The sequence below is a fragment of the Ciconia boyciana genome, chromosome 6 (genome assembly GCF_034638445.1).
Source record: "Ciconia boyciana chromosome 6, ASM3463844v1, whole genome shotgun sequence".
In the NCBI taxonomy this organism is placed as follows: domain Eukaryota; kingdom Metazoa; phylum Chordata; class Aves; order Ciconiiformes; family Ciconiidae; genus Ciconia; species Ciconia boyciana.
This window is the reverse complement of record NC_132939.1, coordinates 68,349,701-68,464,806: the sequence shown is the minus strand read 5'-3', so window position 1 is coordinate 68,464,806 and position 115,106 is coordinate 68,349,701. Positions and strand designations below refer to the sequence as shown.

Sequence of the window (115,106 nt, the reverse complement as noted above, 5' to 3'; positions counted from 1 at the left end):
ATGCGAGATGGATGTCCTTTCCAAGTTCCCATTTCAGCTGCTCTGTGTAGACAGGAACTGTCCAATATACTTTGAACCTGTGCTGCTTTAGGCATGTCAAGTGACGTACCTAATATTTCTGGAGCTCTGAACAGGGCTTTGCTGTGCACCTTACGAGGCTGGAATTTGGCCTGATGCCAGTTGCCTTTGTGCTCCCTGACAGTTGACTGCTGCAGCTGAGTAATCACTGAAACAGAAATAAAACCATAGAGGCTAAGGTGTTGGTGTTCTTAAGGGCATCTGTCACTATGTCTCATTTTTGTTTCCTAATCGGTTCCACCCTGAGGGGTGTGCCTGCAGATTGACTGACTGCACTGTGCAATTTACCTAAATATTGGACTGGAACAGTAGTGGACTAGACTGTACTTCTGGCTACTTCTGATTATCCTAATCGGATTACTCCAGCCATGCTCAGCCGACAGACAAGTACGTTAGATTAACTCTAGATTTGCCAGGAAACACACTGTTTAACAGCATTTCCCTGGCAGTTTTAATAGCCATGGTTGAATTTTTTTCCCCTATCCCTATGAGACAAAACAGGTAGCGTAAGGTGTAAACCAGTTACAACAGGACAGGCCACAATATTTTCACATTTATATGGCTAATGGTTGTTATGGCCCTTTTTTCTGGTTAGGATGAAAACTTCCTATCGTGATTGTGTCAGGAGTGTAAAAACGCAAATCTCAGTTGTAGTTTACTGTAACAGCCTTCTGAGTGCAGCTCGTACAGAGCTACAGTGCTACCCCCAGTGTGCTTGCAACAATTAGAAAATGAAATAAAAGTCACTTTCTGAGCACTACAGGGACATAAACAGTGAGCTGAGCTTCTGGCATTACCTTGGAGAAGGGTAAGACTGTTTCCTGAAGCCCTGGGAGTGGTTAGAGCTCATTTTTGGAGTTCGGGCCATAAGCTAAGGCTGCTGATAACCTGTCCCTGTTCCTGTTCCAGATGCCAGCTGGAGGTGGGAGCTGCAGTTTTACGGTTGCTTTCTCCTTTGCCGCTTCATTTTTCATCTTTCACTGAAAGGAAATTGCAGTGTTGAAGGAACGGTTGCTGAAATGTGATTGTGGAAAGTTTCTCAAGGGGGAAATGAGCAAAACATTTAAATAGTTTGGGGTGATATCTTACAGTCCAGCAGAGCATGGGACCAGGGAACCTCAAAAGGTGGAAAAATAGGTTCCTGCCCCAGGACCGGTGTGTCAGAAGGCGTCTCCCATGTGCAAAGAGGACCTGTTTGAAAATGACCCCGTTTGCGGCATCAGCTAAAATTTGAGGCAGGCAGCGTCTTTCTGATGGCGGATAAAACGAGCGCCTGCTCGCCAAAATGGAAGTGGTTTGATCCGCGTGCGAGGAGAAAGAGACCACAGGCAATGGCTGGGCGAGGGGAAGGCGACGAGAAGAACGTCTTCGGAAGCGTTAACGGCCGCGACATGGCGGGGAGCGCGCCCAAGGCGCTGCGGCGGCTGAGGCGTGAGGCGCTTCAGGCCTGAGCGTCGACCGGAGAAGCAGGGCCTTGATCGCCGGGAACCTGTGGTGGGGAAAGGGCCTGCTGGATACGTTCGAGCTGGGGCTGCCAGGAGTTAATTAACGAATTCGGGAGCTAACGGCGCTCCGCGGGCGCACCCCGCGCCCGGCCCGTGAGGAGAGGGCGCGCTCCGCGCCTCACGGCGGCGAGGGGCGGCCGTCGCGCGCCGGGCCCCGCCCCTCGGGCCGTTGGCGGCACCGCCCCCGCGCGCGGCGGCCGGTGGGGGCGGGGCGGGGGCGGGGCCGCCGCTGGAGCGGAGCCCGGGGGGGGCGGCGGCGGCGGCGGGAGGAGGAGGAGGAGGGAAGAGGCGGCAGCAGCGGCAGCAGCAGTAGCAGCAGCAGCAGCATGGCGGCTGGGCGCGAGCGGCTGAGCGCGCCGCCGCCTCCTCCGCCTCCTCCTGCTGCCGCTGCTCCCGAGCCGGAGCCCGCGGGCCCGCTGCCCAAATAGCCGCCCTGTCCGGTCCTGCCCCGCCCGGAGAGTGCCCGGCCATGGAGCTCGCCAAGCCGGCCTTCCCCGCGCTGCCGCAGGCCAAAGAGGACTCTGAGGTGAGCGGCGGAGGGAGCTTCGGCGGCCGCCGCTCGGCCCCGCCGCTCCGGCCCCGCCTGAGGAGAGCCGCCCGCCGCGGGGGCAGCTGTCGCGCCGGCCTCGTGCGCGCCCGGCCCCGCGTGGCGCGGATGGTCCTGGCCTCCCCGCCCTGGGCGGTGGGGCCCTGTCCCCCCCCCGCGGGTCCCTGCTGACAGCCCGTCCCCCCGGTGGAATGTCTCCCAGCCGCTTTCCCCCGCTTGCCCTGGGCCCAGGCCTCGCTGGCCGTCCCGCCGGTCCCCACCGAGGCGCAGGGCCGTCCTCTCCCCCCTGCACGGGTGACACCCCCGTCCGCAGGCCCCGCTGCCGGGCGCTGTGCCACCCCCCGGGACCGCCGGCCGCATCCTCCGGTCCTGCCTGTTGTCCCCCTGCTCCCTGCCGTCTCCGGTGCCCTCACAGAGCCCCTTCCCTCCTTCACCTCCCCTCCCGGCCGCCTCCGGCCTTCCCCCGCCTGCCCTGTTAGCGAGCCCTGCCTGCTGAAGAGAGGTGCCTGCTGTCAGGGACCCCCCCGGTTCATCTCGCCTGACCGCCGCTCCCCTGGCTTTTGCCCTCGGATGGCGGCCCCCGCTCAGCTTGCTGTCTCTGCTGTCCCCCCTTCTGTGCTTGAGTGTGTCACGGCCTGCCTGTTAGCCGCCCTTTTGCCTCCCGCTGCGTGTTCCCTCTCCCTTTGTACGGTCCCCAGTCCTGTCCTCCATCTGCTGCTGGCTGCCTGCTTGCCCCTTTTTGTACAGCAGAAAGGTAATGAGTTGCTAGCAGCGGGTACCTGCGTGTCCCCTTCCAAACAGTTGCTGTCTACTAACTCTTAGATACTCAAGAAACAATCTGGTGAGTCTGTTGGAGAGGCATTTTTATGGTGTGCGAGAGCCAAGACTTCTCTGCAAACTAAGACAGGTGGCAATATCTGCTAAGACTAAACTGCACCCTGCGTGGTGTCAGGGGAGTCGGGCCAGCGCGGTGTCTGATTTCTGAACTTGGCTTAGCTGCCCAGTTCTGACCCTGGATACTGCTGGTGTGTTTTCATGTGTCACAAACAGCCCGGAGCGGCCCGCTTTGATAGTGTCAGATATTTAATGCGAAATGTCACAGTGATCGTGTGGGAAGTTGATCGTATCTGAGCTCCGCAGAGGTCTGTAGATTGCCGCATATTTTGTAAACATCAGCATTTATTTCTGCTTTAATTGAGTTATTGTTGAATGCTCTTATAGTGGTAAGTTACCTGAAATATGGAAGTTACTAGGTGTTTTTCTTAAAAAAGAAAGGTGTTTTTCTTAAAAAAGAAATCTTGACGACAAAACCAAAAGGTTTTGTCGTCAGGATTTCATACCCTCTTCGCTTCAGAGCTATGGAGGTGTTTACAAGTAATCTTGGTTGTTTTCAGAAAGTTGTAATCAGTTTGTACCTGAACACAAATTATATACCATCTTAAGGCTTATAATTTGTTTGTTTTTAAATATCTTTTCTTTCTGGAGAAACCAATCATATTATTGACAATTACTTCTGAAAATGGTTAACTAAATTAGGCTGGATGGCTTTTCGAACTTGTTTATAACTAGAATGGCTAAAAAGGAGTGTGTGGTTAAAACAGTTTTAAAAACAGAGTTCTCTGCCAGTCTAACAAGTCTTAGCTGCTGAAAACTGAAGTTATAATACAGTATCCTTCAGAGTGGATTTTATTTTTTGCTTTTTTCATGCTCTATCTCTCAATAGTATAATGTACAGAATGTTAGAACTTCACATGCTACGAGACCATAGTGGAGAATTTCAGGGACTATTTTTAAAAACTGTAAGGTAATTTTTTTTTCACCACCTTACATTTGTGTCTGACTTGATCTAAACGCACTATAGTTGGAGTGTTTGGAGGAAACAGAGAAGTTAAAGCCGGTGTGAGAATGTCAAAGTTCTTGTGGAGCTAACTTCTTAAGCAAAGTGTAAGAGACTTCAGCCTTGGGCCTTCAGCCCAATCCTTAACAAGATGCTTCAGAAAAGCAAACTAAGAAAACTAAAATCATTCTGCCCACAAAATGTAGTTATTCATGGAAAGCTGAAGATCATCTCTCGTGCGTTGCAGTGAGGAGGTTCTTTAACGAGGAGTACTCTTTAATGTCATTTCAGGAAGTTGGTTATATATGGTTTAATGCTGTCCAGTGGACTTGATTTCAAGATATTGGGGGGGAAGGGGAGGAGAGAGAACTTGGGGAATGCCTGGTTTACTTCCTGATGTAGGCTGCTCAAGAGTAAGTGCAACTTTGTGGTCATTTTAAGGCAATCTAACTGCCACCCCCCAGCTCCCTTCTCATGTCTGACACTAGTAACCATGTGACAGCTTAAATAAGAATAATTTAAAAAAAAAAAGCCACATGGGTGAGCTGATCTGGTTGACTGCACAACTTCACACTCCATAGTGTTGCCAGAAGGAAAAGTCAGAGAGCGGGCAAGGCGATCTGATGAGGGGGTGAGAGCAGCCTGTAGTTGGATCGACTTAGGCAGGCTGCAGAAATGTACTCTAGATAAATGGGTCAGTTTTCTGGCCTGTAGATTGTTTGCGGTGTGACTAATCCATATGTAGTATTAAAAAAAGCTGGATTTTTAAACTACTGACCTTGGCTAATGGTACTTTTTGGAGCTTGTGAAACACCATGTTAAGAAATGCTGGTGATATTTTCCTGCTGGAGAGAGTTATGCCTTCTTTGCATTCCTAATCTGATACCATCTCAGGAATTGACAGACCAGAAGTTTGTTCTTCTGACTACTCTTAGTGACATCTGTCACTTTTTTTTTTTTCCGCCTGCAGTTTGTGTGTCCTTAAAGTTCATTCAGGTGGTGAAACCATGTTTGTTATAGGTCAAGCACAGACAAGTATTCGCAAGCGTCTGCCGCACTTTGGTACAAGCGTGTGTCAGTGCTGGCTTGTGGTGCTTCCTCTAGTCCGTTCTCGGGTGCTGGCTGCGCTCTGGGTGAATTGTCCAGTTCTGCAGGATGAGCTAATGAAGTCTGGGATAAGCCAGCTTCCGTCTTTCACTGGTGAGTCTATGGCAGTTAAAAGCTGAACTTTTCACAGGTCCTTGTGCCATCTGAGTGTTTTCTACTTTTAATTTTTGGGTATTCAACATATAACTCACCATTCTTGCAAAGCTTTTCTGGTATATGCCATGAATGTCTGCAAACTGTACGTGTTCATTTACAGATTGGTGATAGTGAATATGTCAAAGTCTTATGAGTAATAGTGATTGTACATGGTGTGGAAACCATTTCTAAACTTAGATTTATATGTCTTTTTCTAAAACTGGCACATTTTCCAAGATGAGGTCTCAAACTTTCTTAAATTTGAGAAGTGCTGTTGTTTGTTTTTTTTCCCCCAGTATAAACATGTATGGCTAAAGACCCGTTAAGGGTTAGTTAACTTTAACCCGTTAAAGGTTAGTAACAGTTAGTGCATGCTGGAGTATTAGTACAGAGACATCTTAGCACTTTTGGAAAGATGGTAAATAAGGACTGGAATAATTCAGGGAATTTAATGGAAATTATTTTCCCTTTAAAAAAAAAATAGTGGTAGGATATATGTAATAGGAACACAGCAATAATTATCAGTTCATTTCTTTGTTAAAACATTAGTGTATTTGCTTGCAAGCAGGCTGATTAAACTAGTATTCATGATGTATTTAGAATCGTTTTAGGACTCTCTGTGGTTCTTGTAATAGAATTATCAGCTTATCGACTAAGCAGTCATATTTGCCTTTTTATTATGTGTGTAAAAACTGAGTTTTCTTTAGCACATGATTTTTGAAGAAATGTACATTTCTTGACAGCTATATTTAGTCTGAAATGCTAATGTATTTTTGACTGCTTTTTAAACTATGCAGTAGTGCAGTCCATCTAAAGGTGGAACAAATTTCTTAAGCTTTTTTTTACTCTTACTTTTACTAGGAAACACAGATAACCCCCTTAACAAACATAAAGCGATTCCCCTCCTCTGCAGACTCTTTAAAATAAGTAGGAAGCCTGTATTATAATGTTTATTTTACCTGCCCACATGAGAGAGCAAAAGAAATTTAAAACAAATGCTCTGTCATGCTGGGAAATGTAAATCAGGTGACAGATTTTGATCCCAACTCTGCGGGATACTACCAGACTACTTTGCATATATCAGAAGAAGTGCACCGTGGCAGCTGAAGCGGAGCAGTCTCCTCGGTCGTGAGGAACTCGTGGCTGGCACCCGTGGGAAGCCCGCTGAAGTGCATAGGCACCCACACAGGCGTGAAGGTGGCTCACAACTGGAGCAGTTTGTAGAACTGAGGACTTAAAGCCTGAGGTTTTTATCTAAATGAAAGTTGTAGAGAGACCTGTATGGTCCTTGGCTGTCTCAATATAGCCCAACTCAATAGGCTGTAGTTAAAAAGGAGAAGAAAAAAAAAAAAGAAAAACAAGGTGTGAGAAAGGACATACTTGCACCATTATAATCAATTCTAATAATAATCTGAATAGAATTTTTCCTTTACCAGTTACTGTGAAAACTTGTTCATTAGTGCACGTGCTACAGATTCTTCATAGAAAGTGAATCATCAAGGGCTTTTATTGTACTGGGTAAAATTGCTGTGGGGTGAGCGCAGGAGAAATACTACTAGAAAAAAATTCAGATGACTCTCGGCTTCTGTGCAAGTCGATTTAAAAAGACAGTAATACAAAAAGGGTGGCAGTCCTGCCACTTGGCTACGTGCTTCATATAGAATGAAGCATTTTGCCTTTATTCCTTTATTGTGCGTTAATAAAAGCTAGTGCTGATGATCCTGTGTGCTAATCAGTATTTAACAAGCTAGTAGAGGTATCTTTTGGACCAATGTTACAGAATGGGACAAATAAGAAACATTTGTTTCTTATCTATATCATGTTTCTACTTTCCATTTAGTTGCCTTAGTCTACCTTTTAGCCTTTTCCCTGGCTTGTGTTTCTCTTTGCCAAAATAACCTTTCTTTTCCTATTGTACGCTTCTTCCTTCCTCTGTGTGCTCTGTCATTCCCACCTGCTATTGTTCTTTCTCTCCACCTTCCTGCTTTTGTATTCCTCTGTATTTTCAAAAGCAAAAATGTCTCTATGATGAGGACTTCCCACTGTCCGAGTACTCTTTACAAATACACAGAAAATGCTGTTAAACGCTGCTTCCCAGCCCCTGTTTACCGTTGATGAGACTGACCCAAGTGGGATCTGTGACCGAGGGGGAACTTGCCGTTACAGCAAAGCCTATCTAATAGCTGGCTTTGCTAAAAAGTGGCTTTACCCATCCTGCCAACCATCCAGCGTTGTCACCGTTTTTGTCCTGATGCTTGTCTGACCTGTGGTGACCTGGAGCAGGGAGCTGACTTGGTAGACAACCAGCTTTGCTAAAAAAGCTGTTGGTTTTGGGCCATTGTACTTTCCTGAGGGTGGTGCCCATAGGATTAAACAACTGGGTAAGGCTGGGAAGGTAACCTCATCCTTTAACCAGCCACTGCTTTGGGTTAGCAGTACTGTCAAAGCCTTCCTTAACCTTGTTAGTATAGCTCTGTTCTTGCTAGTGAACAAAAAGACTGGGTTTAATTTTTTATATTTTATATACTTGCACTAGGACTTCTACCTGAAAAAAAAAAAAATATATATTTAGCCCTGAAATGGTCAGGCAGTTGGACTAACTGATCATTGTGGGTCACTTCCAACTGAAATAATTATATATATATAAAAAATATAAATTATATATAAATATAAATTATATATTTATATAAATATATAATATTTATATATTTGCTAAGAAAATATTATATATAAATATTTATATAATATTTATATATATAATATATATATAAATTATATAAATATATTATATATATATAAAAATCCTTCTGACTGGAATACCTGTCCAAGAACATGAAGCGTGACTGAAACTGAAGACATAGCCTTTAATTTCATTCTTGTTTGTAGCTAATTTTGAGGCCCTTAAAGTAGCATGCTTCACTGTGATAGACATGGCAGGTTCCAGTAATATTCAAATATTTTTCTTGAATATGTTTTCAGTACTTCATTTAATTTGTCTGTTTTCTTATTAAAAGATGGCAAATGAGTATGCTCTATTACTACTTTAGTATTTCATGATCTCTTTGGACAATTGTTTGGTCTGTTTTACAAAGGCCATTGGTGTAACTAGCTTTATTTTTGTGCAGGTCTTTAATGATAATGTCCCCCCTCCCCCCATTTTGCTGGACTGTATCAGCTGGGAGGTTTTTTCAAAATATTGTCTAAAATACTTCCAAAACCAAGGTGTGATCTCATTTCATTGTGTAAATTAGACTTAAAACTGCCTCAGAATTAAGCGTAAAGCTTTTGTGTCAAGGTAGTTGTTAAGGGATCGGGACCCATCCACAATCCAAGCTGTAGCCTGCTAAGGGGGGGTGATGATAGTGCTGGCAGTTAATATAATCATGCCCTCTGACTGTTCTGATACAACACTGTAGCTGTAATTTTAATTTCCTATACAGAGCAGTACAAAGTTATAGCCAAGAGATCAGTTGGCCAGAGCAGATGAAGGAATTGAAGCAGGTCAGCAGAATGTGTGGCTGTCATTGCCATAACAGTTGTCTTCAACTTTGATTCCACAACTTGTGGAAGAATGTTGTACCGGGTTTGGAGGAGAGACTTTTGAGTGTTATAGCTTATATGAATATTCCACTAGGCAGGGAAACAAATTTAGGCAAGAGGATTCTGACAACCCTAGATCTTTGAGGTACATGAGGAACGATCAATCATGCAGAAGCCTTGCTGTGATGAACTGCAATGGGAAGAGAAATCTGTACAGAGAGGTAAGAGATGCTATCAACAACAAAAGAGCTGTCTGAGTGTTGGAAAAGGGTCAGAAACCTGGAGTGGTCAGGAAGGTTTTACTGGAAGTTGCGTGCAGCTTTTCAAAAGGACTTGAGCAATGCTCTTGAAAGCAGGGAGAGTCATTGCAGGAGGTGGCTGATGCCCAGCGATGCTGAGCAGGTAAGGGGCAGCAGCTAAAATCTAGAAAAGATACTTCCTGATGTTGGATTCTCCTTCTTTCAACTACTGATTTGATTTATTTTACTAGGGTTTTTCTCAGCACCTTTGAGAGCTTCTTCCTTCATCTAGGGCAGTGTGTGGTTTGCCAGCTTTACTAATTATAAGGTAGCAGGCATTTAACCGTAATAATGAAAGTGCAGTACTGAGGATTGCCTTTCAACCAAAGCTGAGCTTTGGCAAAGACCAACTAGGATAGACCTTTTATATGTGAAAATCAGATGGGTCTTCAGACTTAAACTGTCAGTTAGGGACCATTTAAGCGATGTCACGTATGTCCACTTCACTACATTCCTTCTGGTGAGGCATGCACGGATTGCATAAGGTACGCTGCGGTGCTGTGTTTAAAAACCACAGTCTTTGCTTTTGTGCAGATCTTGAGCATAGACAAGTCTCAATGTCAGGGCTGTTAAACTAATTAAAAAATTCATAATATGAATTTTATATTAAGTCCTAGCCAAGGTCACTCTTTCAGGAAAAAGTTCACGTGTATATGCATTTGCACACGTCAGTGTAAGGTGTCAGGTTTTTTTGCCATTAAACTCTTCTTCTAAAGAAGAACAGGTATAGCTATAGTAAAATACTGACAAAATAACCATAACTGTTGGCAGAGTAACTCTTGATGTAGTTTGGAAGCTCATCCAAACTCAAGCTCAAGAAGCTCTTTGTAGTATAGACAAGTCTCACCTATTCCTTCATATCTTCAATTTATTTCAGCTAGAGATTGGCTGTAGATGGGGAAGGGAGGGCTTTGAAACGTGCTTTATTCCCTTTTCTCTTGCTAGTCACTCCATTCTGGGACAGTAGTTCAAGTGCTTTAGATAGTGCCTGACATTTCATTTGTGCGAATACAAAATACAGCAGATACGTGCTGTGAACACCCTCTGCAAAACAGCTAAGGTATCTTTTAAACTTGTCCGTCAATGAATCACAGTCTAGTTTGGGAAGATCTGTCAGAGGTGAGTGGCTCCTCTTTAAAACTTTGGAGTTGTGGGGGTTATTTTTTGCATTCCTTCTCTTTGCTTTTTGTGTCTTGCGAGTATTGAGGATCATGTCTTCCAGTGAGTTGTCACTTTTTCTGTAGAACCTACCAAATACTTAGCAGCAAGGAGTGCTGTTACTCTATCCAGCTCTGGCGTCATCAGTTGTTTTCTTAGCAAAATTCTTATATTTGGTCTGATAAAAAGAGAAACTTCCAGTTGTTGTTTGTCTGCTGGGTGCTTCAGACAGTGTGGAAAACATGGTTGATGAATGAATTCCTTAAAATGAGACCTCTGCTTGGGTTCAGTCTACACTAATAGATTTTTTTTTACATAATTTTGCATAACATTTGAATAATCTTGCATTGTTAGTTTTAAAAGCCTTGGAGGGCTATCAGGAAATCAGCAGAATCACGCTTTCAGTAGTTTGTGTACTTGTCTCAGATTAAATGTTTTCTTTATACATAATCTTTCAGATATTTATTTTGCAGGCTGAATCCCATTGGAAACTGTATCTCTTTGGCTTCTTGAAGAACATTGAAGACTAATGTCTGGAGCCAATACTGACATTTTTTCTCTTGCTCAGAACATCTGTGGCATCTGTTGTCTCTTGGGTTTTGGTTTCCTTTGGACTGTATATTGCTAAATTCTTGCCTACTTATTTTGCACAGCTTACAGCTGTTGGGACTAACACAATTTCCTGCTTCTAATGCGTTTGAAAGGAAAATTTGTAATATATTGTTAAGTCCCCTTGGCCAAAGTAGTGATGAATTTGTGTTTTCATTATGCTACAGATTAAGACTTTTACATTCTACAAATAGAGTAATAAACCCACTTAAGTGTTTGTATGGTCCCAGGAGTATAGCTTGAGCTTTTCAGAGTTTATTACTCTCACTATTGTTTTTATACTTGGACAGAACTGGGGTTTTCTTGCTTTTGGATGAGTGAATTATGCTTTTGTATACGCAGTGAGACAACAGGGTTATGCTAAAACACTCTTGGGTCAACCTTCAAAGGATACAGTTCTGCAAATATCATCCTTTTGTCACAGGATTTCCGCTTTCTACTACCAGGAGCTTTTATTGTTACAGCTGGAACATGCAGAAATAATTTAGCTACCTCTCTGTGTCTTTAGCAAAGACCATTTCAGTGCATTTTATTTCCCTGTGTGTACTACCATTTTAGGTAGTATTCAAAGAATTGTTTTGAGTGGCTTAATGTTTGTTTGCTTTCTCAGAAATGCTGTACCAGATTCAATTCAAGTGGTTTCCAGAATAACTTTACTGATACTAAAATCCTTTCTAGTTCCACTACCGAGAGCTGGCAAAACCTCACTGTGTAACTGTGTGTGTGTCTGGGGGAAGCACTGGATTTTTCTTGTGTGTCTTAGTAAAAAGAGGATTAATGTGCAATTGATGCTACTGGTACAACTGCAGGTGCTAAGGTGGACAATGCTGCAGTTTAAGGGCCTGGATCTTTCTTGGTATAATCCTGACCTCACTTCAGAGGTGGAATATTTAGAATTTAACTTTCTCATAGTTTTGAGGAGATTAGAACATAACAAGAACAACATATGGCAAAGTTTTTTCTTAGCTGCCGGTGTGTGTGGAGCAAACAACAAAGTTATGTAAATAAATGTATGCAGTCTATTTGATTCGATATGTCTGACTATTTCCTTTTTTTTTCCCCTCCAGCTGGTAACTGTGATCTCAGATACAACTCCTTCGTGTGTGAGGGTCAAAGAATGAGTAAGAGCCTGTTAATAGAGGACGGTGGGAGTTGTAAAGAAGGAAAGACAGGAATAGAGTCTGCCTGAGCATTTTTCTGTTCGGCTTTGGCAGTTCTGTAAAATGGAGCAAAGGATGAAAATGTTGATCCTGGCGTTTGTTCTGGGCAGTTCTGATAGATTGAGTTGGATGATAGTAAATAGTCAGCTGGGAAGGGGTGATTCCTGAGGGGCGAACTCTCACAAACTCGAGGGTCTGAGATTCTGTGGAAGGGTGTGATGTGCTAGCTGTGAATTAACTGATGAGAAGTATCGTGTCCTTGTGGCTGAACACAAGTGTACCCGTTTACTGCGCAGGGATCCTTCCCAGCGGAACTGTCTAGGATGGAGAAAAGTGGAAGTTCACTTGAATGGCTTGCTGTCTTCATGGAGAACATAAGTTTCTAGAATTGTTAAAGCTAATCCTGGCTATTCAAAATAAAGTTAGTTTGAATGTATTGGGTGAGGCAGCGTGGATTTTAAGGGAGTTACCTGCTGTACTTGTTATCTTCTAACTGTTTTTTCAGTGGCTGTCGGAATGTACCAGTCAAAGGAATTTTTTTGGTTCTGTGGCTAGTACAGAACATTCTAAAGCTTTTTTCCTTTTTTTTTTTTCCCCCTCCCCACTCTAGAGGGAAGCTTATAAGCAGAAAGCTGAGGTGTAGATGTACAACACACGGGCTGTTCTGCACAGGTTGCATCACTGATGCTGTAGAGTACTTGAGGTTTCTTCACATCAGCTTTCCAAATAGTGTTCCTTGCACTTGCGTGTTACTGATATCCATGTGGAGAGTTAGCAGCAAGCGTAAGCAATGTGCCTGTTGCGTAGCAGGTAGCTTGTATGATCTGCAGAAAATAGATTTTGATTCTTTTACATAAGATCTCTGTCTGAATTTGTTTTTCCCTTTATGTGCCTCTATAATTATTTTTTGTTTTATTTTAAGGATTGGACCTATCCCATGAGGAGAGAGATGCAGGTATGTCACACTTTCATTTACCATTTGAGTCAAAACCCATGGCGCGTTCAGTAAGAAAAAGAAAGTGCCCTACAAAAGAGGTGGTATCAAAATCGGTCTTTAGGGGTGAAGTGTCAGGCAGCACCATGGGAGAGCTGTGTGAGGATTGCCAGCTTAGAGTGCAGGTGTGCTTGGATCTCAGTTGTGCAAGTGCCAAAAAAAACCAAAAAAAGGTAATCTTGTCCTCTTCTTCAGAATCCCCAAAATACTGTATTTTTGTTGTCACGAACATTTTTAGGAGATGGTTGCTAAAAATGTATTGGAGCTTTGCTTTTTAACTTCAATTTTGTTGGAAGTCAGTGTTCTCAAGTAGGAGCTCTGTACAATTAACATTTTCTTACCATGATGTCAGCCAAATCTTTGCACAAGATAAGATCTACAGACCTACATGTCTTTATTGGTGGGGAGACAAATGGTTAAAAATTTATATTTTCCTACTACTAGGACAAAGCTAGAAGAATTACCATGCATGTATCTTTCCATTAGATCGATTTGGAATTAATTACAAGACACGATTATATACAGAGATAGAGTTCCCTTCATTTGATCTGGGGCTGGGTAAGATGTAGTAATCAAACTGGAACTTAATCCAAATAAAGGACTTGATTCCTGTTCCAAAACAAGATCTCCTGCACAAAGGTCATGTTTCTTTTATTTTGCCAAACTGATGGTTTTTTTTCCCTTGTCCTGTTATAAATGACACTTGATAGCACATCTCTCACTAATATGTAAACTGCTTGTTTCCATGGCCATGGCTTGAGTTGAGTGCAATGTATTATTTCAAATAATTTTGAGTTGGTATTAAATGTCTGTTTTTCTGCCCCCCCTAGGAAATTTTACCTGGGTTATTTTTAGGCCCGTATTCTTCAGCTATGAAAAGCAAGGTATGATTTTCAGAATAGTGTCTCATAAGGAAACTTTGCTGTGGTGATTTGTTACTGTGGCAATATGTTCAAGTGTTATCTATATGAGTGTAAATTTGGTTGCAATCCTGAACTGGAACATGAAAGATGCCAGAGTAGAAGTAATACATGGTGTATTTAGGGGATGGTCCTTTTAGCCTGCAGGATTATCTGATTGGGGCCGGTGTTGTTGCCTCCCCTTTCCAGAGTGAATCTGAACTACCGCCTCAGGCACATGCCGGGACAGTTGACACTTACAAGACTGCGTTTTCCCTAACAATCTTGTGAGTTAAAGGGTTGCTTCAGGAGAAAAATGAAAAAGAGCCCTGATTGATTTTCATGTGGCTTGAAGTTCTGTGTGCGTTCGTACACACGCACGTGCGTGTTTTCTCAATTCAGCTAGTCAGCTTTACCTACTCCTTACAAACCAGAGAAAAATGCAAGTTTGAAGTGTCTTGCACATTAATTGCAGTGAGCATTCGTGTATGAGCTCTTTGTATTAAAATTGAGTCTTATAGTTAAGCTTGAATAGAATTTTTCTTAGAAAAAAGTAAAACACTTGAGACTTCACATTACTGATCAGGCAATCCTTTGCTAAAGCGTTGCAATACTTACCAGAACTGGGAACTCGTATGTATGCAGTAAAATAAGGTAAATTGCACCTACAATAAAGTCAAGCGCTGCTAAGTCAAAGCTTGTATCTGCAAGCTTACCTCATATTTTGAATGATCTTACTTTCAATGGTCTGATTCCAGCAAGAATCCAATGCTAGCTGAAAATTACTACATCATGTAGGGACTTGCAATTTCAGGCAAAGTGAAAGGTGGGCAGAGACAAACAAGTTCATTGAATGCTGCCTTTACTGCCTGTTCTTATTATCGTTGTTAGGAATACTTTTTCTTGCAGCTCCTAATGGTTGTGGTTTGTCTTTTTGAAAGAAAATATTTTTCACACTGTGCTTTGAATATTAGAAAACTAGCTCTGATTTTCCTTGAGGACATGATATAGCCCTATTGTGTATTTAAGTATAGCTTTTCTTTTTATTACTATGCAATAGATGGATTCAGTAATTTAAAACATCTGTGTTTTTTTTCTTTTTCCACAGCTACCTATACTTCAGAAACATGGCATAACCCATGTAATATGCATACGGCAAAACATTGAAGCAAATTTTATTAAACCAAACTTCCAACAGTTATTTAGGTGAGAAATGATCATAACATGCAGAACTGCAAATAATGAAAGATCTTAATCACCTTGTTCTGTATTAACGAGATTTTTTTGTTTAATGTTAGTGTTCTTTCCAAATATTTTCACATTGTCAAAAGTATTTGAAAAATGTGCTAAGGTGTAGGAAGACTCTTAAATCCAAACCATGAAGTTTATTCATCCATTCAACTCTAGACATAGACAACACCACAAATGAGAAGTATCCATTAGTTTACAGTGACTGTCTTCAGTTTTAAAGTTGTAAGTTCTGAGTACAGGTTATCCCGCTAATAAAACATTTGAGGTGACTTAATCAGAATGTGTGTACCTCTGAAAAAGTTGCATAGAGCCCTGGGAAAGAACACTGGCCCGTATTTACAAACCGATGGGGAGCATGTGGGTACGTAGTACACTGCTTTCAAACAAAGTTGAGTCACCTGTGGCATAGCACTTGTGAATCTCTTCCACTCTGAGAGGTGATTTTGTCCGGGGATGTTGGAGGAGGTTCCTCACTTCCTTCCTTGCAAGGACACCTCCAGAGGCTGCTTGTTTGTAGATGTCCTGGATATCAGACCAGAAAGTAAAGGCAGGAGGGAAGTGCTGGCTTCCGTCTGCAGGTTTGAGTATTGTAGCAGGGTTGAATCAGCTGTACATGTACAGGTGGCAGCAACTCGGTGTTATCGTGTACTCACAGCAACTGTTTTCATTGTAGGTATTTAGTCTTGGATATTGCAGATAATCCAGTTGAGAATATAATACGATTTTTCCCTATGGTAAGTATTTGTGTGTTAATGTGAATGGATCGGGAATGGAGTTGCCCAGGAAGAGTTTTCTGAACTAACAGATACCAGTTTCAAATTTGGGATACCCCGCCTGGGGCACCTGGAAGGGCTGAGAACTCTTAAGTGACCTTATTATTGCCACTTTAATAAGCGTGATTAACTCCTTTTTACAAGTATAGAAACTGAGGCAGAGTTTCTGTACATTCTGAGATGCATCTTATTTACGGTCTCAAAAAAAAAAGAAGACTGGTCTCAAAACAAAAAAAAAAACAGGTCATGGGAGAATGCAAGTTACTCTGGAAACCCTTGGCCTGTAGGAAAATTATTTTTGAGCCCAAGAGTATTTACATCTCTTGTATCAAATACTAAAACAAATTCAAGGGAAAATAGTAACTAGTTGGTGTAACTAAGTTTTACAGCATCTTGAAACATGTTTACTGTAAAGGAACTAAAAAGTAACTAAGTTAAACAGTATCCATTACATACTGACACTTGGAGATAGAATAAACCCTCAGTTTTGAGCTATGCTTTTGTGTCCTTATTTTAGGTTAGGTTGCAGCAGAGGAAAAGCATTTTGTTCCTTTCCCCACCAAAAACCACCAAAAAGCTCTTGTGGCTTCCCTGTATATGGCAGAGGTGGTCACGTTTTTGCAGAACAAGGTGGCAAATCAACTGATGGCTTGCAGCTTTTCTAAAGTATAATGCCATTTGATCAAACAACATCCTCTGCAGATTTCGCAGTTACTGACATCTTAGTAGCTCTGTGTTGGTATATTTTTAAGAGTCTAGTCTGAGTTTTCCCCACAAGAAATCATTTAGCTTTTGTTTTCATCTAATCGGCTGTTTCAACCTGGCAGTATTCCACAGACCTCACTACACCCCGTCTCACCTTATAGATTGATTAGACCTACTTGTATAACTGAAAATATCATGGGAGACCCCCACAGGTGTCAGGAGTGTGGTCCAGGCCGTGTTGGTGTTGATGCGTGGGGGTTTTTGTTTGGTTGTTTTTTTTCTCCCCACTGTTAAGCAAAGATGTTTGGAAGTTACTCTTTATTATAGCGGCATAACGTGTGACGTAATGATTGTTAAAGGCACGTATACTGGATTTTTATGCATTTTTGTTTCCGGCTTGGCACTAGTTTTTCACTGACAACTTTATGGATAGTTCAAAGTACAAAAGAAATATAAATTCAATTGAAGTGATGTCTGAGTCTGTATAAACAGAGTGCATTATTGTCACCGTATATAAAGACTGATACAAAAATTCTACCAAATTTAAATGCAAGTAGCAGTAACATCTAGAATGATCTGAAACTTTGAGTCTTGTAATTTTTTGTTTTTTAGACTAAAGAATTTATTGATGGAAGTTTACAAAGTGGAGGTAAAATCATATTAACTTTTTTCCTTCATTTACTAATACATTGTCGTTAAAGCTTTAAAATTAACTTTGTGATATGTATTAGAGGCTCTTAAGTATGAGGTTTTCTTAAATTTGGGGTTTTATTGTGCTTGACTTGAACTATATCATACAAGTTTAGAGCAAAGTGTTCTTTCCTTTTGCCTCTGACTGGAAAACAAACCTCTTTGTATATCTGTTTTGTTTTTTTTTTTTCACTTTCAACACAACTGTGTTCCGTGCATGAGTTTTTTTGTGTCCCCTCTCTAATGTAGGGTCTTAAATCTGCATTGTGGTCTTGGAATGCAGGTTCTGTTACTCGAAATCCTCAGAGGAGCAGGAATCCATGCTTCTGTATCCCAGGGCAGTAATGGACAGGCTGTAGTTAGTAATCTAGAGTGAAGTAAGACACACCTATTTCTTAGGTTGTACCTTGCTACTGTGTAGTTCTCCATAACAAGGAAAAACTACATTTCAAAGAATTTTATTCAGTCTGTACAAGTATGGTTGGTTGTTTGTTTTTTTTCTTTCTCAGGAAAAGTTCTTGTCCATGGAAATGCAGGGATTTCTAGAAGGTAGGAAACTGTCCATCCTGCTTATTTATTTTTTTTAAACAATGGAAATATACTTTACTAATTTTTTTGTTTCTTTTCAGTGCTGCCTTAGTTATTGCATACATAATGGAAACATTTGGGGTGAAGTACAGGTAAGAACAGAGCGCGGTCATGTAGTTAACCGTTTGTCTGAAAAGGCTGAAGCAGGAGTGTACTTTAGTACAGATAAGAAGTCCAATACGTCTGTAGGTATTCACTTTTAAAATTCAAGTGGTGTAAGTGAATAATAATTTTGGAGGGAACATAAACAGTTGTGTGTTGACGCACAAGCCAGTTGTTACCTACTGAGATTGAGTGAAGGCTTTACATGGGGCAGATTATTCTATTTTACTTCACTGCAGGTTTGTTTACATCCTTTGTTTAAGAAGAAGTAGGTACCTGCTGCTACTGGAAACAGGATGCTAGCCTACACAGACTGATGCCTTGCTGTAAAACTATAGGAGAGGCCCCAAGAGGCTGTTCTAAGTAGTGTGTTGAAAACAGGCCAGCAAGCTGAAGACTAGAGGTGGGGGTGGGCAAATAGTATTTTACAACTACTGCTTCCTTTTTTGCCCAAACAATATCAGTTACACAAACCAGTTCTGAGGAGCGTTTAGAGGTTGTATATCTCCTAAGAACTGATAATGGGAAGAAAGACTCCTGAAACCACAGAGGCTTTTGTCCTAGCCTGTTTTCCACTGAAGTATTTTCTCTCCCCTTCTCTTTTTAAGGGATGCATTTACTTATGTTCAAGAAAGAAGATTCTGTATTAATCCTAATGCTGGATTTGTCCATCAACTTCAGGTGACTTTTTTTTTTCCTGGTCGTAACTCAAAAGCCATTTGATGAATCATCTTCCTGCAAAACAGCTGTTTCTATTTAGGCTTAACATTGACTGTAAAAGTATGCTTCAAGTAAATGTCAGAAGCTATAGGAGAGCTTGGGAGGAAGATAAGTGGGTACCTTAGTTCATTAGGCTTAAGCTTTAGACAAAGCAAATCCCGGAGTGGAGGAGAAATAAAAATCCTGGTTTGTGCAGTGATTAAGAGGCTCTGAGGCAGCTTAGTTGGTGGCTAAGGAAACTGCGAAGTGAGTATTGTGGCACGCATCGGTGATGCATCTTGACGCTTGCATTCATAGGTGATGAAATCCACAAGTCTGACACAGCAAACAGCTGTATCATGAAGTTGCTTTAGCATATTCCAGGAGTCTGTTGGGTGAACCGTGGGCAAACATCAGGACAGTACATTGAAACAGATTTGCAGTGTCTCTGCTATTACTTAGGCGGCTGACAGCAAGATGGTTGAATATCTCCTGAGTTTGGTTTTGTTGTTTGTGGTTTTGTTTGGTTTTTTTTTTTTAAAAGCAACTCCTGCAAGGAGTTCTGTAGCACTGCAAGCGTGACAGGTCACTAGAACGCAACTTCAAGGCCGTGTGTGGTTTGTCCTTGTAACAAATCTCTGAAGCTACTGTATTCTAAGTTTGGTTTGTTCCTACTGTCTGAATTGCCTTCTGGAAACAGCGAGTTCTCTGAACATTCTCACAGAATATTTTTAATGAAAGTCTACTCTCTTCCTTCAAAGCTGTTTTTTGTTATCCTTTAAGTCGTCTTTCACTCTGCCTTCCTGACAGTTTTTGTTGTTCACGTCAAAGCAATGAAGAGCTCTCCTCCTTTAAAATCTCTGCCTTACTGTAAGATACTCTCTAGTGTGTCCTAGTGAACTCTCTGAATTAGTCCTTCTCAGCCTTACAAAGCCTTATGGCAAATTAATAGCAATATGTATTATTAAACTTTTTCAGGAATATGAAGCCATCTATCTAGCAAAATTAACCATCCAGATGATGTCACCACTGCAGTTGGAGAGATCCCTCTCAGTTCCACCTGGTACTACAGGTCAGAAGCCTCTCCTGTTGTGTGTGATGCCGCCTGTCTTACCTGGTGTTGTGAGGTGACTTTTGCACTCCCTAAGTAAACCTCCAGCGGCAGCGAATCTCAGACTTTTGGGAAGGGGATGGCTGCAGTTGGTGTGCAAGCTATGTTCAAACTTCAGTACGCAGTACTTAAATATTCTCTTCTCTTATGGTTGAACTTCCCTGTGGTGTTGGTCTGCACTTCCATACCGTACGGAAGAAGGGCCCTGCCTCTCCCTGTCCTTCAAAAACCCCGAGTTCCCTAGAGGAATCAAGAGTGACAGGTTCAAAGCAGCCAATGTTCATGACATAATTGCTGCCCTTAATTTTAAGGCAGTTGCTCTGAAAAAAAGTTTTGCTGTGCCTTTAAACAGATAACAGGAATGAGGGCATGTAAAAAATGTTACCTTAATCGTATAGAGGTGTGCCGGTAGTAACCCCTGCTAGAGGTCACTGAAAATGGAGTTTGGGGGGAGATGGAAAGGGAGTGCAAGAAATGGTGGATGCTAGGAAATTTCTCTATGTGGGGAAGTGCAAGGGAAGAAGAGCGCTGTCAGCAACTGGCTGTCCAAAAGCGGAATGTCTTCAAAGGGTAGAGTCCCTGCAAGAAGACAATAACAACTGCCCTGTAGTCCTACTGACAGCTGTGTATTGTTAGAGCTGACCTTTTCAGATGTATCCTCCTTCCTCTTGCCTTTTGCAGGAAGTTTAAAGCGAATGCATGAAGAGGATGAAGAACTTGGAACCATGCATGTGGCAGCAGCACAGAACGGATGATATCTGAGGACAAGCACTGTTTGTATTGTGAATTCTGCCAAGAAAGGTGAAGAAAACTAGGGGAAAAAAAAATGCAAAATGATGAACACACACATAGCTTCTTTTCAATTACATGTTGCTTTCAGATGTAAATCTGCCTCTGCAACACACTAAGCATCATTTTTAAGATGTTGGACTTCTTGAATGAATAGATGGCACTGATTGTTTTACTCCTTTTTTACACTTTACAGTTTTATTCTAAACCAAGATTTTTGGACTTGCAAAGAGGTATTATTGCAATAATGCACTTTTCATACTTGAAATTTCTTTATTTGTATGATATAAAGTTATTACTTTAAACAAAATGCAAGCTGGGGGGATTTGTTTATAAAGTTATTTGTGTAATTTATAACAAGAGACTTTAGTAAAGAAAAAGTTTGCTAAAACTCACCTTGTTCTCAGTATATATTATGGTCATGCTTGTAGAAATGTGCTTTATGAACTGCACTATGCACTACTACTGGCAATTGAGCAACAGCAGTGATCTAATCAGTATTTAACTCTTTACCTTGTTATAAAACCTCATTATATACTGAATTATTTTGAGACTGACACCCTGCAGCCAATTTAAGACAAAATACTGTTCTAAGAATCTCACCTTGTTTTATGCAAGTTAAACAGAATACTGATTAATTACTTAATAAATAGTCATGTGCTGAATTAATACAGAGGGCAGGTACCAATTTTACACACATCAAGACTGAATTCTTTTAGCTAGCATTAAAAAGCTGCTTGTTAAATTAGTTATAAGTTGAACAAGCCGGTATGGTCCGTCTGTCTACTAGAACAGGGCATCTTCAAACTGGTATTGAGGGAGTAGTTCCCTTTGTAAGACAGTAGTTGCATCATTTGAGGTAAAAATTGGGTTGGTGTTTGAAAACTGAGGCCCAAAGCACTGGCCATAATAGTATCAGGATCTAAAGGATTCACCTCAGCTCTTCTAAAGTATTAGAGTCAACTGAGGCCACACACTTAGCAGTGCTTTAAGGTTTTCAAGTTGGGAATTGCCAAGGCGGTTCGTGCAGCTTTAACTCTTCTCCCTTCTCAGAAGCGCTGTGATAACCACCGGTTGTGCAAGTACAGTCTCAGTTCTGCATCTCTGCTTTGTTTGCCAGTCAGTCTGTTGCATAAAAGACATGAATGAAATGATGGCTCTTTTAGCCATCTGTGGTGACTGAGCAGATCTGGCCATCTAGAGCACTGTGGTGACTGAGCGAATTACAAAGCTGTTAGAAGAACTTGTGTATTTGGGAAATCTGAGCTTGCAATTGGACTCTATTTTAACAGGCAACAGGGAGTTGAATCAATATAAAAGACATTTGGGGATTGAGCATCCAGCTATGTCCCTGCACGCTGAGATGGCTGCGTGCGAATGGCCAGTGTCCTCTGTCAGCCTCAGAATGAGCAACCTGTGCTGAGGGGAACTCTCTGAGGGCAGATATCTTTGAATTTGAAGGCATGAATCTAAACAGTGAAGCCATTTTGTACTGTGAGGATCTCTTCTGATGCTGCCTTTGGCTGGAGGATTGTCCAGCAACTTGTTTACTTTGTAGGAGCCTGTTTACTTTGTAGGAGTTCTGCCTTGCTTTGTGTATTCAAGGCAAGTTGACCACGCCTGTGACTTGCTGATCTTTGCTTAGTCACTGATCCTCTGCCTTGTCTTGCAGCTCCTCGGAAGGCTTGCTGACGGGCAGTCCCTCCAGAGCAAGTCTGAGCTCTTGGCCTGCGTCAAGGCTCTTACAAGTAGTTCGCAGATTCTGGTTTGAGGAACTACTGACTGGGTTAAAGCATGCTGCTAGAACAGATGTTGGTGACACCTGAGGAGGAAATCCTCCTGCAGGAAGTCAGGGCTTTTAGCTGAGCCAGGACACCTGCGTGAGGCTTTATAGCCTAATAACCTCCTCTCCTGTGGAATGTGAAGGCCCTGGAGTGCTGCATATGGGGAAGGTTCACAGCTTCAGTGGAGCTGAACCAGCGTTCAGCAGCACTTTCCCTTTGCTGCTGACTGTCCTCTGCCACTTATGTCAGTGATGGAGCCATGCAAATCCTTCAGAAAAAAAAAAAATCTTTAAGAAATGTATGATGCTTCAGTTAGGAAATTTTCAGCTTGAAAAAAGGAAGTGTTACTGTTATCTCCTTAAGAACCACAACTTGTCAGTGTTAAGCTGACCGGCTAAGCGTGCAGCGCTGGTTATGAAGTTGTAGGGTTCATTATGTGCTGTTAACTGACTCTCTTTAAAAGAATGCTTCTAGGGCTGTTGGGAAATACATTCTCAGACGTTTCACCACTTATCCCGTGAGGCTACCACATGGCTGCAGTGGGGTTTGTGGATGTCTGTCTCTGCGCTGCTCACCAAATGCTACCAGCTACAAGCTTCTGATGAAACAAGGATGGGAACCAGAATTTCTGCATAAATTTGCTTTCCATTTCAGCTCCCTTGGGAAGGGGTAGAGATGAAACACAGATGGAAGAACACTCTTGATTCCTCTAACTATCCCCTGCCAGAGAGGCTTGTTCATGTGTAGTCTGGTTCTGTTACCTCACTGGGGTCCTGGTGCTTCCCTGGGGAGACTGTTTCACAAACTAACAAGCTTCATGACTAAGGATTTTCCACCAATCTGGTTTTGGTTTGTGTTTTTTTCCATGCCATTCCCCCTTACTGGTGCCTTCTACAGTCGTTCTGGTCTGTCTGCCTGCTGCCCTGCAGATGACAGCCTCTCTGATCCTAAGGGATTCTAAGAGTGTATTTCAATTACTGTTTGCTTTCTGGGGTTAAACCAAAGGCGGTAATTGGCAGCAGGGGTCCCTCACTGTGGCCTGAGAGTACCAGTAGATGTAGAATTTTTCTTTTCCCCCTCTTCCCCAGGTTCAGACACAAAGCTGCAGTACCCAGATCTTTGGAGATCCACAGCTATATGTTAAGGTGCTAAAGTTCCCTCTTCCAGCTTAGGGGAAACAGAGTGAATGAGCTGGAGATCTCTTCCTCACAGGGGGAGAGCTGTTACCTCCTCCTCGGGATTTCGTTTTTTGGGTAACATTAAACCTCTGGAGAAGCTGGTAGTTACGTTATGGTTGATTTCTGACAAGATCCTTGGTTCCTTTGTTCCCTGGGGAGGGGAGGTCTTGCTCTTTCCTGTTGAGCCAATTATACTGTAGATAAATTAACAGGGCTTCTTCAGTTTAGGAGATGCATAATGTAGTTTAATACCACCTGTTGCTGTTAAATGCTGTTATTTGTGGCATTTTCCTGGTTCCTTCAAACTGACAGTTTAAAATACATATACCTGTGTACTAGGTGTTCCTCCAGCTGGCTGGGGCATGCCTGAAACCACAGCGATGTTTGTAGGGCCCCAGTCTGGGTAGTATCAGCTCCACAGCATCTGCCTGCACTTGGCAGAGACGTTCCCAGTTACCAGGGCTGGCAGCATGCTTCGTGCGTTTGCCAGCTGACACTTCCAGGGCCTCTGCTGGGAACAGGCCGGTTTCTGCCCTGAGCCCGGTCTCCCTGGCAGCCTAGCTGTGAACCAGGTGTGATGCAGCAGGTGACAGCACCTTTCCTCTCTCCAGAGAGCTGCTGTCAGTGCTGTTTCCATAGGCGTAGGAGTCCACCACGGTTGGGAATGTCACCTCTGGTACAGAACAAAGAGCTCTTCAAAGCTAAAGTGATGCTGATGAGCTGGACTCCTCCCAGCAGAGGCATTGTCATGCAGCCACAAAACCAAGCTTTCAACCTAATTCATTTGTTTTACAATGATCTAAGCTGGGTACACAATCGCCTGTTCCTCACTTGCACTAATCTTTTCATTAACTCTTAATGAGGGCCTGGAGCTATTTAGATGGTATAGATATCATGGAATTCAAATAATCCACTTTAAATTAGTGGAAATTCAGAATTAATTAAAACTGTGAGAGGCAAGAAAACCCACCTCAAGTCATTTGGACCCAGCATAAATCAGTAGCTGATTCTATACAATTAGTTCAGAGTTGGGGCTCAAGCCATTTAGATCTGTCAGCAGAGCACAGCTGGGAAAAGCCCAGTTCTCCCTCAGGGGAGAACACCCCGAAGAAAATGGGGTGCCTAGGCCTCTCACTGCAGCTCTGCATGAGCAGGTTAGGAACTTCAGCCTGGCTCTGAGACTGCAGGTCTGCAGGTCTCAGACTGTGCCTTGCTCTCGCTTTCCCAGGGGTCCTGCCATGTCTGTAAGGAATCTGGATGTGCACTTCTGGTTGCAGGGCTGGGGTTTGTGCCTGCAGGCAAAGGCTCCAACACCAGAACAAGCTGAGAATTTCCTTTGAAGGCCTGCTTCGTAGAAGTCCTACTTGCAAAGATGCAAATGTGCATCAGACACGTGCTTAAAATCAATATGGAGTCTCAAAAAGTGTTCTTTGCACTCTAGGGAAAACAAATGTCTTTCAGAACAGTACTGCCAGCTGCAAATACAATAGGCACACGCTTACTCTGGATACCTACTGCTATCAATATGAAAAACAGACCAGATATGTTTGGCAGTCTTAATTTATTCAGCTTAAACAAATATTTTTTTAAAAAATAATCAATAAATAAAACAGACATCACCAAGGAAACACTATATTGAGTGGAGTACCATCAGGAACATTAAATAGAACCCCCACCGCAGCTTAAAGTAGCTCTCCACACCACAATGAAAGAACATTTTGTAAGGCCTAACTGTTAACAAACAAGACTGGCTGTTCTGTATGAACCTTCATGTATTTATAATGCCCTATTCATAGATGTAGGATTTGTCACTTTCTTTGCACAAAACGCTACTGTTGGAACCGGGGCTTTGTACATTATTTGCTTGCCATCGCTGGCAAAAGTGCTAAAATCATTTATCCAATCTTAGAGCAAGAGGGATGCTCCAAAGCAGCAACGATCCCTCAGGATCGGGATCAGGGGATTTCTCTGCCGGTTTGCTATGCCGTAGGCATAAGCTGCTACCAGCAAAACCGCAGCCCACCTGGCCCTCGGGAGTTCAAGTACAGCGAGTTGGCCGGTGCACTCTGTGAAGGTGAATGCGTTACTGCCGATCCCAAATCACATTCCCATCGAGTACTAGCCAGAGCCCCACTAAAGACGGGGTGTATTCAGTCTGTCAGACATTCCAGTTTCCCAGTTACCTTTGCCCTGTGGCAAACCATCGGGTTATTATTTTTTGTCAGGAAAAAAACAGTAATTATCCTGAAAACAAAGTCATCAGCTAAAGTGCAGGACCCCTGCAGTTGAGAAGTACACGTTCATTTGTAGACTCGCAACGTCAGCTTTAGCATAGCCTGTCAGCTTTAGCATAGCCCGTAAGGATTCTCCCCTATCCGCACGAATAGTAACAAGTTCAGTTTTGGAAAATAGTGCCTATAAAACTTTAGGTACGCTAACATCAACAGCACTTCAGTGAGGTTTCATGGAAAGGACAGAACAAATGCCCATTCTGCATCACTAATCCTGCATGAGAGAAGCATCATCCCCACCCGAGCTACGCCATCCTTCCGTGAAGTACAGACAGGAGCACAATCCCGCGAGCTGTACTTTGGCTACCAAGAAAAGAAGCACAAACCTTTAGAAAAATACAATGCAAGAAAAAATTTGAGATAAAAATATATACCTTTGGTTAAAAACCATCCCTTTAACAAGAGTCCTTTGTAACTCTGCTAGAACAAAAAAGCTTTGCTTCGACTGAACAGTAGTAAAAATTAGTTCTAAGCGCTTATTTTCTAACCCAAAGGACCCTTCTAAAACATCAGTTAATTTTTTTTTTGCAGGATTTACACATTTGATGTTCATTATTTATAGGGATCGTTATATTTGCAGCAATAAACTATACAAATTTTCCATGAAGAGAATGTTTGTAGCACAAGCTCCTCCACCAACAGTCTTTACAAAAAAAAGACTAGAAGTTCTTAATTAAAGAACCGTTGAAACATGTAGTTTTCTTCAGATACCGAATAGCCAAACTTCTTATAGAAATCCACATTTTTTGGCAGACACTCAAGCGTAATTTTGTAACAGTTCAGTCTCTTACTTAGCAACGTCAGGGTGGACGTTAAGCTGAAAAAGACAGAAAACCGAGGGTTAAATGAAATGGCCCTGAACGCTAGATCAATTAACATTTAATTAGATAAAGTCATCAGACCTACAATCCTGAAGTTTTATAGCACTCTGCATTTCCCTTCACTACATAGGATAGTTGCCATCCCAAGAAAAAAAAAAAAAAAAAGAACAAAGTACCAGCGTCTTGCAGGCAATTTTTTGTTACTGTTTTCAGAACCTCAGCTTGCCCTCTGCCAGCTGGCGATACCTTCTGGCTAAACTCTTTTCGCACGTCTGGCTGGGGAGGCTCTGCCCTGCAGCTAACCCGCAGAGCGAGAATCCTGCTCTCGGAGGTCTGGCGAGCAGATCTTTGCCAGCTTGTTGGCTGGCACCCAGCACCGTGCTAAGGTGGGGGGACAGAAACCAACTGGGTGAGGGCTTGCTGCCCGGCCTGGTGTTGGATGGCAACGGCGACGAAATACTTACAGTTTACCAAGCTGCTTTCCTCTGCACTCCCTGCTTACTACTACATCTTCTATCCTTCCTCTCTGTGGAAATACAGACAAGCGTTAGTCAAACAGAACACCGTTGTGTTAGTTACCCTACTGCACTACACTTCACACTTGGATTTTCTGCTGTCTGTTTAGATACAACTCCTCCAGCGGTCGACACGCTCGTAATGCCCCTTCCAGCACCCAGCAGGAGCTGTAGTCCCACCACAGCCTTTCCCCGCTGAGGGACTGGTATCTCCCTAGCTCCCTGTTTTCACACGTCTAGCTGGGACTCCACAGCAGCGAGATCCTCAGCCATCTGCTCCGTCAGAACCAAGCCTGACTAGTTCAAAAGCTCACTGGGAGGGAGAACAGGGCAGACATCAAATTGCTCTTTTTCCTTAGTAAAAGGAAGCTTTGGCTTTTCTTATTTAGCTGAGCACCCAAGGATGGGAGAGATTTTTAAAGTGCCTTTGTCACTGACTCAGCAGAAGGTACTTCATCACACAGCAACACCATAAAAATAAAATGCACGGAGTCTGGGGACAGGATCTTTCCTTCACTTTCCAGCTGCAGCGAGAGAATATACCTTTGCACAGGAGTGAGTGAACTTATGTTCTATCACCAGCGTTGCTGTAGCAACAATCTGTCCAAGATTTGTGTCTTCTATGACAGTAACGTAGTAATCTCCAGATCTCTTCATGTGCTCAAAGGTTTCTGTGGGAGCAGGCAGACAGCGGAACAGTCACTGTTAATCTCAGATTAAATTACTGCGAAGTCTAACACTTGCAACAGATTCTGAATGCAGATCACCGCAGGGTTCAGGATCACAAGGAAGATGTATGTGCCCAAGACCCCAGAACCTGAAAGCCCCGGAGTCAGACTAACACAGAGACAGAACCAGGAAAAAGCAGAAATTAAACAAATGCCTTTTCCTTAGCTGCCAAGAGAACCCTGCTTCCCCAGCGTCTCTGCAGATGGGCACTACGATGAAGGTGGCAGTACTTCTATGTCTTCTTACATCTCAGTCCAATCAGTGAAGCAAGCTGGACACTGTTGAGCTATGATCAAAGGCAAGCCTCTGCCTCGCTACTGGTGCTGCAATAATTCAACCAAAACAAGCCATCTCCCACAGTCCCTTCTGCCAGGTATCTAAAGCTCAGTCTCAAAAGCAGGTATACAATTCAGGCCTGCCCCAGCCAAGAAGCCCTTTGGGATAGCTGCAACTGGATCCAACGCTGAGTGCCAAAGGCTCCCTCAGGGGACCCAAACGAATAAATCCCTCTGGCATCGGGCAGTTGGGAGCCTCACACCCAAGTAGCTTTGCTGTCAGCATCAGTATCCTCTGGTTCCCAGCAACCTCTATGGAAATGCCAAGAAATAATGATATACTCACTGATAAACTGCTCTGGGCTTGCAACTCCAGTTTCAGTCAGCTGACCCAGAACCTTAAAAAAGCCTGTTATAAAAGAAGGGGGTGGGGGAAAAAAAACCAACCCTCAGTGAGGGACAGAGACACACAGTTAGCCCCAAATAGCACAGAACGACCAGACACGGCTGTTTGGAGAGTTCACATCCCCATGGCACCATCCAATTTGTTGTACGTAAAAGCCTGTGCTCTGTGCATTATAGAACTAGACTGTAATCTTAAAATCAAACATCCCGCCTTGAGCAATGCTGAAGGAGCAGCTAATGCATCAGCAGCAAACTGCTGCTTGAGTGCAGAAGATGCATACGATGCATAAGAAAGGAAAGTATAAGCCTGAAATTACGCATTATTAAGCTGTATGTTCAGAACACCCTTTTTATCCAAATTACAGAACTGAGGAAGTCTCCACGCACCAAGAAGAATGTGCTGGTTCACATTACTTTTATATTAAAGGGAACAGTATGAACAACTGTACTCCCTCTCCAAAGCTGTGGTGAATAGGAAGCTGTGGATTATTTGAAAGATTTGACTTGAATTTTAAGATTGGTTTTGAGGTTATTAAAACAGTAAAACCAATTTTGAGGGTCACCCAACACAGTACCAATCCACGGTGCCAAGTGCACAAATTCCTTACTGATAAAAATAACCCAAATCAGATAAAATGAACCATCCCAATCTATTGAGAGATCATGCAGAAATACATATTATCTAGTTCAGCACCCAGCTTTCGTTGATGATGATCATTAAACAGGATTCTACCTCGATTTAAATCAGCTGTGCAAAGTGGTCTCAAAACTAGGCCATCTCCTGGATCTAAAGGAGAAATAGCAGGAGAAAACGTCGTCGTGTTCTCACTCCAGTCAAGTTCATGCAGAATATTTGGGTCAAACATCGGTGTGTCGTCAGGCATCACGGTTGCAACAGGCATCATGGCTGCAACAGGTATTCTGGAACAGAACGCACACGGGTAAGGAACACTTTGGTTTGCTCTTGTTTTAATCTCTAAATATGCCGTTTCCCCTGGTTCTATCATGCCATGTGACGTTCCTCAGGGACGGAAAGGAAGGTGAATGAAACCAGAACTGTTGTTCACTTCATCTGCAATTGAAGCTACTCAACCTTCACCGGACTAGGCTGCCAGGTTAAACAAAGAGCACACACACCAATACTGTGCACATTATCTAAAGTCAACATACGTGGCATTTTTGTGTTCATCTGGGAAGTTTTTTCTCTTGGGAAAAAAAACCAACGCAGATGATAAGACATTGACTAGGATATTTAACTATAGCCCTCTGAAAAGGAAAGCACCTCACACTCTCAAGAAACCTCCCTAACATACTGTTCACTGAGTACAGAAGAGATCATTTGCATTAATGTTCCATTTAAATAGCACGCTTTTTTCCAACCAGTCCCATCACATACATATTTAGTATCTCAGCCAAGAGGCACTACATCACACACAGGAAAACACAGATGATACAACAGCCTGCACGCACGCTTACAGCCCGTACTGCCTTTCTCATGCACTCAGGTTCGCTCGGTGTATTTACAAAATCTAATGCCATCTCAGCTGTAAAGCGCAGTGCCTCATTGTCCATTAACAGGCAAAACGCAGAACTGCCAAGATGACGGTGAGACACTTGTTAATGATTAAAGAGAGATTTGGGAATCGTGTATTATTCGGAATTAGGGATAAAAGGAAACAAAGGGATACATTCTCCCAATTGCTAGATACAGGAAAATAATTCTTCCTTTGTCACCTGTGGAATACCTGGTCAGGTTTCTGGTATGAACAAGGCATATCATGGGAACTTCTCCTCAGACTAAGTTCTTTATATATCTTCAAATTAACTTAGCTGCACCGTAAAAGATACAGTAGTCGCACACTGTTGGACAGGCCAAATAAACATCAGAAAGAAAAATGTATTTGGGATGAATACTTTTCAAAATAAGACATCTTACAGCCCTGTTAAGCTGCCCAGAAAAGTACAGAGGATGTTAGCTACGAAGCATCTCGGCCTAACTGCAGCATGCAAGCCTCAAAACTGAAGGTGGCTCTGGAAACCCAACTGAAAAAGCTTCTTTAAAAAAAAAACCCAACGACAATTTTTTTTTTTATGCCACCTGCTGGTATACACTGCCCTTTAAATCCCCATTCTCATCTCAATCTTGCATATAAAAGTAAAAAAAATGCTGTTATAGCAATTAAGCAGCAATACAAATTCTCATCCCACATGAATTTTCAAAATGAAACAGTGGGAAAAATGAAGTGCAAACAAAACCACTTCTATAGACGGGAGAGTGAGAAGTGAGAATCCAGGTCTTCCGAGTCCCAGTCCTGAGCTTTAGCGATCCGATCACGCTGACGTGTGCGGAGGAGTGCAAGCCCATCGCCAGCGTGTTCATTATGTCACTGCTAAGCAAAACTGAAGTCTCCCTGGTTCCAGCAACACATTTGGTATCTCTGTTCCTAGATCTCCATTATTCTAATGTTGCCGTTACCCTGTCCCCTTACAAAGCCTTCCTAGAATTCATGAGTGTTCATAACAGCATTCAAATAGCATCCTGTACAGAATAAAATCTAATTAAGTTCAGCTCAGGCTTACCAAACATCAAGCACACACAGCAGTAGAAAAATCACACGCAGGGAATAAAGTTTTTGATACTCTTTGAGCAGTTAGTGACAAACCAAGAGTTATTTTTCAAACTACATCCAGCACAGCTGGAGCAGGAAGAAGTTTGAAGCTTCACGCATCTTCTGGAGTCAGGAATATGACTTACTCCATTGAAACGCACTGGCCAATTAAAAAAAGGATCAATGTACGGCAAGGAAGAAGAGCTCTGGCCTGTTCCGATGGGTGCCCGGGTTTCCCTCCCGGCCTGCTGAGCTTACTCCGAGGCCAGGTGCTGGCCCTGGTGCACCCCTGAAGCCTCCCCCGGAGCACCCCGGGCTCCCCACCCGTGGCGGGAGCGGGACGGGGCCGTGCCAGCTCCCACGGGACACCTTCGGCCCCTCTCGCCCATCCCACCTCCCTCCGCTCCGCTCCGGGAAGCGGGCGGGCAGGCAGCACGGCACGCCTGGGGTCCCCCCGAGCTGAGCCGCCTGCCCCAGGGAGACCCCCCCGGGGGGTGCTCGGCCAGACCTCCGCCGGCTCCCCAGCTGCGGGGGACGGGCCGACAGAGCCCAGCCCTGCCCCGAAGGGCCAGAGACAGCCCCGCACGGCCCCGCGGCGGGCTCCCCACCCGAAGGAAGCAGCCGCCCGGGGAGGGCCCACACACGGCCACGCGCGGCCCCTCAGCGGGGTCCCCACAGCTCCCCTCAGCTGAGGCAGCCCCCGGGCGGGTCCCTCACCCCACACCCGGCCCCCGAGGGGGTCCCTCACCCCACACCCGGCCCCCGGGGGGTCCCCGCAGCCCCTCCCCTCACGGGAGCCCCCGCGGCCCCCTCAGGCGGCGCCCGCCGCGGCCGCACTCACCCGCGCACGAGGCCGCGGCGCCAACTGCCGCCCGCACCGGCTCCGGCTCCGCCGCAGGCGCCGCACGGACGTGGCAGGGGGGCGGGGCCCGGCACGCACGCACGCCAAGGCGCAGCCAATCACCGCCCGCCGGCCACTCCCCGGCTCCTCGCGCCCGGAAACTCCGGGCCGCCCCCGCACCGGCCTTGCGACCTTCGGGAACGGCCCCGCCCCCACGCGCGGATTGGGTGGTGGGCGGTGTGACCACGCCCTCTCTCTGACAGAGGCCCCGCCCCGCCCGTCGCGTCGCGCTGTACCCGCCGAGGCGGCGCAAGATGGCGGGCGATGCTCGGCGGTCGCTGCCGCTGCCCGGCCTCAGCCCTCCCGCGGAGCCCCCCCCTGCTACCCCCCGGCCGCAAGGACCGTTTCACCCTGGCGGCAGCTCCGGTGGGCTTCGGCAGGAGGAAGGGTGAGGGCAGCGAGGCCGGCCGGCCGGGCCTCAGGCTGGTGGGGAGCCAGGGTGCGGCCCTGCTCCTCCTCGGAGGCGCGAAGGCTGAGGCGTTTGCCGTTCCCTGACAGGGTTTTGGCGCCTGGAAGAAAATCCCTCGGTATCTCTGAAGTAGCGTCCCCCCAGGAGCGAGGCGAGTGGCAGGGGAGCGGGCAGTGTCCCTCAGCACAGGGAGCGATTTCCCCTTCAGTGGGGTGTGGGAGCCCCACTCCTCGCAGCACGGTTTGGGGGCCGTCTTTGCAGGATCATGCCTTCCTCTCATCCACGCCTGCTTTCTCTTTACAGCTTGGCGGGTTTTTTTTCAGCCAGCTGCCATTCCCATCAAGATTTTGGACTTTCTTCTGGGGCAAATGTAAAACTGAGGCCCAGACCATGTGAGGTCAGTGAAGATCCGTGTGACGCTTTTCAGAAGCAACAGATCACTAGGCAGCCTGCAGGGTGTAATTGCTGGCTGCTCTGTGTAGGTTTCCCTGCGTTTTCGCTGGGGTTTGGCCTCCGGAGTCCCTCCAGGAGGCTGTGTGATGGCTTTGGAGGGCTGCTCTCTTTAATCCAGATCTGGGCACAGCTCAGGAGGGGCTCACGGGTACCTGTGGAGGGACGGCTCAGAGGAGAGGGCTGTACAAAGCTTCTGCTTTCTCCTGAGGAATTGCAGGTGGCAGCAGCTTTTGTCATGAAAGCATCGCTCACATTGATGATTTTCATCTCTGGGGGATTGTTTTTGGAGGCTCCGTCACTCCCCTTGGACAAGACCTGCTGTCCTGTGCCGGGATGGGCCTTGTTCAGCCTCCAAGGCTGGCAGGGGGCATAAGTGAGGGTTTTTCTTCCTTTTCAATAAAAAAAAACAACTTGGAGATCTTCTTGAGAGGCTGTTTTATAAATAGCTGAGGTCAAGGCACGCACATAGCATGGAGCAGGAGGCCTGCTGAACAAGATAATTACACAACATGCTTCTGAAACATGATTTTAATTTTCCATGTTTCTTCCCCCTGTTACTTTACCCTCAGAATGAATCACTCACTGTTCCCATGGCAACAATCAACATTACTTAGTTTTTTACTTCTTCGGGCCCAGAGTGACCAGATGACACACGCCAACCTCCCTGGGCTCAGGCACACCCAAAGTCTGGGGGCGATGCTCGCCCCAAGCTTGTCCAGGGCTGGGGGCTGCGTGGGTGAATCACCGCGGCTATTAACCTCTTGTTGCAAGGGAAAGGCACAGTGGGTGTGAGCTTTCCCCTCCCCGTTCCTTCTCTATTTCCTTTGTTTTGAGGGATTAAGAGGAGTGGGAAGGTCCCATCCATGCTAAAAAATGAACACCATATCCTGCTTCCATGCGCGAAAATAAATGGGGAAGCACTGCTTTGGCTGGTTAGATGAGGAAACTGGGAGCGTGGACACATTTCCACTGCGTGAAAAATGACAGACCAGGATATAGCTTAACTCCCTCCACGGTGCCTTTTTCTTAATGGAAAGATTTTATGGATGTGAGGTAGATTTTGCATTTTACTGAAGTAACTGTGAAAAGTTGTGACTTTTTAAAAACAAAATCATGCCATAACAAGGCCGTGACCACATGGGGTCAGCCCAGTTCTCCCCACTGAGGCTTGGAGCAGAGGTCCTGGGCCTGCATGGGGAATATGGCAGTTTTGGACAAGCCTTATCCAGATACGTCCTCCCAGTTTCTGGCAGTCAGCTGTGTAGGGACATCCTGACCCAGAAGGTACATCTGGCCTGTGGTATTTAATAGCCAAACAGCACTATCCTCCGTGTGTGTATCTCAGCTTCTCACCTCCAGAGCTCCCACTCTGCCACAGCATAACGTTGCAGAATGAAGAAAAAAAATCCTTTGGTTTGGTTAAACCTCTTGCCCTGCCCCAGCAGAGCTGTTTTTGTTATTCCTGGAGATCAGTCCTGTCCTATTTACTACCACAGGTACTGACTTCAGCTTGGCTTGAGGACAGAAACCTTTCTGCACGTGGATTTTGTAGCAGCATGAGTCTAAACCAGAGCAGGGAAATGATCTGGACGGAAAAAAACCTTCCCGAGGAAAGGTGAATTTGCCAGGCTGCGGGTGGAAGTGGGAACAGACCTTCAACTGGGTTTGCAAGCTGAGAGCAAAGAAACCTGCCCCGACGGAGGGGCTTAAACTGAACAGTGCCTCTGTCAGCACCTCTGAGACCCTCTTCCATTTCAGGAACCCAGAGACATTTTGGAGAAGAGCTGCTGTCGTGAGGGCATTAACCTCTCACAAAGGTTTGCTCTTTACACCCTCCCAGAGCCCATCCAAAACCCTCCGGCAAAACCTGGGCCAACCGCACAGGCAGGGCAGAACGGGGCCAGCTGGTTTTCAGCTGCCCCCCCTCGCTGTGCAGTAAGTTTTAAGCTTTTTCTCTGATTTTAACCACATTGGAAGGAGGTGGTGGTGCTCTTGTGGGCTTTTAAAGAAGTGGCCTATGGGGAAGGACTGGATTAGTGTACCCAGCAAGGGGAAACTGGATCAGGGCTCAGCCACTTTGTGAAGGCTCCTGAGAGTCCACGCATGAAACAGGCTTTGCTTCTTACTGAAAGCTTGGTGAAAGGCACGTGGCTGCTGATGAGCTCTCACATCTCCTTGAGACATCTCCAAGTCCCACCCGGTGACTTTTTAAAGGTCAAGTGATTAGGGCCAGCAAGGATTCACAGCAGCCAACAGATAAATCTCCACGGTACCTCCGAGGCCAGGATTTGGTTGCTAAAGAGCAAGGGGAAAGTTGAAATAACACATTTCCACTTGTGTCACGGATGCGTTCATCTCCTCTCTGCTGGTTCCACTGCGGCGTATTTTGTTGCAGAGGAAAAAAAAAAAAAACCAGCAAAGTGATATCCTCTGGCTGCTCTGTATTTGCCAGCACTGGAACAAGGCGGTCACAAGGCAGGGAAATTGCAAATTCGTGACTGTGGGACAGTCAGAAAGATGGGAAAGGAGCCATGCACTTGTTTGATGTAAATGTCTGAGTCTGAAACACACCCTGCTTTACGAGGAGACAAAAAGCGCTCTCCTTTCCTTTGGCTGCATGACACAGGGCAGTAAGAACGAATAAATCCTTGCCACAATAAAATTGTTTACATTCTGTTTTGGAAACAGATGCTCGGGGCTTGGTATACCTAGGGACCAGCCTCTTTGATTCTTTTTAACCTCTCGTAGATCGGGCTATATCCAGCCACCAATAAATCCTGAGCGGTGAAAATGTCTGCAGAAGAGCTGCATAAACCAGCTCCAGGCACCTGGATTTCACAGAGGACCCAGCACCCGCTTAATCCCCATCTGTTTACCAGAGGAAAGAAAGATGCTGCTGTGTCTCCCCAAATGTTGCCCGTGGATGGATAACGAGAAACTAAATACCTGCTCAAACTTAATAAAGTCATAGGGGAAACCTGGCAGTCTTCGGCAAAGCTCTGCTGCCATCCAGATGGCCGCCTGGGACCTGGGAAATGGTATTTCTTTGGGGTTTATGATAGTGTTAGTGCAGTTATGAAAGAATTGCATCTGGACCGTGTCTGCCTCGCTGGAAATAATTATCCCATCTTTAGTCGAGAAGCCAAATGTAATTTAACCGCAGGGGAAGGGGAAGTGTTAGGATCCGCAGGTGTGTCGCAGCCCCCTGCCCCAGCCGTCGCTTTCAGAGGGAAGCAGAGGCTGCCCCTTGCGGAGGCAGCCCCAGCCCGCTGTCTGCGGAGGCTGGAATTAGTGCGTGTTTGTGTCTTCAGGTTTTCTTGTCTCTCCTGCCCACGGCCCAGGAACACTTTTTTTTTTTTATGGAGAAAATCCCCACCTGAGGTTAACAGCATTGCGCCTCGTTAATACTCAAATATCCTGGCTCGGAGTCCAAGTCAAGGCTTAAAAAACATGCAAAAGCAGCTCCAGCAAGAAACCGATTTATTGCCATCGCCTTCCTTTGGATGTGACTATTTTATGAGAAGTAAAATAGCATCAGCTCACCCCCAAAAACTGGAGCTGGGGTCAGATCAAGCACGGATCCATCCTCGAGCTGAGAAATAGGGAACACAGCCTAAATGGTACTTCTGATCCCAAAGTGTCCCGAGCCTGTGTGCAGCGGGTAGGAGGGTGCGTGCACTGCAGGTAACTCCAGAGATTTACGGTCTCTGCAGGTAAAAGGACATTTTCTCATCAGCTGCAGGCAGAGCACTCCGGATGACAGATCTCCCCAGCCTTCCAGTACAAAATGAGCGCACTGTGGATTCGATAAACTGTTTTCTCCAGATGGATTAGTGAGTACATAATAGCTTTTACCTTTTTCCCTTCCACCAAATACAAGCTGGTGGCACCAAGATGGCATTTATCTAGTGACTGTCTCTGCAAACGCGCTGTCTCACCCGACGTCCCATCAGTGGGCCAGTCAAGAAGGACCTTCCTGTATTTCCCAAAGGTTGTATTTCTATGAGCTCGATTAAATTCAGGATCAAAGTTGCCTCAAATGAAATACAGCTCTGATCTCTTGTCCTCCCCTTCCATGGATGCTGGGGGATACGTTTAAGGGACAAAACTGACCTCTCTGCAGCCGTGGGGCAGCCGGGGTTTGGGTAAGGGTGAGCGTCCAGCCTGCACCATCGGGTCATCTGAAACCTGAAGGCAAAATCACCGCCCTGGTGGGATGAGCAGCGGGAAGGGCTTTGGAGAGGAGCCGTACAGGAGGGACCTCTCGCACCCTGGTTGTACGTGAGTCCTGGCACGGCAGCTCTGCTCATGGCCGCCCTGGCCGAAGGCTCTGCAGCAGCCCCAGCAGAAAAGCCTTGGCACGTCCCTCGGCAGCCGGCTGCCGGGACAAAGCGTGCAACAGTTTGGAAGTAAGTGGTTAACAACCGGCTGAGCCAGGAGCAAGGGGAGGATTTACCTGCCTGGCTGGACCCTGCACTGTGCTGGGGAACATGGGGCCTGGGAAGAAGCACACCCTGAATCCGGGCAGCCGAGCAGGCAGAGGACGATATTGCCGGGCAAGCCGCTTGGTAGGCTTGATCTCTGTTTATCCATCGCGGTGGAAATGCTTTATCTTCCATCTGGGCTGCACTGTGCAAGCAGTGATAAGAGGTGGTTGTTAAACAGAAGCTGAAGCTAATGTTCCCTTGGCCTCCAATTTCCAAGGTTACAGAGAAGAAAAAAAAAACCCAGCAGCTGATTCCCATGCCCAGAGCCGGCACAGTGTGGGCAGGAGTCCCGCGGGAAGGGCAGCGGGGCTGAAGCGAGCAGGGCCTGAAAGAGGCTGAGCAGCCGGTTGGCAAAGATGGGGGCCTGGGAGGGACGGGAGGAGAAAACACGTCTGGTTTCTCAGAATTGCACGGTGGTGACTGCTGGCCGCCTGCTCACGCCTGGAGAGGATCAACAAGGCCGTGAAAACTTCAATAGTCTGCTAAGGTCTCTGGATGGGCTGTGCCGAGGGGGGCTGCTCCTGCGCGGTGCTCCCACCTCCCCTGCTCGGGGTGATGGTCCTCCTGGACACCAGCCAGAGCTGGTGGCAGCCGGTGAGCGCTGGGAAAAGGTACCACAGTTTGTGCCAGTGGCTTCACCCCATCCATCCATCCTTCCAGCCATCCTTCTCGCCATCCAGCCGTCCTTCCATCCATCCATGCCTGCCTGTATTCATGTCCTCCATCCCTGAACCCTCTGTGCTGAGGTTCAGCTAGATGCAGGCAGGAGCAGGGCGAACAGTCCCAGATTTCCCTCCGAAGGAACCCCCTCTCCCATTGCACAGGGTGGGGAGACTGTGGCCAACCCACCCCGAGCTCTGGTGGAGCTGGTCCTGGCTGGAGATGGGCAGAGGGTCTGGATGAGACAGGAAGCACTTTCCAGCTCTTACCATCTCTGACGAAATTGCAGATGGATCTGCTATTGAAAAAAAAAGAGAAAGAAAGCCAGAGCGTGTGGGTGTGGAGAACAAACTCTCAGATTTGGGGGGTATTTTAGCACTGGGTGTATTGCAGCACTGGGAGGGGGACCGTGACAAGATGTGTTTGCTCTGATTTCCCCACCAGTTTGGAACTTGTTGTGTGGCCCACCCACAGAGATGTCTGTGCCCTAGGAAGTGCTGGGGAGGAGTGAAACTCCAGGTGTCAGCAAGGAAATAACAACAGAGGGAAATGCCCTGAGTGAAGGACTCAGAGAATCGCCCGTGGGATGGCCACGAATCTCGTGTGTGAAACCAGAGAGTGGCAATTGGTCCTGGGGGTGGAAAGGGACAGCTAGGCTTTTGGATCCGAGCTGGCTGTAGGCTCACTGAGCACTGACGGTGGCTGATACACCCATGGAACCGAGCATCGTGCCACTGCCACAGCGAGCCATGGCCTCTCTGGTGTCCTGGGGCCACCTGCAGCAGGGCCATCTCCATGTCCAGGCAGCGATCCCTCCTCGGTCCCAGCCGGCAGGCGATGGGGAACGTGCTTGGCCGTGCCACAGTCGCCCGTGGCCCGTCTCTCCTGGCCGTTCCTTTTCCCTCTAGGTGGAGTTATTACACATCAGATTTCGTCTCACTCCACGTCCAGACCCGCTCCCGCAGAGCAGCTGGGCGGGCGGCGAGGTGCCTGCCACCCTGCCTGCACCCTCATCGCCTGGGCGCTTCCCAGGAGTTTAATGATGTGAATTTAACAAAGCCCAGTGTGTCTTCAGCTTACGCCTGCGTGTTGCACGCGTGGGATGGGAAGGATGAGCTGTGCTCTGGGTGTGCATGGGCAGGGGAAGGACGGAGGTCACTCCAAATGAAATGAGAGCGGTAATGCAGGGACGTACCGTGGGCTCTGCGGAGCATCTTTCCTTAATTCTGCTTTACGAGCTTCTCCTCCTTCCTCTTACATTGTGGTGCTGTTGGAGGGGAGGGAGGGGAGGCAGGAAATCCTGCAGAGCTATTTTTGTACTCTGGATTAATTAACGGCATCATTAAGGGGCCGGGATTGGCTTGGCCGCAGAAGGACAATTTGGGAGGTGTTGGTTCCAGATGTGCTTATTCCCAGGCCGTGTGGACCTCTGAGATAGCGCGGGGTTTGGCTGCGGGTGCTGGGGAGCAGTTGGGGCCGCACTCTGCACCGCGCTGTGCTCAGGGGCAGGTCCACCCTCGGGGCAGCGTGGCCCTTCGTCTCCGCCACGCGCTGCTGCTGCAGGGCTGGGAGGGTCGGTCTGCTCATCTTTTAGGTTATTGAAAATATTTTTCTTTTCTTTTTTCTGCAACTTCACATAAAAGAAAAAGATTAGAAGTGCTCGCCTGGTGCTCTCCCCGGTGCTCAGCTTCCCCCACCAGCGACGTTCCCTGCTTTCAGTGTCTCTTCCAGGATCCGGCACTTCAGTGCTTTTGAAGATTTAACACCCCTCTCCCCCCGCCCCGTCATTTCCCTGTTGGTCTCAGACAAGTTCCCATCCGCTCCTTCTGTTTATGGGAAGGGGAAAACATTCAGGAGATAAAACAGCCGCCCCCAGCCATCACCCGGACCCTGCGGCGGGGCGGCTTGCCATCGAGTTCAAGGGGAGCCCCTCAGCTATAAGGCCGTGTCCTTTGAAGCGCCTGACGCAGGATTTTCAGCTGTGAGACGATGTGAATCAGATGTGGTCCCTCCAGACATCCATCCAGATGGGGCACAGCGCAGTCGGGGGCTGGAACTGGCCTCGGGGCAGCTCTGTCCCTCTGGCAGGATGGGCAGAGATGGGGACACCTTGGGGTCTGGGCTGGCTGAGGGTGTTTTTACCGTGTGTTTGCTTTGGGGGGCATCTTGGGGTGTTTGTCATCGTGGGGAGAGCCAGGCAGAGGGGACGGGCTGGTCTGATCGCCAGGCCAGGACCCAAGCTCTAGGTAGGGACATCTATTTGGGTTGTGTTTGGTCTCAGACCTGTTGCGGTGTCCTCCCTCATCCTGCTTTGCTTGAGCCTGGCCACGTCCCAAGCGCCCAGCGTTACACCTAGAACCTTTCCAAGCCTTTCTGGGCTGCTTCTTTCCAGGTTTACCATTCCCGAGAGCCCTCCTCACCCTCGCTGCCTCGTCAGGGCAAAAGCAAAACACCCAAAACTCTTTCCTCAAGATCACCGATAGCGAACAGCAGCTCTTCGTTTGCCCTCCTGCCTAAATCTGCTGAGAGCCATTAGGGAAACGAGGAACGTGATTTTTCCCAAGTGTCCCAGGCGAGGTCTGGCCGTCTCTGCCACCTGGGAGAGACAATACACACAGTTACTGCGGGAAGGGGCAAGGGAAGGCTTCACCACCTCTAAACAACCAGAAAGTCCCCTGAATGCATTGCCTGACCCAGGTAGGACAGTTGGGGTGATGAGCCCCCCCTCCTGCTCCCGGGCTGGATGTGGGGAGCACGGCCGGGGCTTGCTCCAGCCTTGCCTGGCTGGGATAAGGTTCTGCGGCTTGCGTTCGGGATGCTGGACATCGTGAGTGCAAAAGCCCTAAGAGGAGCACGGAAGGAGAGGAGCCCTGTGGGGAGGTGGCTGGGGGCCGGTGTAGATGCCTGGGAGCTGGCTGCTGGCCTTGCCCCTCTGCTTTCCGCCCCGGGCGAGCAGGCGGCAGAGCCAGCTGGGAACGCGGCGGCGAAAGGTGCGAGCAGGACTTAGACGGGCTTATTCTGCGGGGACCAGCACCTCGTCTCCCGCCGGCGTGCCAGTGGGGCAAAGCTAACACCTGAGCTCAGCGGCAGTGCCCTGCCCGGGGATTAAGGAACTGCACGAGAGGAATAACAGAGCTGCCGTTGTCCCATCCTGCAAGGCCTGGCCAGCGCAAGCCCGGTTTGGAGGGCAGCGCGGAGACATGGGGTGCCTCTCCCCAGCCAGGCCAAGGGATTTCGCTTTCTCCAGGCACCACCGCAATTCCCCCGTGGCCCCTTATGCTTGCCCCCCGAGCTGATCCAGATCCTCCCTCTGGAACCTGTCCTCCCTCTGGGACAAGGGACAAAGGGGAGCAATTCCCAGCCGGGATCACTGGCGTGAGTCAAATTTCTAACCCAGATCCTCTCCCATTTCTTTTACGCCCCCTTTCCCAGGCAGGAAATCAAAGCCCAGCTTGCTCATTAGGGGCTGACCAGCTGCTGAGCAAAAGCCAAAAAAAAAAAACCAAACCAAAAAACCCAGAGCAAATGTTTTATTTGCACAAACTGCTGTTTTCTCAGAGGAGGGGGAGTGGGAGTTGTCCAGCCAGAGGCTTCCCACCAGCTGGGGATCTGCGGCTTCGCTGGGAGCCGACAGCGCAGGGGAGCTCCGTTTCCAGGTCTTTGTCTTAACTACGGATCAAAGGGAAAATTTTCCGAATGATTTCAGTATCTGACAGGTTCTTGCATATTTAAGTCACTTTAAAATATGGGGTTGGCCTTTCTGAGTCACTTGGGCTCTAGGAAAATATTTTGATGCTCCTGTATCAGGCTAAAAAAAGAAACCCCTCCAAAGTGCAAACGCTGCAGCCTCTTACAGGGATCAGATAAAATGCTGATCAAACCGATGTAAGGTCCCCACCAGCTTTTTCGGGGTGAATTTGGCACGTTGGGGTTTTTTTAAATTCTTCTTAAACTGGCGTTTCCTATCCTCTCCCTCCCCAGCCCACCGGCACGGTTCCTCCAGGCGAGTTTTCGGCTCCTGGTGTGGGGAAGGTCTGGGGTTGCATCCCCGGGGCATCGCAGACCCGTGGCCTCGATAACACCCTGGGAAAAGTCCCCGTTTGCGTTCTGCAGTTACGAAAACCAGACGGGGGAGCTTAAGAGAAACCAAAGGAGCAGTTTCTGGTGGGGGGGAGACTCAAGCCTGAAATATGTTGAACAGCTGGAGGGATGCAGGGGATTTCAAAGGGAAGGCTGGGATGGCAATCGAAACGGGAGCAGGCGCAGGGCTGGGCTGCCTGGACCGCATTGCACTGGTGCTTACGGGAAAAGATGCGAGCGGGGAGGCACTTTTTTTTTTTTAATCTATAACATCCAGCAGATATTTATAGATCTTTTATCTCTTTAGTGCCTCGGTGCCACAAATAAAAGCATACAGCACTTTTATGGTACTTAAAGCAAACAAATAAAAACCCCACTGGTTTCCAGAAAGGTTTTGAGCCATGCGAGCGCAGTTCACCGATCAGTCTGAATTTAATTAGACTGATGAAACCGCTCCTGCCGTCCAACTTGGTGCCGCTGCCGAGGGCTTTGGCTCTTCACCATCCTTTCCTACATCGCAGGCGAGGGTTAACACACCCCTGGTAATACACCCAGGAAGCGAGGGTTTCTCAGCAGCCTGAGCCAAGCAGGCACCTTGCATCCGCATGTGGTTTCGTCTCCGGGCCAGATCCTGGCTGGCAGTGGCGACGCCTGGTCTGGGTTTCCTGCATCCCCGGTCACCGCTGGATGAATCCCCAGTGGCCCTGAGTGCCCTCGGGGTTGCCCGGGGCCCCTCTCCTCCTGCTCACGCTGCACGTGGGGCAGGTCAGGGTGAAAGATGCTGCTGATCCCAGCCCAAGCTGGGCTCCCGGCCCCTGATGTTGACCAAGCGAGGGCCTTGGAGGGGCCGGACGAGGCAGGGGAAGGCACTCGCATCCCCCGGGGTGCGAGCACCGGCAGTTCGGGAGCTGCCTTTGCACCCAGCTGACCCCGGGAGCTGGCGCTGGCCACCTGGGAGCCCCTTCCTGGCCCAAAGGCTGGAAAGTCCCCAACGTGCTTCCTGCAGGGCTGAGAAGCTGCAATGACTCATCTGGCTTGGTTTTACTACCAAGGAAAAGCCCTGCTGCCCGGGGTGGCTGTCCCATGGGCGACAGCTTTCCCCCTGCACCCTTGGAAACCAGCCCTGTGCTCCTGCGTGTCCCGATCACGGGCAACGACCTTGTTTGGGGTCGGTTTGTCTTATTGCCCCCCAAAACCAACGGCTTCTCCAAATGTCCTCTTTCCATCGAAAATGTCCAAATGTCCGATTGTCCATCCAAATGTCCTCTTTCCATGGCAGCGGGATGTACGTCCATACCCAAGCCGTGCAGCTCTCACCCCCCGCCCTCCCTGCAGGCGACAGCCCTGTTTTGGACATATTTCTTTTTTGCTTTGGGTTTAAAATCCCCATGGATCTGCGAATCTCTCCCTGCTACAAAACTCTGCCGTTCCTGCTTTAAAACCGCTATGTGGCTTGCCCATCTGCACGGTATTAAATTACTTGGGGCTTAAAAAGCTGTATGAATCCTAGCCGACACCCCAGCCGATACCTTGCTCAGACAGGCATGCAAATCCCCTGCGTGCATGAAGTGAAGTGGTTTTTCACCCTGGCAGCCGGTTTGCATCAGTACCTTTCGGTGAAGTGATTTATTTTTTCCTTCCCTCCCCCTTAGAGCAGACTTTTTTTCCTTCCCCCCCTCCTTAGACCCCCTTAAGTCCTTAGAGCAGAGTCAGCAAGGCAGGAGCATCCATCCCCCGGCCCTGCCCGCTGTTGTAGGGCTGGAGTAATCCCGACTTCAGGCACCTCTGCCGCTTGTTTAGGTTAAACTGGGTTTTAAGCAGCCCTGTTGGCTCTGAACCTCCCTCCTCATCATGCGCTTACCAAAATAGTTGGAGATGGTAATTTTTTGTGTTTGCTTTTTTTTTCCCCAGGGCAGCCACCAGTTTGTGGGTGCCAGACAGTTACTGCTCTTCCTCCCCCAGGCTGAGTCACCCCACGGGGCTGCGGACACCCATGGGCTGGTTTCTCTTTGGTTTTGTTTTTGTTTTTAATTTGGTTTACTTTTTTTGTTTACCCAAAAGGGTCAACCACAGCCAGATTTCATTGTGTCAGCAGAACAAACCTCCACATCTCCCTTCAGCTGCGGGAACTGGGATTTGCATTGCCTTGGCTTGCCAAGACCCTCCTCATCCTCCCGTTGTTGGCTTCAATGCCCAAACACTCCCGAACCCACCCGGCCTCTGACACCTCTCCCCAGCACATCACTGGAAGCCCTCTGCACCCACCACATCCTGGTTGCCCTTTGACTCGGCGTCACCCACCAGCGATGTCTGAGGGCTACGGGAGGAGCAGCAGAGCAAACAGCTACGGTCCTTCTTGTCCTCACGCCGGCTTGCTGTCGCTGCTGCCCGTCCCTGGGGTGGGTCATCCACCCGCTCCCGTGGGCTCCAGCTCTTGCTGCCTCCCTCCCCGAGCCACCTTGCAACGTGCTCCTCCTGCTCCTTCCTCGCCCCCATGTCCGTCCTCGGCATGTGGCATTTCCCATCCGTGCCGGCCAGCCCGGCGCTTGCGATTAGCTTTGTGCTCTATTTTATCTGGTATTTCTCCAGACTTTAGGTAAACCACAGATTTTTTATTTTTTTTTTTTTAATCCCCCTGCCCCCTCCACTCCACCAGCTTATTTTCAGTTGCATCTTTTCATCCAAGGAGAAAGGAAAGACATCCTAGAAAACCCAGCAGCCTCCTTCGGATCACCTCGAAGCCCCCTGCGACCCCCTCGCTGCTTCCCAGCCTACTGCAAGCGCCTGCACCGCTCCCCGCTTCCCACCCAGCTTCTCCCGGCTCCTGTCCTCGGGGGGCCATGCGGGGAAGGGCTGTGGTTGAAAGCAGCCTCTGCCTTCCCATGCCCCTTCCCCGACCTCCTCTGCTTTTCTGCTCAGCGTTTCCTGCCTTTTTGCCTCCCCCAGCTGCAAAACCGGGCCCTGATTCAGCGTGGCAAGCAGAGCCTTGTAGAGGCGGTTGGGGGGTAGACGGACAGGACGACACATCTTCTCCCCCACCTTTCCTCTCCACGTTACACCTCCCCATCCCGCGTAACCTCAGGCTGTGAAATAGGAGGTAAATATTTTTCAGCGAGCCATCCCCATCACACACCCAGCTTCGGTGCTATTCCAGGCCAGGCACGTTTTTATTGCCGTGCCTCACCCGTTCCTGCAGCCAGCCAAAATCCCAGTGCCGCCTGCCAGGAGCGTGCACGCCGCTCCTCCGTTCGCGTGCATCCCGGCACCGCCTGGACTTGCCGGGCAGCCGGGAGCTGCCAGCACCCAAAAGAACAAGCCGCAGGCGTGGGGCAGGGCTGGGAGCATCCCTGGCACCTCCCGAGCACGCCTCTGCCCCGGCTGCCATTCCGTTTGCAGTGGGACCAAGGAGTGGGAGGAATGGCCCGGCACCATCAGGCCACCCCTTCCCCCTGCTTTTACGGAGCAAGGATGCAACCTGTCCAAGAGCAGGTGGTGCGAAAAACCAGAGGATCTGTTTGGGGAAGATGGGGAAATGCATGATTTCCTCCGAGCACCCGCCTGCGAGGGAGCACACTCAGCTCACGCCCGGGGAAGATGCTGCAGGCGTTGCTGTCGCCTGCCCCGCTCTGTCCCCCCGGACCCGCAGGCGCAGGCGACCAGCCGTCCTCGCCCGCCGCTGGCACCCCTTTCCCGTCCCTCCTCATCTCCCTCCGGCCCCGCTGCGGCTGTGCCGTGTCGGGGCAGGATCACCTGAAGCTGGGAGCTGGACCAGACGTGGCCAAGCAGCATCCCTGGCTCCTCTCTCGGGGTGTTTTTGGGCACGGAGCTCTCCCGTGGGCAGTGGGATGGTGCCAAGTGGGTGGGTGAATCCTGTGCAGGTGCCTCTGCCCGGGCAGCATCCCCATTGCCACGCAGCCGCAGCATCTCTGCTGCTTGCCGAGTCCCTGCTCCACGGGCAGCGGGGCGAGGGGCCTCCCTGGAGATGAACCCCATTTCATTGCACTGCGACTGAAAGGCTGCAATACAACCTTTTAAGCCCAACTTGCAAATAGATCCATTTTCCTTCTCACCAACATAACACGTCAGTAAGTTTGCAGCCTCAGTAAGTTTGCAGATGACACCAAGTTGTGCGGGAGTGTTGATCTGCTGGAGGGCAGGAAGGCTCTGCAGAGGGACCTGGACAGGCTGGATCGATGGGCTGGGGCCAGTTGTATGGGGTTCAACAAGGCTCAGTGCCGGGTCCTGCACTTGGGTCACAACAACCCCCTGCAACAGTACAGGCTTGGGGAAGAGTGGCTGGAAAGCTGCCTGGCAGAGAAGGACCTGGGGGTGTTGGCTGACAGCCGGCTGAATATGAGCCAGCAGTGTGCCCAGGTGGCCAAGAAAGCCAATGGCATCCTGGCTTGTGTCAAAAATAGTGTGGCCAGCAGGAGTAGGGCAGTGATCGTGCCCCTGTACCCGGCACTGGTGAGGCCGCACCTCGAATGCTGGGTTCAGTGTTGGGCCCCCCACTACAAGAGAGACATTGAGGGGCTGGAGCGTGTCCAGAGAAGGGCAACGGAGCTGGGGAAGGGTCTGGAGCACAAGGCTGATGGGGAGCGGCTGGGGGACCTGGGGCTGTTCAGCCTGGAGAAAAGGGGGCTGAGGGGAGACCTCATCGCTCTCTACAACTGCCTGAAAGGAGGCTGGAGAGAGGTGGGGTCGGTCTCTTCTCCCAGGTGACAAGTGATGGGACGAGAGGAAATGGCCTCAAGTTGTGCCGGGGAGGGTTAGACTGGATATTAGGAAAAATTTCTTCACCGAAAGGGTTGTCCAGCATTGGAACAGGCTGCCCAGGGAAGGGGTTGAGTCCCCATCCCTGGAGGTATTTAAGAGACGTTTGGCTGAGGTGCTTAGGGACATGGTGTAGTGGTGGGCTTGGCAGTGTCAGGTTTACAGTTGGACTCGATGATCTTAAAGGTCTTTTCCAACCTATACGATTCTGTGATTCTGTGATAACTGAGCCCAGTGTGCCGAGGCTGTTTTACACCCCAGCGCCTTCAAATCCGGTGACGGCAGGGTCCTGACTCCATGTGTCCCGGGCAGAGTCCTTCTCCGCACCCCCGGGGCTGCTTCCCCCCTACCTCCCTGGCCAGGGATGGGGGCCAAGGCTGCTGTCTCGGACTCTCCTGCCCCATCCCTGTATTTTGCTTTGTTTTTTTTGGTGGTATTGACTTTTGGCAAGCTCGGGATAAGGCAGCGGGACGGAGCACCGGGCTGGCACGGTGGCAGGGGGTGGCTGTATCATATGGGAGCTACTTATGGCCCTGCCGTAGCACAGTCCAACCACAAAAACCAGGAGCGGCAGCTGAATATTAAATAAAAGATTTTACTTTTATTTAAAATAAAATGCATTTGTACATAGTCTTGAAACCACAGACTACAGGAACGCAATATGGGTTATTCCTCGGCATTCGGTGGGGCGGGAGATGGCTCCCCGTTAGTGCCGTGCTGGCTTAACGAACGGGGGGGTCCTGGCCCCAGGTATCAGTTATCGAGGGTGTTGTGGCGCAGCTCTGAAATCCTATTTAACTTACATAAAAATTTACTGGACTGAAATTGGGTTTTTTTTGGGTTATTTTTTTGCTTCTGAGTTACTCCCCTTACCCCTTACAGGCATACTATAGTTAATGCTGATAACACCAGATCTATGCAATATTCTAGCTGGCTTGTGGCTTGTTAAAAAAACTGTACAATTTTATAAAATTTGTGTTTTTTACATTAGTTACACAAAACCTGTACTTCATAGACCTTTACTTCATATTGTAATGAAAAAGTTTGCGTATCATAGGCAGAACAGTGACTATGCTGGTGAATACTAAAAGTGTCATAATACAATATGGTGTAAAAATAAAATAAAATTTAAAAAAAAAAAAAAGACAATATAAATGATTATCAAAAGGCAAGTTAACAAATAAAACCAAGCTATAACAGACTAACAGAAGATCACCTTTCGAGGCCACACGCAACTGTCTTCAAAGTCATGTCAGGCACCTGTAGCAGTCCCGGTGCATGTAGTGTGAAAGGAGAGATGGCAATTCTACTTATGGGTAGGACGACTTCAAAACAGGTCAAATGTACAGAATAAAAAAAAAAAACACCACAAAAAAAAGAAAGAAAACACTCATGCATTAAACATGATAAATAGACTTCATATAGGTTAAGCCCTGGATGGCTTTGCAAGCAGATGGCTTAGAGTTCTCTTCGAAAATTGGCTATTTTTAAGTCAGTCAAATCTTATCCTGATCTGCCCATCAGATTCTGTATCTGAAGGCCAGTGGCACCATCACCTGGCCCAGATACGGTCTTGTGATAGCGAATTAACAGAAGTGCTCATTAGTGCACACAGATTAACTGGTCTGGTAATGCAAAAATTTTCATGATAAAAAAAAAAAAAGATACATTTCAAGCTTACTTTATTAAGCAGCATATTTCAAAGAACAGCTTTTTGAAGTTAAATATTAATATGGCCATGGGGTTTCCTCTCGGTGTACAGTACATGGGACTCACACCCAACCGCTGGTCAGTTTGTAGAACATCTCTTCATCTAAACTCTCATTCTGATCTTTCGCTCGCGTCGACAGGAAGATGTAGCCGCCGATGAACTCGTGAACCACTTTGCAATCCACCTCCGTGCAAATGAAGGACACCCGGACGTCATCTGCAAACTCCACCGTCACCTAGAGGGCAAAACCACAGGGGGGTTAGCCTCACCGGTGCCCTCCCACAGCAGTTACACTGACACACGCTCCTATTTTTCTTTTCTGTTAAACCAGATGCTTCTTTCGTTGCCCAAGCAAAAAACCGGCAATGTAAATGATGATTTTTGGACTCGATGATCCTTGTGGGTCCCCTCCAACGTGAGATATCTGATGAGTCAATGACGCAATGATTATTGTTAAAATGTTGAGACGCAGAAATACCTTTTATTGCTTTTTAAAGGTATTTTACTCTCCCGTGACTCAGAGATTTTGCACCTCTTGGCGGCGAGCACGTGGCGACATCCTCTTTGCTTCGAGTGAAGCAGAGACCGGGCACAGACCTGTCGAGGGCTGGAATTGCTTTCCAGTTTTCCCTGCGAGCATATTCTGGCTTTGTAAGTTGAAGTTTGACCACAGAAATGCTTTACGGGGGCTGGGGGAGCTCGTCTTGGAGTGACTGAACAGACTGTCCATTTACTGATGCCCGTTATTTTTTTGTCCCCCCATCACTGACAGCTCTGCGGGAGGGAGGGGGATTCCCAGCAGAGTATCCGAGCGGAATAATTGGGATATCGGGGCTTGCAACTGGGTCAAAACAAAAACTCTGAGGCAGAGGGGAAGCTGAATAATTTCTCCAGCAACTCTTAATGAGCCGCAAACCGCAGGACAACAGCCCTCGCATATCCCTGGCAATTTTCATCGGGTGCTGTGCTGAAAAGGACCACAGAAAGTCCGTGCATCCAAACGTAACGGTCAGGCGAAGGCCCATCTCGGAGCCTAGCGAAGGGTCTGCTGTTGCTTTTCATTACTTGCATGAAAGTCTGAGCTGTACTGCAAATAAAATGAATTTTAGTATGGGTAAGGCCCAGTCCATTTATGTTACTGGTTAGGATCAAGCCCGAGCACCAGTTCTGAAGTTTGATGTTATTTAGCTGCCTTTGAGTGGGTGTTCAGAGACCGGAGAAAATCGTTACGCATTAAGTATGTAACTGGCTGAGTTAAAGAAAGATTCATTTCTTTTTTCTTCTTTTTAAGGGTCGTACTCAACTCTACCAGCCACTAGGGCAAGCTCTGCTAGATCTCCAAGGAGGGTGGAAAAGGGAGGAGGAGAAACTATATTCCATTAACGCAGCCGGATGGGACATGCTTTAGAAAACAGTGATGTGAAAACCTGACTTTTTAAAAGCTGACTTACAAAGGCAATTTAAAAAAACCCGAGAGCAGCGTCCGTCTCACGGAACAGGAGCGGGGGAAGCGGCTGAGGTGTAAAAGACCGGCTCACCATTTTAATCTCCCAGTTCACGTTCCACTGCTTCATGTTGCTGAACCGCCAGGTTTTGACGGCATCGCCCGTGCTCGCGTCCATCCGTATCAGCCGGTTGTAGGCGATGCCGATCAGCTCCTCCTTCTTGCCCCCCTGGAACCTGCGACACAGCGAGGGATTAATAAATGCACGCCCGCGATACGTGGCTACACATGTTAAATTCAGCAGCTGAGTTAACTTATAAAATCGCTTTTCTAAGTCGATGCAATTAATGCTTTTACTTTCCGTTCCGGTGCAACTTCCACAGCTAAGGATGTGCTGCATATTTAACGTACTCCATGTATTTATTCCTGAAATTCCTCCTGTTCTGCCCAGCAGACCCACCGACCTTGCGATGAAATGCGTGATGCCGAACTCGGGCAGCGACTGCCAGGCTTGAATAAACCGCATCTTCGCCTCGATGAGACTCATCTGAGCAACGTTCTGGTGGGCTTCCAGGATGCGTGCCGTGATCTGCGGGCGGCGAGACACACCAGCTTTAGGCGAGGAGGCTCGTTAGCGGCATCGCGACCATCACGCCAACGGGTCACGACTCGGGAGGCATTTGGGAGCCAGCGCGGTTACGAACAACGCAGATAATCGATAATTTCTACCCTGAGGTCTTATTTCAGCTACGACTGCTCAAAGCCTGCGATCGCGGCCAATAAATGTGGAGCTGCTTTTGCTTCCTATCTCCAGACATATAAAAGCAAATATAGATCTGAGCTGTCTGGAGGCAAAGAGCTGCTCAGGCTCGTTTAGTTTAAGACGCAGGATGTGAGCAAACGGCGGGGCAAATTTCTGGTGTAGGGTTTCTCGTTTTGCAGCATAAATCACTGGGGACCATTATAAAACCCAAACAGGGCCTAAGTTTCTCTGGGGGGGGGTGTGGGTTTTGTTAGTTTTTTCATTGCTGCTCTCCAAACCAAAGGGGTTCTAGACTATTTTAAGTTTTATCTTAAATTTATCTTAATTTTATTGTTGCTGTCACTTACCAAGTCTCTTACATAGCCTGGCTGTAGATGGCAAGGCGAAAAAAAAAAGAAAAGGAGGCAGAAAGAAAAAAAAAAGGCAATCAGAAATATGGCAACAAAGCAAAGAAAAAGTGTAAATTAACTGCAAACCAAAGTTCAAGCGAAAAAAAACCACATGCACAATTTCTGAGGCAGAAAAGCAGCCAAAGTGAACGTAAGGACGGAGAGGGGACAAGCGAGCAGAGATTCTCCCCTCGCGCCGGCCCTGCCTGAGCACCGGTGCGGTCCTGGCTGGCCGGCATCGTGTAGAGATGGGTTTGGTCCCGCTGGTGGATGAAGGGGAGGGTGAAGCTGCCGGCTCAGAGGAGAATTCGTGTCCCGCGCTCCTCTCCGTGCCTCTGCACAAACTCAAACCCACTTCCTCACGGAGGAAGCTCAGTAGGAAGCTCAATAGTTCACTACGGGCCCTTAGCTCAATAGCTCCTCGTCGTTGAGATACGCAGAGAAATGACGGGGATGCTGCTCGGGGTAACGAGCGGCTGGAGGAGGACGTCAGCCGGAGCACGCGGGGCTGCGGAGCGAGGTGGCCCTGCCCTGCGGGCGGACAACCCCAGGGCCTTCCTGGGGACGCACCTGCAAGGGCTGAACACCGCTCCGACACCGAACCCCAGCAAGGCACCTGAGAGCCGTGAAGACGTTTATTTTGGGAGTTGGGGTTTTTTTTTTTTCTTTGCATTTAGGATTTGGCGCTCCCCAAACCCAACCTGCCAAGCCTACGCTGCTGCAAGGGCACGGGGAGGCAAACACCACCCCGGCGGGTCTGGGGCTGGCGTGGGACCAAGCGCTTCTATAAATCCTCCAGCAAGGCCCGCTGCCAGTTCCCATTTCGGCACGTCTGTGGGCTGCGCGACCTCCTCCTCCTCCTCCTCACCCTGTGCTGGGGCGCGGAGGGACCCTCGCGGCCGAATTCCTTACATTCCCGCAGCCTCCATCCCTCCGTCCCTCCCAGCCGTGCCGGCGCATGTGCCGCCAGCAAACATCCTCCGCTGCTGCAAGCTCTGCCTCTGGCCATAAAGGAAAAACCTAAATCTGCTCTTTAGCTGGTGTCTATAGGGGACCCGGCGTTCGCATCGCGGCCGCCGGCCCGGCTTGGAGCAGGGCGAGGGCTCGTGCCCGTCCCCACGGTTCGATGGAGGTTATTTTTATAACGGGGATACCTGCACGGTAAGCAAGTTCTGCGAGCTAATATTTTTCCAGGTGCCTCCATTTTACTGAGTTCAAGCCTAGAAGGTATTATGTATGTTAAAATGGTATATTTATGCAGCCTCTCCTCCATCCAAGTGGATATAAAGGCTTATTCAGAAGAATAATAAGGGCTATATAAAATATAACTCCACTGCCAGGAAATCATCGTGCTGTGCCAATAAAAAGTTATATTTTTCCTGCTTCTCTGACTTGCAGCCTTCTTCTGGGTTTGGAGAAATTGTATCTAGCCACAGCCAGCCTGAAGCACACAGGCTGCGAAGCTACAGCTGAACGACTAAGTCACCGAAAGGCCACGGAGCAATGCCTTACTTATTTTTGCCGCTGTCCTGACATATAATGTCTTTCAGAAAGTCATGCATTTATTTCCAGCGCAGAACAGTTCGGCCCTGTCATGCACGGACCGAATGCAGCGTGGAGTTCAAGCCCAAGTCACAGCAACTCAAAATGAAGCAATGTTTCAAGGACTGGCATTTGGAAGTAGTGGAAAAGCAAAGAGAGAAATATGCAAACCGCATTACAGCCAAGTCTGGATAAAGCACTGCAAGCAACTGCAGCTCCACTGATCCTGAGGATTTCTGCACGGACTCTGTGCAAGGGAAGGGGTTTTAATCCCAGCACCGGGGACCGATTTAATCTCACCGCTGCTACGTCTGCGCGGGGAGAGACGGGGGCAGCTGACCCACGCTTTGCTGCACCGTCGCTCGGTATCAGCAGGGGAAAAAACCATCCCCCTGTTTGAAACCATTCCCCGTGGTTTTAAAAGAAACGTAAATAAATTTAAAAGAAATGTAAATAAATTTAAAACGTGTTTAAAATAAATGGTTCCCCGCTGCTGAGGCTGTGAACGTGCACCGTTGCATAATATACGGCAGAATTAAGGTTGTGGGTGCCATCCCCGGGTGCTGGATCGAAACCACGTATTTCAGTCAGCATCTCATTTTAGTAACCGCGTGCATCCGATTAAGTGACAACATCCGAAACACGTAGCGTTAAACACTGGCTACTGCCAAAACGGGTGCACGGTCAGCCCGGTCCACACCAACACCGCGCTGGGAGAGCGGGCGAGCACGCACCTGCTTGTTCTTGTACTTTTTCAGGTAGCGAGGAGAAACCAGACACTCGGGGTTAATGTCGGTGGTGATTTGTTCCGGGATCAGCTGCGGGTCTGGGTTCAAATGCTGCATTTTCAGGAAGGAGAGGATGTTCTGTACTTCCATGCCGTAGGAGCTGTCGGCCATCGTCTTGCCCTTGGAGGCCAGGCGGCAGGCGGCCATCCAGCTGGCGTACTGCGTCTCCTGCTCCCCGAAACAGAGACCCGCGCCCGTCAGAGCGGTGGGGGTGCCACCTGCTCCCCCCCCAATACAACGCCGGGGAGCCTTTATTTTCCTTCCAGCCCCAGGAGACTCAAGCACACACAGAAACGGGCAGAAACCCAGCCAATGTCCAGACTACCACCATGAGACAAAGCCAAGGAAGAGCAGGGGCTGATCTGCTACTCCAAATTCACACGCGTGCTCACGCGCAACGCTGAACGTTGAGATCAAGACACGTGAAGTGCATTTTGTATTTTTTTTTTAATTTTCACTAGCTACACGGCATATCCGAGCGTGAGCTGGTGGTGGGCAAAGGGCGAAGAGAGGGCCGGTCCAAGCAATCAACTTACATTATCACAGCGAAGCCAGATTTCATTCATTCCCTCCGCCACCGGAATCAGAAGTTTGATGTTAAACTTCTGACCAGAGATGTTCACGTCAGGTGTAACTTCACATCCTGCAATGAGGGAGCCAGTGTTTAACAGGGGTGTGAAGAACTACGCTTTAAAAAGGGGGGGAAAAAAAAAAAGGGAAAGAAAAAGCAAAGCACTCCAACTAAAGGGTGTCCAACGGCATCCCAGTGCTGCAAAGGTCTTACACCGCATCTCCGATGGGATGAACGCCCTACATAGCAGGGACAAAAAACTGTGTCAGATGTCTCTTTTTCCAAGTGACAGGAAAAAAGGGGGAAAAAAGCAAGACCTGATCTGAAAGCAATGAAGCCGAAGCTAACGCGTGCCCGCAGGATTCATCTCATAGATCCTGCCTGGCCTTGTGAATGGACCTGATGGCTGGCAAATACTCCATGACACTGAAATTTTCATAAAAGGGTAGGAAAAGGTGGCTGGAAGGGTGCTGACTCTCACCCTGAAACCCCTATCCGTTATTTCGGCTGGGCACATCGCTGCTATAGTGAGCGGCGAGGTGTGAGCATCCCGCTTTCGGTGTCTGGAGAGAACTACAAGTGGTTGTATAAACACCGGGGGGTGATGAACTCAACCAGCCAAGTTAGCCGGGGCACCGCTTCAACGCCGCCTCCGAGATTTTTTAAAAGTGCCGTCACAGCAGATATGTCAAAAGCTCCCAAAAAGGTCCTGCGGGCCGGGCTTCGCTCTGACTGCAGCCTGAGGTCGCTTGGCATCGCGTCTGCTCCTGCCTCCGCGGGGAAAAAAACAAGCTCTCCGCAGTTTGGTGGCTGCCGGAGCAGGAATGTTTAACTTGACATAAGAAAAGCCAGCAACCATAGGAATTTAAAAACTCATGTGCAAGGCTCGCAGGGAGCGCTTGAGCGAGGCTGCTCATGGCCAGCACCAGGGAAAGGAGGAAAAAAACGTAAAGGAAGCGGAGGAAGAGAATGGTCTGTTCTCTCCAGCACAGCGTGCTCAAGCTTCTTCTCTGCCGTGGGAATTAGTTCAATTCTTTTGGATAGCCACCAGAAAAAGGAGAAGGGCAAGCTGTCTCCCCATGGGGTTGGGGAGCTTGGGGTCACCTGTACCACGTGCTGACTTTCTAGAAGTCTAAGTATATGCCATGCTATCAAACCCAGTCACCCTCAGTCCTGTAAACATATTTAAACATGCCCTAGGATGGCATGCCAAGAGGATAAATCAGTGGGAAAACAAGCTGCAAGAGGAGCAGCCTATTTCTGGAGTAAAATGCGTCGGCGCTTACGCTTCTCTTACCTCGCAGGTTCATCTGGTGTGCAGGAGTCCCGTTGGATTCCTCTTTGCTTTTATAGCAGGAGATAGAGGTATCTTTGAAGGTGCACCAATACGGCTTGTAGCCTTTCAACGTCAGCTTCTTGGGCCTGCCGGACAGGTTGAGGGACATTACATTTGGGTTAAGCTCCTAAACCAAGCTGCTGCAGCGGGAAACTCATTTCACCCTTGAAAACCTGGTGTCAGCAGCCGGGGGCATGCCCACCCCCGGGACAGTCCCTGCCTGGGAGCTCAGCCACCGCTCACCATCCCTTCACTACAACGCAGGGTCAAGAAATGGAGCTGCAATCGCAAATTGGGACTCTTCAATCCCATGGAGGTCCCACTGATGTGGGGCAGGGGAGCTGGAGAACCGTATTATAAAAATAGACATGTCCATGAACTGCTGCAAAATATTCCTCTTCACCTGCCACATTAAACTGGAACCCCTTTGCTCAAGCTCTGGAAGGAAGCGGTACTTCTAAAAGACTTGTCAGTCAAGCACATGCATGAGTACGCTTGTTGTTTTCTTTTTAAATACTCCACATCAGAAAAGGTTCAGTTCCTTCCTACGGAAAACAGGGATTTCTGCCCGACTCTGCAGAAGCAGCCTGCTCATCCCACCACGAGCCCAGGACCTTTGTAGAGCTGCGAGTTTCTGATTTTCTTAAACCCCCTTAATTTCTAAGCCTTACTCAAAGGCTGTATCTGCAGCCTCTCACTGCAATGCATTTCTCACGTCTCCATCCCAGAAACAGCTGCTCAGCCCTCATCTGTAGGGATCAGCTATGCGATGGCCCCAGGTGCTTGTCCTCGGGGCTCTGCACTTTCATTTCCAAGCAAAAGCGTGCTGGGGGCCACTCAGGGAAATTAGGCAGGTGGGGAAGAAACACGGCGTCTGCCTGAACCCCGCTGCTCCCGCACCTCTGACGGACGTCTGAGCTCGGGGGATCCGCTGCCTCCTCCTGCCCTTGCTGGTTTTCCTCCTCCTAAAGCCCTGGCAGGCACAGCCCTGCCCCTGCAAACTTTTCCTTGGAAAGCTGCCTCCCGCTACAGAAGAAGTCACCACCCTCCAGCCAAGCCATCCTACACGTGCAGGTTTTTCCATCCTTTGCTTTGCATCCTTCACTAAAGATGCTTTCATACATCTTCACTGGCTTGAGCTTTTTTTGGGGACTCCTTTAAATTGCAGGCAGGGCAATTTGGCTGGCACGGGCAGTAACCCGGCTGGCAGGGGAGAGAGAACCATCCCGAGTCTCCGCAGCAACACCAGGCACGTATAAGGACATATATATAGGACTTATATATAAGGCATACTAGGGACATATATTGCAGCTCCTCCCCAGTGAAGTGTGACAAGAGGCACATCCAAAGCTGGGCCAGCTCCTAACGTTGCATCATTTATGTTGGGTTTCTGGCAGTAAAATGCCGCCTGGTCCTCATTTTTAGGAGCAAACGGCAATTCTGTGCTTCCCCGCCGTGGCAGGACAGCCTCAAATCCCAAAATCAGGGTTCGGGCTTGGACCGGGCGAGGAACCGGCAGCTTCTTGCTGCTCCATCTCCTGCCCCACCAACTGGCACTCCAATTTGCAAGCAATTAGCTCCCCGAGTCGTGCCTCATTTTATTGGCAAATAAGCACATCAAAGGAAAGAGCAAGGTTTTTGTTTGCTTGTTTGTTCAAGGGGGGGGAAAAACACCCACTCAGACGCCGGGCACAGGCTGGAGCTCTGAAACTTTGTCCCAGTTAAGACAGACCGCAAGCCCAGACGGACGCGGAGACCTTATTAATTCGCCTTCGGAGAGGGAGAAAGAGTTTTTCAGAACAGAAGTGGTGGGTTCTGGCTCCAGAACCAAACAATTCATAAAATAAAGGCTTGTTCCAGAGCTATTTCGCTGCCTACTGCTTTTCTTCTATATCCTATAGCTATGCTGTGAAATCTCATCGCTATTTCCAGTTTCCAGAACTTTCACCGTAACCCTCGCCGCAGCAGGCAGTAAATTGCAAAAAGACGGTGGCGGCTGCCAAAATGTTACTCAAAGTCCAGACGCTGCCGTTCCCGGTTTCCACGTACCACCATCCAAGTCAAAGCAAAACAAAAATACCCCTAAATCCTGAGTGGGCTGGAAGAGGAGCACGGTCAGCTTAACCTGCTCCTTTTGGCAAGCAGAGGGCAGACAGACCGGGATCCCGGCTGTTTAGCATTCATCCAGCCTCTTGCAAACCAGGAGAAGTATCTGAGCAAATTTTCTAGGTTTCACTCCTAATTTTAGGATGGTTTGATTACTTCACGGGCATTAACTGTGTTACAGAATTATCCCGGCACGCGCTGCTGGCTACGAGAAGCAGCAAGCTCTCGCGGAGGGATGCGTACCCGCCGGGGCGGTGATAGTGGGAAAACGCTCTGGGTTTTATATTTAAGAACTGATCAACTTCAGCATCAAATATTTCAAATAGCGTGAAATACTTAGTGACTGTGCTACGGGATAAAGAAGTAAAACGTTTGAATATCAAGAGAGTGCAGATGCTCTGAGCTGCGGTATTACACAGGGATCGCTCGGTGGCTTTTCACACGAGATAACATAGCGGTGTGCAGCAAGATCTTAAGGTCGGGAGATTAAAAAAAAGGATATTAGGCAGTAGGACCGTTAATTATTCATAGACATTACCAGTTTCACAAGCACCTCTTCCCATCAGCACTTACTTGAAGACTTTAATGTAGTCGGCGAGCTCCGGGATGGAAGTGATGTCACCCTGAAAAGCAAGGATTATCCCATTCACCCGCCTGCCCGAGCGGAGCCGGGGTGGTGGGTGCGGGAGGGAAGGGATGCCGCGCAGGGCAGGAAGCCAGCGGCAGCCAACGTCGGGGCTCAGGGGTCATGGAAATGCTCCTGAGAAAGCCTCATCCCCTTCATGGGAGAAGCAAGCGGAGAAAAATCTATCGCGCAGAAGTGCTGTTTGGAAAGCAGAGGACAAGGTTTTATTTTTCTTTGAGGAATTCCTGCTGCCGCTGGAGCCAATTCCCACCCGCGAGGTCACCGGCGGTCACACCGGCTCGTGTTCGCACAGGGATTTTTCTCCTCCCTTAGTTATTTCGTTACGCTCCAAATAAAAGGAAAAGATGCTGCTCTGCACCTCCACGGAGGACTGGGGAAGGGCTTTCTGACAGTCTAGAAAGGTTTTTCCCCCCAGCTTTTTTAATATTGAGTTTATCTTCACATTTTGCAAAACATACAGGGTGGCAACTTGCAATTCCCACGAGCTCGAACTAAAGAGGAGGGGGAAGTTTCGAAGGACAGAAAAAGCAAAGACTGCTCCAACAGCTTCCAGCAGTAAGTCTACTTTCTGTCTGCGATGAGCAATGCTGTTTAGAGATACCACAGGGAAAAAAATGCAGAATCTAAACAAACAATCCAGTAATTGCCCATTATCTGTATTCAATTACTCGAATGCATCTGGAAATGGCTACTGCGAGCAACCCCTACGGAAAGGGATGGAGTTTTTTGATGAATCATTGTCGTCTTCGCTCCTATCTGGCAGGGACTGTTCCTCAGTACTGTGCTTCAAATCTGGTTTTGCAAAGAAATTATAAATGATCTCTCGGTGATAAAAACTTGTCATTATTTCTGTCGCGCCAAAGCAGCGCTGCTCTCCCTGCGGCGACTGCTTAATATTGTAAACCTCTGCCATTATTGCTAGGAAAGCAGGCTAAGTATGGAGGTTAACTTCAAAAAGACCCTTCATAAACACTTAAAAAAATTATATGAAGTGTAAGACTGGAAAATTTCAGGGGTTTTAGGGCTTGAAAGAAACTCAAACGAAACTCAGAGATGGTATAAATGTGGAAAGTGCCTGGAAAAGCTGTGCTGTGCCAAGTCTGACCGGACCTACTCCTTTTTTGGCAGTTTAGTTTTTGGGGTTTACATTTTTAAAGGTGGAAAACCAGTGTTAAAACAGCATGTCAGAAAAAAAACGAAATCCTCTGAAACACAGTCATAGCACACTCCAGGCTAAAATCCAGTCTAATAAAAATAAGGTTTCACAAGCGTAAGTTACTTCTGAAAAATCACGGCAGCTGGTTTAGGTACTGTAAAACTTTGCCATGAATTAGAAACGGTGGACGAGAAACCTCAGCGTGAAGAATTCAGTATTTTGGAAAGTCGGTAGCAGGAACAGAAACCAAATTAATTTTAATTTAGTTTTTCATTATTTCGCCAGGAAGGTGGTTTGGTGCAGGGAGGGGTTTCAGTAAGATCCCGGCTCCTCCGGGACTTCTCCAACACCATTTGGTCTTACGGTCCCAGCAGGAAAAATGCAATATTGCACTTGACTTCTGCAGCAACGCAGAGCTGGGCACACGGGACGGGCTGAGCTCTCCCTGCTAAATTAACTACAAACACCCAAAAAATCGAAGGCGGTCTTACAGCTTAAATGAAGCCTTTGGCTCAATACGTGCATGTGCTCAAAGAGGTTTTTATGCTGCGCTGGGCTCAGAGCAGAGCTTGGCGCTGGCCCCACGCCACACACTGCCCGGGGTCCCCTCCCACCAGAACTACCCCTCGGTATTTTAAAAAAATCTTATTTTTAAGAAAATATTATTGGGGTCTCTGTTCTGCGTTGCTCCACTGGGCTGCGGGCAACTTTCTCAGGCTGTAAGAGAAATAGAAAAAAAGGGAGAGGAAGGAAAGAGAAAAGGTTGGATGCCTGGAACAATTCCCGGCTCGGGATGATTATTCCTGGCCTCGCGCGAGGTGAGGAGGGGATGCGCAAGCCACCCTGCCACCGCGTGCCTGCAGCCCTTACCAGGATCGTCGACGTCTTGCCACCCTCCAAAGTAATTTCCAGATCCGAGAGCGCAGCGTCCACCTCATCCACCTCCTTGTCGCTGTTGTTCAGGTGGTTTTCCGAGGACATGATGGACAGCTTATTGATGTGGTACTGAAAGGCAAGGCACAGCGTTTCACCGGGACGCTCCTGCGAGCTGCCGGATGCCGCGGGCTCGTCACGACACGGGGAAGCGGAGTGGAAAACCGGACCCGCACCCTCCGCGGGAGCAGAGCCCGGCGAGCGCCGAGACCTGAGAGCAGTCGAGTCAGGAATGACCGGCTCGGCTGTTTTCAGTCCAAGGAGTCGGTGGTACGAACCCTGAAGGACCGCTCTGGACCCTGCAGGGCAGAGCTACTCTTTTCACAGCATCGCAGACTGGTTGAGGTTGGAGGGGACCTCTGAAGGTCATCTGGTCCTACCCCCTGCTCAAGCAGGGCCACCTACTGCCGTTGCCCAGGACCATGTCCAGGTGGCTTCTGAGTATCTCCAAGGATGGAGACTCCACAACCTCCCTGGGCAACCTGGGCCAGCGCTCGCTCACCCTCACAGCAAAAAAGTGTTTCCTAACGTTGAGAAGGACCCTCCCGTGTTTCAGTCTGTGCCAATGACCTCTGGTCCTGGCACTGGGCACCACTGAGAAGATCCTGGCTCCATCTCCTTTACGGCCTCCCAACAGGTATTTATACACATTAATAAGATCCCTCTGAGCCTCCTCTTCTCCAGGCTGAAGCCCCAGCTCCCTCAGCCTTTCCTCAAAGAAGAGATGCTCCAGGACCTTCATCATCCTCGTGGCCCTTCACTGGACTCTCTCCAGTCTGTCCGTGTCTCTCTTGCACTGAGGAGCCCAGAACTGGACCCAGCACCCCAGGTGTGGCCACACCAGTGCTGAGCAGAGGGGAAGGATCCCCTCCCTCCACCTGCTGGCAAAGCTTTGCCCGATGCAGCCCAGGACACCATTCACCTTCTTTGCCCCAAGGGCACATTGCTGGCTCATGGTCAACCTGGTGTCCACCAGCATCCCCAGGTCCTTCTCTGCCCAGCTGCTTCCCAGCTGGGTGGCCCCCAGCACATACTGGTGCCTGGGGCTGTTCCTCCCCCGGGGCAGGACTTTGCACTTCTCCTTGTTGAACTTCATGAGGTTCACGTTGGCCTGTTTCTCCAGCCTGCCGAGGTCCCTCTGGACGGCAGCATGACCCTCTGGCGTATCAGCCACTCCTCCCAGTCTGGGAGGATGCACTGCATCTGTTCTTACCCCAGAAAACCAAACCATCCATAAAATCTCACACAAAGGACCATGCCCAACCCACTCTGGACTGCTCGGAGAGGTAAACTGAGTCTTTATATTTCTCTTTTCACTCTTTTTTTCCTAGGAGGGGCCCTAGGAGCAGACAGCTCTGCTCTTGCCGGGAATGCTCTTTCTGCACCCTACTAATGGCGAGGCACGCCAGACCACACGTAGTAAATGGCCTGCCATCCGTCTTACAGAAGTCAATAGCAGGTGTAGTATTTATGCCAAATCACGCCGAGTATTTCATAAAACAGATAAATAAATAGTTCTGGGAAACCCACAGATTACCACCAGCTGTCTGGGGGGCAGTGTGCCAGAAAGACACAGTTCAGTAACCTAGTGTACTTACTGGGGTTTTTTAAAAAGGGCAAAACTAAAAGTTAAGATAGACATAAACATGCTTGTTTGGTAAAAGAAGGCCAAGTTCCTTTTCATGAGAAGTAATCAGCAGCAAATATTTAAATTGCCTAATAAGCTCAAGTGAGGATTAGGAGACGGGAAACAATCTGACTTCTACCAGCACAAGAAGTCCAAGCTGCCACCAAAGACAAGGTGAGGCTTAAAACACCAGGTACAGCGGACTGCACTTACCCTGTTAATCAATATTCATCCATAGAGAAGTCCGCAAAGCTACAAAATCAAGTTTAACGACCAACGTAAGCGTATTGGGCCATCTCCTACCTGCAGCGCCGCAAACATCATCATTTCTTCCTCCGTGCACTCGATCTCCTCCAGCAGAATAGCCCATTTGGACTGCTCGTACAGCTGGTTGATCCTGATCGCGTCGTACTGCGGCACAGCGCAAAAACATGGACCGGTTGTAAAACGTACGAGCGCAGTTCAAGACAAACCACTTCATCTTTCCTTTCAACGCAACGCTTCAATCCGAGACTGAAAAGCCTCTGCCACCGAAGCAGAGTGGCTCTAAGCAACACTTAGAGCATCTCTAGCAATACCTACGCGTTAGCAAACCGGTACGTGGGAGCACGCAAAGCCAGGTTTGATGCTTGCGAGACCGATTTCCAAAGCGGTGGAGGATTTACCAACACAAAAGCACCTTAGAGACAGAGGCATCCTTTGCTCAAAGCCTTTGCCTGCAAGATGCAAGTAAAATAAATAGCTCTGTACCTTTGGATTCAGGTCAAAAAAGCTGTAGTACTTGAACCGGAGCAGCAAAGCTTCGTTTTCTTTCACCTCCTGCTCCATAAGAGATCGGGACGAATCCAGCCATCTGTAAATTGTCAACATGGGATAACACACACAAAAAGCTCCGGCAAAGTCACGATGACGCTTTCAAGAATGCGATTTAAAACCGCATATTGGAAAATAAAAAAAAAAAAAAAACAGAAGAAGAAGAGAAGAGCAGAAAACCAAATCCTTAACTCACCCTTGGTTGATTTTGGCTTTATCGAGCAGTGCCTGTGGCTTGTACATTTTTGCTAAGGACTCCGGGGAGGTGACGGGCTGGCTCACGGCCAGGATGCCCGGGTTGCCCTCCGACAAGGCGCTGTCACCGAACCAGGCTGAAGTGGGTGACAGGGGACTGCCGTCGTGAGCATCATAGGTCGGTGTCATTGTTTTGCTATACAGTCCTGGGCTCGAATATATGTTTCCTACCAGTAAGAGGAATAAAAGCTGGGAGTTAGCTGAGGGCCAAGCCCTGCCTGCTCCCAACCAAGCCAACTCAGACACAAACCCGAAGCCAGCGGATGAAAAACCTTCCCTTTTTTTACCATTTTTTTTTCCGCAATGGGAAAACACTGCGCTGCTTGTTTTCCCATGAAAAGCTGCCCCTCTCTCTCAGCTCTTCTCCTAGAGCAAAACTGATGGAAAACTCATTCCAGCCCAAATCCATGGGAAAAGGCGCAGGTCTCCCACGCCGGGAAACTCCTGCCCCCTGCATTTCTATGGCACCTGGGACACGAACGGCCCCCGACTTACCGGTATTACCTGTTGCTTAAAGATTTTGGAAGTCAAAAGTTTTAGAGGAGCAGGAAAATAAACTAAGGGCGCGGCCAAAGAGACCAGAGGCAGAGCGCAAAAGTCCTACTGAGGTGGAGCTCACCTTTGACGGGGCCGATGTAAAGAATATCGGTGCCTATGGAGAGGGAAAGAAAGGAGGGAAGTGAGAAGGCGAGAGAAAGTCACCGGGAGAGTAGGAAAGGACAGAAGCCGAAAATGGGTATTTTCGGAAGAGGCCAGAATAGCACAGGTGAGGTTTAACCACCCAAACGGAGTGTTTGCAGCAGCGCCGGTGGACTCGGCAGGCAAAGCGACCGAAGTGACTCCACGGTTATTTTATTCATGTTACAACAAACAGCCGGGCACGGAAACGCGGCATTTCGCGGATGGAAAAGCTTGCTGAGACGGCCAAACAGATTTGGTACTAATATGCTGAGCAAGTGGTGCGATTTGGTGCAAAACTGATCCCGAAGCACACATTACTCCCCAGCCTTTTAAAGCTTTACAGCTCATACAGACTCAAAGCAGACAAAAAAACCCCCTTTTAAAATTACAAATCTGAAGAGAAGAAAGCGGACCCAGCTCAGTATCTCATACCCCAAAATAGCTGAGAGCTAAATAGTCCCTATTCATTTCACGGAAGCATTGATTTTTATGTTAAGAATGTAAAATACGGATTTTCGAAATAAGGGAGGTTCAACGACCGTATCCTAATGTCAGTAATTCCACTGCGTACATACACCGGGCAATGAGCTCAGTATCATTTGCTGGGCATGAATCTGTGCACCAGTACCTAGAAGAAGGACCAATAACCGGCTTTTTGGGAAAGAGTTGTGTTCTTTTTAAACCACGAGCCTGTTCAGACGTGCAATTCGATGCACCCAAACTCGACCTCCAAGAGCACTGTTAAGGGTGTTGAAGGGGCATGGGGCAGGACTGAGATGCCACAAGCAAGGTCTTCTGTGCCACCTCCTGCTGCTGCCCTGAACCCCCACCTCGGGCCACCCTCCAGCTCCTCGCTCCAAACAATTCCTCCTCCCCGAGTGCGCAAGAAATGACGGAAAGCTGAGCTAAACACCTGGAAAAGGAGCAAAACAACAGAAAAACCTTTCCAAACTCTCATTTTTTTTGCGATGGCTACCTCAAGGAGCAGTACGAATGGTTTGAATCGGCAACATCATACCAATGACAGCCAACATCTTGGTTAGGAAACTTAAATAATACAGACATGTGATTCTAAACTGCCTGACAGGATGGAAAATATAAGTGAAAACTGGATGCTTTTAATGCTCCTCCTAGCTTTGCCAGCATCCCAGCCTGGATTAATGTTTTGACAAAAAGCCTGGGGACCGGTAAGCACCATGTGAACCTGCCACCGAGACCGACCCAGCAAATGGGGTAGGAGCAAAAAAGCAGCAGAAATGGTGAAGGGATGGAGATATCCACCTTCAAGCTTCACACTTGCGTGGAGAAGGCCGGGAGCGACTTGCCAGGTACTTATAGCACGTACTTATACTTTGGGAGTTGGACTCAACGATCCTTATGGTCCCTTCAACTTGAGATATTCTAGGATTCTATGATTATAAAAGCAGCAGAAACGTGCTCTGCCCACAGACCGTTATAACGCTGGAGCAGAGCAGTCCGACAAGCACCGGCAATAAACCACCATCGCCATCCACAAACCGCATCCCGAAAGATGCTCTTGCCTCCTCCCCATCCACCCTCGCAGTGTGCCAGCCTCAGCCTTCCCGTGGCTCAAGCAGACAGGGCTGAGCTTTAACTGGACCAACAACAGAAAATCCCACTTCTTGCCCCGAATCGGGCAGGTTTTCCCATGGACATCCCCCCACATCCCTCCGTTTGAGTGCCCGCTCCAGGGGAGCGAAGCTTCCCCTTGGATGTTCTCCTCATCACCTTCTCCAAACATCTGAAACATCTCAGGAGAAGCTTCCCTTAAAAAATTTCCCCGAGGCAGGAAAGTTCCAGTTGAAATAGCTATAAGTTTGGCTAACTTTTAAACAAGTGAATACAGGTCTTCTAATGGAAAGTGTTGGGCAACGTGTACTGCGGGTGTATTGACAGCTCTGCCTACAGTGATTTAAACGGTTTCATTGCCAGGCACAGGGTGCTCAGTGACAAAACATGCCCGTTACATCTACATACACTGAAATAAGCAGATCCCGAAATATTAACTCGTTTTACAGAAGCATTCAGCACGCAGACTAATGTTGGAACAATGCTAGAAACCGTTTATTCAGATTAAAAACATGACTTTTAACTAATGGCACCTAAACATGGCAGGTAGCTGCGGTAATTAAACCTGCAGCGAAAGTAATTTCATTCACAAGGAAAGAAAAACCAGCACGCCATTGCAAAGTGACTTGCTGAAAGACCGATTAATAAAAAAATTAATAATTTTTCTTTTGCACATTTCCCCCAAAGCAAGCCAAGTATTTCCTATTAATCTAACGGAGATGCTCTCTGTCAACACTGACTTTTGGAAAGGCTAATTACTGCTTTTCAAGATGAAAATACCAAAGGAAAATGAAAATTGACTGGAGCCTTGCCCGACGCAGGGAAAACTCCCTGAGCCAGGAGTGAGAGAGGACTACCCCAGAAGTATTTCTGAGAGGAGAAAGAGCGAGACCGGAGCAAAAGAAGGATTATCTTCCCCTTGCTACAGACCCGTGCTGATGGTTTGCTGCGGAGCCCGTGGTGCACATCACTTCGGCACAGCAGCTCCAGGGCATCATCGCCCTCGCCCGTGCCCTGTGCAGCCAAAACCTTTCTGCTTGCGAGCCCAGAGCCACCGGTGGCATTAACCACACTGCATGACCTTCACTGGTCCTTCAGTTAATTTAAGACCAATTAATACAAATTTACTGAGTTCCACGGTATTTTTTTTAATTAAAGCTGCCCTGCTTCCCTCTCATCGCTGGATTTGAAACCAAGAGCTTTGGCAGCCAGACACGTCTCGCCCGCCCAGCAGCGCGTATCGCTGCAGCTTTCTCCGTGAGTCCACTTGGGCTAAAGTGCTCCCACTTGGCCGACTTTATGGTTTAAGCTCCTGCCATTTGCCTTCAAACACCAGACCTCCAGCAGCCGTGGAGCAGAGCCGAGAAACCCCTCTGCTTGCAAACACCTCCCTGCATCAATCTGCTGCCTGAGGCAAGGGACGTTACACCAGCAGCGATGTTACTCCCTTAGCAATTCTCTTCGTAGCTCTGCTCGGGTTCTGTAAGCCAGACCGGCAAACTAACCCCCCAGCAATAACAGAGGGGTTTTTTAGCATTACGATCTATAGCTACGCCCTTAACGTAGAGGAACACTAATGCAATTAATAAAATACTGGTTTTGCTGGGCTATAAATAAGGAATAGAACAGTGGCACTGTCTAAAACACACCTGGAATTTGACATTAGGAACGATTTTCCATTTAACTCCTTTCTTAATAGGGTAAGAAAACCTTTCAGTAACACAATCTGAGCGTTAAAGTGGTCACACTTGGTTTCTGTTTTATTTTATAAAGCCTGGTGTTGTTCTGCTCCCCTGTATGCGTGACAGCTTCAGGCATGCATCTGTGTGACCGCGACCGAGTGCTGCAGCCCTGGATCATTTGTGGAATTTATTTGGGGTCCGTTTCTTGCACAGACCTTAAGGAATTAGGTCAGACCGATACCGCTATGTCATTTTCCCCCCCATTTTATTATCTGCTTGCCTCCTGCCGACCCCTTCCCCGCAAGCCCGTCCTCACAAAGCAAGCCCCGGCTCACCGGACCCCGGCGTGATCAGCGGACCCTCCAGCTCGAAGGCATCGTCTTCACATTGATCGTCCAACTTCTTCTTTTTTTTCTTGGACGGATCTCTGGGTTTTCTCAAAAGGGAGAGCTCTTCTGGATGCCTGATGTCTGGGGAGAAAAGGGACCACTTTTACAAAGGCAGGATGGAAAAAAAGGGGAAAAAAAGAATATCTTTCTTTTAGGAACAACATCCAACAACGTGCAATGTCTCCCTTGTCAGATTTTCCTGCTTTGGAATGGTTAAAAATCAAGTTGAGAACATTTTTCCTGCAAGCCTGTCGGAAGCAAGCGGCGTCCTTGGCTGGAGAGGTAACCTAGCATTGGGGTAAAATGCAGAATTTCCCAGGCACGGCCCCTCAAATGCAAATACAAGCACTGCTACACCCTGCGACAGAGCCTAGTACCATTCCCACCCCTTATCTTAAATATAAATAATATAAATAAATATAAATAGAAACAATTTATTTCTATTAATCAGCATGTAACCCCCTATTTAGGCACCTAGGTAACAGGCCAGGTACTCTCACTTCCATAGGAGCAATTCAAGAGTTAAGCCATTTATTTCTATATCAGACTGGAAATTTTAGAGCCCATATTTAAGGCACCCACTTTTTAAAGAGATCTTGGCCAAACTGTTTCCTTTTCACAGCAAATCTCTCCCATTTCCCTGCCCAGAACCAGCCTGAATAACTTAAAAACCATGTTATTTAAAAAGAAGAGCATCACAGCGTGTTTGTGTTTTAAGCCATGGGAGCACGGGGGGCTAATGAAAAAGAGAAATTTAAGGCTATTTCCCACTAAGGTGGTATTTTGGGTTTGCTTCCACCTGCTGCAGTTGCTTCCAAGAGGGAAGGAGCTTTCCGGAAAAGCAGAGCCCACCATCCATCGTACCCCCAAAACCACCGAGGGACCAGAGGGGAGCCCAGAGTCCCTCGCCGGCACTGCAAAAACCAAGAGGGGAGAAAAAAACCTCCATCTACTCTAAACTGTCCTCGGTCGATGTGTGGGAACTGACCTGGAAAAGCATTCACCTGGGCACGAGGCCATCCTCTGGCAACGCTGAAAGGCTGCAAAAAGGTTGGAGAGCTCTGAAATACAGCTTGAATTGGAAAAAAGGAGATTATGGGTCATGCTTGAGCCTGGAAGGAAGAGTTGCAGAGCTCTCCTCTGCAGCTGGTTGTCCACGGTCAAGCCCCTGTGTTGTTTCTAGCTCTGTTTTTTGCATATATCGCCCAAAAATGCTCAGCTGCACGGAGCTGCGCAAAGCTTTGCCTTCGGGATGCCCTAAGGAAAACAGCCCCGGGTCCCATCCCCGCTGCACGGGGAAGCCTGCAGCTGTAGCTGCAGGGGAGGGCAGGAGACAGAGGAGAGGGAGCCGGCTGCACTGCAGCCAGGCTGTATTTTCCCACCAAGAGGAATGCTGAACGAGGCAATAAGTCATTATCCTAACGAGGAGAGGTTACAGGGTTCGTATCTCAACCTGGCCCCATGCAGCCGCCACCGCGCTGGCAGCAGTGGGACTTTGCTGGACGCTCCCAGCCGCGAGAATATCATTAATAAATATAATTAAAACCTGGAATCTGGTCCCCAGCACGTGACCCAAGCGGGACACATCCCCACGGCAGATGTGTCTGCCCCGACTCACTTTTTTTTTTTTAAATTTATTAAAGCACGGCTTCCCTGACAGGTCACATCCCTGGGCTTCGTCTCCCTCTCTGCAGGCACGGCTGTCCCCTCCCGTCCCCACCGTGACAGCCTCCCTGCGATGCTATTTGAAATAACAACCTGGGCTTTTCCCTTTTTATTTCTGCTATTTTAAACCACAGCCTGTGCACCATCACCGCCGTGGCCTGTCACATTTGAGGGACTGGATTTTAGGTGACTTCCAGGGATGGACCCTGCTAGCCCCGGCGTTCCCGAATCCAGAGGTTGGGCACCTCTGGATTTAACCATCTCTCATGTCGCAGGTCTCCCATCCCAAACCATCATCTGGAACAGCTTTAATTTAAGCTTTATTTTTATATATATATATATATGTAGTATTTATATATTTTATTTATTTATAGATATAAAAGCTTTATTTAAGCTTTAACTTAACACTGATTTATTATTACTACGTACACACTATCATGCTAAACTCCATCCCTGCACCCACTAACCCACAGTTAGTTTCACTGCACAACTTTTTGACCATTTCTAGCAATAAATACCTAGCGTACAAACGCAGACAGCTATTCGCCTTCCCATTTATCACAGCCAGCTTACCTCATGAAGAAAAAATCTGCTGGGACAACCAGGGTCATGCGTAAGGGACAACACGCAGCGCAGCCGAAAATGAGGAGTTCCCTTGCTATTTTGCTAGCAAGGTTTATACTCTGATGTTTATTTATGGTGCATTAGCAACTGATACAGCCTCTCAGCTGAAACCATTCAGAGAGGCCAAGAGAAGGGCTCCGGGCCAAGCTCGGCTCCTGCAAGCAATCTGTTGGAGACGGCCCAAAGCTTGACCATCTGATTTCAAAGTGACTTTTTTAGTCCCTCAGTTGTTCGTGACGCTATCGTCGGATTACAAAGGATACGGGCAAGTTTTCAGCAGCTGCTTCGAAACGGCACGTGGCCGCGGGGCACGGCAAAGGCGGCGGCATCCTTGCGATGCCAGAGCATCCCTGCTCCCCTGCAGCCCAGCACGCTTCCCATTGATAAGCTGCAAACGTCTCCCGAACAGCGGTCCGCTGGCCATACCATCGTTCTCCGAGCCTTTACAAACTCACTGAAGCCCACTGAGGGTTGCAGGGGAAACTAAAAATGAAGCCCACCATGCTAAAAAGCAGAAAAGCAGCAAAAGAGCGACGTTGTTTTTATTTCCCACCCCAGGATTAGAGAAAAAGCGAGAAGCAACTTTGCACGTTTTCTGGCTGCATGTTTCAATCTTTCAGTAAACTGCTGGTGAAAAAAATGTTTGCTGCTGCTTATGATTAATAAGCGTACACAGGGTCTTAAAGCGTGTTTTGAACAGAGCCGGGCTTGGCAAACATGGTGTTTAGTTACTGTAGCTAAAGCAGAGCCTATCCCAGGGTATAAGGGCTTGCAGATGGTAGGACTCCAGTTAACTGGAAACTGGGACAAGGAACCGCTCCAGAGCAGCAGCCCCTGTTTTCTGGCCATAAGAGCAAGAGAAAGATCCTTAAAATATCCAAGTGGCACAAAAAATTAAAGTCCTTTATATAGGCTTGGGCTTTTGACTAAGTCCCGCTGCACCTGGAGGAGCCCATTTGCTGGAGCTGTTCACCTGGGGTAAAACATCTCCCCAGGGTTTGACTTCAGCCCCAAACTCCCACTCAAAACCCTTCGTTAACTATTTCATCCATGTTCTCCAGCTGAAGCCATACGGCTCCTGCCAGAGGTCACTCTGAAGGAAAAAGGGTCAGTGAAATGTGGGTGGACGAGGAGAAGTGACCTTCCGAACAAGGCTGATGGGTTGGCTCTTCAACTGATGCGTTGGTGGGGGCTGTGTTTGCTTTAGAAGAGACTCCTTGTCTGTACACACGAGACAGATGGCACTGGCAACGTCTACTAGAATTTACTGTAAATGATCCTTTTAGCATTTTATTTCTGTTTATTGCATAAGCGTGTGAAAACCCAGCTATCCAGCCTCTTACCGAGCATCCCCGGCATTGCTGGTGGCAGCTGCCAGCAGAAACCATCTGTGACGATATGCGGCGTGCTCCGTATGGAGGGGACAGCGCCAACCAAAATCTGGTCCAAAACCATTTTTCAGCTGGATCCCACCAGGAACCGTTTGTATTTTGACATCTCCTCCAGCCCACGCTGGACCAGCTGCAGCCACGGCTGAGCCCTAACATTGCTGCAGCTCCACGTCCACGTCCCAGCAGAAGGGCTTCATCAAACTTAGGGGATTTGTTGCCCAGCGAGGTGGGAGATGCCCCATCCCTGGAAACGTTCCAGGTCCGGCTGGACGGGGCTCTGAGCGACCTGATCTGGTTGAAGATGTCCCTGCTCATGGCAGGGGCTTGGACTCGGTGACCTGTAAAGGTCCCTTCCGACCCCAACCATTCTGTGATTCTATGATTTTACCAAGTGAGGGAAATGCCCTTTGGCGAGAGGAGCAGACGTATATGCATTTCATAGGCAGCATTTCAAAAATGCGACCGGGAAGGCGGCTTTCAACCTCCAAGAAAAATTTTTCCAACTGTTGCATGAAGCCATTTCACTCCCTACAGCATCTTCTTTTCCATCTGCCTGCAACAGCCTACTTGCGCCTGTGCTGTGTCCCGCTGAAGACAAATCCATGGCCTTTTTTTCCCCGTGTAACCCCTCCTTTCTCGCCCACCCCTGCACAGCTCAGCTGTGCCCATTTATCTCCCACCCAGAGACGAAAAGCAGAGCTGGGCTGAAACCTTCCTTCTTCACAGGACACCGCACCCACTGCACCCAGAAAACTGGCTTTAAAGAAAAATATCCACCTTGCAGGGTGTAAAATTCACGATTTATGCTCTTTTGCATTGAATCCACCAAGTAAATCTTGCAGCTGCCGCACCTTTAACCACCAAGGTGTATCGCGATGGGAAAGCCGCTGTGGTCAGAGACGGGACCGAAATCCACGTGTCTTGCCATGGAAGAAGGGGTGGCAGAGAAGGACCTGGGGGTGTTGGCTGACAGCCGGCTGAATATGAGCCAGCAGTGTGCCCAGGTGGCCAAGAAGGCCAATGGCATCCTGGCTTGTATCAGGAACAGCGTGGCCAGCAGGACTGGGGCAGTGATCGTCCCCTGTACTGGGCACTGGTGAGGCCGCACCTCGAATGCTGTGTTCAGTGTTGGGCCCCTCACTCCAAGAGAGACATTGGGGGGCTGGAGTGTGTCCAGAGAAGGGCAACGGAGCTGGGGAAGGGTCTGGAGCACAAGGCTGATGGGGAGCGGCTGGGGGACCTGGGGCTGTTCAGCCTGGAGAAAAGGAGGCTGAGGGGAGACCTCATCGCTCTCTACAACTGCCTGAAAGGAGGCTGGAGAGAGGTGGGGTCGGTCTCTTCTCCCAGGTCACAAGTGATGGGACGAGAGGAAATGGCCTCAAGTTGCGCCAGGGGAGGTTTAGACTGGATATTAGGAAATTTTACTTCACTGAAAGCGTTGTCAAGCACTGGAACAGGCTGCCCAGGGAAGGGGTTGAGTCGCCATCCCTGGAGGTATTTAAAAGCCGTTTGGCTGAGGTGCTTAGGGACATGGTGTAGTGGTGGGCTTGGCAGTGTCAGGTTTACGGTTGGACTCGATGATCTTAAAGGTCTTTTCCAACCTATACGATTCTGTGATTCTGTGGTTTTGCTGCTCTGTCCCCATCCAAGACGCAGGGTCCCCAGAGCCTACAGGCAGCACGCCAAGGGGTCGGGGGACACACAGCAACGATTTGGGTGCTCCGAGGGATGGGCCCGCGCTCCCACGAGAAATCAGATTTGCACTTTCTCGCAACATGGCATCATCAACTGGAAGCGCTGTCTGAGGATGTACTGACTTCCCCAAAATTTAAAATTATGGGAAATCACACTACTTTCAATATTCAGTTTTGATAAATGAGAAAAACTAACTCTCCAAAGAAGCTCTTAGCATCCATTTTTCCACCCAATTTCTGACTCCCTTAAAAGGCCAGAGAGCTGGTTCGCTTGGTGAGCTCTCGAAGCATAAAAACTCCATAATTTTACTTGTAGCACAGACAGCATTTAGGGGTAATCCTCTCTTTAATGCTGATCCAGTCACTCTCCGTAAGGAAATGTGTTTTGAAGTGGGATATTTCTGCACTGGGTCACCGCTGTCTCGAAGCAATGACTCATAAAAATTACAGCCTTTGCGCATCGACATGACGATTCGTAGAAAAATGAGACCCCAAACCCCATTTCTCTCCCATTTCAGACTTAAAAAAGAAAAATAAGTATTTTTCTTTGGAATGAGTGAATTCTATGGATCGTGTTTCAGGGTGTAAGTTTACAGAATTAAGTATCCGACTTATCTTCAACATAAGTTAACTTGAGATAAAGTTTTGCAAAACAGACCAGAGGGAAAAAAAAAGAAAAAAGACACATATAACTTTTGAAGTGTCTGGAGATAAGACTGGGGTTGTACCGGACGCCGGGCAGTATCTGATGGCGGAGCAGGTCCTCACCCCCTTAGCACAGTTTACCAGGTTTGTACACCCGCCTACATTCAGAACATTTTATTATGGGTTCTTCAGCTGCCTGGTTGCTTAAATATGTATTTGGGTAAAAGCCAAGTTCTCCACTTGCTGCCCCAGGCCATGACGCTATGTCAGGACACCCCGCAAAGCCTCCTGAGATGCCCAACGAGTGCCACGGGTGCAGACCGAACTGGGGCTGACCCTGGCAGGGGCTTTGCCAGAGCCTTCCCAAATTCAGCGGGGAAAACCCAAGTGCCTGTTGACTTATTGACTTGCCGTCGGAGCAATGATCTCCAAAACCAGCCAAAAAATGAGGTCAGTGGGGTTTGCAGGAGCGCGACCGCTGCTCGCAAATGCCGTCTGCACGAGTGGTACCCAGAGCCGAAATCAGGCACCATCGGCTGGGAGGGACCCAGGAGGAAGAGGAGGAGGAGGCAGCCAGCGGCAATGGAGCCAAGCTGAGAGACAGAGTCAACAAATGCTCAATGTTTGGATGGTTTTTTCCGCAAGTGGGATGAAATCCCCGGACTCCAGTTATCCGGATGCCTCTCAGAGCACAGACAGCACTTCGAGCCTTGCCCCCGAAGTGTCTGAACTGCAGCTAAAGTCAAATTACACTCAATTAAATTAAGAACCACAAAGAAGAGAAAAAATCCACTTACGCCCTCTGCATCGGACTACAAAGAGCAATCGGAATAATCTTAAGGAAGGTGGTGGCATTGGGTTTGCCAGCATGTCCGAATGTCTTCAGGATGAAAGTCTATTTAAAGGGTTTCTGTCAACAGCGGAGTAAGGATTAAAAAATTCACTGACTCACGCGGTGACATACAACCTGATGCTACTCAACAGGCAGAACAGGGACTGGGGTGGGGAGAGGGGAGAAAGGGGAATATTTTTTTCCATTTCAGTCACTTTGCAATTAAATCTCGTTATTTCCCTTACAGTCCAGTTTCTGGTGTTCGTCTGGATCCTATGCAGCAGCTGCAGCTCAATACAGGCGACCAATAAAAGAGGAAAATAGCGAAATGAAGAAGTTGGCAGCGGTACACTTGGGCCTCGCAATTTAAAAAGCTGAGTACATTGCAATTTGGCCGACTCTCTAAATGGTAAGATTTCCTTCCACACCCATCCCCTAGACATATTTAGAAATAGCTGCGCTACTGCCAAACCTCTCTGCTCGTGGCAGCGAAAGGCAGCAAACTCTTCCTCGGTATTTCACCGTGTCTGTCTCCGCGCCGGTACACGAACGCCGTCTCCAAGCATCTTCACGGTGGTACTGAGCATCCGGAGACTGTATCATGAGATGCTGGTGTCACCCCCTGAATATCCCCCGAGATGCTCACGTGCATCTGCCAGGACTCTGTTTTGGCCCCACTATTTTAGGAAAAATGCTACTTTATTTTCCAGCGGGGCATGAAGGAAGAAAAAAAGGTTTAAAGAGCTTTGCAATGGGGGTTTGCAATGGCGAGGAGTAACTCCAGACAGCTTTGCCTCCTGGAAAGCAGCCGTGCCGGGGCTGCGGCTCTGCGGGCTAACGGGCACAGGCAGAGCCCTGGGAACTCTGTGCATCTTGGAGTACCAAAGGGTTTCAGTTTTGCAAAAAAAAAAAAAAACCCAAAACAAAAAACAACACAGCAGCTTTTTATAGCATTTTTTTTGGCAACTGAGGGCGTGGAAATATTACAAATACTTCAGAAGTCAGAGGACGTTCTGTACTGGTGCGGAGACCATTTATAAAGAAAAAAAAAAAAAAGGTAGGGTCATATTCGGCGTCTAGACTGCTGGACAGTGTTGCCTTGCTCGGGCTGGGCTTGCATCACGCCGCTCCCAAATGCCACTGTCACCTCGTCTCGGGTTGCATTCGGTGGCTGGAGGCCGAAGCACGGAAGACTGGCTATCGCCTTCCCATCAGTCACACAGCCTCGGGCACCTTGTCATTTTGGGGCAGGGAGAGGCGAAGGGAAGCAGCCCATCACCCTCACGGGACTCTCCGCACCCCATCCCTCCTCCCCTGGCCCCGCAAGCTCCCCGGGATGGGACCAGCCTCACCCGATGCAAGAGGGGTCCCAATTTCCCGGCGTCCCTCGCCCCCGGGGAGCTGGGGACCGGAGTGAGACGGGATGTGGGCATGGAAACTGCCGCTGCTCGACACAGGATGCTCCGCAGACTTCGTTTTCCACAACAGGTGATTAATTCACACAAAGCTCTTTGAGGATTACGAGGCAGGAGCTGGGTGTGATGCCCTACCAGCCTCTGGGGGGAAAAAAAAAAGACCTGAAGGGAATTTCTTCATCTTGCACAGCCTCAGGGCGGGTAAGGGAAGGAGTAGTAATGAATTCTGGAGCACTTCCTCCCAGAGTTGCCTCCTCCCTGCTCCGGCACCATGTCCTCCTCCCAGTGCTCCCAGTTCCCACCAGCACCAACTGCAATGATCTCTGCTCCTCTGCTCAGGCTGGAAGCTTCTACCCCATCACAGCATCTCCCCTCGCCCCGTGCCTCATCAACATACGCTGTTTCCCCCCTGAGAAGCAGCATCGCCGGGGCAGGAAACGCCGAGGCATGGGAAAAAACCTTCACGCTTGCATCTCGCCGTTTGCTTTTCCTCTCCCACGTGCCCGCGCAGCAGCAGCGGATCCTGCCTGGAGTCCCTCGCTGCTCCCAGGACGCGTGGAAAAAAAATACAGGCAGCAGCAGGAGAAAGGGGATGCTGTAAAGAAGCAGCTCAAGGGCGTGAGCAAATGCAAGGCGTTCGCTGTCCTGGAATCAAATGAAGCCGTTGTGGAGGAAAAGAGGATTTTTCTGCTCGTTGTTACGTAGGATGATGGGTTAGCGGGAGCTTTGCAATGCAGCCACATCTCCTAGCTCCCCAAACCCCACTTCCCAAGGAGGATACTCCCACCCACCCCAATAAAGTGTTGATTGCAGCCACATCAAATTGCATTTGTGTATTTGATGGGCTGTCTGCTGGGCAGAAATATCTCCCTGGTGGGACGACGAGAGGAGGGGGGCACGTGGGAGCCCCGCAGGCAGCACCCCACCCCAACCTCCGCACCCCGCTGCCGCTCAGGCAGGCAGCACAAACCCCTGCTGCTCCAAAAAAAAAAAAAAAAAAGTGAAGTTTTACTTTCTCTTTCTCTGGTCTTTAATTGCAGATCAAAGCTGGCCCTTCAGGCCGGTGCCGCCTGCCAGCAGCTGCTCCCGGGCAGGCTTCCAGGCCACCCTTCGGTGAGGGCTGCCCATCCCATCCACCGCCCTGCTCCTCTCCTCCTGCCTGCTCCTGCCTGCTCCTACTGCAGGCAGGGTCAATCCGTGCCGTTAACCCTCCCGACCGGTTGCTGTGGGAATTGAGAGGCTGCAACCCAGCGACTGGGAATGAGATTGGGTTTTTTTCCGGCTTCGCACGACCTCCAAGAAAGCTGAGGGATGTGTGAGTGGCTCCAGCGTCTTCCCACAGCCACCTCCGGGCTGCCCCCGGGGAGCCCCAGCCCCTTTGCAATAACTTCACTCTGCACAAGAACAGAGATTTTTCTTTAAAAAGCAACCACATACTGCAACGGTGACACCTCTGGGTACCGTTTAAAGGGAATAGAAGAAAAGGCACAACCCCAAATAATTCACCCAAGTGTGGTCCTGCTTTGCGTATAGAGGATTTTATAAATGCAACCAGCCAGAGTCCCGGCAACGTGAGGAATTACTTAAATTACTCATTAATCATGCCATATGCTAAAATTACTGAAGTGTGTAATTAAATGGTCCGGGGGCAAAGACAGCAAACAGTTATAGCTAAAATATGAGCAACTCACAAGCACAGTTCTGTCAGCTGGACAATGGTCCAGGCCACGCCGGACCCTAACTTTATAAATCAAGGGATTTGCAGAGACAAGAGCTATGCTGCTAGAGCAGGGACTACTTCCTTCCCTTTCTGCCTTGAAATATCTACTCAGTTTTCCTTGGGGAGACAATTAGCGTGATTAATATGGGGTACGAGTGCTCTCTGCAGCCAACCTGTGCAGAGATGCTGCAGAGGGCAGGAAAAGGTAACGGAGAAAAATGGAGCAGCATAAACACTAACGTAGGGGGAAAAAAAAAAGGGGGGGGGAAACAGGCGGGTTGGGAAAGTGTTATAGCATGGTCTGCAACCCCAAGAGAGGGTTGTGTTGGAGGAAAAGGAAAATGCAAGGTCCCCGGGCTGCCGCAGGGAGCCAGGACGACCCCACCACCCTACAGCCCCTCTAATTTTTGGCAAGCCGCCGCGGGCACCGAGGTGCGGGCAGATATTCCCCATGCCTTCCAGGAACGAAACACCCTGTGCAAATTCAGCATGACACCCCTGGGATGATTTTGCACGCCAGAAAGCAGCAGGCCCTCTCGCCCGGCAAGCGCGTGACCTCCCGGCCGAGATTAGCTGCTGCCTCCGTCAGTGCTCGACGCCGGGACCCCGCGCTTGAGGACATGTCTGACCCACGGCACAGCACCAAGGTCACACACAGAGGAAGAAAGGACAGGCCGTGACCGGGATTTGCATGGAGCCATTTGGTGTTTGCCCCAGGGAGCTCTTGGTTCCTATATATTAGATATATATATAAAAAAATAAATAAATACGAATATATATATATATGTCATGCCACTGGGAAGCTCTTCCCTGGACTGCAGAGGTATTTGGACACCTATATAATATAGCTATAATAGCTGTATTTGGGCACCTATTATATTTATGATATAAATCTATGTATAATAGGTGTCCAAATACACCTATTCTATATACACCTATGTATAACAGGTGCCCAAATACACCTGTTATATATACACCTATGTATAATAGGTGTCCAAACACACCTGTTATATATACACCTATGTATAATAGGTACCCAAATACACCTGTTATATATCCACCTATGTATTACACGTGCCCAAATACACCTATTAGATCTATATCTAATACACCTATTATATCTATATAAATACACCTATTATATCTGTATCATATAGGTGTCCAAATACCTCTGCGATCCAGGGAAGAGCTTCCCAGCCCCTCCAGCTCCAGCATCGCACCTCTCCGCATCCCAGTCCCCCCTTCCCTCGAGCTGATGTTGAGCCGATGTGGCCGTCTTCTCCGTAGCTCTGCCGAACATCTGGCTCCCGGTAAACACAAAGACCAGGGCTAAACGAGATTTAATCGCTGTATTCAGCCATGAGGTTTCCATCCATCCTCAAACAGCTCAGGCTGGTAAGAGGCACTAAAAGGAGAGTGAAGTTTCCAGCAAAAAGCCCGCTTTCCCCAAAATCAGGAACCTTTATTTCAGCACGCCAGATGCCATGGAAGGAAAGTCAGAACCACCCTCGACAGATGTGTCCCCTCTGCTTGCTGCAGAGAGCTCCTACCACAGCTGGGCTGCAGCTATCCGAGCGGCTTTTTCCCCTTCCACATCTTTAAATATTAGCATTATTCTGCTGATTTGTTCATAAATACGCTGAGAGCCCTCGAGTTGAATAAATAGCTGCTTCAGGCCCATGTAAGGTTCTGACTGCTCTGTGGCGTCAGTGAAAGATCTCTTGTTACGTGATTAACTGTATCAGAATTTCCTGATGTGACTCACTGCTAGAAAGATTCATCAGCAACCAAGCGGATGCCTGTGACCTCTCTGTCTAGCACGGCACTAAAAACGGCAATCGGAGACAGGGGAGAAGCAAAATCGACTGGGAAATAATGCTGGCTAAGCCTTTTCTATTTTAAGGAGAAATTGCCCAATATTTATATTTAAAAAAAAAAAAGAAACCAGGAAAAAATAGCAAAGATTTGTAATTGGCTATATATACCAACCTAACCGCAGATGCGCTGGAGGCCATGCTGTAACACCGCACGTACGGCTGAGCTCTTCCTGCCGCACGAAACAACTGGGTCAGCCAAGAGTAACCCTAGCTGCTTTTTGAGAGTAGAAATAGATTTACTACGGCCGAGGTCAGGTTGCAGGCTCCTTTTGGAGGGGAGCAACTGGGAAGGACATCGGTATGGAGCCCACGCCGAGCACTTTGAGTTCCTCGGAGCGGAGTTACCATCTCTTGGGGTTTTTTTTTGGGGGGGGGGGAAAGAAGCACCAGCTTCTGGGATGAGAAATTTGTGAAGATGGGTAAAAAGTGATGCATAAAAGCAGCAGCCTGAGACATGCCCTGTGTACCTGGTAGGAAATGATCCACCCTTTCTTCCCAGGCTTCTTCTCAACAAGGGAAAGGAGCGTGAAGAGAAGTTGGGGAAGAAAGAGGGAGACTCGGTTCTTTCCCTTCACCAGACAGTTTTAGAGCGAAGCATCATCACTTAATCTCTAATATGATTTTCCACTGGAAGAGAACCCTCGGAGCTGGCAGGTTTCCTATTTCAGGGTTTGTTTTTCATCTAGCACATAAATTTGCAGAAAAAATGATGACCCAACACCAGCAGCTTTAACATAAAGCAGGGCTGCTACTGCCTCGCCTAAGACAAAACCGAGAACAGCCTTGCTATGAAACAGAATTCAGCACAGAAAACGTGTTTCTTCTTACACTTGTGGTACGATCGGTCCCCTTATTTAAGTATTTGCACGTAAAAGATTAGATTTGCAAGGGAAAAAGAGCGGATGTCTGGGCTGCTCGATGCCCAGGTGACTGTTGGGTGTTTGAAGCTGGAAAATACCATCAATTCAGTAAATTTATGAGATGAGCACACGCGCCGAAGGAGAGGCAGGAGCTAAACCAAACGACAACCTCCCCACTGGCAGCTTTCGGCACTCGCTACTTACTGAACGTTTTGCAGATGTCAGAAACCGCCTTGAAGACCCTGTCCGAGAAGTTGACTTTCACCTTGACGTACTTCATGTTGGGCAGCTGAAGGCGAAGCAGCTTGTGCTGAGGTGTGAACTGGAGCTTGGCATCAGCCTGTATCCCGTATTTGTCCAACGTCCAGTGCGTTTTAAGGAGCCAAGTTTTCTTCTTTTCCCACCACAGCGCGTGATCCGACCAGTCTTTCTTGACATCTAGAACAAGGAAATTATTTTACCAGTTAAAACCGCGACCAGAATTAGCCTTCAAAAGACAAAAGCAGAAGTTTAAATGCATTTAACCGAGAAGCGGCTATCGATCCAAAAATGCCGGCAGCCCTTTTCAGATACAAATAAGTGCTTGTACCCCATAGCATCCAGAAGCCACCTTGGAGATAAAAGTAGGAAAGAACCCAAGAGGAATAAAGGTGAGACACGACGTGTCCGTGGATCACTCAGCCTGCCAGCAATGAGGCTGGAGCATGAAGCCAAGGGGCTCATGAACAACCTGACACCTTCCCTGGGAGGGGTTTTGCACAGCTTTTTAGGTTAACTATCAATTCTTGGGTTTCCCCATCCCCACCACGTAGGACACCTGCGCTACCCGAAGGGGAGTCCAGCCACCTGGGCACACACAGAACGCAGAACTAGAAGGAGGCCTGCAAGAAGAATTCAACACCGCGTCTTCTCCAGGCCTTTCAGTTTCTACAAACGAAACTGGAAAATTCCTAAATTAAACTAAAAGTTACTTCCCAAAGGAACAACAGAGCAAAACCCAACAGCCACGTCTCCTTCCAGCAGGGATGTAACCATGGGGTCTTTGAAGGTCACGTCCAGGTTGGAAAGCATTTGGGGAAGCAAAGCATGGTGATAACTCCCAAAGACAGCCACTATGCAATATTTTCCCTAACACCCACAATATTTTTTGCTAACACCTGCTCTGCTCTCCTCACAGCCCCCTGCCATTCCTGCAGAGCATCTTCCAGTCCGACAACCACCGACCGGCCTTAACGGTGCAATGTCCCCCCACCACGCAGGAGAAAGGGAAGGAGATGGGGAGGGAATGATCCAGACACTGCAGCTGCATTTTGTAAAGCTCTGCTTAGCCTAAACCCTCCATCTCCAAAAATACTGACCGGGGGGTGTGTCAGCATCGACGGCGACAGCCAAAGCTCTCATTTCAAAGGAAAAACCAAACGTTTCCGCAGGATGTCATCTGGGCAAGCACACGAGAACCTCAAGAGGCTGCAGGACAAGTTACAGGGTGACTTCTGCACTCGCTATTGCAAATGATAGAGTTACCAGTAAGTTTTGAGCTTATGGGCTTTGTATGAGGATTGTTTTAATTTTCATAATAAAAAAAGAAGCTTGAAAGCAAGGCACTTTTCCAGGTTAAGGCACTGGTAATAAAATAATCCATTTTCAGCTCCAGATCCTCCTCAGATCCCGGATTCCCAACACGAAGCATCAGTTTAAGCCAAATTAAAACTGCCAGCTGACTTTTACGGCAACAGCTCCTTCCTCCGTCCTTCGGCATCGATGCTCGTGCGTGGCGGGGCACCAGCCGGAAAGCAGGGGCGAACCCAGCAGAGTCCAGGGGCGAAGCCCCAGCAGACACACCACCAAACGGGCTGAAGGCACCGAGGAACACGCTCCAGGACAGACATCACGAAGACTATCCCCGTGAGCCACGTCTGAACTTAATCAAGATGAGAACAGTGTGACAAACAAAGTTTTTGCTGTCCCTATCTGAAAATGGGATCTCGATCTCAGAGTTACTGAGAAAAGCCAGCAGAAGCTTTTTTTTCTTTGAACTCCTGGTATAATGGCATAATCATGCAGCCAGAAAGTCAAAATGTTCAGCTAGACTTTTCAACAGCTTTGTACAATCAAATTAAACAAAACCAAATATAGAAAAGCATGCAAACTTGCACAAGCCTTGGCTACTCTCAAAAAAATCTGAGAAATCATTACAATGGACTTTGGTAATGAAGTCCAACTTCTGCCCTACTGAAAGCTGAACCAATTGGCACTGAAAGTCTGGGGGGAGAAAAAATAAAAGGCATTTTGAATCACTAACATTTATGCCTAACAGAAGGGGATTTGGGTTTACGCTGCAGATTAACCTTTCAGGCCATGGCACAAATATGCACAGCATCGTCTTTCGGCCGGAGAGCAATTAACACTTTGAATTAACAGTGAGATGTTGGCTATGGCCAGAAAGGTAAAGGTCTGTGGCTGCCCCACGGGGTAGTTATATATAAAAGAGCTTGGCAAACGTTTAGCAGCTGACTCGTGGTGTTGAGTTTAACATGTTGACAAGAAACCTTCGGTGCTTTGCAAGGCAGCTGGTGTGACCCAGGGCTTGGAGCAATCCCTGCACGCTGGGGAATGCCAACCGCCTGGTTAAATCTGATCAAAGGTTTATAAATCTTCACCAGGGTCCCAATTCATGAGTTACTGATTCGTCAGGGTTACGGCTTTATGACAAGGCTTATTATTTCAGCTCAGTCTTTTCCCATTTACTACTCTCAGTCGCAGGACTGGGCCCTTTGTATTTATGGAAAGCAAGCTGAGAGCCCGGGTAAGTCTCCGAGTGCTGCAAACTCATTTTAGAGATCCCAGACCTCGAATTCAAAAGGTTACTACAGGTCCAAAGCCACGCTGCAAATCTCACCGGAGCTGTTTGCAGATCCAGAAGCCCCTCTGAGCTGCTAAATGCTACTTGCACATCCCTGAGCTGCTATTTCCAGCCACGAATCTACCAGCCTTACGGCAACGCTGTCACGCAGAGAAGCAGAAATGGTCAGAGCCAGCAAGCGTTCATCAGCGTCTCAATCAAAGCAAATAGGAAAAGAAACAGGCTGGTACAGTGGGATGGGAAAATCCACCCATGTGAGTCTAAATCAGGCTGATTCCTGCTTATGGCATGGCAGGGGGAGAGGAACACCAGAGCCACCAGGACTTAGGTGTCCTCAAGTGCAATAAAAAAGCATCTTCCCATCATGGTCATCTTGGGCAAAGGAGAGCAGAGAGGGATTCCTGGAAATGAGCTGTACACATTTGCTAGGGTCACACCAAATCGTTGCCATCAGTGCTCCCCTTCCAGGCAAGGAACCGGCCAGGCGAAGGCTGCGGGGCAGCCCGGCGGGCTGCGGAGATGTGGAGGCTGGAGCCGTCGGCATCAGCTGGAGCACGGGTCGGGGACAGGGAGCTCCGGGAACCCAGCCCCAGCAGCAGCGCCTGCGGGAAAGGGAAGCACGGCGCTTCCTTCCCGGCATCAAAAATAATCCCTGCTCCCCGCTTCCTCCACCTCCCCGCGGAGCCTGAACCGAAACCTCAGCTGCCAGGAGCCCGGGAGGCAAATACAAAACCAGGTTCTTCCTAAAAAAAAAAAAAAAAAAAAAATCACACCCAGCTGTGATTTTTTTTGGAGGAAGAACCTGGTTTTGCATTTGCTTCCCAAAACTGTGCCAAGAGGCAGAGACGCAGCACGGGTGATGCTGAGGACATTTTGTACAGCAAAACCCACGGAGCAAACTTGCTGTCCACCTTGAAAAGCTGTTCAGACAGTCCTGCAAATGCAAGAGGCATCTTAAATCACCCAGATGGCTGCAGAGACCTCTGCGAGGACAGAACATTACGAGAAAAGATGAAGAGCTGCTCAATAAAGTGTTTTACATCTTAAACACCCTTAGCTTTCAATTCATGCCGGTACCTCGCCGCAGTCACATCGCACCCGCTTGTCCAGCATAATTACAATTGCAGATTTTTATTCCCGCAGCTACCACTAAATACACATCTAGAATTCAAGTAGCAGAAAATAAGTCTTCACTGAGATGCACCCAAAGTGAATTTTAATTCTGGGCTTGCTCCTGCACGGATACACACGTACACAGCTACCATTTAAGCAACAAAGCCAACTTTTGGTGAAGTGCAGAGAAGATCGGGGCAGCCCCATCCGCTCTGCCTGATGGCCCATTTAACCCAGGAGCCGGCTGCTCCAAACTCTTTCCCTCTGCCCATCCGTGGATTTTAAAAGGCCCTTTTCTGCTCCGCTTCTGCAGCGGCTATTGAACCTCCCTTCTTCAGAAGCGTTACCGTCACTTGGCAGGCTCTCTGTGCGAGCTTATGACTTACTAGCAATAGTATACAAGTCTCCGGCGTTACATAAACACTGTATTTGCCTTGTTATTTCAGGATATCCCCTATTGCAGATGGGCCCTCCTTCCATGCACCGCTCAGAACAAAAGAGCCCCGATATGACCGACTAAACCTCTTTCCCTCCCCCCCGCCTCCCTGGCACACGGTTAAACCCCATTAGATTGATATTTGGAGAGCAGGAATCTCCAGCAGCGGTGGGTTCCACCTCTGGGAAAGGCTCCCGCGGGGCAGCACCAGATCCCCTTTCGCACCCACAGCCCCGATTAAATCCGTCGGACAGCAGAGAGCCTACGAACACCTCCATCACCTTAACATCGGAGGCAGATTATTAGAAAGCTCCTGCATAAGCTTGAGGAGGTACGTAGGGAGCTTCGGCAAGCCTGTCGGGTTTGCGTCACGTTTTTTGTTTGATTTTTGGAAACAGAGATTTGCAGCTGAAGCTGGTTTCCCTGCAATGCTCTTCACCTTAGGAGGGGCGGCGGATGCAGCCAAAGCAGTTTCAGTTCATTTCTTAATTATAAGCGATGGCTTTTAGAGCAACGGATTCAAGTCTTCAGCCTTCCCGGGGGAGCAATATGGAAGGATCATCCTCCTGCGGTACAAAACACGGCACAACCAAAGCCCATCCATCCCCCTGGTTGTTTTTCCACAGGAGCAGAATTAGCACAGCAGCCCTCCCCGGTCCTGGCTCTTCCCCAGCGGTGAGCGTGCACCAGGGGTGCCTTCAACGATGATTATTCCTGCTGGGGTCTAGTCACGCTCGGGAAATTGGGGTAGCAAAACACCTTTCCATTACCCACACAATACCTCAAACTGATCTATATATACACACACACAAAAGTATTACGTATATAAATGTACATATATACACATTTACATCATATATATACACATATATAAAATCTATGCGTATATAATATATATACACACAAAATCTATGCGTATATAATATACACACACACATAAAATCTATGCATATATAATATATACACACACAAAATCTATATTAAATAAAATATATATGCACGTGTGTCATCTATACACACACATATGTTTATACAGACACACATATATATATAAATGCTATATATATAAAAGATACGGTGCAAGGACTGAAACCAACTCACAAGCCAAGCATTTCCTCTCGCAAAAAGTGATTTTTGTACTTGGTAATTGACTGAGGGAAAAAAAAAAAACAAACCAACAACTTTCCAGCTTTTCTATGAGTTTGGTGCAGATGGGCTGAAATTGGTCGAGGGTTTTTATAAGCACAGAATAAAAAAAAAAAACCCACAGTGGGTTGCATTTCTTTTTTTTTTTTTAATTAATATGCAACACACATTTTATTGAAAAAAATACAGATGTGGACAGCACATTTAAAACTCTGACTGCAGGCAGCTCGAGAGGCAGCTGGGAGATTAAAGTACCTTTCAGCTCAAATACCTGCTGATAACGCATTAATCCAGCGCTCGCAAGCCCCGAGGAGCGGCCAGGGGCTCTCCAAGCCAGAGGCTGGGTGTTGGCTGGTTACACACCCCTCTTGGAAAACCGGCGGGGAAGAAAAACTCCTTCAAAGGCAAAGAGACCTCCAGCAATAAATAGGTGGGGAGTGCCCCGTGTGTCCTGGGCGAGCTCGATGGGAGAGGATGCACCCTCCCCGGTCGCCCTCCTGTCCCCTCGGGATGCCCCGCATGGCCACCGTGCGTGGAAAGCAAGGCAGAAGTATCTGACGACTTGAAAAGGAGAGAGATTTCAGACTAAAAGTTAAAAAGAGGGGAGGGAAAAAAAACCCCTGAACGACACCAAAAATCGTTGCACCTCATGTGGTTGCTTTGGTAGGTTTTCCTTTTCCACGTAATATCGAGCAGCGTGTGCCACTGCCGTCTGAAGGCATTATCTTCGCGTCACGCAAAAAATCAGGGGCTATTGCAAATGTTCCCGAAACATTCAGAAATACCAAAAAAAAAGGCTAATTGGGTGCATGGAGCAGGACAGAGGCACCGGGGTAGGGCAAGAATAAAGACGCGTTTTACAGCCGAGAGCGCTGCTGAAGGTCCTGCTCCAGCCAGCGCCTGCTCTCATGGTCATTAATATTATTTACTTTTCAGAAACTACCGATACAACCATTAAATACCGCTGCGTTTCCTTCCCCCACCTGCGGACGCTGGTGCAGGGATTGGCTTCTGCATCTGCGGCTCGGATCCAGACCCCCGCGGTTTGCTGGGGAGAGCTGCAAGATCATCGCTTGCTTTGAAAAGTCCTCCCAACCTCTGCAGGGATTGGGATTTCATGAGATAGAGGTGCCCAGGCTGCAACGCTGGCCCGTGGACCCGCTGCGACCCTACAATGCCATTTTAGGCTAACATCGTCGCAGTCAACAATATGGCAAAAAAAGCCAAGCCAGCATTTTAAAAAATATATGCAAAAATATATTTTTCTATGTATTCATCTATGTATTTATTTTTATATATAAAATACAAATTTATATTTATATATATAAATTTATATATATAAAAAAATACGGGTACAGCTATGTGCGTGTACACATACACACACAAAGCTGTGCCCATATTTTACGGGTGTATATATATATACACACACACTTATCTATATATCTGAACCCATTGCTCCCTACGGGGAGGGACGGGACATCGCCGCCTCGCTGCTTGCGCTGACCTCTTTAAACCCAGATTCCTTCAAACAGGCCAAAGCCACTCCTTCCAGGACAATTACGGAAAAAAAAAAATTAAAAACAGAGCTGTTTTTCATTTATCTTGAGTCCAACAGAAATGCTGATGTGTATTGCTGGCTGACACGGTCGCCGTCTTGGGGCAGAATCTACTTTTTTCGTGTGGATTTGAGTCTTTTGGGGTATGGTGTGTGTTGGAGTAGACCCCCCTCCACCCCCCAAAGGGGATTTAATTGCAGAGCAAAGTTCAAAATGGAACAAAAATCCTTCCAGCCTCTGGGCACGACACTTGAAAAATTATACTTTGAAACACAGAGATAAACATCCCATTAAATGTTTATCAGACTGCTGTAATAAAGCTGTAGCCACGACAATCTGATGCTCTTGGTACTAATAAGACTTAATAAGGGGTTTTAATCACCTGCCCCATAATGAAAAATGCTATGAAAAATGCTAGAAATGAAGAATAGCTATGAAATTCATGCTATGAAAAATACAGTGTACAGCAGCCACTCTGCAGCAACTACCTGCAGAAGGGCTTTTACCCATGGGTAAATACAAAGTGGTACCTCAAATTCTCCTGTACCTACCACCACGGGCAGCTATCACCACTATTTTATCCTACTTTGTCTTCAGGAGAACAAATGTTCAGGAGAACATCTAAACACACCTACGGAGGTGTCCAAAACAGGGCGGATCTGTGCTGGAATTTAAATTTAAATGACCATTTCTTGCATGAAAAATAGTTTGACATATTGTTAAAAAAAAAAAAAAAAAAAAAAAAAAAAAGAAGGACAAAAGCAGCCTTGTTCCCAACTCTGTGATTCCCGTGAGCGTGACCCAGCGCAGGAGACCTCCCTCTTGTCCCGGCGTGCCGGGGCCACGCGTGGTTCACCGCTGCGAAATCCTGACGTCAAAGCACGCCGTGTAGTCGCAGAGAGCTATTCAAGAACAATGAAAAAAAGACGGAGGAGAAAAAAAAAAACCCAAACCTGTGGAGGACACTGAGCACATCAGGACACAACGCTGAATGCAGATGTTCAATGCGTTCTTGCTCAGGAAAATTATGGAGTGTCTTCCGCTGATGAGGGAACGTGCTGCTGCACTGCTGGAAAAAGCAGCATCCTTTTATTGGGTTTATAAGTGAGGTTTACAAGGGCAAGCCCACATCTTGCCGGGGCAGGGACGGTAACTGAAGCGCCGAAGAGGTGACAAAAAAATGCAGCGGTCAATCTTTTTGTCGCTCAAAACCAAACCCTCCTCCTGACGAGCCCACCATGCCACCAGCCCAGCAACGAGGCAAAAGCCCCCATGAAATGTCACTGCTTGGTTTCTAAATCATCGGTGGTGTTTTAGAATCCACGTGCGGGCGCCGTACAAGCCCACGCCATTGATAAGCATCTCTGCAGAAGCACCAGGCTGATACGTCGAACCCAAATGGCCCCGAAACGCTGCTCCTGGCAGCTCAGGGTTTTGCTCCTCCGCACTCGCCTGCCTTCAAGCATCTCTGCCGGAGCCAGGTCCGCACACAGGCTTTGGGGAGAAGAGCTAATCCTGACGAGCCTGAAAGTTACTTTATTATTATTATTATTATTATTATTAAAGTAAACTCTAGGAAGGAAGCTCTTTTCAGTGTTAATAGGATTACTCAACTAGCACTTGGAAATTTAATTCATTAAGATGCCACGGCAGTATCTACTACTTGCACTGCTAGTACTGAAACACAAATACTCCCTCCTCCTAGGGCTGAAATGATTTATCTCATGCCGACCACACCGACAAGCACCTTTGCCCTGAATGGATGCCACTGACCTGCGGAAAGAACAGCAAAACCCCCTTTAAATTTGCTTTACACCTCTGATGCTATCCCCCAAACGCAAAAGGCACAGGCGATCTGTACCACAAGCTGTGAACCCAGCATACGGTGTTTGCCCTAGAGGTTCCTACACACTTTTATGACGTTTTTACACATAAATTCAGCAGACATACATATATATATATATACAATCTATTTTATTTCTCAGCATCTATTGCAGCAGGAGGTCTATGGGTTTCTCCGAGCTGCTCCCCTGCTCTGTGCACCCATACCCAGCCCTGTTTGAAGCCCCGAGCAGGGAGAGCAGTCTTGCAGGGATGCTGAACCCAGCTGAAATGTCAGGACACCTTCCGGAGGAGCCGAAAGCCGGGGCCACCTCGGCTCCCCAACACCCCCCGCTAACCAGCACCGATCAGCTCAGCAAGGTCTTTGCAAGCGCCGAGCCGGCTGGCTTTACATCCTCGCACCAGCACCCCACAGCCATTTGGCTTGCTCACTTTTCTATGGGAGGGAATAAAGGAAAGCAAGGGTGGATTTTTTTTTTTTTAATGTTTTTTTTTTAAAAACGGGATCTTCACAGCCTGATTTTGCCGAGTGTTTCCCCCCACTTATCAAGCCCCCCTCCAGAGGAGGCTTTCACTGCCCGCTCCCTGCCTCCGACGGAATCACGACAAATGGCAGAAAACTCAATTAAGGAGCACGGTTTCCATGATTCATCCAGCACAAAATAGGAAGCATCAGACAGAAACACAGCAGCAGAGGAAGGAAGGAAGGAAAACCACTTCTCCGGGGAGCACTCAACTGCCTTGACTACCAGCCCTGGTGCTCCCTCACCCTCCAGCCGTGTATCACACTTCCCCTTCCCTCACCAAAAAGGAAAAGTGCCCCAGGGTGACGGTGCCAGCAGTCTGCAATCCTGACTCATCCCCAATGAACGTGCAAGGCATAACTGAGCCGGTCTCTGCCAAAAAGACATCATACCCGACAACGGAGCCAGAGGACGTTTGGCGGGACGGATGCATACGGCGGATAAAAGAGGACCGAAGGGCCAACCTGAATTCCCAACTTCTCATCTGAAGCTGCAGTCTTGCCAGGCAATTGCCCAAGTGCGCCTTAACGATGGTTATTCTCTGATAAAAGCTTAGTCCCCCGGAAAGTGAGGTTTGCAACCGTCGCGATGCCTCGGGCAGCCTCACCCCACACCAAACCGGCAAGCCAGCGCTGGTCCCTCTCCTGCAGACCAGGTGGGATCCTGGTCTGCAAGAGAGGGACACCAAACCTTCTGCGTTTCACCCACAGCGCATCCCCCCGGGCAGAGCACAAGCCATGGGGAAGGAGCCTCATCCCTCCCTGGCAGGGACAGCAGCCAAAAGCGCTTCGCGTGCCACCAGCCCTCCCTTGCACGTCTTGCGGAATGAGCTCCTGGGGCAAAGCAAGATTTGGGGTGAAGCTGGTCTCTCCCCTCGGTCCTTTGCAGAGCTATGGGGAGATGCCACAGGGAAAGGATGAAACCCTGCCATTTTTCTTATTTATTTCTGTATAAGTTAGCCCAAGCTCATTGATGCACGCAACACGCTTTTAAAGGGCTTTAAGACCTCTAACCTTGAGCTTGGGTCCACCTCACCCATCACACGACCAAGCTCAGGCACAAAAGCCGTAGGGTGGCGGAGAAGACAATTTCTGCCGCAGACGGCTCTCGAGCCGGACGTCGTGTGGAGCAAAGCTCTGTGTATCATCAGCGAGGAAGGGAAGCTCAGCAAGACAGCAATATAGCTCTTTCCAGGCAATTTCATAAAACGCAGACTTTCTAATTGAATTTGGAGTTTCGGCAATTAACCCTTCCCAAAGTACATACGCCTGCAGGGAGGAGGGGGAAAAGAAAGAAAACAACCACCAAACAAACAACGTATAATCGGCTGGTAAGAGATTTAAAATGTAATAATTGGCAAGATGAATTTTTGGTTGCTGTCTAGTTGTTCTGCAAGCTAAAAACCACCCGAGGTTATAAAGGGGAGGGTTTATGCAACTGCTGGTGTGCCTGTTTGCCTCCACGCACCCCCTCCCAACACTGTTCTCAACCTGTTGTCCAAATTCAGCCACGTTTTACTGAAAATTGGAGGTCTCCCAAGATCCCACCCGGTCTGCAGGAGAGGGACCATGCCGTGCACCCAGCTCCCGACTGAGGTTTACATTGGAATGGCCACCGAGTGCGAGCTGCACCCAGAGCTGCTGCAAACTTGCTGGAGAATGGGTGAGCGCAAGAAAAGCCGAGCAGCACAGTTCTCCAAAAATACAAAAGAAAATAAAAAAGCTTTCCTCTGGTTTGCTGGGCATTTCTCTTCCCCTGTCCCACCAGTTCTATGCAGCGGAAGCTCCAGCCTGGACAACCGAAACCGGAGCAATGTGCAAAAAGCAAACCTGGCCAAGAAAATTAAGTTACTGCAACTCTGCTCAAACTCGTTATTTCTCCATCCGGCAGGAATTTGGGGTTCTCAGTATTTTTCCGAATTATAACACCTGAAAAACCCTGAAAGCCACCGAGAACATTCAGAACCGAATCCCACCAGCTGAGAAGTTTTGCTCGGTTTTGTTTCTCTGCCCCTTTCTAAACTATCGGTTAATTCACATTTCAGAACAAGAACAAAGAAATGCATCTTCTTTAGGAGGTTTTAACAATACGAGACTTTTCCCCCCCAAGCATGCCCAGGGCTGGACGCTGGGCTGAAGTCGGTGTGCCACGAGCTCCGTAGATCTCCTTCCTTCCCCTTGCCTGTAAGAAAAACCACCACCATAAAAAAAAATAACCCCCCAAACACCCAAAATAGGAGCTCGCAGTGGCAGTGTCACCGGTGATGTTGAAAGGACTGAAGTTTGCAGTGCAAACACTCCCTCTTCTCTTTCCCAACTCAGCAAACACTCCCTACATCCACAATTTCGTGCGGTTATTCACACTCCTTCCCTCCCCGCAACAAGAATCAGAGACCAAGGGTTAAAACTCAGGTTCCTGGTTTGCGTTTTATAATGTCCCATAGCGGGGTTGCAAGAAGTTGCTCACACACCCACAGCGGTCTGCAAGCTGCAAACTGACGACTACCAAATGCCATGTTTCTAAACCAAAAATCAGAGGTGAGGCACGATTTTACGCTGCTACCCAGAGGAGGATGGTGCCTGCTACGAATGCAACCATCGCACGTGTAACAGCACAGAAAGAGGGATCAGAAATCTCTGCCAGGGAACACCTGGAGACATTTGCCTTCTATCTGGAAATATTAAACGATTTTGAGTACAATTTGTTTGGGTTTTTATATGGTTGAGAGAGACTCGGACAGATGCCTGGGTAAAATGCAAGCCCTGATGGAGAAGGGTGGGGAAAAGGAAAGGATGGCTACGGGGGGAAAAAAAGATAGGGGGAAAAAAAAAAGGGGGAAGTGTGTGAATGTGATGATTTCTATTTTAGCTCGCTCGGAGTGACACGAGCGTGGCGAGTGCAGCTCCCCACGCCGGCTTCCCCGCACGCCTTACGTCAAATCGAAACCTGAGGGAGCTGGGAGAGGAAACTACTGATTTGGGCTGGGTGGGAGCAGCAAACCCAACAATTTCCTGTCTGTGGTACGACAAACCCAGGCTCTGGTATTCGCGGGAACGCCGCCGCCGCCTCCCACCCCGCTCGCTTCCCCCTCCGACTGGGATCTGTGTCATCGGCCGGGCTCTTTCAAGCCAAAGTGGATGGCTTGTAGTGAAAAAATTACAATTTTGCTTCTAAAGAGTCGTCGCCGCTCTGGGTAGAAATATTAATTGCCGTGACCGCAGCTTGGAGCTGCCTGCGTACGGCTTTTACGTACCCCCACCCCGAATTCCTCTAGTCATTGGCAGTTCAGATGAATATTCCACTTAGGCTAACAAAGAGGACGTTATTTGAGCCACGATCCTGCAATTTGGTGTGGGCCTACGTAGAAGCTTCCTGGAGTCAAAAGTTGGATGTAAAGTGAAGAGCCAGCCCCGCACGGATCAACGTGCATGGCCGGAGAGTGTCTGTGGTAATAGGCACTTGCATATTCTCACTTAAATGTCATTAAAAATGTGTTATTTGGAGGACGAGGATTCTGCACAGGTCACTAGCAAAGATATTAATCAAGTGGCAATATGTAAATGCAGGGCACGTTAGCAGCTCCGTGGGTCTCCTTGAAGATGCTGCTGAAGCGGGAGCATCTCTGCTGGGAGCATCCCTGCTGGGCAGCGTCGGGCAGCTTCCAGGGTACCACTTCCACCGCAAAATGGCCCAAAAACCCCGCACGTTTCTGGAGCAGGAGGACTTTTGTGCTCCGCAGCATGCCAGCTCCCCCCAGATCCCCCCTGCCTCTGTGCTCACCGCCCCACCTCCCACTGGCTGTGCAAGTTTTGCTGTTTAAAAGCCTGGGATGAGGTTTACCGGGGAAATCTGGAGCGGGGTCAGCGTGGAACGCCGGAGGAGTCCCGCCTGCCCAAACCACAGCAGCCCGAGCTGCCCTCAGCAGCAAACACCGTCACCATTTATCACGTTACTTGAGACAACCACTCACCACCCCGCCTCAAAGGGAATACAAACAGCTTCTCGCAAGCCTCCCGGCCATATTAAATGGCACTCAGAGTCCTCTCGTGAACGCCATGTACTTGAAAAGCAATATTGAGGAGTGACCGAGCGCTGATTTTGAAGCAAAACATCCGTCTCGTCTCGCTCGACAACTGACGGCCAGACGAGCATCTGCAGGTCTTGCAAATGAAGATGCTCAGCTGTCATCCTGGTGGCACGGACCGGAGAAATGCCCCGACCATACTCCAGACACCAAGCACTGATGCTCAAATAAGTATTTTTGGAAAGCGTGGCTACAATAAAACCCCTTCCTTTATTTTATTTTAGCCTCCAATCATTTCTCTTGCCTCCTCTAACAGCAAAGCACACGCGGTCACCCAGTGAGCCCCTACCCAAGTGTCCTTGGAGAAGTCCAAAGCAAAAGGAGCAAGTCACCTTCAAGACAGCACTGCAGACTCATCCTGCCTTGTGCTTGCAATAGAAATGGGCTGGGGCAAGGACCCTGCATTTCTCTTACACAGCCTTAAGCTGCTTCAAAGAGTTCATTCCAGTTTCAAGGCAAAGAATTTCCCCAGCAAGTCTCAGGATGGCTCGAAGCATTTATAAGCACTGCAAAACCTCAAACACAAACCTGGGGAAATCAATGACGCTGCGCTTTTCTTGGTGTTTTATTCATAACCCTTTACGGGGTCCATTAAGAAAAAGACTTTACAGGCAGAACACTAATATTGTCAATCGATCTTGTAAAGAGTACAGCTGAAGTCACTGGCAAAATAACACGGGCAGAGTCCATTCGATGGTGAACAGAGCCCCTCGGGTGAACCCCAGACACATTTGCAGGCTAAAACCAGCAAAAGAAAGAGCTCGACGTGCTCTGTCACCTAAAACAAAACACTCTGCATGTGACAACTGCTGTGCCGGTCCTCAGGTGACATCCCGCCCTCTCCCAAGCGATGGAAAGGAGATAGCGGAGGAGCTGCCAAGGGGAACAATGGAGTTTAAACCAGTTGCCCAAACCCTTATTGAAGACGTGAGTCACAAAAAACCCCAAGGCCTTAGAAGATGTCATCACTGCCCACCGTTATCAGCCGCCCTCTATCAAGGGCAGGGGGTTGCTTTGATATTTATCCCCGGTGCAGCCCGTGCGCCCACCCTGGCTCGATAAAACGGAGGTGCCGCCACGCCACGAGCCGTCCTCCCGCCTTGGCCGGGCGATGCAGCAAGCGTTAACGCCTTTCGGTCCAGAAGGACTATCGTAATTCCAAACCCAGCTGCCTTTTTTTTTTTCCATTCACTCAACTATTTTCTTCAGGTACAAACCCCTAAAGGTGCTCAGTCCTCCCCCAGCGCTCCCAGCGAGCCCCCGCAGCTGGAGCCGGCTGCCACGCACATACTGCCTGCAAAAGAAACCTCGACAGAAATCTGCATTTCCACGGCAAAACTTCTATCCACGGACTTTCTGAATCTGCTCAGTGCACATTTAGGTCATCTGTCTTAAGCCATTCCTCTGCCAGCCACCATTTGTCCCCCCTTCCCTGTTTCTGTCAGCTATTCTGTTATTCCCAGTACCGTACACGGCATCCCCCAAAGGCAATCCTGCCTTTAACGTATATCCCACAAAGCTCCTCCCAACTGTATTTCAAAAAAGCAGGGTTCTTTTTCTTGCATGTGTTTAAAACAGCCTTAAGTTGACAACAACAATAACCTGCGTTCACTTCCTTCCTTCCTCTGCTCCCTGTGATTTTAAGCCTCATTTTTTTGTTTGTAAGTCAATAGTGGCAAAATTCCTAAAAAACCCCCGGGTGAGCACCAGGAGTTTCCAGTACAGACCCCAACCCGCACAGACCAACTAAATACTACTGCTCTTAAAACCTCAGCAGGTTTTTTTGCCTGTTTTTCAGAGATGACTCTGCCAAGCACACGGCACGGCTCAATTAACGAAGTGGCTTAATCCAGCGGAGTGATAAATAACAGGGGAGCGAACAGGTCACTGCAATTCACTTGAGTAACCAGAATCCCTGTCTGCCGCTTGGGTTTCTTCCAATCCCTGCCTGCTTTAGTGACAGATTTTAATTGCCTATTCCCAAACAGCCCGACCGCAGCCGCTCTGCGCAGGCAAGGACCGACTCAACAAGATTTACTGATACCTGCAGCCTTGCGATTAGGGAGCAGAGACTTCCCTGCGTTCCTGCTCCGAGCATGGCATCCCAGCACGCATCCCCGTGCACCCCAGCCCTCTCCAAGGCAAAGGGCTGTTTACTGCGATCGTTTTCTCCTACAAACATCAGAAAATACTAGTGTAAATCTAGATTTTTTTTCCCCTTTTCCAAGCTCCCCTCACTGCGGGGAGGAGGGAAGGCATTTTTCCCCTCCGCTCGCTAATGGTTGAAGAGCTTCTACCAGCATCCTACAACCAGAGCGGGGCTGGTCTGCTGCAAATTCACGGCGATGCCCTAAGCTTCAGTGAAACTCTGGGCAGGCCACAAAAATCTGCTTTCCCTGCCCTTTGGCAGCACGAAGCCTACGGGAGGTTTGTCCCAATGGAGCCGGCAAACCCCTGCCCAAGGCACGGCCCCCCCTTCCTTCCTCCCCCCACGACGAGCAAGGGGAGCAGTCCATAGGGGATCCCAGAGCTGCAAGGAAACTTTAGTTTTAAGACATTTCCTTAAAACTCACAGCAAAAAATCTGCTTTGCAAAAGATGAATTTTTTTTTTTAACGCTGCGAGTTGTTAAAAAAGGGAAACAAACACCGGCAGGGACAGTAGGACGACGGGGAGGGACAGGTTAAAAATGCAGGGAAAGGGTTTCAACACGGAAAAATTGCAAAATTAATATATCTAGAGACGAAGCAGCGGCAGAGGCTGGATGAAGGAGGGCATTGAGGAGGCACACGAGGGCGAGAAGCGAGTCCCGTCCCACCCCGCTCTGCTAAACCCGACCCTGACAAGCTGGCAAGAGCTCAAAGAAGAGCCATAAAAATAATGAGAGGGCTGGAAGAGCTGACACGCAGGAAGATTAAAAGGAACTAAATACGTATAGCTTGGCTCGGTGACAAAAGCCAAGGGGAAAGGGAAGGCAACAGCCGGAGATATCCGTGGGTCCCGGCCGTCCCGGGGAGGGGGGCATTGGGGCTGAGCCCCCAGGGGAGCACCATCCCCGCTCCCCCCCGCCGGGGCCAGCGCTGCGGCCGCTGCATTCCTTCCCTCTAATACAATCCCTAATTTAACAAGTGGAGAGGATCCGGGCAAACACATTTGGGGGGGAATGCATTACGTCAGGTGCTAATTTAGGTCTTTGCTGGGCTTCGTCCCCACGCACGCGCCCGGCTTTCGGCACACGGGTCGGCCCCGACTTTGCTTCGGCATCTCCCAGCCCAGCTCAAAACCGAGGGGAGCATCGCTTATTCATTCGTGATCAAGGGGGTGACTTTTTAGCATTTCTAGAAAGCTGTTATTTTTTCTCCCTAGCCACTGAGTGCTCAACTTCAGCAAATCTTTCTGCAGCTCCAGCAGAAAAATCACAAAACAAATAAACAACAAAAAAAATCAAGTTTTCGGAGAGTCAAGGCTATCTCCAGCACGAGACCCTTTGATGCGAGCGCTTGCTTCCTTTTGAAACAAGCGTATTTATATCCGTCTCTTCCTTCCTTTAACTTCAGATAATTAATAAATCAAAACCTAAGCGTGGTGGAAGATGGTATTTTTAAAGCCGCACGAGGGCTTTGCGTTGAACCGGGACCTGCAAGGCGCAGCTGACAGCTCCGCTACTCCCACAGCCGCAGGCACGTGCGGGGACCTCGCAATTAATATTTTATTTGCACAATTACAGTCATCAGCCCGGACTATACCGTCGAGCAAACCCGGCCGAGCCATAAAGAGCTGATAAAAAGACCAGAGGGAGGTTTGGCGGGGCAGAGCTCCCCATGGCCGGCGGGTCGGGGCGCTCGCTTTCGGCAGGGAGCGCGCCCAAGCTGGCTCCTCCATCACAAAGCCATCCCGGCGGCTTCGGCCGCGCGTTCCCATGCGTCCCAGACAAACGGGCTCTTTGTCCAGGTACGCACCCAAAGCCACTGGACACCGTGGTGTCCCCGCTCCCAAGCCCCACTCCCCCCTCGCCCATGCCACCCCGTTAAGCACCCCGTGCTCGCAAAAGGGCCCTCGGAGGCGCTTTCCTCATCCAAAGCAGCGCAGAGCCAGCGACAACTTGCGAATTAAATTTTTCTGTGAACTGGAGAGCACCCATAAAAATCCCCCCACCCCTCCCACCCCGTAAGTGAAGACGTTTCCAGGCTCTGCGCAAAATCCGGGGTGCAAAGCAGCCGGCGACGGGGGCTGAGGCCCCGCCAGAGGCAAAGCGGCCCCGGGGTGTCCAAGCTGGGCTGGGTCGGGCCCGAGGCGGTTAGGAGGCGGCAGCGCGGGGTGCTGGCTGGGCGCATGGGGGTGCCGGGGCTGGGGGGGCCCTGCTGGGCCGGCGGAGTGGGAGCTGCTAGGGAAGAGCACGGAAGGGTGCATGGGGGAGAGGGGCAGCCCGGGGCTGGGGTGCTGGGGTAGGGTCCTAGGGCAGGCAGGGTGCTGAGGGGCAGGGTGCTGGGAGTGAAAGCACAGTACCGGGGCAGGGTGCTGGGTGCTGGTGCAGGGTGCTGAAGCACAGCACTGGGGCAGGGTGCTGGGGCAGGGTGCTGAGTGCTGAAACACAGCACTGAGGCAGGGTCCTGGGTGCTGGGGCTGGGTGCTGGAGCACAGCACTAGGGCAGGGTCCTGAGTACCGGGGCAGGGTGCTGGAGCACAGCACTAGGGCAGGGTCCTGAGTACCGGGGCAGGGTGCTGGAGCACAGCACTGGGGCAGGGTGCTGGGGCAGGGTGCTGGGTGCTGAAGCACAGCACTGGGGCAGGGTCCTGGGTGCTGGGGCTGGGTGCTGGAGCACAGCACTAGGGCAGGGTCCTGAGTACCGGGACAGGGTGCTGGAGCACAGCACTGGGGCAGGGTCCTGAGTACCGGGGCAGGGTGCTGGAGCACAGCACTGGGGCAGGGTCCTGAGTACCGGGGCAGGGTGCTGGAGCACAGCCCTGGGGCAGGATGCTGGGCGCTGGGGCACAGCAACGCGGCAGGGTGCTGGGTGCTGGGCGCTGAAGCACTGCACTGGGGCAGGGTGCCGGGAGGATGGCGGGGCAGGGTGCTGGCTGGGTGGGGGGTGCCGGGGGACTCACCGAGCTTCTCGACGAGGCGCAGCATGACGCCGCCGATGTGGATCTCGCCGGTGACCCGCAGGGTGACGTCGCGGCCCAGGTCGGTGACATGGACGCTCAGCTCCCACGTCCCGTCGGCGTAGCAGCCGTCCGGCATGCGGATCCCGTCCAGCGCCATGGCCCCGGCCTCCTGCGCCGCCAGCCGCGCCTCACCGCCCGCCCGCCCGCCCGCCGGCACGGCTCGGCTGGGCTCGGCTGGGCTCGGCACAGCCCGCCTCCGCGCCCGGGGGGTGGGATGGGGGCGCGGTGGGGCGGGATCGGGGGGTGCAGCGCTGCCCCGCCGCCCCCCAGCCGCTGCCTGCGGGGCCGCCGCGGGAGGAGAAGGGGCGGGCGGGGAGAGGGGGGAGGAGGAGGAGGAGGAGGAGGAGGAGGAGAGGGAGGAGGAGGAGAGGGAGGAGGAGGAGAGGGAGGAGGAGGAGAGGGAGGAGGGGGAGGAGGAGGAGGGGGATAATAATTAAAGGAAAAACGCGCCCCGCGCCGCCGGGCCCCTTGGCCTTTTATGGAAGCGAAGGACGGAGCAAGCGGGGGCCGCTCCAACATCCGGGACTCGCCGGGGGGCGGCCCGGCTCGGCTCGGCTCGGCTTTGCCCGGCCCGGCTCGGCTCGGCTCGGCTCGGCCTGGCTCGGCTCGGCCTGGCTCGGCTCGGCTCGGCTCGGCCCGGCCCGGCCCGGCTCGGCCCGGCCCGGCGCGGTGGTCGGCGGTCCCGGGGCGGGCGGAGAGGGGAGCTCCAGAGCCGGCCCGGAGAGCGTCCTCTAGGGCCGGTGGAAGCTCCGTGTCCCAAACACGCGTGGATGCTGTGGGCGCCTTTCCGCGGCAGCCTTCCCCCCCTGCTGCGTCAGGGTTTGGTTTTTTTTTTTTAAGAGTGCCCATTGAAAAGCCCCTAATTCATAAGCAAAACGTCTCCCGTCAGGCAAACCCCTTACCTTAGCGTCGCAGCCCACGGCCCGCGCCGTGCCCGCGCTGAGGCTGGGCGATGTGCTGACCCCCTCCATCCTTATCATCTGTGAATCTAGGAAATAGGAACTGTCTCTAAATAAGAGTCTGAGCCGGCACAAATGGAGAGAAAAAAAAAAAAATATTATCCGCTTCCTGTAGCCCTCCACCCAATGATACATACATCCCGCCAAGGCAACCGGGCTTCCTGAAAACCCGTCACACGGGAGGAGCTGCGCTGCGAGGTCCAGCGCGGTGGTCGGTGGCGGCGGGCAGGATGTATCCCGCACCGTGCCGGGCGATGGGAAGCCGTGTCCCGTGAAAGCCGTGTCCTTCCCGGCAGCCTCGGGGATGGCTCTGCCAGCGCGGAGCTTTCTCCACGAGCACCGTTCTCATGTCCTTTGCTGGCGTGAAGGCAACAAAAACCTCTTAATGGGGATGATACCTTGCCACCTTTTCACTTTTGCTGTTACAATGGAGATATTTATACAGGGCTGTTCCTCTGTTTTCCCATAGACATGAATAAAAGCTTTCCCAAAGTTGGTCTGGGCAGAGTAAGCCAGGTTTTACACATAAACAGCGCGGAGGATTTGGGCTAACGTGGCCGATGCTGCCAGAGGGAAATTGGGTAACGCTGCCCCAAACGGCGGGCGGACGGGCAGCAGATTGACCTCCCCCACCAAATCCCCCTGGGGCCTTAATCCCGGTCAATGTAACCCCCGCCTCATCCCCCCAAACTTAGAAGCTGGAGCATAATTTACAGGGTGACGGCTTGGGAGGGCAGGGGAAAGCTGGTCTGTAACAATAAAGCTTTCACAGATTGTATCTCGGTGTTCTTCCAGCGTAAAACAATAGGGCGATAAATAGAAAGGGTTACTCTCGACCCAAAGGGTTTGGACAAGCTTCCCAGCTGATGCAATTCAATACGGCTCCGCCGAAGCTGGTAACCTTTTAGTACAGCTGATTGCACGCCGTGGGGTAGAGGCTGCTGGTTCCTTGCGCTCTTAAAACCATTTGTGGAGTTTCTCTTTCCCTGAGGACGGGGCAAGCCGCTCTCTCTGCCCTCTCCGTCCCGGCCGGGGCCAGGCACTGCCGTCCCCGGGGCTCTCCTTTCCTCCCAGCGCCGCTGCTCGGCGGTGGGTGTGCGGAGAGGCGGGCAGCGGGATCTCCAATGCTCGGCCGAGACGCAAAGCAAGGTCAAAAAGGCACCGGCGAGGCTCTCGCGCCAGAGGCAGCCAAGCAACCCCGGGGCTCTTCCCACTGTTTGCAAGAAGTCCTCGCTCCGTACAAGCAGCAATAGCCAAATAAGGTGCCGAAACGCACGGCTGCTTCCATCAGGACAGGGATGATACCTACCAGATCTGCCGGCAGCACAGCTCCCAGCCCGCCGCTCCTTCTGCCTCTGCTCCGCAGAAACCGGGATGCTTTTCCGATGAAATGACTCAACGGGCATCTTTGGGAACGATGTAGCTGAGCAGCTCCTTCCCTGTCGCGGGTTTATACGACTCGTTTTGCCCTTTTTTTATTCATGATCTTTTTTTTTTTTTTTTTTGGTTTTTAAACTGTTACGTGCAGTTGTTGAAACCGGCGGGTTTTCCTGCCTGGCTCAGCCGGGGCTGCGGGCAAGCCAGTCAGACTGGCTCTTTTCAGGGTGACCAGCCACAGAAATCTGCCCTGTGCTTTTGGGTGACTGGAGCAGGAAAAGCAGCACGACTGAGCGCCCGGCCCGTCTCCATATAGAGAGGCAGAGAAATTCCCCAAACCTCCATGCAAACAAAAGCTCCGTTTCCTCAAACGCTCCAGCGCGGCCGCGTGCAATGTGCTCTGACCTGGTGGTGGGCAGCCCCTGCTCGGCCCCCGCCACCCCTCCCGTTCACCCGGGTCTCGATATTCCCCATCTGCAGCTTCTTCCTTCACAGGGGCGATGTTTAAAAAGAAAACCCAAAAAAGGAGAAATGCAGACGCCTGTTTTTCCCCCGGCACTTTCCGTGTCTCGCGTACTCCTTTACAACCCGCTGCCACCGGTACCGCTCCTCGTCACACGGGGTTTGCAAGCTCTTTACTTCTCCCTGAGTTCTACTCTGAGCTCTTTACAGTCAGCCCTGAAGCGACGGGGGACTTGGAGCATTACTTGAGTCCCTTCGAAAAAAATGCACTACTAGAAATAAACTTGGGCAGTGACTGCACAGCAGCACAAGCCACTTATTGCACAAACCGCTTATTGCCTGCTCCCGCATCTCCGGCACCACGTAACAGCAGGTGAGAGAGCTTCCAACCACCTGGGTGGTTTTCTCCATGTGTCTCTTCATCCCCTTCCACCTCTAAGGGTCTTTCGGACGTAGCCAAGGTTCGCTTTTCACAAATGACCATTTCCCAGCAGAGAGAAGGTCGCGCTGCTGGCAAAGGAAACATGCTAGGTAACTCCGCTTCCTTGTTTATTCCCGGCCACATTCGTTCTTCCCTCATTTTGTCATTTTGGAAATGGCCACGTGACTTGGCTTTTTTTATTTTTCTGAATGTATATGCGGAGTAATGCAGCTGTCACAGATACGTATTGTACAAATGTGCAATCCCCAGGTATACGCCTAGAGTTATTCAGCATCCTTGTAATGAAAGGACGGATAATATTTGGGATTAAGGTCTTGAAGAAGCACTTGAGATGAGGAGGTTTATTCTTTCTAGATTGTAGTAACTCCCTCTTGTGATCTTGCAAAGATTATTCAGCATCTCCATACCTCACTGCCCAGCAGTAAAATAATATTTGCTCATGTCCCTCAGGACACAACTCCAGCGATGCAGTCCCACTGCTTTGCTCACGCGTAGCCTTCCTCCAGGCTCATCATCTCAGCTGGATGTAATGTTTGCTTCTGATGAACGAGGTCAGAAGAATTCCCAGGAGTTTGTCTCATCTTTGGGCCTGTCCGTAACAGAGCCTCAGCACCCTTTTCTGGGCGGGTTTGTGGCTGGTGTGGTGTCTTTGGGTTTTTCCCACCGGCTGTGGGGGAGAACGGAGACGACAGCAGGTATCGGAGCTGGAGGGGGGTGTGGGGCCCAGGGCTGAACACACAAGGCAACACTGCGTATCTTCATGGAGTTTGAGGGCCAGGAATAGGTCTGTAGACTCAAGTCCTCGCGTCTTCAGGATGGGACGTTTGTCCTAGTTACTCCAAGGAAAGTTCAGGCAACCTGATGTGGAAATGCAGCTGGGTGCTCTGGGCAAGGAGTACTGATGCCAAGATACCCCTACCTAAAACAAGAGCCATCGACCTTAGGAGGGCCACATGTGGCCAAGGACACATGGGATGTGTCCTCTCCTCCTGATGGCCAAGGACACATGGGATGAAGCCAGGCACCAAGATTTGAGACTGTCACAACCCCCCAGCTTGGTCCTTCATGCCCAAAAGTTACAAAATACATCCCTGCAGCTAGAATAAATCCTAGCTTGCAAGAGATAGCTACGCTCAGATCAGAGACACGGAGCCAGAGCGAGCTATCTGCTCCCTTGATAAGTCAAGCCAAGGTTTCATTGCCTTACAGCTACAAAATCACATCTCATTTCCATTCTGCATGTGCCTAACATCAGCCGCGGCGCGCTGGAGCCTGCTGGGCTTGTGTCGCAGGGCCAACCCCGCCGCAGGGCTCTTCTCTATTCCTTCTTCACCTTCTTTCCAGGATCTGGGGTCAATTAAGCTCTTGAAGCCTCAGGCTGGGAGGTTTGTTTCCCAGCCTCTTCCTCTGCAATCAGCTCTTCATAACAAATAACTCTGCTGGCTCTCCTGACTCGGCTTGTGTCAGGCATTAGTTTCCTGTTGACATTAATCCCTGTGCCGTCGTTTATCTTTTATCCTTTTTCTATCATGCGGCCGTGTCCTTCTGATATTTCCAGCTGCCAGGAGTGACCTCCACCGAGTGTGACTCTTGCTTTGGCCCCAAAAGGAGGCAACGTGCCCCAAATCATTCTCTAGTTGTCCCCTGGGTCAGAAGGGTCCTTGAACTTTGTGTCTGAAAGGGCCGGTGGGTCCTGGAGCACCTCTTGACATCTGTTTTAGCCAGAGGGAGTTGTTAACAGAACACTTGAATCCATGTGATGGAGAATTTGGATAAATCCCAGGTAAATTCTCCTAAAAGTTGATTTATCCCAGGGCTGAAAATGTCCTTCCGGCTCCCTGCCCAGTGCCTGACTGTCTTACAACAGCCATGCCCAGGACCCCGCTCCCGTTGCTGATCTTCCTCTGCATCGCCTGTGCCTGGCTCATGGGTTTGGTACCGCTCATCATCCTCACCTTGGACTCTTCATGTCACCTCGTGACTTGCGGCAGCAAATCACGCTGCTCTGCATAGCCCGTGTTTTAGTAAAGGCTGGGCAGAAGTGCGGCACAGGGATGCAGGAACGTGTCCCTCTCAGCTGCTGCCATCCCCATCGGTCCTTCAACCAGCCCCAGGACCCCCAGCAATGTTGGAACATTGCTTCCATCCAGCCCACCTCCAAGGTTTGCAAATTCTTTTGGCAAAACCTATCCCAAATGGAGCTTTCCCTGGCCTCTTGCACTGGCTCTCGGAGGGTGCTCTCCTGCAGACGCTGTGGATGCTTTGCATGGTGCTGTCAGCAAGCGGTCGGTGTAACTCATTCTCTAGAAACCCAGGATGGAAAATGCTGTGTTTTGATGAGGTAATCCCAGAATGCGATCAGTCTGTAGAGTTTTTTGGCTAAAAGTGACTTTGAAGGGTACTTTACCACACTGCTGATTTGGTCTTGCCCAAGAGAAAAGGGGTAACTCCAGCCCAAAGGTTCAAATATCTCACACCCCGCCTCTTCTCCTGTAATATACAACATATTAAACCACTTTCTATTGTCCATCAGATTTTTTGAGCCTTTGCCACTCCCATTCTGGCTTTTCTCCACCTCCAGAAGGCCTCCTATTCATTTGCCTTTACAAATACAAAGTACAGGCTGGAAGGCTGAATTTCTCCCAAGGAGCTGGGGCTCGAAGAAAACCCAAATGTCACGCAATGCTCAATCACCATCCCTGGAGCTGGTGACTCTGGGCTGTTAGAAGAAACACCCGGCATCATTTATCCACTGCTAGTCAGCAAGAAGAAAAAACAAAAAATCCCAAATAATTCATCTGATGGCTCCGACACCATCATCTGCAGAGCCGGCCAGATAGTAGAAAGCATCTATTTGGAAGTGATTTACTGGGAAGCAGTGGGGGAAAAAAACCCCAACAAATCACACCATCAATTATTCATAGCTGCTGTTCAGGCCCTTTTGGGGCAGCCGCTTGATGGGAAGCGGAGCTGCAGGAAAGCACCCTGCGCTGGCACCCAGTACCCTATAGATCTGCCCAGGTTGTGAAGGAGGGGAGGAAAACTGCCCCCAGCACCCTGCGTAGCCCCATCCCAGGTATTTGCAAAGCGGCAGCCCCGCGGCCGGCATCACCAAGTGCTACAGCATCAAACCCCCACCCAACCCCAAGCCCTGGCACCGATGCTTCCCGTTATCTCTCCAGCCCCAGCTCTCCCCTCCCCAACGGTCTGGCAAAACTGGCTCCCAGCCCGCGGGTTTTCCCTCTATCAGCGCAGGGAGCAGCGAGACGAAGCTCGCCCGTCACGCTTTGTTAGGGGGCCCAAGGGCTGCGGAGGTGTAGGGCATCCCTTGAGACATGCCGGACCATTCCCACCCGTACGGATGCGCTCTGGGGTGGGGTCGAAATTAATTCAAGGCGTGTGGGGGTCAAAGACAAAGCTCAGTGAGAGCAGATCCGTGTCCTGCCCAGGCCTGGGGTCTCACCACACCAGTTTTTCTTTGCAAGCATTGCTTGAATCCCTCCACCCCGTGAAAAATTTTGCTCAGCATAAGATGAGCTCCCCAGGGCACTGTTTGACCCCATGGCATTGTAAAACTCACCAAATTGTGAAATAGAGTAGCAAATCCAGCCCTGGGGACTGACTGTCCAGTGCTGCTCAAGGGACATGAGGATGGGGAGGGATTGGGATGATTTTCCCACTGTGGAAGCGCCAGAAAGCCCAGCCTGGGCCGCCCATCCCCTCTGGGCAGTGCTGGGATGTTCCCCACTGGCCGGTGTCCTGGTCCCCACCCCGCAGCCCCAGAAGGATGCTCTGGAGATGGGTTTATTCTTCATCTCCCATGACCAGTGGTATAACAGCAGCAGCTTGGGGGGCGAATGGGGAAACCCAGACACCTCCCCACGATGTAGAGAGCAAACACCAGCAGGCAGCTGGGACACCCTCATGGAACAATTAGCCCCCTAAACCTCCCCTTCATGTGGCATCCGGAGACAGAGCCACATGGCCCCAAGCTCCCCGGGGAGGAGGTGCCCAATCCCCCCAAGCCCCGCCAGAAGGAAGGAGAAGCCAGCAGCAACAGACCCCTGGCAAAGCTGCCACTTCATTCCCATCGCCCAATCCCGAAAGCATCCAAAGCCTCGGGAATAAGGGACTCGGAGCAAGCCATGCCGACGCAGGGAGCAGGGAGCTCCCCAAGGCTGCAAAACCCCAAAGGCCAAACAAGAATAGCAGCAGCCCCATGAATCACACTCGTCCTATAAATCACACCCTCCTGATAAACCTCACCCCTGCTGCGGGAAGCTGCGAAGGCTGGAGGATGAGGAGGAGGAGGAGGAGGTCACCAAGGACGGAGACGCTAGGGTTTGGCCGCCTTTGCTTATGCGCTGCTGGAGAACAAAAAGCTCCGAACGAGAGTTTTTATCGAAATGCACGTCAGAGCTCTGCGAAAGCCGGGCTGATAACAGGCACCTGAGCAAAGGAACCGATGTGACGTGGGCACCGGGGGCACATCTGCCTTGGGGGGCATTTGGCCGCGCAGCCCTGATGGAACCGTCATGCAGGGCACTTTCGCCCTGTGTAAATCACCCAAATTTGCCCTAGACCCCACGTTGCGGGTGCAGGGGGAGCAACCCAGCATCGTACCCTACAACCACTTCACTTGGGCATCCGTGGGGCTCCCCACAGCCCCCCCAGACTGCGCTTCTGTCTTGTTTTTAACCAAACACAAGCATATCCTGGCTCCTCTCGCTGGGTTTGGGGTGTTTGTGAGCAGCCTCCCTGGGCACAGGTCACCCAACTTCCCCGGTCAAATCTGGGTACGAACGGCTGCAGCCAAGGAAACTGCAGCAAATTTCTCCCCATTTTACAGATGGAGATGCTGAGACCAGGCGCACGGCAGTGACTTACAACCACTGAGGATGCAGCTCCCCGCTGGAGCCGGGATCATGCCACCCAGGATGGCTGGTGTGGTTTGGGACGGTGGAAAAGCCCAACAGCCCCTATGTGCGGGTTTGGGTCAAAAATAACCCCAACCCCCTTCCTTTTGCAGGGAAAAGAACAGCGGGAGGCTGCAGAGAACAGGAGGGTTAGTGCACCGGCAGATGCTGGGCTCAGATTTCCTGGCCACATCCTCGTCTCTCTGCTGCAGATCGCTTCGGCTCTCAGTGCTGTGCTGAAGTTTTCCGAGCTGAAGAAAGGCATTTGGGGAACACCAAGCAGAAAACAAATGCATCTATTAAAGGGAAAGGGGAGTTGATGCCTTTGGACACCTGAGATGCCCCATGTAGCTGCGGCAGCCGAGCACATTTGGGAGCCTGTTGTGCTGGCGTAAGCTGGAGATGGATGATGCCCAGACAGCTGGATGTGCTTTTTCGGCTTCGGTCTTCATTGGAAAGGTCAGATGCAAGCAGGATGGTAATGCAGTTAGTGCTGGAAAAACAGAGACAGAGCAGAGCGGAGCGGTTTAATAAGGCAAATGTTATTGAATCAGCCGGATGGGATGAACTTCGCCTCCGAGCAGAGTGGTCTGAAGCCATGGGGAGCTCCCGTAGGAAGGAGAGGTGGGCTCTCAGCCGGCCAGGAGTAGTCAACGTGGGGAGAAATTAGGAATCCCCAAAACCCCACTATAGCATGAAATTGCAGTGACTTGCGGGCTCCTAGGAGACACACAGGGGTCTGCAGCCAAGGGTGCTGCCGTGTACCTACGGTTTCTGGTGCAGCCCTGTGTCCCCTGCAAACTGTGCACAGGCGGGCTCGATGAGGTCCCCTCTGGGGACCCCTGCTCCCGGTTCATCAGTGGTTTGTGGCGAGATGGGACGGTGATCGATGAGGAAATGTTATAAGAATTCAGGTTGTTTACCCTAGCGAAAGAAAGACGGCCGATAACATCTTCAGGTAGATAAAAGAGGGTTTATCTGAAGAGGGAGGGATGGAAGAGGGAGCAAATGCTCTGATCCCTCTTCCCACAATGGATGGGCAAAAAGCAATGGGCAAATCACCTGGAGAAAGGTTCAGGTTAGCTCTTCAGGGAGCCTGTGTAGGTGTAAGGGAGTGAAGGACTACAGAGGGAGGGGAATCACCATCGTCAGAGGTTTTTAAAGCTGAGCCAGAAAACACGCATCCCGGATGGTCCACGTGCCTGCTCTGTGCCAGTGGGGTTCTCCCATCTTCTCTGATCAGTAAAAGCTTTCGGTGGCTCATTGCTTAAACAGGAGGATGCTGGGGCTGCTGCCTGATCTAAAGAGCAACAGCTTCATTCTCTTCAAAGATGGGCCTGAAATTAGTGCCATGCACAAACTTGGTCCAGTCCCCACTTGCAGGTAAATCTCTGCGCTCCACTGCATGCTGAATCCAGCACTGAGGATGCCCCAACCCCACCACGCGCCAGAAGGATGGCTGTCCGCTCATGTCCTTGCAGCCGCGTGCGACTAAGACCTCAGGATGGAGAACACATCGCTGCTAGACCATCCCATGGGCCAACCAAAATACCAGCAACACAGCCCAGGTGGGAGCAGAGAGGTGGCAAGTGCTGGGGGGCCAGGACCCTTCATCCCTGCTGCCGGCTGGCACCGTAGGAAGCTGGTCTGGGACTGCTCCCAGAGCAGGATGATCTTAGAATTACAGAATAGTTGGGGTCGGAAGGGACCTTTACAGGTCACCGAGCCCAACACTCCCTGCCATGAGCAGGGACATCTTCAACCCGATCAGGTCGCTCAGAGCCCCGTCCAGCCGGACCTGGAATGTTTCCAGGGATGGGGCATCTCCCACCTCGCTGGGCAACCGGGGCCAGCGCCTCACCACCCTCAGCGTAAACAATGTCCTCCTTAAATCTAGTCTGAATCTACCTTCTTTTAGTTCAAAACTATTACTCCTTGTCCTATCGCTACAGGCCCTGCTAAAAAGTCCACCCCCACCTTTCCTGTAGCCCCCCTTTAAGTCCTGGCAGGCTGCTGTAAGGTCTCCCCGCAGCCTTCTCTTCTCCAGGCTGAACAACCCCAACTCTCAGCCTGGCCTCACAGCAGAGGTGCTCCAGCCCTCGGATCACCTGCGTGGCCTCCTCTGGACCCGCTCCAGCAGGTCCACGTCTTTGCTGTGCTGAGGACCCCAGAGCTGGACGCAGCACTGCAGGGGGGGTCTCACCAGAGCGGAGCCCAGGGGCAGAACCCCCTCCCTCGCCCTGCTGGCCACGCTGCTTTGGATGCAGCCCAGGACACGGCTGGCTTTCTGGGCTGCGAGCGCACATTGCTGGGTCATGTCCAGCTTTTCATCCACCGGTACCCCCAAGTCCTTCTCCGCAGGGCTGCTCTCCATCCCTTCATCCCCCAGCCTGCATTGACACCGATGGCATTGGCAACGATGGCAGAAGATCGGTCACATCTCGGACCTGCTGCTCCCCGGGGAACAGAGAAGCCAGGACGAGGTTGTGTTGCATGTTTTTCAGACCAGTTAAAGCTGCAGCTCTCGTGCAGCAGGCACAGCACAGGCACTCAGTGCAAAGAGTCAAGCCCAGTTACTAGGGCAAGAAACTACAGAAATCAGATGGGGCTTGGAAAAGAATAAAAAAAACCAGCCAGAAAATAACCTGCCGCATGGAGAGCTGACTGTAAGTGACGATTGTTTAAACATGGCAGAGAATCAGAGCGCTCAAGGAGCTGGATGTGTGTACAAGAGGAAGGTAGCTGGAGGTGGGTGCCAGTATTTTCTGGCAGCGTTGGGTTGGAAATATCCTTCAACTCCTTAGACAGCAAGCCGGAGATTACGATGCGAAGGAATGCACTGCGAGCCGCTGCTGTGTACAGCCGTGGGAGGGTGGGAGGAGAAGCCAAGCCCCATGGCAGCGTGATAGGAAACAGCCTGGAGACACACGGGGAAGAGGACAAAATCAGGTCAATGCTCTGAAGTGGCTTAACAGGCCATTGGGAAGCTCTTGGGAAGGAGGCCGGTGCAGGGGGAGATGTGTTGGGTGAGAGGAGGTCTCCATGGCAGAGGGATCATAGAATCAAAGAATGGTTGGGGTCGGAAGGGACCTTTACAGGTCACCGAGTCCAAGCCCCTGCCATGAGCAGGGACATCTTCAACCAGATCAGGTCGCTCAGAGCCCCGTCCAGCCGGACCTGGAATGTTTCCAGGGATGGGGCATCTCCCACCTCGCTGGGCAACCTGGGCCAGCACCTCACCACCCTCAGCATAAACAATGTCTTCCTTAAATCTAGTCTGAATCGCCCCTCTTTTAGTTTAAAACCATTACCCCTTGTCCTATCAAGATGGGGTGATGGTTATTCCCCATGATGGATCTCATGGTTTCAGCTGGAACTGCTGCTCCATGGGCAGCACAAACGCAGCAGGAGCCCCGAGGAGCGTGAACCGAACCGACGCGTGGGAGAGAGGTGTAGTGCCACCTTCTAGGGGATGGACAGGGGCACTGGGCAGGTCTGGGATCCCATCCCAGGCCCCCTCTGCCCTCCCATGGCCTATGGAGTGATCAAGAGGGCCAGAGCATGCAGACCTGGGGTTTGCCATGAGCCCCTCTATGGAGAGGTGCCACGCTCACGTGGCATGGAGGAGCACAGGAAAGCATTTATCGCCTCGTTTGGCTCCCCAAAGCTCTCTGCACCAAGCACCGGCTGCTTTTGGGAAACCCCATCTCCATCCGACAGCCCAAATCCTGACACGTCTGCCCGACACTGGCCGGGCCCTCAGAGGTCCATGGCAGCCTGCACCCAGCACTGTCCTCCACGCTGGCGGTCGTGCAGATGGGGAAGAGCAAGTCCTGAACGCTTCTCCTTGGCAGGGGGCCGGAGGGAGGGGAGGTGATACAGGAAAGTATCTCAACTGCGTGTTTGAATGCACAGCTGGCAAAAAGATATTCCCAAGACCTCACTCGTTTTCCCAACTACACGGAAACATGGCAATGGAGAGGAGGAGAGACCTATTTTGGCCATCTGATATGCTTTTCCTCCCCAGGGGGCTTTAACTAAGGTCCTGAGAAGCCACTGCAGTTTATATTGAGCTTGCAGCCTCCAGCTCTTTATTTTGCTCAGTTTTAAAAAACACGAATGTTGGGCTCCATCGGTTCCTTTGGGAGATTTCTTTTTTTTAAAGGCAGAATCCAGGAGATTGTGCTGCCAGAGTATTTTTTCTAAGCATCAAGTCCCCGTCTCTCCCTACAGGGCTGTGGTGTGGCCAGGCTTTGCTTACATCTCTCCAGTGTATTTTGGGCACTGGAGATGCTGCCAGCTGAGCAAAGATGTGTTATTCCAACACTTGTTCCTTGCGAGGAAACACCTCTGCCTCCCCCTCCGTCTCCCGAGTGATGACACCGGACAATGACAGCGCCGGGCCAGGAAAAAACAGCGATAGCAGCGCTGGAAAGAATAAGGAAAAAAAAAAACCCACAGCAAAAAACCCCAAAGTTCCATCAAATCGCATGGAAATTAGGCACCATCTTGCAGGAGTCACTCCTGGATGTCGAAGGAGAGGTAACCAGGGCCATGCGGATAACCAGCCTGCGGAGGTTGGTTATAAATGACGTGTCCTTCCTGGAAGGGACCCCAGCACGAAGATGGTACCTGCTGCCTAACAGAGCAAGCCCCTTCTTACGAGAGCCTGAGTCCTGGGAGCAGGGCTGGCATCTCAGGTGGCTTTGGGACGTGACACCACCATTGCCATCTTCTGTACCCAAATGGCTTGGGGTCACCGCGAGTTGTCTCAGTGTGACATCCCAAGCGGCAGAGGGAAGAGCAGCCCTCGGCTTTGAGGAGGGACAGGGAGGATCTGTCTCCCACTTGCCTTTCCCTGGGAGAGGTGCCGGGATCAGGCAGGGCCACCCTGCGGTGCCGACTCACGGTGCCCTTGCGTGCCTTCTGCCATCAACCCAACACCCAGGGACGCACTGCTGGAGAGCCACTCAACTGGAATAACTTCCTCTGTAGCATCACGCCAGTGGAGCGGCCGCTGGGAAAATTCCCAGCGTCGGTAAGCCCGGAGTTAACTTTCCAGGCAAAGCTGTAGGAAATGAGAAGCGCTACAAGGGAGAGCACAAAAGCTGGCATGTTTCTGCTCTCCTGCATCCCAGAAGATCAAACGGATGGGGATTATCCTGTGAGGCAGAGCAGTTTGGGGACAAAAAAAAAAAAAAAAAAGAAGGAGATGCTTCTTTGCAGAATAGCTGCTCCAGAGATCATGGGTGACATTTCCAGCAGGGCAAGGCATGCTACACGGTCATGTCCCAGCTAATACAAGGAATACACGGGCTCGTTTCCAAGCGCTCTGGCTTTGGGCCAGTCACTTAACTCTCGGCATCTCAGTTCCTTTAGCTGGAAAAGAGGCGAGCTGTTCTTCCTGGCCTCTCTGGCATCTCCCGGGATCTTAGGACTTTGGGAGGTGAGGATGGGGTGTACACCCACAGCCCTACCGCAGCAAGCTGCCAGTAGTAGGGTGCGATGGACACTGGTTTTCAGGAACCCAGGCCCATGCTCGCAGGTGCAAGCCTGTTTTCTGCAAGGTCAGGTTCAGGAAGCATCATCTGAATGACTGATGGTCTGCTTTTTTGGGGGAGCTGTTTCCTTCTGTTGGCCAAGCGCTGGAAGCTACCCGCCGCTAAGGACAGGGTGCTGGGAGCACTGGGTTGGCTCTGACAAAAGCCCTGCACTTCTCACTCGCCCTCTCCGAGGAAATTTGGCATCAGCGGTGATGGTCACCGCACCGAGAGCTCTGGGGGACAGGAAGAGGAGGCCTGACTGCAATGCCTTAAAAGAAGTCAGGAAGGGACGTGTCTGTCTGTCTGTCTGTCCCTCTAAGCTGTTTTGCAGCCAGCATCAACCTTCCTTAACTTACAGCGATTCTAAAAGCACCGCGTTGCAAACGGACGAAACGCCAAGTTCACCTCATCCAGAAGGGACATCTCTTTGAGACTTCCTTGGGCTTTTTCCGGAACGCCCGGGCACAACAATCCGCGTGCAGGGTGCGAAGGGCACCGGCGGGCGTCGGAGCAGGAAAACCATTTCTGGGGCAGGAGAGCTACCAAACACACAAAGCGGCCAAGAACCAGGTGAGCAACTTGCTGCTCCCTCTGCTCTCCGGGACACCCGTCCTCTCCTCCCCGGGGCTGGGATGTTTTAGAGCTCGCAGAGGCGATTCACGAAGCTAACTGCAAACTAGAAAACCTTATGTCAGGAAGAAGTCACAAGGCATCCTAACCAGAAACATATTTGGGGAGTGAGTCAGTGGAGGGGGAAGTAAAAAGAAAGTTGCACCCTTTTACTTGATGAAAAAACCATATGGCAACGGCCAATATTGTGAACAATATTCCCCACTCCAGCAACCGAGCCAGAAAGAAAACTCATGACTCAACCGTTGCATTTCATCCAAATCTAAAGGAAAAATCTCATTCAGGAGGGGTATCTTCAGGGAGAGTCAGCAAGAACTGATATAGCCGGTTAATTAACTAAATTGTTTGGAGAGGGTAAAATTATTTTGCAGAAGCTTTTAGGCTCGTTTTAAAGCCCTGACTTAAACACAGCCTAGGCTGTGGAGAAACAAGTGCAGTCTGCAGACATATAATGCACAGAATATATCCATCCACGCTCGCATACACACACGGTTTCTCCTGATACCACAGAATGAATTCAGGAGGACCTTAATGCTTAGACAGAAACAGCTTGCATCCAGAGCTCTCCCTTCCCCCAGAAGGCTGCGAATATGTCACCATAAATCATAAAGCCAAGGAGGCCAAGAATGCCATCACGATTATGAAATATAACTAGAAATTGGCAAAACATTTACTGCAAAATCCATACAACTCTGATTTTCTTTGGGTACCTAGCATAAAAGAATAGGACGCATTGCAGAATGCAGGGCCGACACGGTGTGCGGACGTTTTCAGGCGCTGTCACTTGCTAAGGCTATTCAGAAGCAAAATTCAGGGCAGAGAGAGGCAGTCTGAAGCAGCCAGTACTTAACATTTTTTTCCCAAGACTTTGTGGTTGCAGATGTCAAAGCTGTCAGGCTCGGTCAGCCCAGCGACTTGGGAAAGAAAGTGCCTAATCCCTAGAAAGCAGCCCGGCGATGCTGGGGGGGAAGCTATCGCCTGCAGGAGGTCAGACAAGACACACCGGTCCCTCCTGCCTTCAGCCGTCCATCAGTGTCCCGGTTTCGGCAGCTCTGGGCAGGGAAGCGAAGGCATGGAACCGCAGCCCAGCTGCTCCTCAGGGGCTGCCCACTGAAAATGGGCTGCAGCCCGCGTACCAGATAACCCCCAGCACCGAGACAGGCTCAGAAAGGAGTTTCAGTTCCCCTGGAGACACAGGTGGACATGGCTCCAGTTCCGGGAGAGCCCACCGAAGCGGACAGGGCACAGGCTGCCTTGCAGGACTGTCCCCGGGCTGAGCGTGGCCACCGGAGCAATTAAACACCACCCGGAGAAGCTTTGCTATAGCGATAGCTTGGGTGAGCAGCAGTCCCGTAGCCGAGGTGTGCTCGCTGTGAGCAGGAAGGGATCGCTCGGCCCCGAAGAATAAGAGGGTGCTGGGGGCAGGCACGGGACTGAGCCCCTCGTGGGAGGAAAGGGCCGTAGCTCCCGTCCCGCTCGCTGCCGTCTGCCTCGTGCACGCGTCTCCGGACGGGAGCATCAAGCTACCACATGTGTTTAACACGTGCTGGCTGATACCTATCAGGCTGTTCCACAACGCTGCCAGGCTTTGCCTTGATTTAATCAGCGCTTCTCCTGCCTGTTTCTTCTTCCCCCTCCTTCCCCCGCCACCCGATGCAGATGTGGTCTCTCCAACACGAAGGAGAGCGCAGGTTTCTTTCGTGACAGCGCAGCACGCGTTGTTGGAAGGAACCTTTCTACCCTCTTCCCTTTTCTGCAATCACCACAAAGCGACCTCACCTCCCTCCCTTCCCCCTGCTGATTTTTAATACTCTAGTTTATATGAAAATTAAAAAACCCCACGCTCAGTTGCATGCAAGGGGCAGTCTGGGAAACATAAAGGAGAAAACCTGAGGAGTGTGCCAGGAGATGCAACTGCCCCATCCGAACACCGTGCTTTGTAAACACAGAACATTCA

General features: G+C 49.6%; 3 protein-coding genes and 2 long non-coding RNA genes across 7 annotated transcripts; 2 read left to right on the top strand and 3 right to left on the bottom strand.

The window, feature by feature from the left end:
* The first annotated feature begins 1,844 nt into the window (after nucleotides 1-1,844).
* On the top strand, nucleotides 1,845-20,952 carry STYX (serine/threonine/tyrosine interacting protein). Of its 2 annotated transcripts, XM_072864873.1 has the most exons (12): nucleotides 1,845-2,109; nucleotides 4,988-5,167; nucleotides 12,898-12,930; nucleotides 13,800-13,853; nucleotides 14,977-15,074; nucleotides 15,793-15,853; nucleotides 17,210-17,246; nucleotides 17,797-17,836; nucleotides 17,917-17,967; nucleotides 18,586-18,658; nucleotides 19,655-19,748; nucleotides 20,469-20,952. In XM_072864873.1, the coding sequence occupies exons 3-12, from the start codon at nucleotides 12,913-12,915 to the stop codon at nucleotides 20,540-20,542; spliced, it is 600 nt and encodes a 199-aa protein (XP_072720974.1). In that variant the 5' UTR covers nucleotides 1,845-2,109; nucleotides 4,988-5,167; nucleotides 12,898-12,912; the 3' UTR covers nucleotides 20,543-20,952. The 2 variants fall into 2 exon arrangements, with proteins under 2 accessions (XP_072720974.1, XP_072720973.1); XM_072864872.1 differs by lacking the exon at nucleotides 4,988-5,167.
* A 4,134-nt stretch (nucleotides 20,953-25,086) lies between these two features.
* Nucleotides 25,087-32,156, bottom strand: GNPNAT1 (glucosamine-phosphate N-acetyltransferase 1). The gene is made up of 6 exons (XM_072865408.1): nucleotides 32,025-32,156; nucleotides 29,308-29,495; nucleotides 28,516-28,578; nucleotides 27,709-27,836; nucleotides 27,115-27,176; nucleotides 25,087-26,646 (listed from the first exon to the last, which is right to left on the bottom strand). The coding sequence occupies exons 2-6, from the start codon at nucleotides 29,477-29,479 to the stop codon at nucleotides 26,499-26,501; spliced, it is 573 nt and encodes a 190-aa protein (XP_072721509.1). The 5' UTR covers nucleotides 29,480-29,495; nucleotides 32,025-32,156; the 3' UTR covers nucleotides 25,087-26,498.
* Nucleotides 32,157-32,328: 172 nt separating this feature from the next.
* Nucleotides 32,329-32,890, top strand: LOC140653368 (uncharacterized). Its single transcript, XR_012043098.1, has 2 exons — nucleotides 32,329-32,644; nucleotides 32,797-32,890. It is a non-coding gene; the product is annotated as an uncharacterized lncRNA (long non-coding RNA).
* A 14,658-nt stretch (nucleotides 32,891-47,548) lies between these two features.
* Nucleotides 47,549-99,134, bottom strand: FERMT2 (FERM domain containing kindlin 2). 2 transcript variants are annotated; one of them, XM_072863729.1, is made up of 15 exons: nucleotides 98,761-99,134; nucleotides 80,296-80,529; nucleotides 67,315-67,449; nucleotides 62,968-63,193; nucleotides 62,709-62,811; nucleotides 62,262-62,369; nucleotides 60,269-60,403; nucleotides 58,170-58,219; nucleotides 55,452-55,576; nucleotides 54,120-54,226; nucleotides 53,530-53,751; nucleotides 51,212-51,232; nucleotides 50,566-50,690; nucleotides 50,196-50,337; nucleotides 47,549-48,892 (listed from the first exon to the last, which is right to left on the bottom strand). In XM_072863729.1, exons 1-15 carry the CDS (start codon nucleotides 98,915-98,917, stop codon nucleotides 48,719-48,721), a joined length of 2,064 nt encoding a protein of 687 aa, XP_072719830.1. In that variant the 5' UTR covers nucleotides 98,918-99,134; the 3' UTR covers nucleotides 47,549-48,718. The 2 variants fall into 2 exon arrangements, with proteins under 2 accessions (XP_072719830.1, XP_072719831.1); XM_072863730.1 differs by lacking the exon at nucleotides 51,212-51,232 and having other exon boundaries at nucleotides 98,761-99,133.
* Nucleotides 99,135-99,658: 524 nt separating this feature from the next.
* On the bottom strand, nucleotides 99,659-100,880 carry LOC140652667 (uncharacterized). Its single transcript, XR_012042904.1, has 3 exons — nucleotides 100,681-100,880; nucleotides 99,917-100,136; nucleotides 99,659-99,808 (listed from the first exon to the last, which is right to left on the bottom strand). It is a non-coding gene; the product is annotated as an uncharacterized lncRNA (long non-coding RNA).
* Nucleotides 100,881-115,106: the final 14,226 nt, after the last annotated feature.

Coding starts and splice junctions, on each gene's coding strand:
- GNPNAT1 (XM_072865408.1), bottom strand. CDS start 29,479: ATGATGCCTGTTGCAACCGTGATGCCTGACGACACACCGATGTTTGAC. Junction 28,579..29,307: donor CACAGCTGATTTAAATCGAG/GTAGAATCCTGT, acceptor CTTTTATAACAG/GCTTTTTTAAGGTTCTGGGT. Junction 27,177..27,708: donor TCACTCACTCCTGTGCAAAG/GTATATTCTCTC, acceptor GTATTTCCACAG/AGAGGAAGGATAGAAGATGT.
- FERMT2 (XM_072863729.1), bottom strand. CDS start 98,917: ATGGCGCTGGACGGGATCCGCATGCCGGACGGCTGCTACGCCGACGGG. Junction 55,577..58,169: donor GACTACATTAAAGTCTTCAA/GTAAGTGCTGAT, acceptor CCTGTCCGGCAG/GCCCAAGAAGCTGACGTTGA. Junction 50,338..50,565: donor ATCACGCATTTCATCGCAAG/GTCGGTGGGTCT, acceptor GCTGTGTCGCAG/GTTCCAGGGGGGCAAGAAGG.
- STYX (XM_072864872.1), top strand. CDS start 2,053: ATGGAGCTCGCCAAGCCGGCCTTCCCCGCGCTGCCGCAGGCCAAAGAG. Junction 2,110..12,897: donor AGGCCAAAGAGGACTCTGAG/GTGAGCGGCGGA, acceptor TTTTATTTTAAG/GATTGGACCTATCCCATGAG. Junction 18,659..19,654: donor GATTTGTCCATCAACTTCAG/GTGACTTTTTTT, acceptor AAACTTTTTCAG/GAATATGAAGCCATCTATCT.